This window comes from Lissotriton vulgaris, chromosome 12, assembly GCF_964263255.1.
Source record: "Lissotriton vulgaris chromosome 12, aLisVul1.2, whole genome shotgun sequence".
Taxonomy (NCBI): Eukaryota; Metazoa; Chordata; class Amphibia; order Caudata; family Salamandridae; genus Lissotriton; species Lissotriton vulgaris.
Window position 1 is genome coordinate 63,662,350 of NC_141700.1, and position 112,341 is coordinate 63,774,690.

Genomic DNA, 112,341 nt, shown 5'->3' on the forward strand with positions numbered 1-112,341 from the left:
TTGCAGATTTCAGCAATCGGCACGTTACGGAGCAGAGCCGTCGTGGCAGCTTTGCCCCTGGTGGAATGAGCCTTTGGCTTACCTCCTAAGGTCTTATTAGCCTTTTGGTAACATAACTATGCAGGACACAATCCACCTAGAGATGGACTGCTTAGAGGTAGCAAGACCCGTCCTGACTGATCCATAATTAATAAACAACTGGTCAGACCTACGAATATCTTTGGTTTTATCCAGATAAAATTTCAACACCCTCCTAACATCCAGGGAATGGAGAGACCTTTCCGCTGGAGTCGAAGGGTTCTGAAAAAACGTAGGCAAAGTTATGGTCTGGTTGACATGAAAATCAGAAATAACCTTGGGAAGAAATTTAGGGTGAGTGCGCATAACAACCTTAGCAGCATGAAACACAGTATAAGGTTCAGTACAACACAACGCCTGAATTTCACTCACCCTGCGGGCCGATGTAATGGCCACGAGGAACGCCGCCTTCCAGGACAGGTGCTGCAACAAAGCCTTATGAATAGGTTCAAAAGGCTCCTTCATCAATCTTGACAGCACCACATTCAATTCCCATGAAGGCGAAGGAAGCCTGACAGGAGGGAATAGTTTCTTCAATCCTTCCATAAAATCTTTGATCACAGGGATCTGGAAAAAAGAAGTCTGTGAAGGGCATTTCCTTTAGGCAGTCAATGCAGCAAGATGAACCTTAATGGAATGAACATTAAGGCCAGACTGCGCCAAATGTAAAAGGTAAGGAAGGATGACATCTTCCTTACAGGTCGTAGGGTCATGGTTCTTAGACTGGCACCAGATACAAAACCTCTTCCACTTGTAAGCATATGAAGTTCGAGTGGAAGGCCTCTTAGACTCCTTCAGTAGGTCCATGCAATCCTCAGGCAGATTCAGATGGCCATATTGCACTCTCTCAGGAGCCAGGCCGCCAAACTCAAAGACGAGAGGTTGGGGTGTAACATCCGTCCCCCGAACTTCGTGAGAAGGTCCTGCCTGCACGGCAACCAAATGCGAGGAAGGAGACACCGGTGAAGTAGGTCCGTGAACGACCACTGCCTGGGCCACTCCGGGGCAATGAGAATCATCCGAGCCCTGGACCGGGACAGCTTGATGAGCACCGCCGGAATCAGAGGAATGGGAGGAAAGGCGTACAGAAAGCTGTTCGTCCAGTCGATCCATAACGCATTCCCCATCGTCCCTTGCTGGTAGTAACTGGAGGCGAAGTCTCTGCACTTGCTGTTTTCGGCGGTGGCGAACAAATCTACGTCTGGAGTTCCCCACCTTGCGAAGACTTCTCCTAGTACTTCGTCGTTTATGACCCACTCGTGGTTTTCCTGAACCAGCCTGCTCAGTGCGTCTGCCTGAACATTCTGCACACCTGGCAGATGGGTAGCCGTTATCGTCAGTCCTCTGGCTAGGAGCCAGTGCCAGATCGCCTGCGCCTCCTGTGACAGAGTGCACGATCTCGAGCCCCCCTGCTTGTTGAGGTAATACATCGTGGTGGTATTGTCCGTCTGTACAAGCAGAGAGTTGGTCTGGAAGGACGGAAGAAAGGCCTTCAGTGCCAAGTGAACAGCTCTGAGTTCCAGGAAATTGATGTGATACGTGGCCTCCATCGGTGACCACGTTCCTTGAATCTGTAGAGTCCCGGAGTGCGCTCCCCATCCCAGGAGAGAAGCATCCGTCACGACAGTCTGCGTGGGAATGTCCTTGTGAAAGGGAACCCCTCTGAGGAGATTCTCCGCTGAACACCACCACTTCAGAGACTGAAGAGCATGCAGCGACAGTCGAATCTTGTCGTCCCAAGATCCTTTCCTCTGATCCCACTGGTCCTCCAAGCACTCCTGCAGCAGTCTCATGTGCAGCCGTGCGTGTGGCGTCAGGAAGATACAAGAGGCCATCGATCCCAGTAGAGAAGACACCGTCCTCACTGTTGTAGATGGAGTCGTCATAAGAGCCTGAGCCTTCCGAAGGAGTGATAATCGTCGCTCTTCCGAAGGAGACACGCTTGCTGACAGCGTATTGATGGAGGCTCCCAAGTACTGTATGCATTGGACCGGAGTCGGGACAGACTTGGCCATGTTGATGTGCAGCCCCAGCTTGTTCAAGAGAACGCACGTCTTCTGGAAGTGTGCTCGCGCATCCGAGAAGGAGGATGCCTTGATCAACCAATCGTCCAGATACGGGTAGACGAACACCTTGTTCTTCCTCAGGTGTGCTGCTACCACCGCCATGCACTTCGAGAATGTTCTCGGCGCAGACTTCAGTCCGAATGGGAGTACTGTGTATTGATAATGATTGGCGCCGACTTGGAACCGCAGGAACTTCCTGTGTTTGTGTGCAATGGGCACATGGAAGTAAGCATCCTGTAGGTCTATAGCACATAGCCAGTCTCCCTGTTGCAAATGAGGATAAATCTGATGCAACGACAGCATGCAAAACTTTTCTCTGCGAATCCACTTGTTTGCCTGCCGCAAGTCCAGAATGGGCCTGAACTCGTTCTTGTCCTTTTTGCGAACCAGAAAGAACCGGGAGTACAGACCTCTTCCTCTTTGAGACAGAGGTACGTCTTCTATCGCCCTTTTCCTTAACAGAATATCGGCCTCCGCCTGGAGCTCGCGTAGTTGATACTGCGAGCTGACCGGAGGGATCGCTGGAGGAGGGCTGATGAACTGAAGACTGTATCCATTGCAAACAATATTCAGCACCCACTTGTCCCGAGTAATTTTTCTCCACTCTGCCAGAAAAAATTGAACGCTTCCCCCCACCGGAGTGGGTAACGGATGACGGGGAAGTAACCGCTCAGGGTCGAGACCCGGCCGGGCCCTTGTTCGCGGTAGAGGGCTGTTGTCCACCTCTACCCCTCTGACGTTTTTGGAAAGGTCTTCGGAACTGCTGCTGTTGTTGCTGCTGCTGTTGTCCCGAAGACTGTCCTCTTCCTTTCCCTTGCGAGCCGAACCGCCGCTGGAACTGGCGGTAGGGTTTCTTGTCCTTGGGCTTCTCCAAGCCCACCGCCGTCAGGGTTTCTGCCTCGGCCTTCATCCGGGCCATCTCGTCATCTGCGTGTTTACCGAAGAGCGTGTCCCCGGAAAACGGCAGGTTGGCCACTCGCTGTTGCGCCTCAGGCTTGAGAGACGTAAGCCTGAGCCACACATGGCGGCGCTGGTTGATACCGTGGCAGTAGCCATGTGCAGCTAACAAGGAGATATCCGCCGCGGCACTGATGGCCTGGTTCGAGACCAGCATCCCCTCCTTGACAATTTCCATGAAGTCCTCCCTCCTGTCACGCGGCACAAGGTCCGCGAACTGCTCCATGGAGTCCCAAAGCGCGTGGTCATATCGTCCCAGTAATGCCGAGTCGCTGGAAGCCTTCATTGTGGTGGAAGAAGTCCCACATGCCTTCCTTCCCGCCGAATCACTCCAGCACGGTGGAGGAGGGGGGGGGGGAGGTAGAATGCTGTTTTCTGGCCGCCGTAACTATCACTGAGTCGGGGACTGGGTCCATCCTCAGGAAGGCAGGGTCCGAGTCCGGCGCCCTGTACTTTTTCAAAAGTCTAGACGGGGCGGCCTTCACCACCGCAGGTGTAAGAAAGTTCTTGAGCCGGTTCAACCAGTCCCGGAACCAAGGGCAACAGAGGGCGAGACAGGTGCTTCTTGTGCAAAGTCTCGAATATCACGGACGTCGTAGGTGTAGGAGCCGTCACTGTGATACCCAACTTCGCGGCCCCCCTCAGGAGAACCTCCTGGAACGTGCCGATGTCATCGATAGGAGACACCCTAGTCTCCGGTGAATCGGACAAAGTAGGGGAATAGGAGCGGGTCCTAGAGGACGTATCGGTCCTGGATCTGTGTCTCCTACGGTGCCGTCTGGAACGGGTGGAGGACCTGTGCCTACTCCTTGATCGGTCCCTCCGTCTGGAGCGAGACTTCGATCTCTTGGGCCTCGGCCGGACCACCGGCTTCTCCGGGGTGGCCGACTTGGGCTTACGTGGTTCCTTAGACTTCGGAGTCTTCTTAGGAGGGGTCGGGAGATCGGGCAACGAGACAGACCTCGGCGGAACCGGTGGCGGCTTTTCAGGAAGAGGAGGCAAAGGAGGAGGGGTAGGAGTCCTCGGACGCGGCCCTCTAGGCAGCGGAGGAGGAGGTGGAACGGACTTCTTTGGAGTATACACCTCCGAGTACACCGATCCCGGTGACCCACCATCCTTCCCGGGCTGAGGAGAGCCCCCCTCAGCCCTAGGCCGCGTAGTACGATCCTTCGACGCCACAGACCGGTGTTCAGGCGTCGACCGTCGGCCCCTCGACGTCGAGCGACCCTTCGGCGTCGACCGTCTCCTCCTCTTCGGCGTCGAACGGCTGCCGTGCCTCGACGTCGACCCGGACCACCTCGACGACGACCCTCTGCGTCTCGATTGCAATCTCTTACGCCTCGACGGCGATCGCCTCGACGTCGCCTTGGAGCGTCTCGACGTAGACCTCCTACGCCGCGACGGCGAACGCCTCCGTCTCGCCGGCGAGTGCTTCTGAGTCGACGGCGGGCTCGACGACGAGGATCCCCTCGACGACGATGACGCCTTGTGTCTTGACGGCGATCGACGGTATCGCCTCGGCGGCGAGCGTCGACGCCGATCCTGTCGACGCCGAGATCTCGACGACGAAGACAGCGACGATGACAAAGTCTCTGTGTTCGACGGCGGCCTATGCAGGTCCCTTGACGTCGACGGGCGACGTTTTCTCGACCCAGAGCCCTGGGGAGATGGGGAGCCGGCCTTGGACTTCCCCCTCGGCGTCTTGGTGGGTGCCACCGACCCAGACGGAGAATGGGGACGTGTGCTGGGCTTCCTGCCCCCGGGGAGCCCCCCAGGGGCCTCAGCATGGGCAGATGAAGCCCCTCCAGACCCACCTTGCGTCTTCTGTCTTCTTTCTTCTAGTCCCTGAAGCCTGATCTTCAGTCTGTCCTTCAGGGTCCTGCCAGAGAAGCCTTGGCAGATCTCACACTCCTCAGGGATGTGGGAAGAGGGAAGGCAGAGGATACAGACCTCATGGGGGTCTGTCTTGGCCTTCTTCCTGGAGCACTCCGGGCATTTGTCAAATAATGCAGGCATTATTGACAACAAAAGGGTGCAAAAAACCAAGAAGAACGTCACCAAAGTACTTTAAAAGTACACAAAATCGAATTTAGTGAAAAAACACCAACAAAACCCTTGAAAAGGGAGAGCTCAATGCTCCAGGGTCCTGCTTGCAGGAGCCGGAAAAAAGAACTGAAAGTAAGGGAGACCTGCAAGGCATTCTGGGATACTGTGAAGTTCTGGAAAGTTCTCTTAAAGGCACAGTATCCTATTCTGAGCCACATAATGGCAGCCTAGGGGGCTTGTCTGTCCATGCCTTCCTCTCTATATTCCAGAGGGGTTTGTACTGAAGACAAAGGAAATCTGGACAGGCTTTGCTGTTTTTGTGGATTTTTGGTGGAATTTCTAGCTGAAGTACTGGACAGTGTAGCCTTTTATAGGCTGCATTATATGTCTTTAAATTCTCTCTTAAGTGTCTGTGCAGTTCTGCATTTTTTCGACACTTTAGAGATTATTTTTGATTGCTCCGGGGTCCACGCACATGGGCGGGACTATTCAATAGATTATGACTATACACAGAGATCCCCTACTACAGAATCTTAATAGTAATAGTAATTCCACCACATATGATCCAATCCTGGTTTTGAAGGTAGCTTATGTATGGATTTGTTGGTTGCTGGAGCATGAAATGAACACAGGAAGTGACTGTATTGTATTGTAATTGCATTTGTATAGCGCTTACTACCCCTGACGAGGCGTTGAAGCGCTGTGGGTATAAGGTAATGGAAAATCACAGTAATGGTTTGTTAGTTCGAGAACAGAATGTTGAGGGAACAAGCCACATCAGTAAAGTGATTAGAGTTGGAGGAAACTTAACTGACAGATTTGGTGCTCTAAATGGTACTTGTGGCAGGCTCTTAACTTTACATGCTATTGTTTGGAGAGAGTTGGTTAATCGTGTTCCAGACACTCTAGTATACTGATGTGGACTGGAAGTTTACCAATTATGCTGGGTTTTTAATTGCAGTTCTTTAGAGCCGGTAACTCATAGTATGCTACTCGATTGATAGGAGGGAGGAGATTATTGAATGGTGATTGCGCCCAACGACTGATGGCAAATTTAGATTTATCAGCTGGAAGGTAAGAATGAGGTTAGCAGTCACTACACAGTCTACTATAGAATGTTTTGACTAATAGATGTATGTGCCTCAGGTTTGATATATTCAAGTTGTAGGTGTGAATCAAGTATCAGTGTTGGTATTTCACTTGAGTGATTTCGATCTCCTATTTATCGGCGTTCTGTAGGTATTATCTTCATTCAAATTTATGAAGGACATCAGACTTGAAGTGAGATATGGTGTTTGAGGACTTTCAAGGTATACAAATCTGGAAAAGGTAGAATATTTTTTTCGGTCATATGATATGAAGAGTCCTAACTTAGTGATGTTGAGCGACAATTAACACACAATACTCTCAAAGGAACACAAAGGGACGCTACTGCCAAACTGTTGGGTGCTGGAAGAAAGAATTGAGAGGGATGTGGGTCTGGTAGCTTGAAAGGAACCCCATGATACCCCGCCCACCAAGTATAAGTAGCATATATGCTAAATAAAATATTGCAAAAGCTTTGCATGGATTCTTAATAAAAGATTCCCGTTTCATCTGAAACGTAATGTTTTTATGACTGTGTTCCGTGATGCCAGGTTTGCCAGACTATGGAAGAATTCCAGGGGGTCATCGTCAAGAAAAGGGTACCATGATGGAAAGCTCTTCCGATGGTAAAGAAAGTTGGCTGTGAGACCCTAAACCTTTGATTATGCTTGCAAAGGAGGACAAACACTTCGAACAAAGGATCTGTCAGGAACTCTTTTGACCTTCTGAAGGGCATAAACCCATAAGAGAGGCATAGCTGTTTCCTAGCAAATCTCATGGGAGAGAAAAAAAAAAGAAAAAAAAAAAAGGATCCCATGATACAAAGTAACTTGGTCATTTGAGCGCTATCACCACACTCAAGTAGGCCTACGTAGCCACTGTATTTTGATCTATTCACCAATGATTACTTACCTGATAGAGAAGAAGGAGTAGTTTCTGTCCTGTAACTCCAGTTCTGTAGTAGGGGTATCTCGGTTATAGTCATAATCTAGTGAATAGTCCCGCCCATGTGCGTGGACCCCGGAGCAATGAAAAATGATCTCTTAAAGTGTCGAAAAATGCAGAACTGCACGGACACTTAAGAGAGAATTTAAGACAGATAATGCAGCCTATAAAACCAGGCTACACTGTCCAGTACTTCAACTAGAAATTCCACCAAAAATCCACCAACAGCAAAGTCTGTCCGGATTTCCCTTGCCTCGGCAGCAAAACCCCTCTGGAATGATAGAGAGGAAGACCTGGACAGACAAGACCCATAGGCTGCCATTATGTGGCTCAGAACAGGATACTGTGCCTTTAAGAGAACTTTCCAGAACTTCACAGTATCCCAAAATGCACTGCAGGTCCCTTTTACTTTCAGTTCTTTTTGAAGGCGTAACACCCCAGACCTGGAGCATTCCTTACATGAATATCTCTCTCCCCCGGGGAGGAGGGCGGGCGCTTACGACTATAACAGAGATACCCCTATTACAGAACTGGAGTTACAGGACAGAAACTACTCCTTCTGTAGTAGGGGATCTCTGTGTATAGTCATAATCTAGTCATATAGAATGGCAAGCCCATCCCCACACCAAAGCGGCGGTGGAGAAACGAGAAATAACACCACTATTGTGCGAACAGATTTCGCGGCAAAGCGTGTCCAACCTGAGCGTCTGCCCTGGCATCAGTGTCCGGGCAGTAATGCTTAGCAAAGGTATGGACCGACTTCCTAGTGGCCGCCTTGCAGATTTCTGCAATGGGAACATTACGGAGCAGAGCCGTTGTGGTAGCTTTGCCCCTGGTGGAATGAGCCTTAGGTTTACCCCCTAAGGTCTTATTAGCCTTTTGCTAACACAATTGTATGCAGGACACAATCCACCTAGAGATGGACTGCTTAGAGGTAGCAAGACCCGTCCTGACTGATCCATAATTGACAGACAATTGGTCTGAATCTACAAATATCTTTGGTCTTATCCAGATAAAATTTCAACACCCTCCTAACATCCAGGGAATGTAAAGACCTTTCCGCTGGAGATGAAGGATTCTGAAAAAACGTAGGCAAAGTTATGGTCTGGTTGACATGAAAATCAGAAATAACTTTGGGAAGAAATTTAGGGTGAGTACGCATAACAACCTTAGCAGCATGAAATACAGTATAAGGTTCTTGGCAACACAACGCCTGAATTTCACTCCGCCTTCCAGGACTGGTGCTGCAACTAAGCCTTATGAATAAGTTCAAAAGGCTCCTTCATCAATCTGGATAGCACCACATTCAATTTCCATGAAGGCGAAGGAAGCCTGACAGGAGGGAACACTTTCTTCAAGCCTTCCAAAAAATCTTTGATCACAGGGATCTGGAAGAAGGAAGTCTGTGAAGGGCATTTCCTGTAGGCAGTCAATGCGGCGAGATGAACCTTAATGGAATGAACATTAAGGCCAGACTGCGCCAAATGCAGAAGGTAAGGAAGGATGACGTCTTCTTTGCACGTCGCCGGGTCATAGTTCTTGGACTTGCACCAGATACCGAACCTCTTCCACTTGTAAGCATAGGAAGTCCGAGTGGAAGGTCGCTTAGCCTCCTTCAGTATGTCCATGCAATCATCTGGTAGATTCAAATGCCCATATTGCACTATCTCAGGAGCAATGCCGCAAACTCAAAGATGAGGTTCGGGTGCAACATCTGCCCCACGAACTTCGTGAGAAGGTCCGGCCTGCACGGCAGCCGTATGTGCGGAAGAATAGACCGGTGAAGCAGGTCCGTGAACCACCACTGTCTGGGCCATTCCGGGGCAATCAGGATCATCCGTGCACTGGACTGGGACAGCTTGATGAACACCGCCGGAATCAGGGGAATGGGTGGAAAAGCGTACAGAAAGCCGTTCGACCAGCTGATCCACAACGCATTCCCCAGCGTCCCCTGCTGGTAGCATTTGCTGTTTTCGGCAGTGGCGAACAGATCTACGTCTGGAGTCCCCCACCTTGCGAAGACTTCTCCTAGTACTTCGTCGTTTATGAACCATTCGTGGTTTTCCTGAATCAGTCTGCTCAGTGCGTCCACCTGAACATTCTGCACACCTGGCAGATGGGTAGCCGTTATCGTCAGTCCTCTGGCCAGAAGCCAGTGCCAGATCGCCTGCACCTCCTGCGACAGAATGCATGATCTCGAGCCCCCCTGCTGGTTGAGGTAATACATCATGGTCGTATTGTCCGTCCGCACAAGCAGAGAATTGGTCTGAAAGGACGGATGAAAGGCCTTCAGTGCCAAGTGAACAGCTCGGAGTTCCAGGAAGTTGATATGATACGTGGACTCCATCAGTGACCACGTTCCTTGAATCTGTAAATCTCCGGAGTGCGCTCCCCAGCCCTGGTGAGAAGCATCCGTCACGATAGTCTGAGTGGGAATGTCCTTGTGGAAGGGAACCCTCTGAGGAGGATCTCCGCTGAACACCACCACTTCAGAGACTGAAGAGCATGCAGAGACAGTCGTATCTTGTCGTCCCAAGACCCTTTCCTCTGATCCTCCAAGCACTCCTGCAGCGGTCTCATGTGCAGTCGTGCGTGTGGCGTTAGGAAGATACAAGAGCCCATCGATCCCAGTAGAGAAGACACCGTCCTCATTGTTGTAGAACGAGTGGTCATAAGAGCCTGAGCCTTCCGAAGGAGTGATAATCGTCGCTCCTCCGAAGGAGACACGCTTGCTGACAGCGTATTGATGGTGGCTCCCAAGTACTGAATGCACTGGACCGGAGTCGGGACAGACTTGGAAGTGCTGATGTGCAACCTCAGCTTGTTCAAGAGAACGCACGTCTTCTGGAAGTGTGCCTGAGCCTCCGAGAAGGAGGAGGCCTTGATCAACCAATCATCCAGGTACGGGTAGACAAACCCCTTGTTCTTCCTTAGGTGTGCTGCAACCACTGCCATGCACTTCGAGAATGTTCTGGGCGCAGACTTCAGCCCAAATGGCAGTACTGTGTACTGATAATGATTGGCGCCGACTTGAAATCGCAGGAACTTCCTGTGTTTGTGTGCAATGGGCACATGGAAGTACGCATCCTGTAGGTCTATTGCACATAGCCAGTCTCCCTGTTGCAACTGAGGATGAATCTGATGCAACAACAGCATGCAAAACTTTTCTCTGCGAATCCACTTGTTTGCCTGTCGCAAGTCCAGAATGGGCCTGAACTCATTCCTGTCCTTGTTGCGAACCAGGAAGAACCGGGAGTATAGACCTCTTCCTCTTTGAGCCAGAGGTACGTCTTCTATCGCCCTTTTCCTTAACAGGATATCGGCTTCCGCCTGGAGCTCGCGCAGTTGATACTCGAGCTGACCGGAGGAATCGATGGAGGCGGGCTGGTGAACCTAAGACTGTATCCATTGCAAACAATATTCAGCGCCCACTTGTCCCGAGTAATTTTTCTCCACTCTGCCAGAAAAAATGGAACGCTTCCCCCCACCGGAGCAGGTAACGGATAAAGGGGAAGTAACAGCTCAGGGTCGCGACCCGGCCAGGCCCTGGTTCACTGTAGAGGACTGCTGTCCCCCTCTACCTTTCTGACGCTTTTGGAAGGGTCTCCGGAACTACTGCTGTTGTTGCTGCTGCTGTCCCGAAGACTGCCCTCGTCCTCTTCCCTGTGCAACGAACTGTCTCTGAAACGGGCAGTAGGACTTCTTTTCTTTGGGCTTCTCCAAGCCCACAGCCGTCAGGGTCTCTGCCTCCGCCTTCATGCGGGCCATCTCATCATCGGCATGCTTTCCGAACAGGGTTTCCCAGGAAAAGGGCAGATTGGCCACCCGCTGCTGGGCCTCCGGCTTGAGTGATGTGAGCCTGAGCCAAGCATGGCTCAGCTGGTTGATCCCATGACAGTACCCATGGGCAGCCAAAAAAGATATCCGCAGTCGCGCTGATGACCTGGTTTAACACCAGCATCCCCTCTTTTGAGGATCTCTTGGAAGTCCTCCCTCTTGTCTCGTGGCAGAAAGTCCGTGAACTGTTGCAGGGAGTCCCACAGGGCACAGTTGTACCGCCCTAGCAACGCCGCATCGCTGGAGGCCTTCATGGCCGTGGACGCAGTCCCACAAGCCTTCCTTCCAGCCGAGTCGATCCATCGGCTTTCCTTATTGGGCGGCACGGTTGAGGACGGAGAGGTAGAGTGTAACTTCCTGGCCGCCATCACTATAACGGAGTCGGGCACCGGATCTATCCGCAGAAAGGCCGGGTCCGAATCTGGGGCCCTCTACTTCTTCAGAAGTCGGGAGGGAGTGGCCTTCACCACCGCTGGCGTGAGGAACAGCTCCTCCGCAGGTTCTACCAAACCTGGAACTATGGGTAGAAGAGGGCGAGACAAATGCTTCTTGTGAAGCGTTTCAAAGATCACGGATTCCCAATTTTGTAGCCCCCCTCAGGAGAACCTCCTGGAACGTGCTGATGTCGTCCACCGGAGACACCCTTGTCCCTGGGGAGTCCGACAAGGTCGGTGAATAGGATCTGGTCCTGGAGGAGTCCGTGCGGGACCTGGATCCCCACCTCCTATGGCGACGTCTTGATCTAGTGGAGGATCTACGTCGACTCCTCTATCTTCCTCTCCGTCCGGAGCGTGATCCCGACTTCCTAGGCCTCGGTCGATCCGCCGGTTCCACCCTGTTAGACCTGTCTGCATCTGGGGATACTCTAACCAACATTATTTATTTTTGTCCCCCTTAGCCTCCCAGAGTTTCTATTTTTATTTTTTATATGTCCACCAGGATTTTTCAGTGCTGTCAGGGGGCTAGGTGTTCCTTGACTATGACGCCATTTTCCCCTCATATCCTGTGAGGCCTAGTTTAGCCCTGGAAAATCTAGGGACATCCATGCACCTAAAATGGTGCCCACCAACTGCCATAACGGACACTCCTGGAGAACAGGCCCATAGGCTAGTATGAGGAAGGTTCCAGAAACATCCAGTGACTTCTGCAGGTCTCAGGCCCCTCTATAAAAGGCCAGTGACCAGCAGCCATTTTGTAGTAGTCTCAGGAGTGACCAGTGAGGAGAGAGGAGACTTGCGAAGGAGGATTGCGCACCAGTGGTGACCAGATCGACCTGTGGGCCGGCTGTCGCGTTATTGGGAAGTGCCCCCTTTCAGGCTGACCAAACCCCACTGTCACATCACCCATAAAGCGTGACCATAGACTATATGAACAGATTGTAAGGAACTGGGTCGTGTTGTGAGAAGACCCTCATCAACTACAGCCAAGCGACCCTTGTGAGCGACCTGCACAACTGCCCTGAAGGTTGTGGGCAGATCAGGTGGACGTCGGATCAGGGCTCTGCTGACTGCCTGGGAGTAAAAACCGCCCCTGTCATAGCCTACTCGACCGCCTCGCTCACTGTGGTAACAGGCGGTGAATTCGGCAGGGATTCCTACCTGTTTGAGGCGCCAGCACCAAGCCTGTCCCAGGCGCGAGGTAAGTGCCCAGCTGTTCCGTGTGTCGGCGGAGGAAGGCGGCGCTGGAGGAGAGGCGGAGTCCGGAAGCTGTGAGGAAGTCAGCGGCGTCACAGGAGGCGCGCCTGAAGGCCACCCAGCCGGTCGGAAGAGGCGGAGCCCAAGAAGCGGGAGCGCCGTTCGCCTCATCAGCGGAGCAGCGAGAGCACCAGCAGACTTGCCGGTGAGACCGCGGCGAACCGGGCGGCCCCACGCTCTTCCGTCCCCGCCTACCGAGCACTCACCCACAACACCGAAGGCTGGTATCAGTCTGAACAACCCCAGCCGGCTGGCTCACCATAACTGAAGTAAGCAGGGTAAAGCGAGGGAAGCGGGAGGCGGCAGCGCCGGTTAACAAAGAACACGAAAGCGGCCGTGTTAAAGAACTAGGTGATTAACTGGGGAGCCACCAGTACCAAGAACACGAGGAAGTGGGCTATTGTTCCGCCCAGACCGTTTGAATTGCTAACCCCAAGCTAGATAATAGGGGGAAAGCGGTGTGAAGGGAAAAACGAAGCATTAAGTACGTGTGCCTAACGTAGGAGTGCTGCAGGTTGAGCCCTAGGGTGTCAGAAGCGGACAGGGCTCACTTTTAAAAACCCTTCCAGTCAGTTATTCATTGGGGTGGCAGACCTTCCACAAATAAGGTGTAGCCAGAGAATTGATCAAGGGGAGCCTTATTAAATTATCTTGTCTTCTTCTAGCTAACTAGCTGGTGGCATATTCTGTGAAGAGCGCTACTGGGGGTAGAAGCCTGGTGAGCTGATCTGGTGGCTAAGAGCAAAGGGGTAATGTACCTGCCTAGGTTCTGTAAAGTAGCACATTGAGTCTGTGGAGTGAAATTTTCCTTTCTGTAACATCTAAGTGAAGAAGCATTCTGTAACATTGATAGTAACTTACCTCAAATGTGATGTACCTTTGATTCATTTGAACGAATTGAGAAAAGTATTGGATTTGATTTGATTTGATTTGATATCCATGAGAACTGTGCTGAACTATTTGTGTACTGCCTTTATTTAAAACAAGAACAAGAGAGAATTTTTATAAAAGGTACTGGTATTTTTCTAAACTGGTGTGGCGTCTTTTATTTTTAGTGGTCAATCATTGAGTTACTGTGAGTGGGTCCTGTAAGCACTTAACCAACGCCTTAGAGTTTAGCTGTTCCCTCTACTGTGCCAGGCTACCCTATGTAGTCTAGGATACCCTAGGTCTAACACACCCGAGCGGGCGACTTTGGTTTGGCCGGGGCCTTCAGCTTAGGAGTCCCCTTGGGAGGGGTCGGAAGTCTGGGCAGTGAGACCGACCTCGGAGGGACCGGAGGTGGCTTTTCTGGCAACTGAGATCGAGATCCGGTTTGCTGAAGTGGTGGTAAAGGAGGAGGAGTAGGGGCCCTCGGAAGGAGACCCCTCGGCATTGGAGGCGGAGGTGTAACCGGCCACTGTGACGGGGTATACACCTCGGAGTACACAGAGCCCGGTGATCCGCCTTCCTTTCCAGCCTCGGACGTTGGCGAACCTCCCATGGCGTAAGACCTCCTTCCACGTCTCTTCGGCATCGGAGAACGGCGACCGGACGGCGAGCGTCGGTCCCTCGACGTCTAGCGTCTTTTCCTCGACGGCGACCTCCTGCGCCTCGATAGCGACCTCCTGCGCCTCGACAGCGACCTCCTGCGCCTCGACAGCGATCTACTCCTCGACGACGATCTCCTTTTCGCCGACGGCGGACGGCAGTGTCGCCTCGACGGCGAGCGCCAACGCCGGGCCTTTCGACGTCGATCACTCGATGATTACTTCGACGAGGACGACGACGAAATAGTCACAGGAGACTTAGACGGCAGTCTGTTCAATTCCTTCAACGTCTATTCGCCCCAGACGACGGGGAACAGACTGTAGTCATCCCTCTCGACGCCGTAGATGGTGCAATCGACCAAGACGGAGAATGGGGACACTTGCTGGTCTTCCTGCCCCAGGGGAGCCCCCCAGAGGCCTCAGCACGGGCAGAGGAAGCCCCTCCAGACCCACCTTGCGCCTTCAGCCTGCTTTCCTCAAGGCCCTGAAGCCTGATCTTCTTTCTGTCCTTCAGGGTTCTGCCAGAGAAGCCCTGACAAATCACACACTCCTCTGGGACATGGGAAGAGGGAAGGCAGAGGATACACACCTCATGGGGATCTGATTTGACCTTCTTCCTGGAGCACTCCAGACATTTGTCAAATAATGCAGGCATATTCGCCATCAAAAGGGTGCAAAAACCAAGAAGAAAAGCACTAAAGTACTTTAGAAAGCACTCAACTTGAAACAAAAGTGAAAAATCACCAATAAACCCTTGAAAAGGGAGGGCTCAATGCTCCAGGGTCCTGCTTGCAGGAGCCGGAATAAAGAACTTAAAGTAAAAGGGACCTGCAGTGCATTCTGGGATACTGTGAAGTTCTGGAAAGTTTTCTTAAAGGCACAGTATCCTGTTCTGAGCCACATAATGGCAGCCTATGGGGCTTGTCTGCCCAGGTCTTCCTCTCTATCATTCCAGAGGACACCCCCCCCGGGGTAGCCGTGCGCTATAAAAGAGACCCAAACATAACATAACATAACAGAGGGGTTTTGCTGCTGAGGCAAGGGAAATCTGGACAGACTTTGCGGTTTGTGGATTTTTGGTGGAATTTCTAGTTGAAGTACTGGACAGTGTAGCCTGGTTTTATAGACTGCATTATCGGTCTTTAATTCTCTCTTAAGTGTCTGTGCAGTTCTGCATTTTGACACTTTAAGAGATTATTTTTGATTGCTCCGGGGTCCACGCACCTGGGTGGGACTATTCACTAGATTAGGACTATACACAGAGATCCCCTACTACAGAAGTTGGATTAAAAACTGGTGCACCAGACTGGATATCAATGACCCAGGCAGTGGGATTTGACTTAAATGACAGTTTCAAGATTGTTGTACCAGTATGTCCCACCCTTAGCAGCACTGGTTGGGTCACAACATAGCTGAAAAGAAATTTACGAAACAATTTCTTTTAACCCTCCTTAGCACTGGATCCCACTTTTAATGAGCTACTGGATTAAAAAAAAGAGCAAAGTCAAAGAATATAACAATCACGGTTTCCACTAAGAGCCGCCAGATTTCTCAAGATTGGTTACAAAAGAAAGAACTAAAAAAAAAGGAATGGGAACACTTTCCACATACTCAGCTTAAACACCAAGTTGAACCTAGGAACAGAAGAGACTTCGGATAAAAGAAAAAAAACACAATCCAAACTAGCAACAAGTTCAATAAAGTCTTGCACCATTCACTTTTTATAGAAACAAGGTCAATAAGACAACAGACACCAAGCATAAATTCACAATCGGTTTAATGCCATGGACATTTCTGTACACGAAGTTCACAATATAGTCCCACCTTCTCAGATGTATGAAACCCAGAATGTCAGGTGGTCCATATACAATTCCCTTGAATTTACTTAGAGGAAGAACGGTCACTTAAACCAAACAACTGTACAACCTGGTTATTTTTTTTTCTTTCTTTACAGCTTAGGCTCTGAAAAATATGTTGTTGTCTTTTACCGTCCTCCCTAATTTACAACCATATATTGAACACATTAAGACTACCAATCAGCAACACAGGATCCAGGACAAAAACTACAAACACGCACAGCCATGCACACAGACCCCAACACTGGATGGCAACCTAAGTAGGAAAAATGCCAAATACTGCTCTGTTTATGCCATGACGCTTTCCTGATCTCACCAAAGGTGCCAAGAACACAATGTTCAATAGCGACTTCAGTTCGACGGGTGTTATGTACCGCTTTGAATTCACACAATGCTGTTTTTCAAACCTAGTACTGGCTAGCACTTATTTCATAATGATATTATTGGGACTGATGTTAACGATTGATTTGACCTACTAATGTTGACCTGACGAGTGGAGTATTGCTCTAGGCGGAAGTTGGTTAAGGCCTTCTATGGCAATGTTACATCTCTCCTTACTTCATCATGTTTGGTTATAGGATGATGCAACACAGCTTAGTAAATGTTCCAAGCACCACATTTGTCAAAATGCACCTATGATGGCTTTGCATGTCTTCTAACCATCTTCTGTAATTTTAAAATAAACAGGAAAAAACATGACAATCTTCAATCATGTCATCTCTTCAGTGCTCCAAAAATATTGTAATATAAAAAACATCAAACACTTGCTCACTTGAGCTACCAAAGCCACTAAACAAAACAGCTCACATCTCTAGGATAAACACTTGAGAGATAGTCTAAACATTTTTGCAATCTCCAATATCAGGGTTCATAGCCATGATGTCTTTGTTTCATTTTCTATCATTCTATTCATTATAGAGGGCATTTATTTTTAGCATACTTCATCATTGCAAATTGTAGATACTAAAGGCAAGGAGAAAGTCCGTTTTTAAATGAAGGCTTTGCCACCACAAAAGTTTAAGAAATGGCGCAGTAAAAATGTAATCAAATTGACAAACTGGAAAAGGAACGACAAGACCTGGTCTCACATGCGTCAGTACAAATGAGGGGATATAAATACACTTTGTGATTTCGTTTTGAATGTGTCAAGATCTTGTATTCAAATGCAACACCATTCAACCAAAGCAATGAAGATAAACTAGTAGGGAATACGGCCAAGGCTACATAAAAAAAAATGGGTGGGCTATCATCCTTTTAGTGAAAAAACAGAATCTCAGCTAAACCAGCTCAAAGACAAATGGTACAACTTTAGGGAGAAACTAAGAAGCATAAACTGTCAAACTTTAGGTTAAGAAAACAGTTTGCAATCTAGGGAGTATGAATCGCAATCATTCCCAAACCTGTGAAACTGGCTTAATTTCTAAAAGCACACTAAAAGGTGAGGAGGGTTTGCCCGAGGATTACAGCCTATGTTTGGAAGAAAGCAGTTATTTCAAAAGAAAAAATAGTGATGTACGGCTTCTGTGAAGTCTCTGTGAACAAAATATTTATCAGCAGCCCTGCTGCCCCGGCTTGAAAACAACTGTCGCCTAAAATCGGTTTGCAAAAGCAATGGAGACTGTCTCCTAAAAACTAGAAGGCAAAACAAAAAGCAAACATTGCTAAAAACTTAAATTGTGCAGTGGGTGATTAATGGCATCACAGAGAAAGTGTGCTTTCAACATCAACCTTTACAGACAATGGAATGTTTGGCACGGTTCAATGCGTCCATGAAAAACTTGTGGGCAAATTAGTTCTATAAGGCTCCGCGTCAATTTTTCTTTGCGCTACGCCAATGTTAAGGCATGGGTGAGTCGACCGAGAGAACAGCAAGATAGAGTAAGGCTGCTCAAGAGTAATGTAGAAGCAAAAGATTCAGCAAACTGAAAAGCCATTAGCTCTTCCAATGCCAACTTGGCCAGCGTGCCCAGGATGCGCCTGTTCCGAACGGGAGGCAGGTGCTTCGCTTTCCTGGGCGTGAGATTGTGGAACAGCCTTCCGGTGGCCCTGAGGCTTAATACATACCTACTTTCCTTTAGGAAGAATTTGAAAACTTGGCTTTTTAATCATTAATCTGGGTCTTTTTCACTCTTTCCCCCCGCTGTCTAGGTGCCAGGACACGAGGTCGAGTAGCTGTGCGCCCAAACAAATACCCCATTTCATTTTCAAACATTAACTAACTCTTTAAGAGAATGGGCTCTTCTTAATTCCCTGTTTGCTAGTGTTAACAGTATCCAGCACGCAGAAGCAGGTAGCCGGTGGGCATTATCCAGCAAGAGGAAGGGTTCAGAAATGAGACATCTGAACTTGGAATGTAGCTTAATGCAGAGGAGGCACCTGTAAATCTTGTATATTTCTGAACAGGAATGGGTAAGGCCACGCTGCGAATTAGGATTTGTGTTACAATGGTTTCATTTTAAACTAGGAACACGTGTTCTCTTTTTATCTCACTCTTCCAATAACCATCAACCCTGGCGACCTCTCGATGGGTCCAAACATGCAGCACATTTTTCCGAAATCTACATCCAACATCGCAGAAGGAGCAAAGAGAACATACATGATGGGAAGGAGGCAATTAGAAAATTGTTAGTCTCAATAAACAAAGAGGGCATCTCTTTAACAGAAACGATTAATATAATAAGATCCAAGCCAGTACAGGAAATTGACTTTTTTAGATCCTTTTTTTTTCAAATCAAGGATCAGTCAGGATGTTGAGAGTGAATTTAAGACTAGTTGAGCACACTACTTTCAACGGCACACTGGTAGTGTGGCGATCAAATAGCTATTGTTCCACATGTAAGTGAATGACTGAAGCAGTCTTTTTTTAAATACAAAGAGTGGAACCAAAAGCAAGAAAGGCGGTACAGCCAAGGTGCAAAGTATATTCTTAAAAACTGACTGAACTTAAACTTGCTCAGTCGTAGAAAAGTCAGAATGCCTCACCGCCTGGCAACATTTTCCAACGGCCTCCAAATCAGCATTGAAGTTGATCTTTCAATATCTAGCATAGTTCTTGAAAGACACAAATATTAAGTGCTTCCATTTGCCTGATCCTCAAAACATGCATACATCAAACATAATAATATATTTAAAAAACTAAGTTAACAGCATCTGAGCCAGCGTTAGATGCCAGATGCCCTGTTAAGGCAGGTCCTAAAACAAGTATTAAATAGGGGCTGTTGTGTTTCTTTCACAGAAAGATGTAGAGAAAAATGCAATGTGTTGTCTCAGTGCTGACATGTAAATGATTAAATAAATACCCCCCATATGTGTAAGGATTTTGTTTTGCTTTTTTTTTTTTTTTTTTAAATCAAGTGATACACTTTCTTTGACCCCCTGATCTGCTCAGATTTAAAGTCACTTATCAGTTTTTAAAAACTTGAACAAACCATTTTCCCTGTCCAAGAAAGCAGAAATCTTTAAAAATTATCAGAATTTCAAGCGTTTTGAAAGATAACACTCAGTTGGAAAGATTTGGAGATCCCAGTCATAGAAGGCAAGAAACCATAATTCAGATCTTTGACCGGCAGGTTGGTTACAGCACAGTTAAGTGGAAAGCAAAGTTCAGGCTTCTCTTAAGACGCCAAAGGGAAAGTCATGCAGGGACGCGTGCAAGACTGATGGATACGCTCTTTACAACATTGCCCTGTAGCCAACCAGGTCTGCCAGGTACGCCTCCGGAGTTACACTCAAAAATGACTTTGCACCTAACTAAAGACAGCAAACAATAATAAAGTTTAAATTACCTACAATGATTTGCCCTCACTTTATCACTCAAGCACTAGTCCTCAATGCACTCACTTCCTGCCCCAGAAACCTAATTAGACTTCGCTCCCTAAAACCTGCTTCCTCTAGCTTTACTTCTTCCTGCCACTCTCTCGCATGCCCACTTGTACCCCTTTTCTACCACCCTACACACTGCCATTTTCCAATCTTGCAACTCCAGCACCTGCTGCTCCACTATTTGGCTGACGGCTCTGAAAGCTGCTGCCTGCTTCAAGAGATCGCAGAGAAATCAAATATATAATTCGCTCCAGCAAGAGGAGCGCATGATGCCCCGGGATGGTCAGTAAAGCCGCATTACACATAGAAAGCAAGAAAAGCAGAAAGTCATGTGGGCAAACGTACAGCTAATCTGAAGATTAGACATTACCAGAGGCGGCCCAGCCAATAAATTAACAGAGCATCAAAGTTGGAGGATTTGCAATCACTTTGAAGAAGAAAAAAGTATTAAATATTATATCGTTCTTACTCAACTATTTAAGTTAAATGATAATTGGTTACATTCACTTTTGTTTTGGTTACCTTTAGTCTACTGAACTTGGGTCCGTTAGTTTAAGCAACTTTTTTTTAAAAAACAAGTATTTGCTGGTCTCTCAATCTAGCTTACTTTTGTATACTTATCTACTCATCTTGGCTCCCAATGGAAAGTTCAAATTTGCCATAGTGGGGATGCAAGTAAATCCACAAAGCCAAGTTACAATCTACAACAAAACATCCAAACGGTACAGTTACACCCCTCCCTCATTTACGCAGTGTGAATGTCCACGTGAAAGGTCGTATGGTCTACGGTTCCACTTACTGAAGCTCTGTCTGTCGATAGCCTGAATCCAGATGCATGGCATGTTCTTAGGATTGTGCAACTGTGCTGGAGAAGCAAGGTTTTGGATGCAAAAGACAGAGTAACCCACTGTGGAGCTCCTAGTCTTCCCAAAGAGTGATCGTTCGTTTTGATGACTGTCCACACAGCCAAACCGATGTGCAAAATAAAGTCATGATACGTCGTCCCACTCCTCTGCCCTCAATCTTTATGCAAACGGAAAAAAACTTGAGGCCCTTGGCGACTTTACTGTTCTCACCAAACAATGTCCAACACGATTCACAAAGAGTTATTTATTAGGATCTCAAATGGGTCCACAAAAAGTCTGCTTTCCCTCCCTTGCCCCTGTCCATTGAACACATCCGGCTCCTCAATGCTCAGATCCATCATGCACAGAGATATAGATTTGTGGTGTTTCCCCCAATGATTCACAACTGAATTATGTCCAAGAGTCAAGAAGTTTATCGTATCCTGGTGAAGAGGTTAAGTACTGAAACAGACTCCTAGAAAAACAAACAAAAAGTGAACAACAATTAATGACAATGTTAATGTCTGAACCGGAGGCTTCAGGCTGTAGCATAACAAGGCCGCGAAAGAAGTATCAAAGGGGGTCGGTGGCGCACAAACAACTTACAGGGCAAGAGTCATGAACAGAAAGGAGGAAGCAGGGGTTACCGGACAACTAATTAACCACAAAAGTAAAATAAAGACAAATAAAGAACAAACTCAGGGAGGAAGATTGCATTTACGAGGGCTTGATATGAAATAACACTCAAGTCGGGAACACAGGAGTTTTGAACAAGTTACTTGCCTCTGATAACACTAGGGTGGATCCTCCAACCGCAAAGCCTTCAGCTTTTATATATTCCCAGATGCAAAACTGCACCCTGAAATGTTTTCAGCTATGCTTCTTGTGCACTGGTTGTGGGGGCCATAAGGCGCCACAGTGACTTCAACCCGCCCCAGCAGTGATGTAGCGGAGATGCGTATAAACTTCTTGCCTGAGCACCGGTCAGTGTCTTAATCTTTCTACAAATTGCAAGCATGCCAAAATCTTACTGTGACGCTAAGACGACGTTTTGGAGTCCTCACCACAGAAAGGGGAGGTGGGGGCAGTGAGGAATTTACAATTGTATAAAGAATCCCTGCGGAGAGCTGGCTCTCTATATAGTGTACTGAAGCACAAGTTACTACTTGTGTAACGATATATCTGTAAGAGACATTAGTTAGTGATAGATTCCTTAACTTAGAATATCCCCAGGCGTCAGACTGGATCCGGAAAGTTTTGCTTAGCAGTACCACTGCACATTAGTAGGTGGCGTCCTGCAGCTTCCCATCCGTCACTGGCGTAGACAGTTCCAAGATGTTACGGAGGGTACTTAAGCACCACCCATGCGTGCTGACGTCAGTTCTGTACATGACTTTCCGCGCCGAAACGCAGAGCCATGCAAGATACTGAGCATTAGTGCATAAAACTAGGGCAATAAAAGGGGTGACCTTAACCCTAGCAATCAGTTCGCAGAACGGGGAGGACGGGTGGGGCTGTAAGGAATCTATCACTAACTATTGTCTCTTACACATAGATCGATAACTTGTGCATCTAAAAGAGACGCGTAAGTGATAGATCCCTTACCTTAGAATAGATACCCCAGCAATACCAACCCTGAGGGTGGGTCTGCGAACAAAAGGACACCAGGAAGAAACGGAGCACAGAACGACCAAAGAAGCTGTCTCTCCAGACCTGACTGTCAAGGCAGTAATGCTTGGTAAAAGTGTGCTGAGAGGCCCACGTTGCCTGACAAATGTCCTGCAAGGGAACGCCGCGTCCCAAGGCAGTAGTGGCTGCAGTTGGACTGGTTGAGTGGGCACGCAGCCCCACAGGAGGCTCCTTCTTGGCCAAGGAGCAACATGCTTTGATGCATAAAACGACCCACCGAGAGATGGTCCGTTTGTGCTCAGCCCGACATTTATTGGAGCCCACGTGGTCAACAAAAATCTTATCCAACCGGAACTGCTGTGTACGCTGCAGATAGAATGCAAGCGCACATTTTGGGTCCAGACGGTGGACCCTCTCCTCTTCACTTGAAGGATGCGGAGGCGGAAAGAAGGTGGGCAAAGTGATGGTCTGCCTGATGTGGAAGGGAGTGACAACCTTTGACAGAAAAGAAGGACGGGCCCTAAAACCACCTTGTCCGGATGAATAGAAAGGAAAGGAGGTTTAGAAGAAAGAGCCTGGATCTCACTCACTCTTCTTGCAGAGGTGATAGCAACCAGGAAAGCAGTCTTTGAAGGTGAGAAGACGCAAAGGACAGTTATGAAGGAGCTCGAAGGGAGCGCACATCAGAAAAGTCAAGACAAGATTTAAGTCCCACTGAGGCATTATGAAGGGTAGGGTGGAAACATATGCGTAATGCCTTTAAGAAAACGGTTAACAACCGGGGACTTAAAAAGAAAAAGGCAGATCTGGAAGCCGTAGAAAGGTGGAGATGGCCGAAAGATAACCTTTGATACTGCCCAGAGCAGAGCCCTGCTGGGCCAAAGAGAGAAGGAACAGCAGAACCTCAGAAAGAGGGGCAGAAAGGGGATCAACAGCCTTCGCTGTGCACCATGCACAAATCTGTTCCACCTGAAGGCATATTCCGTTTTGGTGGAGGGTCGTCTGGCTGCCAAAATTACATCACAGACTTCAGGAGGAAGATCGAAAAGTCTCAACTGTCGCCGCTCAATCTCCATGCATGGAGGTGGAGGCTGGACAGGTTCAGGTGAAGGACCGTCCCCTGCTGCTGCAACAGAAGATCCTCCCGAAGAGGCAGACTGATCGGGGTACCTATGCTCATACCGAGTAGCTCGGGATATCATACTCTTCGAGCCCAGTCCAGAGCCACAAGAATGACTAGGGCCCGGTCACGCCTGATCTTCAGCACTCTGGGAAGAAGTGGTATAGGCGGCAAGGTGTACAATAGACTGCAGCTCCACTGGCGACGAAAAGCGTCTCTGAGCGAGTGCTGCCTTGGAAATTACAATGCACAGAACTGATGACGGTGGGGAATAGATCTAACCAAGGCTCTCCCCACTGCTGAAAGAGACCATGCGCCACGTCAGAGTGCAGACGCCATTTGTGACCCATCCGCATCTTGAAGGTCGGCCACCCAATCCTGTTTGGAATCACACTGCCGGGCAAGGGGGTCCTCGGAATCGTCCCAATCCGGCTCCAGAGTAGAGGGAGCCAGCTGCAGCGGTAGGGTCGGAGCCGGAGAAGTGGCAAGCGCCGTCTGGAACGGTGCCGAAATCGGCACCAGCAGGGGATGTATCCCAATTCGGAACCCAGGCCGAAACTAAATACTCTGGGAACCGGGGCAGGGGTGGGAGAAACGGCACCCAGTGCGGCGCCTGTGGTGGAGCCAAGGGCGGGGCCCGAGCCAAGGGCATCGCCGGGGCCGGAGCCAGCGGCGTCGCACCTTGTGGTGCCGGGGCCGGAGACGAAGGATCCTGTGGCGACGGAGCCGCCGGACAAACAGGATCTGGGCATGGGATCGCGGGGCCCGAAGGTGCGCCGGCGGGAGCCCGGGGCCTAAAAAAGGGGTGCATGGCAGCACGAAACTCTTGCATCTGTTCGGGAGTCGCCGACGGACCCGGGTATAGCAGGTAGGCCGCGGGACTCGCCGACTCCAGAGGAACTGCAGGGCCAGAGCCCCTGTCCCCCTCGTCCGCCTCCGGGGAGCGATGGGGGAACGTCGGAGAGCGAACACGCTTCTTCGACTTTTTTTTATGGCGTCACTTATCCGAATCTGAAGGCGAAAACTTGAAGCCCGAGGTGCGACTGCTCCAGTCCTGCGAGCAGTTCCTAGACCCGGAGCGGGGGTGAGAGGAGTGCCGGAGCTCCAGCAACTTCCGGCGCCGCTCCCGCAAGGCCTTCGGGACATGGCTCGGCAGATCGGGAGTCATGGTCGGTCTCCAGGCAGTAGAGGCACACATCGTGGGGTCCACCACCGACATGTTACAGCGGCACGACCCACAAGACTTAAAGCCGGGCATCCCTACACGCACCAGGAGACAAGAAAAGGAGACAAAAAGTCTCAAAAAGGTAGTAAAAAAATGACTGAGGTACGTGCTCAATCCGGATCTGCGCTTTTGGCGCGGATAAAGAAAGAACCGATGTCAGTGCGCATGGGTGGCGCCTAAGTACCCTCCAGGATGTCATCTCGGCGCTGACGACGCCAGTGACGGACGCGGAGCCGCAGGACGCCTCCTACTGACGCGCAGGGGTACTGCTAAGCAAAACTTTCCAGATCCAGTCTGACGCCTGGCGTCAGACTGGACTTAAGGGATCTATCAATAACGTGTCTCTTTCAGATTTGAGGTACACTGTGTGTGTAGAGTCTACAGGAAACCCTTATTGCTTAACAGAGGCAAAAATGAGAACCCTAAACGCTCTCTTTTGTGGTAGTGTAGGCGAGCAGTTTAGACTATCAGAGTAGTGGTTAGTTAGCATTTGTGGTACTTACAGAGGCAATAAATGAGAGACACGGAAAGAATAAATCCAAGACCAATTTAGAAAAGTAACCCACATTTTTACATGCATGTTGATGCCAAGAAGTTGCAAATTAGAAGTTTTTAAAATATCGAATTTCACAGGTAAGTAAAATGCTCGATATGATGAGTCTTTCCGTGCAATGCTTTCCGACGGGAGAAAATAAATTATACGGTATACAGGTACTTACAGTAGGTCTCCGTTGGTCCCCTTCAGGACTTAAGATGGTACAGGGGTAAGGTTCAAAGTACTTCCAGCAGTTAGTTAACCTGCCCTGGGGCGTCCGGGTGCAGGTCTGGTTGGGAGCCTTACACACTACACCAAAGGAGAGCAGGGGTGCCACCTAAAAACCAACTGCATAGTGGGAATTAGGGACAAGTCAGGAGCTCCCTGAGGGGGCGGGGGGGGGGAGGGGGCATGGAGGGTGGGAGGTAAATTCGGTTCACAAGGGTTCTGGGAGCAAGGCATCACACCACACTGTTTGAGAACCTGGGCTGGGGCGTTCAGTTGCAAGGGGTTTGGTCGGCTGGGCTGGTGCGTCGCCGGGCCTTGAGGTTGTGTTATGGAGGTGCGTAGTGGTGCATCTTCGAGTGCCTCTAGGGGAAGACGCCAAGTTGGAATGCTGGTTCAATGCGTACCCCAAATTAGCTGCACTTGGAGGGGGCTATGATCAGACAATGTGTGGACTAAGTACTCTGCACGGGGCGCTCAGGTCTGAGGTTCCGTGACGATTTGAACCTGTGTTTTCAATATTGTCGGAAATACATAATATTGGTATCAGCGAACCGCAAATGATCCATTTAGTATATCCTGGTGTTTTCACTACACTACGAGCAAGAGCACTCCTTTTATAAACACATTTCTGATCTACCCACGGCATCCATCTTAGATCATGACCGCCATTTTGTGTTTCTTGCCCTCACATACGCAATAACCTCTGATCACTTCATTTCGATTAAGGACACATAGCCTTAACCGGAGATTCACCTCTCTAGTGACACGTGCACCTTAGACCAGATCACGCTGTAGCTGCATGACTCGGCAAAGGCTGCCTCTTCTGCCCGAGGCCAGTCCTGCTAAACTGGTCTTCGTGTCCATTGTCCTGATCACGATTAGGCGGCCGAAGCCGGTAGCCTTGCCCATTTACAACCTACAAACATCTCTTATCCCGCTTTTCTATCTTCCACACCTGGCTCCGTTCCTTTCTTTCTGAATCTTTATTAGGGGGAGGTAACGAAATTTACGATGAGGCGGTCCAGCTCTTGAATGCAATATTGACAAGGGATTGTGATGAACTAGTGGGAACCCCTCTTCGTAGATGTTTTGTAACAGATATTATCAACGGTTCCTATGTACGCTAAATATTTATTGTTTATGACACAAAGGTTTTGGGAATGTACCAACATGTAAAGAATTCGCCTGAAGGCCAAAATTTAGTATATAAGGAGCAACCCTCTTTGTACAAATCGAACAGGCTCCTAGTTACTGCCCATGCGTAGTTTCTGTGACTTCTGTGTCCCTGCAGTAATAAACCTTTGGTCTTTGACGCCACCATCGAGAAGCCCGTGTTTCTGTTCATTTGTGCACCAAGGCAGGTGGAACTCCGGGGTCTTTGGGTGTTGTTCCCTGACACCTCTGGACGGAACCAAAAAGTCCAGAACTCCAATTGGCGCCCAACGTGGGGCGACGTCATTCGGTACCGGTCCAAAAGCCTGAAGAGTTCGAGAAGCTTCGTGTGAAGATTCCCGAGGGAGGCGCCCCACTTCATCGATCCCGGCATATCGCAAAAGTGGCCCGACGTTCTCTTCCACAAGGGTTCCCGTTCAGGACGGCTGCAGTGGGCCGTTGCCTTGACCGTCGCCCTGTCTTGGACCCGAGGTGCAGTCCTTAGTACAGCGAAACGTGACGGGTTTCTCCTTGGTGACGTCTTCAGTGCCTCAGTTAAGTATTTAGTGATAGCTAGCTGGTTACTTTGTGAGGGTTGTTGAAATCCTTTTTGGTTCTTGGTTTGGTTTGGTTTCGTAAGGTTATCACTGGTTGTTCTAGTTACGATAATCTATTTAGTTTAGTTTGGGTATCGATACATCAGTTTGTTTTGGTAGGCCTAAGTTCTTGGTTCGAGTGCACATATTTGTTTCGTGTTTTGTTTGTTTTGTGTTCCGGACTGAAAATGGTAAGTCGGAAAAACTGTATGTTGTCTTGTTTTGGTTGCAACAGTGACTCACGATTGGAGGACTCATGTCTGGTTCCTCCGATTGGGACTCCCCTGTATGACTTGTATTGTAGATATGGTGTGGGTCCTATATCTTATAATGAGGTGTGGGTCCGTTACACTGAGAAAGATGGTGTCCTTAGTTGGCCACTACATGGTAGTTTTGAACCCGAAATTCTCGACAATTTAGAAGCGAAATTGTTTAAGAAGAAAGCCCGGCCGGCAATGTTTGATTCTTTCCGTTTCTGGCGAAAAGAATCCAAACAGAGAGAAATGAAAAGGTTAAAGAAAGAACAAAAAGAGCAAGAAGAGTTGACTCTAGAGCAAGCAACTAAGCAGTTGCAAGCTAACGAGTGTGAGAAAGCCATAGAGGTGGCCATTAGAGAGCACAATTTAGCGATTGACAAGTGCTATCCTGCCTTGCCATCGAAAACAGCTAAGATACTGGAAGATTCTGAAAACGATCCTCTGCTATCTTATTTGTTACGGTCACCTCCACCGTATGCACAAGGTGCTACGGCTCCACCTTTACCGAATGTTCAATTGCCGGTTGCTGGACAACCTGGTGTTCCTGCTCCTGTCCCTCAGAATCAGGTTCCCGTACCTCCTGTGGTCAACGTAAATGTTCCTACGGCTCCTCCTCCTCCTGGATTGCCGACTTCTATACCTGTATCTGTCTCGCTTGCACCTACTGTTCCACAAGCTATCTTCCTCGATACTTCTACTGTTCCGTTATCTGTTCCTACCTCTACTGTGTTTTCTGCGTCTGCGAGTATGTTGACTCCACTTTCTGTTCGTCGGAGAATCACTGATTCTGTGTCTAATATGCTGTCCCCTTTCTATAAAACTTTAATCAAGACTCCTACTTCCGATTCTGTTCAGAGACGTAGTCAGCTTCCGAGTACTGAGGAACGGGGAATTTTAGATTCCACGGCTCTCAGGTGGATTTCGAAGAGTAGGAGATATAGTACGAAAGATGTGCTAGAAACGTTTATGCAGTGGAAAGAACCAACACAACAGTATGTCTTTGACGAGATGTGCTCGTTGTTACGTGAGGAGATAGAAGAAGATGATGTTGAATCGAATCTAGAAGATTTAATTAAGGTTCAGAAAGAGTTTGCTGCAGGAATGATAGTGGGTGATAATATAGAAGAAGCGATGGAACTGATTTTAAGTTATAGGAATGATCCATCACTTCGTTCACCAAGAGATTTAGAGAAAAGCAAGACGAAGCTAAATCGCCAATATCCAATGAGGGAGGTTCCTCCAATTTGGCGTGAAGCTGTGCAAGCTGACGCACCGAATAATATTGCAGCCGCTCCGGCCCAATTCCAAAGAGTGTGGATACACATTCCGTGGAAGCGAGCTGAAGTGTTAGCAGTGAAGCAGGCCTTGCCAGATCCACGTAAGAATCCTGCTGGATATTATAAGGAATTAACACAGACAGTTGAGGCTTGTATAATGAACTTAGCAGACATCGATATGTTGTTTGGCAACGTAGTTCCGCAACCAGTGTGGGCTAAAATTCGTAGAGAGGATCATCAAGTTGCCTTAGGTGGTGATTGGGCAGCTATCACTGCAGCGGATGGTCAGCAAGTAGGTGGTGCAAAACCTGAACCCCTAATTGCTAACCTTCCAGGTAGAATAATTGATCTAATGAAGACTCTGATGCCCGCATTGCGTGTTAATTGGGACAAGTTATCAGCATGCAGACAGAAGAAAGACGAAAGTGTCTCCGACTTCTTCACGAGGTTCGAAGAGACTTTTGTAGATCATAGTGGTCAGGACATGAGTACAGAAGGAGGGCAAAGACTGTTTGTCGATAAATTTGTGCATAATTTGTTACCTGAATTATGCAATAAATTAAAGGATTCAGAAAGTGCGTGGGCTGTGTCCACAACTGCGCAAATACTTGCGACTGCACAGTACTACGAAAACAGGGATAAAGAGGAAAAGGAGAAATCAGAGAAGAAAACAAAGGATTTAAAGACTAAAGTTCTTTTGCAGCAGGCGTATCCGCCTCGCACGAATCAGACTAATATGCAACAGGGTCCGTATCAAAGAACAGACTATAGTACATCGAGACCTCAATATCAGTGGAACCAATGTGCGTACTGTAAAAAAGAAGGTCACTACAAAAATGAATGTCCGATCTTAGCGCAAAATAATGCAGCAGCAGCTCAGAGAGGTCGTGGTGGTTTTGTGCAAAATTCTAGAGGTCGAGGTGCTATGCCTCCACAAACGAATGATCGTCCTTCAAATCACTTTGATCAACGAAATGGACAGTCTACTCAGCAAAATAGATCTCAACAGTATCTTGTTGAAGACTATTGTGAAGTGGATGAGGGATTTCAGCAAAATGGGTACTAGGACAGCCATGGACAGAGAGAGGGAGTAGTATCAGTTCCAGTGGATCAGAGTGGGCCTTATGTCGCAGTAGCAACATCAGGTGTAGTCGAACCGTTTCTGTTGGATACTGGTGCCGCAAAAAGTTCTATCATTCATGCGAAACTCCCTGGCGCACCTTTGTCCGGCTCAACAAATGTTTCTGTAGGTTTTTCAGGCGCCCCTGTTTACAACCCGATATCTGGTCCTTTGTCTATTTCTGTTGGACCGTGTCACTTGAAAGCACCTCTGATTTTGACGACAGGTTGTAATGAAAATCTGCTTGGTCTAGATTTGTTAAAACGACTATATGCGACATTGTACTGTTCTACGGAAGGAGTACAGCTCACGTTGGGTAAAAATATCACTTCTCCGATGTACTTGTCAATGGATGCACTCCCGCCAGAACTACGCTCACTCCCTGATTCTCTTTGGGCAACTGGTCCTAACGACGTAGGCCTTTTAGAAATACCACCATATGTAGTGACTTTAAAAGCGAATGTAAAATTTCCAAGAATTCCTCAATATAAAATATCTAGTGAAGGTGAGCGTGCACTTTTATTGATTGTGCAAGATTTGATTAAGAAAGATGTGATTGAAGAAACAAGAGGAAATGTCTGTAACAGTCCTGTACTACCGATTCTGAAACGAACTGATCCTGCAAAGCCACCAGTTTATAGGTTTGTTATCGACCTTAGAGAAGTTAATAAGATTGTAATTCCACAGTTTCCTGTAGTCCCAGACATTACTGCCTTGTTGACATTGATTCCTGCTACAGCCACTTGGTTCTCAGTCATCGACTTGAAGAATGCCTTTTTCAGCATTCCGATAGCCGAAGAAAGCAGAGATATTTTCGGCTTCTGTCTAGGAGGTCGAAGTTTCAGATTTAAACGCGCTCCACAAGGCTATTGTGAGAGCCCATCTATTTACAGTCAAGCATTAAAAAGTCAGTTAGAATCCTTTGTCCTTCCTCCAGGTTCTGCTCTAGTACAGTATGTAGACGATCTTCTAGTGGCTGCCGACGACAAGGAAACTTGCAAAGCAGCTACGATTTCGTTATTACATCATTTGTCCAATTTGAATCACAAGGTATCACCTTCCAAAATGCAATATTGCTGCCAAGAAGTGACCTACCTAGGTCATCTCTTGTCAAAGGAGGGAAGGAAGCTGACCCCAGAAAGAATAAAAGCAATTATACAGATGAGCGTTCCTCGCACGCAGAGAGAAGTACGTGCCTTTCTAGGCATTACCTCTTACTGTAGGCAGTGGATCCCAAATTTTTCTCTTTTAGCAAAACCATTGGTAGCTTTGACTGGGAAAAATGTTCCGAGTCCGGTGCCATGGTCTGCTGAATGTCAGGAGAGTTTTTCTGAGTTACGAAATGCATTGTGTTCAGCTCCTGTATTGGGTACACCTGATTACAATAAGCCATTCACGCTCTATGTTCATGAGAGGGAAGGTTGCGCGTTGAGTGTTCTGACACAGAAGTTCGGTGATAAACAACGCCCTTGTGCGTATTTTTCATCAACATTAGATCCGGTAGCTAGAGCGTTGCCTAGTTGTTTGAGAGCTACAGCGGCAGCTGCGGCTTCCATTCGTCAATCTGCTGGTTTGGTGATGAACAGCATGCTAGTGGTCATGGTTCCTCATGCAGTGGATACACTCATGAATCGAACGAAGACACAACACCTTACCAGTGCGAGACTATCTGGTTACGAGCTGACATTACTAGCGAGTCATATTCAGATCAAAAGATGTAATGTATTGAATCCAGCAACGCTGTTGCCGACTGATCAAGAGTCGAGTGATTCCGAGCCACATGATTGTTGTTTTAAAACGGAGGAAGAGACAAAAGGACGAATAGACTTAAAGGATACTCCGTTATCCGATCCAGACGGCACGCTGTATGTGGACGGATCATGTTTTAAATTGGAGAATGGTGATGTGACTGCTGCTTACGCAGTAACGACTTTGAAGACGATTGTGGAGACTGCAAGAGTGAGTCAGAATTCTGCCCAAGCTGCAGAATTAATAGCTCTAACAAGAGCGTGTGTTTTAGCTAAGGGAAAGAGAGTGAATGTCTTTACAGATAGCCAGTACGCATTTGGCGTGGCCCATAGTTTTGGCCGTTTGTGGAGAGAAAGAGGTTTCATTACGTCCCATGGGACTAAGATCCAACATGGTCAGCTAGTTAACGACTTGTTGGAATCTCTAACCTTGCCGACTGAAGTTGCGATTGTAAAGTGCAGTGCTCATAAAGCAATCACGGATGATGTTGGTCGTGGGAATGCTTTTGCTGATGAAGTTGCTAAACAGACAGCTAGAGACACGATGAGCAGAATGTATGTTGCTACGTCTGCAAGATGGATTGCTGACTCTGGAATGTGTGAGGATACTATGGAAAGTGTGAAAGAGATTCAGAAAGAAGCAACTGAGGAAGAAAAACGTGTATGGAGAGAAAGTACGGGCAAGTTGGATTCGAATGGATGTTGGACTGATTTGACAGAACAGCAGCGTTGGATGTTGCCTGACGCGTATGTGCTTGCAGTGGTGACAATGGCGCATGGAGTAGCGCACATAAGTTCTAAAGGAATTTGTAAGATGTTGGCTCCGGTCTGGAAGAATGATGGGATCAGTAAGTGTGCAGAGAGGGTGGTGAAAAATTGTATGGTATGCCTGATGCATAATCCTGGCAAGGGAACTCCAACTCCAGCTGGTCATTTCGCTCCTCCTTCCTGCCCCTTTGAAGTGATTCAGTTAGACTTCATTCACATGGAGCGCTGTAATAATTTAAAATATGTCCTAGTGCAGTGTTCTTCAAACTGTGGGGCGCGCCCCCCCAGGGGGGCGCGACACCATCTCAGGGGGGGCGCGCTCTCGACCTTAAAATCTTAACTTTGATATCTTTCACTGTCTCCCCCACCCCCCGCGTCGTAAGTCTTCAGCCATTTGGAATGAGAATTTGTTAATTGAAGAACTCCGGGAACAGAGGGTTGAGGGGGGCGGGGGAGGGGAAATCATTAGGCACGATGTGCCCATGCTTTTGTCTGCTAAGTAACAGTTCAAGTCCCAGGAGGGGGTTAATTGGAAGAGCGAACTGCTTTAGCTGCAGTGGGAGGCAGGACGTCTCCTTTGCTAAAACCGAAAGCAAAGGACGAGACAGTCCTGACAGTCCTGTACCTTTGCGTTTGATTTCAAAGCAGAGGAGACTCCTTGCCTCCCACTGCAGCTAAAATGACTGTCTGTTCCTTTCTTTCAGTTTTACCAGAGGAGACATCCTGCCTCTGACTGCAGCTGAACCATTTCAGCTCTTCCAATTTAACCCCGTCCGGGGAGGGTTAGCTCTTAGCAGAAAGGAGGCAAAGTTTCTTTAAGTACACAAGCAGGTGCACATCGGCCACAGGGTTAAAAGGGCTTCAAGTTGCAAAAAGAACAAGCATTGGCATAGCCAATATGTCTCGCACATGAAATTGAGAATCTTGAGATCTCTGTCATAGGGGCTTTAGTGCCTTATTTTACGTCCCAGGAAAGTTCTACACCTGGAGAATGAAAGCCCTGAACTGGAGAGTTGTCCTATTGTCTTGTAGTTATCTGACTACTTTCTAAACTGCATGATACACATCTTTTTTTATACATTTTGGTGAATGTAAAAGGTAACTACATCACACCATCTCACTAGGGATACAGCGATCCTCTTCTGAGTTGTTGACATATCTTTATCAAGACCTTGTTTTTGCCCGTAGCACTCAGCAAAAAACGACTATTCGTCTGGCTACAGGCATCAAAAGTAGTGTCTTACCCATTTTCAGAGATTTTCAATATTGCAGTCTAACGTGAAGTATAGGCTTGCAAGTGGTGGGTACCTCACTAATTTTGGGGGGCTTACACTTATTTTTCACCATCAGATTTTGACCCAGCGCAAGAGACAGAAAGACACCACCGAAGCTTCTCTAAAATTACTCATAAAGTGAGCATAAATACGCCTTTCGGGGGCCCATGATGGAGGCAGCTCTGTTTTTGCCCTGATGGTCTGGAAAACTTCCGAAACAGATTCATGTAAATACCGTTCCAGAAATTTCTGTCAGGTGGTGGGGGGCCCAACATCTAAAAAAATTCAGCTGGGGGGGCTCAACCTACAAAAGTTTGAAGACCTCTGTCCTAGTGGTAGTTTGTGCTTTTTCCAGGTGGATCGAAGCATATCCACTAAAGGACAATACTGCCCTATCAACTGCCAAGATTCTTCTCAAAGAATATTTCCCTAGGTATGGAATGCCACGGATTGTATGGTCAGATAACGGAAGTGAGTTTATAGGGAAAGTTATGCAGAGTGTGTGTGCCGGCCTAGGTCTGAAGCAAAAGTTCCACAGTGCGAACCATCCCCAGTCTGCTGGTTTAGTGGAGGGTTACAATGGCACCCTTAAGCTGAAATTAGCTAAAATACAAGCATCCACAGGTTTAGCCTGGCCAGACGCACTTCCTTTGGCTTTGTTATCAACGAGAGCAACTGTACATTCTAGAGTGGGGCTTAGCCCCTACGAAATAGTTTTTGGCCGCCCGGCAAATATTTGGGGTGTGCCGAGGCCTAAAAAGTTTTGTTCTCTAGAATATCCTATGTTAATAGACTACCTTTACGACTTGACTGCTAAATTGAGTCTTATTCACCAACAGGTTTTCGATGCTTTGCCAAAGCCTCCGGAGAGTCCAGGGCATCAGCTGAAACCCGGCGATCAAGTTGTGATCAGAAATTTCGCAAGGACGAAGAACCTTCAGCCGAGATTTGTCGGACCCTTCCAAGTCCTACTGGCAACGAGGACAGCGGTTCGTGTGGCTGGACGCAAGCACTGGGTGCATGCATCCCATGTAAAGCGTGTGCCTTTGCCACTTCCTTACGACGACTGGGTGAAGAAGGGAATTGGTTCCTCCGAATTTGAAAGCACGCCAAAATTCATCCCTTTCAGCGATGCCGAATTGATCACTGACACTCCAAGCTCTGACTCTCCTTCAGAAAAGACTCTTTTGAACACTGAACATTTGTCCCCTGTATCAGAAAGAACTCTGTCATCTGCGAACTTGAACACTGCAACAGCTACTAGTGAAACGCTATTTACTGATCAGACAGTACCTGCGAAGCAAAGATATAATTTACGAAACCGTAAAATGGACAAATAAAGCAGGCAACTGCCTAACGTGATATTTTTATATTTTGAACTTTTGCCTTCAGCCAGGAAGTTTGCTATTGTTTTATTATTTTTAAATTGCCTTGCCGTCTGGGTAGCCGTAGGGTCGTGGCTGTGTGCCTAGTTGAATTTGCAGGGGTCTGACACAAGGTCGATCTTTCTGTTGGTTCTGGGAACTCCCAGGGCTGATAGAGGCATTTTCATCTACGTACACATCATCAGTGGTCGCGAGCGGATTGTAGAAGATGGAGCTTCCTGCGCTGCAACGAGAAAATGTGATTCATGTTCGCAGAAACAGACTTTATAGAATTCTTCACAGTAAATGCTTTTTGATGCAATGTGCCATTACATTCTTGATTGTTTTGATAACGTTGGTGGGTGGAATCGTCTTCAGTATAAATTTGATTTTTGTGCCAGTTACTACAATACCTCCCCTTGATCCTGCTACTTCTACTGTTTCTTCTATACACTCTTTTCATTCGTTTCCTGAACATGAGCAAGCTCGACGCTCAGAGTTCATTAACAACACTTTTGTACAGCTCTTGCACCAACACCAACTGGTAGTTAACACTACAGACTGCTGGGTGTGTGGCTTGATACCCCACACTATGGATAAAGGTATTCCCTATCTGGTTTTGCCTTTTAGCTACAATGGATCATTTCAGGCACTTCAAACCATCTTTGCTTATGCCCTTGAGACCTATCCTCCACGTCCACCACGTTCCACTAAATATAACTCTGCCAACAAAGCTTTAGTCCAGGGAATTATTGACATGGTCAAGGACGTCAATAATACTCCATCATACCCTAGAGACGAATTACGAGTATATTTAAGTTGGAATACTTCAGAGTATCGCCTTAGTTTAGGAGAAAGCAAGCGTAAAAGCTCAACTCCAATCTGGGTCGTACCTCACCGAGGTCAGGTCTGTTTGCAAGGGAATGGGAGAAATCCGAGAGCTCAGCTAGGGAGAAGTGAGTGCGTAGAGACTTATGTGTTTCCGGCTAACTCTTCCCCTGCTTTTCTTACTGCTAGGGGTACTTACTTCATCTGTCGAGATAGAGCTTATACATGGTTGCCTGCCGACTTTTCAGGATCCTGCTATATTGCTCGATTATTGCCTCCGACATACACTGCTTCATCTGATTACCACAGAACCAGAGTAGTGAGGTGTCTTCAGCAAGGAAGATACTGCTGGTCAGGAAGCTGGAGACTTCTTCAAAGGCTTCCTTCCGTTCTGGGGGCCTATGGCCAATAGTAGAAACATACGTCAGCTAACACGGGTAGTTGAATCTACTATTACCGAAACTGCTGGTGCCCTTAGCAATTTGACAGCTGAGCTTCAGGCGGATAGACTCATGACGTTGCAGAACCGCATGGTTCTAGACGTTATCCTTGCAGATCGAGGTGGGGTATGCAGAATGATCCAATCGAGCTGCTGTGTCTTTATCCCTAATAATGCTCCAACAGTCTATGAGGCGATCTCTAAGCTACACAAGATTTCCGACTCTATTCACGTAGACAAGGGAAACTGGTCCTTCATGGAGTGGTTTTGGACTCTGATCTCGACGTGGGGATGGAAGGTTCTAATGGTCATTGGTGTCATCTTAGTATTCCTGTTCTCATGTTGCCTGATTATCCAGTGTGGTCCTGCTCTGTGTAGTCTTTGTGCTGCAACTTGTTTTAGGAAGCCACCTGCGTTTGGAGAAAAGGCACGAGAAAGGATGATGATACAACAGCATGTCACTGACCTGATGAGCATAGAATTAGACTCTGACATAGACTGAGTAATTGCCTATGTAAGGGCAAAAGGAGGGTCTGAGGTTCCGTGACGATTTGAACCCGTGTTTTCAATATTGTCGGAAATACATAATATTGGTATCAGCGAACCGCAAATGATCCATTTAGTATATCCTGGTGTTTTCACTACACTACGAGCAAGAGCACTCCTTTTATAAACACATTTCTGATCTACCCACGGCATCCATCTTAGATCATGACCGCCATTTTGTGTTTCTTGCCCTCACATACGCAATAACCTCTGATCACTTCATTTCGATTAAGGACACATAGCCTTAACCGGAGATTCACCTCTCTAGTGACACGTGCACCTTAGACCAGATCACGCTGTAGCTGCATGACTCGGCAAAGGCTGCCTCCTCTGCCCGAGGCCAGTCCTGCTAAACTGGTCTTCGTATCCATTGTCCTGATCACGATTAGGCGGCCGAAGCCGGTAGCCTTGCCCATTTACAACCTACAAACATCTCTTATCCCGCTTTTCTATCTTCCACACCTGGCTCCGTTCCTTTCTTTCTGAATCTTTATTAGGGGGAGGTAACGAAATTTACGATGAGGCGGTCCGCTCTTGAATGCAATATTGACAAGGGATTGTGATGAACTAGTGGGAACCCCTCTTCGTAGATGTTTTGTAACAGATATTATCAACGGTTCCTATGTACGCTAAATATTTATTGTTTATGACACAAAGGTTTTGGGAATGTACCAACATGTAAAGAATTCGCCTGAAGGCAAAAATTTAGTATATAAGGAGCAACCCTCTTTGTACAAATCGAACAGGCTCCTAGTTACTGCCCATGCGTAGTTTCTGTGACTTCTGTGTCCCTGCAGTAATAAACCTTTGGTCTTTGACGCCACCATCGAGAAGCCCGTGTTTCTGTTCATTTGTGCACCAAGGCAGGTGGAACTCCGGGGTCTTTGGGTGTTGTTCCCTGACACCTCTGGACGGAACCAAAAAGTCCAGAACTCCAGGACAAGGCTGCTGCTAAGCAGAATATTGCATCAATTCTAGTGTATATGTTGTGAATCACTGAGTAAATTGGAGTATATACATGCCATAGGGTGCTTGCTGAGTCAAGCTTTGCTTCGTTGCATATCCATGGCCCAAATCTTCATGCGGTGTGTCAGGCCTATGGATTGTGTGCCTGGGAGTGGCGGGCATGATCGGTCCAAGTTTAAATCTTGTACGCAGTTGTAGTCCCCCCCAATATGTTGGCACCAACAGATCACTTAATAAGGACGGGGTCATGAGTTGTAGAAGCATAGCTTGCCCCGAATTTGGCACATAATGAAACCAGTGTTATCGGTGAACCATCTAAGAGACCCTCCAGGATCGTATATCGACCATGTGGGTCTACCCGAGTATATAGCGACTGAAGCGGGGTCCCGGGTGCCACCCATATCAAAGTTTCCCTGGCATAACCTCAATACGTAGTCCATATCACTGTACCCCTCCAACCCTTGCACAGTGGTGAGAGGTTTTGCTGGATAAGGTGTGTCTCTTAAAGTAGTGCCTTTGCAACCTTATGACTATGCAAATATTGAAATACCTTGCGTCAATTAGCACAGCCAGGTAGTCCTCGTACGATCCAGGCGAGCAAGAGATAGTTACTAGCCAACATCTTTTTTTTGGATAGTAAACAGTAGGAGGGTATGTCCACCCTTGTAGTGTATCCGGCAGTTGCTGAACCTCCCCTGTGGCAGACATACCCAGAGTATTGAATTGGTGGCGTTGCACATATTGGGCATAGTATACAGCAGAACGGAACCAACTGAATTGAACATTTAATTTACTCAACTCCCTACCCCAGGCCAGTTTGCCAACGGACACAAGGCCATCTGCACTGATATGCAAAGAGAAAAAAATTCAAATAACAGATAATATATAGGAAAAAAAAGGATATCTGAAAGGATACTCTGAGAAAGAAAATCAAAGCGCAGCAAGATAAAAGGAATACATAGCAGTGCACTATCAGCCACTTATCGTCTACGTGGGGGCGTAGTAGAGTTGCATGGACATCTACGGAGTGGGTGCCACATCTGTGCATGCTAGTCATGAACTTGATATCAATATATATGTTCGTCACACAAAGTTGATTTTTGCTGCAGCAAACTGCAGTGGTGATAGTCTCTTTAGTTACTGTATAAGTTCCCTAAGAGCAGTGCAGAGGGCTCATCGGAGTTCTTCCGCAGTTAGTGGTGTTACTGTGGGGCCTCCTCCTAGCAACGCTGTGTGCTGTGATTCCGTTAGCTGGTATTCTTGGTCTGGCATGGCGTCTGTTTCTGACCCTGATGTGGAGGGCGAGACCAGGTTACCGTAATGTTCCATCTATTTGAAGGCTTGTTCCCTTTCCCTTGCTGCCTGTGCTTTGTGTGGGGCGCTATCCACAGACTTCGCTACGGTTACTACGCATACTTGCAATTTTCCACCGTCAGCGGGGGCCGGCAGCAATGCCGCCGTGACGCTAGCAAGCCCGTTCTGCTCCACCCAGGTCCAAGCTTCTTCAGGGGAGTAGCAGAAGTACTGTCCCTTGTGATGGATACCCAGTGTGGCGGGGTATTGTAGCGCATATTGTATTTCGTGACTCCGGAGGCATCGCTTGACGTCAACATCAGGAAGATCTACGACGTTGTACTGACACCGTGTAGTCAAGATAGATATGCACCGTGGTGTTTTCCATTTGCCATGGGCCGCGGGCCCTTGTTACTTGCAGGATATGGTCCATGTCCCGGTAGTTGAATAGGCATTCAACCACTGGTCTGGGTTGCCCGGACTGGGAGGGGGGGTGGGTGGGAGTAGGCGGGGGGAGGTCCGCCTGGTACCCATATGCCCGCTTGACTGGGAAGAATTTAGAATATTTGCCATTGAGAATGTCCATAGAAAACCAGGTTTCAAGGAATAGTTCCATGCTTTGGCCCTCGATTTGCTCCGGTAGGCCCACTATGCGCACGTTATTTCTACGGGATCTGCCTTCCTGATCATCCACCCTGCTCTTTAGGTATTACACTTCATTTTGGATATCTATTTTAGGACCCAACGTGGTTTTAATGTCTAAGACTGCCGCCATTGATTAACAAAATGATGTGAGTGGTCTCTGTAGATTTCAAGGCCATCACTTGTGTGTCCCCTACCATGACTGAGGTCTGATTTGTTATATTCACCGTTGGAGTTTGTGCCTTGTCAGCTCTGGGCTTATGATGATTCGTAAAGTTAGGGTACCGTGTGGACGACCTATGACTCCCACAGTGATAGCCCCACTGAGAAATTGTCCTCTTTTCACCCTTAACAACGTGCCTGCAGCAAGGGCTGTTGCAGATAGTGCTTTTCAAGTGTCTGTGCGTGCAATAAGGGATGCACCAGGTTTTTCGCAGTCTCGCACGGCCAAAGTACCTTTCCCTCGATTCAGCTTTCACTGATTGCTGGGGGTGGGAGAGAGCCTGGGGACTGCTGCGGCCTGTCCTTTTGGGTCGTTTGGGTTAGTGGGTTCCTCTAGAAAAGCCAACACCACCTTGCTGGCCCTGTCCATTAGAGCATGTATGCACCTGTCCAGAATGCACACAGCAATTAAAGAGTCTGAAGCCCGGATAGTGGAGGCAAATATTCTCTTTCCAAAGCCACCTATACTTTTCAACCACCTACTCGTATGGCCGGCAGGCAGTGAGAGGCTTCAAGGGAAAAGTGTTAAGATTGACTTTACTTTTGGAAGTGAGCACCATGACTTTTGGGCACTGGATTTTTTGTTAAAAATCATGGAAGCCAGGGGCTGGTCTCTGTGGTCTGCCACAGGTCAGCTGATTGGAAAGGCTAAGTGTGACTTAGGCTAAGTTACTAGGATTTGCTGCAAGATCCTCCTTAAATGTTAACAGTGGCTCAGATTAAGTAGGACCTGGTTGAAGAATTCAGTCAAGAAACTGTTTTTGTTTTCAGAGTAGGTAACTGCAAGCCTACCACTTCTGATGATCTACAAACTATTACAGCAAAAAGGATATTTTCTTCTGTTTGGTGACATGGTGGAGAGCCCAGCTCTATCCCTATTTAAGTATCTAGCCCACTGCCATATTGTAGGACTAAATACACTGCCCTTCAGTCAGCATATATTAGACTGTGCCTCCTAGTCCGTCATCATCAGTGTTGTGAGGAACATCAGGCGTGCCCTGGAATGCATTAGGAAGACCTGAAGACAGCCTTTAACCTCCACTATTGCAGACTTTGAAGGAGAGGCTTAGGAGGAGGTGTACGACTACTGGTTGTGCCTTAATTATTTCATAGCCCAACATTACCCTGGTGGTTAATCAATGTCAGTTTGGAAACAACTGGATCTGGTGGCAACGAGTAGGCATCGGCACAGAAGGACAAGGTGTACTGTGAAGAAATGCAACTTCTGGAGGCATTGATATTAAGTTACTGCACATATTTAACCCCATTTCATCCTGGTTTGATTTAAAACACCTGTAAACATATATACATTACAAATTACCATGGCATCAACTATGCAGATAGTAGCCTGCTATCTATTGTCATTGTTGGGAGGGAGGGGGGCATCACGAGCTGCTCATTGTTTCACCACTTGTGATAATGAAACACTATAAAAATTAACTTTCTTTTATTTTGGGTATATTTGAAATTTAGCTCCAAGGAGCTCTGCAGCACATTCTGGTGCTGCAATAAAGTAATCTAACATGGAGTGTGTACGCGAGAGAAAGTGCATGCGAGTCAAGGTGAACAAGATATGACAGAATAAGAATTTGGGACATGACAGTGGCTGGTTTTAAACATTACATTGTACAACTTTACAGTTTAAGGCACATGGAGATGAAGTGGATTTGCCCAGCTTTCGATTTTTTGCTCAAGCGCCGAAGTCTACATATCAAACATTCAGATTCCAAGAGCACTAACTCAACCATTAGATCTCACCTTCTACTGCAAACATTCAATATTTATGTAACTGAACAATGGAGGGTAGTAAATGAATTTAAGACACAAAGGACTCTAGAACTCACAGATACAGAGAAAGACTTTACCTTGGTAGACCGAGTTTTGCTGAAAACATTCCAGAACCTTAATGTTTCGTCCCCTGCACCCGTAACGATGGCCTCGCCATCTGGAGACATTGCCTGGGAATGGGGGGATAAAGAGTAAGTGAAGAAAGACAAGTTGAGCCTCTAACAGTTAGTTACATCAGGCTGAAAATCTATTTGGACCTCTGAGGCGCTCTCCATTACATCAAAAATATGGCAAAGAAAGGCATCATTCTGGGATTTACCAAAACTTCTTTGGCTGGCAGTAAAGAAATACATTTCATTTAGAGTACGGTGCTTTCTTCAGAGATGCAGAAATTAAACTGAGCCCATCTTACCTTTTGCGATAGCATTAGCGATGGCCATGGAGGACATTAGGTTCAGTCAGTCTGTGGCAACTACTAGCTTCTCACTGTGTCTCAACTCACAGACAGCTTGAGGTGTCAGATGCCACATACGGAAATGCCCTCTCACCTGACGAGCATGCATTTCTCTCTAACCACCTTCACCATGAGTTACAAGCACCTTCAAACAATTAGGTTTTTAGTCGCCATACTACGGTCAATCCAAAAAGAGGCATTAAAAACAACTGTCAGCTAGAAAAGCTGTTGAGCAGGTAATATTCCACTTAATGCAAATTGCAATACATTTAATTGGGTTTAGATCGCTGTACAAATCTAAAAGAATGCACTGAAATTACCTTGAGTGACATGGACAGGAAAGACATGCCACCCTCATCACGCTCCCAAAAACAAAAACGTTTGTATTAAAAGCATCACAGAGAGTGGGGCAATCAACAAGAACCACAATTCAAATGAGTAGCCGAATGAGATTTCAGACCATATTGTGGTGGGACAATCTCAGTGCTGTGTGTAACACTACAGAACACTTTTCCTTCTGGTCCAAAGGCCGAGAAACCAGCGACTACATCAGGAAGCTCTGGCCAGTCTAACTACTCTCATCCTCCAATGAGATGGACCCTGCTGGAAGCGCTTGCATATCTGTGGGTAGAAGCTCTAAAGAAATCCTCATTAATATCAACAAAAATTAGTCTTGCACGGCCATACGCTGCTTCTGATGGCGAGTTACAGACTGGAAAAAGTTCAAACAACGATCTTACTTACCAAATATAAAACTCTGTACGAATGTCCTGTTAATTTGGCCACTTGTGTCAGGGAGGGATACTTCCAGACAAGGATTTGGTTTTGAGAGTATCCATGAGTGCTCACCTGAAGTAAATTTAACAGACAAACATTAATGGCCAGGCTTAACAGAGCTCAGATTTGTATGTAGTACCTCATCCGCAACTACTCACCAGTTCATTGGCATGTTTCGACCATGCCAAGTTGCACACTTGGGAGCCTGTATCAATGCACTGCAATGGTTGGCCCGTCAAGGTGTTCCAGAAACGGATGCAGCGGTCTGCTGTGCCGCCACCCGAAGCGAGTAGGCCATGCTGGTGGGGAGACCAGGCAATCGCTTTTACGGCTGCTAAGTGCTCTGTGTACTGCTGGACTGGACTGAGGCTGGAGTGATTCCACACCAGTAGCTGGTGTGAGGAGAAAAGGGAATGTTATAGACCAATGTGTGGCTGCAACACTTTAAAAAGTATGTGAATAGAATTCAAGTAAAAGTGCTAGAATACCTTGTTGTCATTGCCACCTGAGGCAAGGAGCTGATGATCAGTAGACCATTTCAACCCGCACACCTCTTGCCGGTGACCTTGCAGCCGTCGCTCAGACTGGAGTGGAGGCGTTCTAATGTCTCGCTGCAAAATCATTCTGTCTCTGCTCCCTGAGGACAACTGGTCAGCGTTCCATGCTAAAGCACCTGTTGCAATTGCCCAGAAGAGATGGAAATCTGTGAACCTCCGCCAATCAGAGCAGGCTATTCAGCAAATATTAATCCAAACAGCGATAAAGGGCACTAGTCAGACTATGCCTTGTTTTATACATTGTGGGAGTGCTATGTACTCTAGATATGGAAGGTAAACTTCAGACCAGGAGGGATTCCTATCATTGCATGCAAACTAGACGCAGAAGTGGTTTGTACACATCTTAGTGAGGTGTGTGGGGGGGGGGGGGGGGGGACATGATGGCAGGACAACAGGAGAGCACAGATGTTGGAATTAGGTAGCCTGGCCTAGGGCAAGACTAACATTTAGAGGCACAGTGTAAAGGTTGCAGACCACCCAAAAGTAACTTCACGCAATAGCACTCAAAAAGAAAAACACTACACCAAAATTATATGAAAATACGTGCTGCTTTATATAAAAATAATATGCTCTGTGTTGTCAAGTATCAGTAACTCACATATAAATAGTTCAAATCAGTTTAGATCACTTTCAGGGTCAGCAATTACACGTTTTAAATTACTAGCAGATAATCACTTTTTTACATTACTAGCTGTCACTGTACTTCCGGATTCTGATCACGCTTTTTCATTAGAATAACTGTACCTTAGAATTAATTAGGCTAGATATACTCCGCTAGAATCTTGGGAGAAAACTACACCTCACTATAAGCAAGAGCAAATATCATTACAGTAATAACATTTAAACTGCTAAGCAATTTAGTCAGTCAGGTTCAACATTACAGTTCATTTGTCATTAAACCAGTTTCAAAGAGAATCACAAGGCAGTTTCTTACAGTTGAACTAAGAAGGTTCGATTAGGTAATGACTGTACTCAGCTTACTTAAATCAGGCCAGAGCCTCACTCTCATTTACATGAAACACCTTTAGCTCCTCTTATTACTTCTCTGAGTACCCTTGGGTTAGATTTACCGCCATCAGCATTCAATTAAGCCCCCCACAGTAGTGGAATGAAAATATCTTGTAGAACACTATACTCAAAATATCCAGTCCCTGAAGGTTTCCTTAAGTCAATTACCAGCGTCACTCTCCCCCTTTCTGAACTCCTCCTTACTTGTTTTTACCAGGCGGATGTGCAGACAGTCCGGTTTCAGGGGACAAGATCGATCTGGTGTGAGGGGCTGAGGGAAAACAAGGCCAGGAAAGCTCCCACTCCTCAGCTGACTCCTCAGCGTGAGCCTGCTCCTTCGCGCTACCTTTGCGCTAAAATAACTTCCAGGCAGACCCCAACCCTCTTTACCGCTGCCAGGCCTCCTCGCTCTCCCTCCCTGCTCAGGCCGACTCCTGTACACGGCGCCCAAGCAGGAGGAAGCGACCTGACAGGCGGCGAGCTGAGGAACCCTCCGGCGCCTTCCCTCAGCGCAGCGCGAAGGAAACACTCCTCCGGTGCGCATGCGCGGAAGCGCTCTCGCCGAGGCCGCCTCCCACGGGATCTGCTCCGAGGAGAGACGCTGCTCGCTGGGGCCTGCTCACTTCACGGCCCCTCCTTCCGGGGATATCTCCACAGACGGGGCGTGCGCAGTAACGCCTCTGGTTCCTCTCAGGACAGGCGACGCGTCTCCAGCGCGATCAATGCCCCTGGGGTCCCGCTTACAAAGGGAAGCCTCTCTAAGCTTCCCAGGCTCAGTGGATCCCGGGGGGGTGCTGGCCCAGAGCGCGATCGATGGAAACCCGGTCACAGTTCACCTCACACCTTCTTTTCAGCTGGCAGAGGGGATGGCCACACACCACAGGACCAGTCACTGGTAGGAGATGCTATCAGTTGTTTAATGAATGAATTCCCTTCCTTCACCAAAACGAAGAGGAGGGGTAAGGGGGGCTCCTTCAGAATAAAGCCAGGTTGTACTCTCCCAGCACCAACCCCCTATTCCTCCTTACTGGGCAGACTAGGGGTACGGGGAACTCTCAGCTCAGCTCCCAGGACTACTAAAGTTAACCCCTTAATCTATCTGCCCAGGATCAGCAGGATGAGCTAACTTGGCTAGGACAACAGGACCAAGGAGGGGGAAAACCTTGACAGAGGGCTACTCTTGTAGAGGGAACCACCCTTCAGAATCCTACCCCCACTAGACCTCAGCCTTCACTCTAGCTGCTCCTCACTGACAGACAAAATGGCTGTCCAGCATTCCGCCTTATATAGGCTGCCCTTCAGTGGTCCAGAATGGACCAGAAGGTTCTGGAATGCCCTATGTTAGGCTATGGCCAGGTTCTGTTGGTGACAGTTGGGGCAGTTGGTGGCCACCATTTTAGGTGGTGCCAACTTTCCTGTCAGAACAGGCCTCTGGGCCTGAGGTAAAAGATTATGAGGGGGGAAGAAAACACCTATCCCCCTGACCAACACCTACAAAAAGTCAGTAGACACAAAAATTAACAAGGGTATGAGGGGCAAAAAGGGGACAAAATAAATAAAAATTAGGAGGGACTTCGCCAAAAAGCCAGTCAGGTCTAACACGCGTCCCCCCCAGCTGAAAGTGGGGAGAACTACCCAACCCCTTGGGAGTCCTCATCACTAAGGCGGAAATACCTGGAGAGACCGTCTGCATTGGCGTGGTCCACTCCAGGCCGATGTTCCACCCGGAAGTCCATTCCCTGTAGGGAGATGGACCACCTCAACAACTTGGGATTTTCCCCCTTCATTTGCATCAGCCAACGAAGGGGTCGGTGGTCGGTCTGAACCAGGAAGTGCGAGCCAAAGAGGTATGGCCGCAGCTTCTTCAGAGCCCACACCACCGCAAAAGCTTCCCTTTCAATGGCACTCCACTTCTGTTCCCGGGGAAGCAGCCTCCTGGATAAGAAGACTACAGGTTGATCCAGGCCCTCTTCGTTGAGTTGCGATAACACTGCCCCAATGCCATGCTCTGATGCATCCGTTTGGACAATGAACTCCTTGGAGAAGTCTGGGGCCCTCAGGACCGGTGCCGCACACATTGCCTGTTTCAACTTTTCAAAGGCTTGCTGACAAGCCTTTGTCCAAACTACCCGTCGAGGTTGTTTCTTGGAGGTGAGCTCTGTGAGGGGCGCTACAATAGTGCCATACCCCTTCACAAAGCGACGGTAGTAACCTGTGAGGCCCAGGAAAGCTCGGACCTCAGTCTGTGTCTTGGGGGGTTCCCAGGCCATGATTGCCTCAATCTTCGCCTGCAGGGGCTGCACAGTTCCCCTACCCACCAAGTGTCCAAGGTACACAACCGACCCCTGCCCAATCTGGCATTTGCTGGCTTTGATGGTCAATCCAGCTTGTCTCAGGGCCTGGAGAACGGCCTGCAAATGCTGCAGATGGTCCTCCCAACTGCTACTGAAGACAGCAATGTCATCCAAGTAAGCAGCAGAGAAACTCTCCATTCCAGAGAGGACCTGGTTCACCAGCCGCTGAAATGTGGCAGGGGCGTTCTTGAGCCCAAAGGGCATCACACAGAACTGGTAGTGTCCCTCAGGCGTGGAGAAGGCTGACCTTTCCCTTGCTCCATCTGTCAAGGAGATCTGCCAGTACCCTGAAGTGAGGTCAAAGGTACTCAGATATTGGGCAGCTCCTAGCCGGTCAATCAATTCATCCGCCCTAGGGATCGGATGAGCATCAGTCCTTGTCACTGAATTCAGTCCTCGGTAATCCACACAGAACCTCAGTTCAGGTGTGGTGCCTGGTGGTGCGGCTTTTGGCACGAGCACCACCGGACTGGACCAAGGGCTGTTGGAAGGTTCAATTACTCCCAGCTCTAGCATCTTGGCAACTTCTCCATGTATGCTAGCCTTCACCTTGTCAGACAGCCGGTAGGTCTTGGACTTCACTGGTGGGCTGTCTCCTGTGTCCACATCATGGGTACACAGGTGGGTCCTTCCCGGGACAAGGGAGAACAACGAAGAGTACTGCTCCAGTATCTGGCGGCAGTCCTCCCGTTGCTCAGGAGTGAGAGTAGGAGAGAGATTCACTCCCTCCACTGACCCATCCTTCTCTTGGGACGAAAAGAGATCTGGGAGAGGTTCGCTTTCCGCTTCCTCTCCCCCGTCAGTCACCATCATCAGCATGAGTTCGGGCCTCTCATGGTGGGGCTTGAGTCTGTTGGCGTGTAGCACCCGTAGGGGCTGTCGAGGGGTCTTAAGGTCCACCAGGTATGTGGCCTTACCCTTCTTTTCCAACACCTCAAAGGGGCCTGTCCAGCGATCCTGGAGGGCGCTAAGCTCTCCAGGCTCCATCACCCACACTTTCTGTCCAGGCTCCAGTTCCACCTGGTGAGCATTGTGGTCGTACCACTCCTTCATGACTGCCTGGCTGGCCTCCAAGTTGTCAGAAGCTTGCTTCCACAACTTCGCCATTTGGCTCCTGAAGGCCAGCATGTAGCTCACCACATCCTGGGGGGGTTTCCTGGGAGATTTCTCCCAACCATCCTTCACCAGGCTGAGAGGACCGCGTACAGGGTGCCCATACAGAAGCTCAAAGGGGCTGAAGCCCACTCCCTTCTGGGGCACTTCCCTGTAGGAAAAGAGTAAACAGGGCAGGAGGACATCCCATTTCCTCCGCAGGCTCTCGGGCAGACTTCTGATCATGCCCTTCAAGGTCTTATTGAACCTCTCAACCAGTCCATTCGACTGGGGGTGATAAGGAGTGGTGAACCGGTAGGTCACTCCACACTCCTTCCACATGGCCTGCATGTAAGCTGACAGGAAGTTGGTCCCCCTGTCGGACACAACTTCCTTGGGAAATCCCACTCGGGTAAAGATTCCCATTAGGGCTCTTGCCACTACAGGTGCAGTGACTGTCCTCAGAGGTATTGCCTCTGGGTACCGTGTGGCATGATCCACCAGTACCAGGATAAACCTGTGACCAGCTGCTGTTGGTGGATCCAAAGGCCCTACAATGTCGATGCCCACCCTCTCAAAGGGGGTGCTAACGACTGGAAGTGGTTCCAGGGGAGCTTTTAGCTTCACCCCTGTTTTCCCACTGGCCTGGCAGGTTACACATGTCCTACAGTATGTGTTGGACGCCGCTTTCATCTGAGGCCAGTAAAAGTGGAGAACAAGCCGTGCAAAGGTCTTGTCCTGGCCTAAGTGTCCTGCCAGGGGTATGGCATGAGCCAGTTCCAAAAGAAAGGCTCGGTACTGTTGCGGGACTACCAAGGCCCTCGATGAACCAGGCGAGGGTACCTTGGGTTCACTGTAGAGGAGTCCATCCTCCCAGTAAATATGGTAATGTCCCGTAACATCACCTGCTGCTTGGGCTTCAGCCTGTCGCCTCAGTCCCTCAAGGGTGGGGCACTCCCTCTGCCCCTTACAGAATTCCTCTCTGGTAGGACCTCCCTCCACATGCCACTCCGCAGGGATGGGCAAATCCTCCAGAGAGTCTACTTCCCCCTCCACGGACTCCTGGTCCACCACCGCAGGTGGCCGATCTGTCTCATGGGGTGTGGAAGCCGGAGCAGGCTTTCTCTGTCTCCGTGTCTGTCCCTTCTTAGCAGCGGGTTGGGCCATTGTTCCAGGCTCCAACCCAGGCGAACTCCCTCTCCGGGCAGTCGCAGACCGTGTGCTGACACAGGCCCAGTCAGGTGTACCCAGCATCGCAGAATGCGTCCGGTATTCCACCTCTCTCCAAGTGTTGTGTTCCATGTCATTCCCCAACAGGCAATCGACTGGCACGGCAGGGCTTACGGCAACTCGAAGTGAACCTGCAACCCCCTCCCACTCAAAGGGAACCTCAGCCACTGGATAGTGGCCCATTCTGCCGTCAGCCATCGCGGCGGGGTGGAGTACATTAGGAACAACCTGCTCTGGGGACACCAGCTGACTTCTCACCATAGTCATGCTGGCTCCTGTATCCCTCAGAGCCTCCCCTCTCTGGCCATTGATGGTAACCCATTGCCCATACTTTGTAGTATTTGGGGGCACCTGGATCTTTGGCACCATCTCCCGCTCTCCCAGGGACACTAAGGTGACACCCGCCCACTCACCCCCCTTATCTAAGGGCAACTCCTCCCAGAGCGCTACACTAGCTACTCCCGGTGACTTTCCTCCGGTGGGAGGGGGTGGTCTCTTTGGGCATCTGACATCTCCCTTATAATGTCCAACGCCACCGCATTCAAAACAGTGGAGAACCCTGGGCTGCTGGCTCTGGCCAGGATGAGGGTTCCGGGGCGGGTTTGCCCTAGGGGTGAAACCTGCTCCCTTCCCTTGGAAGTTATTTTGGGGACCTTTAGAGAACTCTTTCTTTTTCTCCCCCCCCTCCTTCTTCTGGGGGGCGCCCTGTCCGGCTTTTTGAGATTCCCCTCCAGTCCCCTTGGTGGACACCCGGGTACTTGTCCAGATGTCCGCCTCCTCTGCAAGCTTCCGGGGATTGGTCAGCTTGCTGTCTACCAGGTGTTGGCGCAGCTCGGGAAAACATTTCTCGAGGAGGTGTTCTCTCAAAAACAGATCGTACAGCCCCTCATAATCTTTTACCTCACTGCCCTTGACCCAACCCTCTAAGGCTTTTCTGGCGTAATCAAGGAAGTCCACCCAGTTCTGAGTTCCCATTTTGTGGCTCCCCCTAAACTTCTGTCGGTACCTTTCTGGGGTGAGCCCGAACTTCCTCAATAACGCCAGCTTCATGGTGGGGTAGTTTGTCTGTTCCTCTGGATCCAGGGCCAGCAAGGTGTCCCGACCAGCAGGAGGCATGTACTTGTACAAACTACCCCCCCAGTGCTTCTCCTGCACTCCATGAACCTTCAAAGAAACCTCATAAGCGGCCAGCCACTTAGCAACATCATCCCCCTGACTGAAGCTCGCTATCAGGTCCTTTGGGATATAGGGTTTGGTCTCCCTGGCTGACTCTTTCGGTTCGCTGCCACCATTCCTAACAGGAGAGGACCCCCGTTGCAGACTTTGGAGCTCCAGTTCCTTCAGCCTAAACTCGTGGACCATCCTCCTCTCCTCTTTCTCCTGCTCCAACTTAGCCAACTCCCACTTTAGCTGTCTTTTCTCCCTCCTATCGGTGAGCTCAGCTTCCGTTAGGCTTTTCCCAGAAATGCTACTGCCCTTTCTGGAATAGGACACTGGTCCGGTGAGCAAGTTTTCCCCCTCATGGCGGAATAACTCCTCCACCCCCCCCCTCTGTGCCCTGGTCAACCTCTTCATCCTCCTCCTTTGTCTCTTGGTGTGCCTCCACCCAGGCCCTAAGGCTAGTCTGGAGCTCCCCCTTCCTGGCACCATGCTTGAAAAAGACCCCCATTTGTTGGCAGAACATTCTCAATTGGGGCACGGAATAGACTTCCAGGTTTTCCACCGCAAACTCCATTGTGAGTCTGGCAAACCTGGATGCACACCAGAAATTTTAAAGAGGTGAGGGTAACCTAAAACCAACTCCACCCACCACCAGAAATAAATTTAGAAAAAACAAAAAGACTAATTGGGAGGGCCGCAAGGAGAAAACTCCTGGTGTAGGTTGGGTGTATTACGCCAAATTACTAGTAAGTAGCTGCAACCAAGTCCGCAATCCCACCGCTAGGCACCAATATTAAAATTAATCCAAACAGCGATAAAGGGCACTAGTCAGACTATGCCTTGTTTTATACATTGTGGGAGTGCTATGTACTCTAGATATGGAAGGTAAACTTCAGACCAGGAGGGATTCCTATCATTGCATGCAAACTAGACGCAGAAGTGGTTTTTACACATCTTAGTGAGGTGTGTGGGGGGGGGGACATGATGGCAGGACAACAGGAGAGCACAGAAAAGCAGCTTTGTATGAGAGTCAAACAAGTTACTTACCTTCAGTAACACATTATCTGGTAGAGACTATCTAGCTGCAGATTCCTTCCCTCTGAATTTCCCAGGCATCAGGCTGGATCCGGAAACTTTTGCTTGAGCAATATCCCTTGTGCGCGCCATCTGGTTGCTCAATCCAGCTCCGTGTGAAGTCGCTAACGCCATCCAGGCACGCGGCCTTCGGTACTTTATGTTTTTTCAAGGTCAGAAGCACAGAGCCACCAAGTAGCTGAGGTAAATGTGTGCTAACCAGGGCCCTGAAAAAGGGAGTAACCCTAGCCCAAACAATCAGTCTGCAAAGTGGGGAGGCATGGGTTGGCCTGTAAGGAATCTGCAGCTAGATAAAGTCTCTACCAGATAATGCGTTACCGAATGCAAGTAACTTGTTAATCTGATAGAGACTTCTAGCTGCAGATTCCTTACCTTTGAATTAGATATCCAAGCCATACTCTCCTGGCAGTGGGTTACGGACTAATTCCTCACACTAGGAAGTCCTGCAGAACCAAACGAGCAAAATGCCCGTCCCTGCGGACCGAACTGTCCAGACAGCAGTGCTTGGCAAACGTGTGCAAAGATGCCCATGTTGCTGCCTGACCGATGTCCAGAACTGGGACACCCCGAGCCAAGGCCGCAGTTGCAGCCTTTCCCCTGTGGAATTGGCCCTTAATCCCTTAGGAGACTGCTTCTTAGCCAAGTCATAGCAGATATTAATGCAGAGAATGGCCCAGTAAGAGATGGTCCTTTTCTGCACTGCCCGGCCCTTCTTAGCTCCCACGTACTCCACAAAGCGTTGGTCGTCCACACTGAAATCTTTTGTTCGTTATGGTATAACATTTTTTTGGGGTCCAGACGCTCCTCTTCCTTAGAGGGATGTGGGGGAGCAAAAAAGGTGGGCAGCATGATAGTTGTGACCCCATTCCATCTGGGTCAGTCTATCAGCAAAAATAAAAAATAAACACAAAAGAAGAGTGATGACCAAATTAAGGTCCCACTGCGGCAGAATATAGGGCGTAGGCGGAAACAAGTCAGCTAGTCCTTTCAAAAACCTATTTAAAATTGGAGACCTAAAGAGAGAGAGTTGGTCAGACAGCAGCTAGATAATAAAGAACCATTAGGAGTACCCAAAGCAGGGCCCTGCTGGGCAAGGGTTAGACTGAATAGAAGAACAGTGGAAAGAGAAGCAACAAGAGGGTCAAAAGACCTTTCTGTACAGTATAATACAAACTTCTGCCAACAGCACGCGTATACCATCTCAGTGAAGGGCCGCCTGGCCGCAAAATTGAGGTTGCTTACTTCAGGAGGAAGGTCAGAAGCCCTGAACTGCAGCCACTCAATCTCCATGCATGGAGGCGCAGAGTTGACCGGTTTGGGTGGAGGACCCTCCCCTGCTCTGCGACAGAAGATTCTCACGAAGGGGCAGCCTGATCAGAGAATCAATGCTCTTTTTCAGAAGCTCTACATACCAGACTCTGCTCACCCAATCCTGAGCCACGAGAATGACTTAGGCTTGGTCGTTCCTGATCTTCTTCGGAACCCTAAGCAGGAGTAGTATGGATGGAAAGGCTTACAGCAAGCCCTGAGCTCCAAGCGGGACGAAAGGCGACGCAGAGCGATAGCTGCCTTGGAAACTCCAGCGCGCAGTATAGCTGACCCTGCGCTATCTCTTCTGAGGTGAACAGATCTAACCAAGGATCTCTCCAGGTCTGATAGAGACCATGTGCCACTTCCGACTGGAGACGCCATTAGTGATCCAAAAGGCATTGATGGCTGAGTTTGCCCGCCCTGGCGTTCAGAGAACTTGAGAGGTGTTGAACCACCAGAGTTATTCCGTGCAGTTCCAGACATGTCCAGAGACGCAGGGCCTTTCAACACAGAGTCCACAACGCAGTGCTTGCTGCAGTACCACATGACATTAACAGAAAGAAGGAATGCCTTCAATGCCAATCGAATCACTTGAAGCTCCAACAAATTGATGTGGAGCGCCAACTCAGCTGGAGACCAGGGTCCCCTGATCTCCACCACTCCCAGATGGCCACCGCGCCCCAGAAGTGGCGCATCTGTCACAACTGTGAGATCTGGTTGGGGAAGGGAGAGGGGTCTGCCATTGACCCAATCGCAGGTCGTCAACTACAACTGCAGATTTCTTGCAGTTCCTTCCGAGTTCTGTACCAAGTCGGTGAGATTTCCCAGATGTTGTGCCCACTGGAACTTCAGGTCCCACTGCAAAGCCTGCATACAACACCTGGCATGCTTTGCCAAAAGGATGAAGGAGGCCATGAGTCCAGTCAGCCTCCGAGTCAGTCTAAACGCAATGGAGGATAGAGGCTGAAACATTGGCATCATAACCTGAAAATCCTGGACTCACGGCTCGGGAGGATAGGCCTGAAACCGCAAAGTGTCCAGAACAGCCCCGATGAAAAAGAGCATCTGAGGAAGAGTCACGTGTGACTTCGGCACGTTTATAGAGAACCCCCAGCAAATGCAGGAGGTTTGCCATAGTCTGAAGGTGGGAGACAACAGCCTGGGGTGAGGACGCCTTCAACAGCCAGTCGACGAGGTAGGGGAAGGCTGGCACCCCTAACCTACGCTGATGAGATGCGACCACCGCCATCAACTTGGTTAACACCCGAGGAGCACAGGTAAGTGTTATATTTTACATGCAAAAATGTAAGGGCTTTTTGTGGCTCTAGGGATAATTGAGTAGCCCTACCGACGCCCTGACATTCTGGACATTGGGCATTGTGAGCCCCTGTGAAAGGCCAGTTAGCCTGGGGCCAGTGTCAGTGCGTTGCGCCCCCGATTGGGGCACCCTGGCTTTATGACCATTGTTTTCTAAAGTGTTTTATGCTTATGAGGCCTAGTGCCTCATATGGTGCGTGTGAATAATGTGTTTATGCCGAATGTGAATGCTGAGGTCCGTATTGCACTGGTAATTACTGGTTGTGCTCTACATCTATAATTTGTGCTATGGTTAATACATGTTCTACATTTGCTAATTTCTACTAAGTGATGATTCCGACGGTGGTCCATGTGGCCCTGTCATTTGTACATAATCCCCTGTGAATATTGCCCATGCCAGTTGGCGCAGTGTAAATGTGTTTCTTATAATACAAAGGCTATTTTTATATATATTAACAACAAAGGGAGACCCAAGAGCTATTAAAGATACAGAGTCCATGCTCCTAACTTCATCACTAAAACATAAAGGGACACTGCAACTTGGACGTTGGATGCAAAAAGTTGTTACTGATGCATATACAAGTATTCTTCTGTCTGTCTCTTTGTCCTAGGTACTATACAGGAGCGGGACACATTAAGAAGATGTATCCTGAGACTGGATACATAACCCCCCTGGCCGCCCTGTTAAGTTGAGAGGTTTTCTTCTATTTTTAGAATTCACGTGCACTTATAAGTTTTTGGTCCTGACGAAATGCCACCGACCTCTGGGCGATTATGGGCATGAAACATGTTGACCTTTGATTCCTTGATTCATCAGGTGAATATACCTATTAGAACAAGAACGTCTTTCATGGCTACTACTGCTTGAGGTTTATCACTACGACACATTGTTGCGTACAAACCCCCTCCCCCTTTGATTTTTCACTAGGCACTGGTTTTTCCCTCATTTTACCCCATACCTCCTTTACCCCGCACACCTACATGCACCATCCGGCTGTCCTAAAAAATCTCCAGTAAAGTGTCCCATCTTGGGGCCCGTGGGGGATTGCAGCGCCGGCCCCACGTGGAGCTATAGCCCGATGATGAAGCATGACATCCTATGGGTGTATGATGAAACATGATATCCTAAGGGTGTGTGAGGGCTACGAAGGACAATATTTGCCTTTGTTATGATGGGTGTTTTTACCTAGGCTCCTCTTTCTGTCTCCTTCCCCCCTTTCTCTTTTTTCTCTTTAAATTGTTTGTTTGGGTGACTTTTTGGCACCCCTACGTTTCAGGATGACTTTTTGCATCCAACGTCCAAGTTGCAGTGTCCCTTTATGTTTTAGTGATGAAGTTAGGAGCATGGACTCTGTATCTTTAATAGCTCTTGGGTCTCCCTTTGTTGTTAATATAGTTGCACGGCGGCTCAGCCGTAGACCCTTAATTTGTTTCTCTTTTACTTCACCTCTCCTTCGTGAGTTGACACATGAGGCACAGCCGCATATATTGGCAGTATTGGTCCACTCTTGTGGCCACACATTGGTTACACCTTGGCCTGGTTTATACTACCTAGACCAGACGCTAACACCCTGAGCAGGCGCTCCTAGATCAGTTCAGGAACTTTTTCCTATTGAAGATTTTACATTTTACGTATACACAAGAGTAGCTTTGGCGTAGCCATTTACACTGCAATAACATGTCTATAGACCAATAGTTGGTTGTAGTTTGGGCGGCAAGGTTCGCTACTGCATATAAGAATAACATTTTCAACTTTCCTTGTGCTTCAGGAACACGTATGGACGCACCTTGTAGGTTAACACCGATATACCCAGAATTTGGGTCAGTGGCCTCTAAGTTAGTATCCAATGCGTATGTGCTGTCAATCAGCCGTTCCACCTTAGGACATGCGCTCTGGTTCCTGTGCTCTTGCGCATGCGCCGAGCCTTGCGAGCACAATTCCGTCCCCCGGATAGGGTGGTCCCTGGGGGTCATGCCCTTTTTCTTCAATTTTTAACTAGCACCGTATGCCAGGTCCTCTAGGCAGGCACCCAACATGACTAGGTTTACAGCTGGCAGCCCCATGAGAGCGACGCAAGTACGGAGCGGGTCCCTCTTATGGGATCCGGCCGCTAGACTCTGGGATGCTTTTGCACGAGTCGTAGGCTAGCTCATGGTTTTTCGCTTCAGCTACTCTTTTGTTTGTTTTTCTACTGACTAGTGATTACAAATCTGCTATCGAGTTAGTACAGGATGCCCATGCCTATCCTGACACTCGCCAATGAGCAAGGTAAGCCTGCTTATTATTGTTAATATTGCAATTACCACTCGTTACCAATGTGTGGTTCCCCTTTTTAGGTTTTGCCTCGCCGAAGATGCGCTCTGCGCATCTTTTCGGCGCAGGCGAAAACCTGATGATAACTGTAGTGTGGCTTGGTTCGGCCCTCGTCGTTGATTGGCTGGCTCCGTAAACGGAGCCTTGCCATTGGACGAGGGGCCTGTCCGTCAATGCCGGACCAGACACGGGGGCGTTCCCGACATTCTTTGGCTTTTGCCGACGTCACGGGACGCCGGGAACGCCCCCGTGTCTGGTCCGGCATTGCCGGCACTTCTGCGTCTCTCCTAACCCCGTGACTGGCCGGCCGGCCAATCCTAGCGCGGCAGCCCGGGGGAAGAAGGAAGCAGCAGGACGAAAGAGGAAGACCTGCAAGGAGCGCTAAAATGTTTCTGCGCGTCCAAGGTAAAGGCTGCAGGCTCGCCTTTCATGTATTTTCGACGAGTCTTGAAATACGCCTTGTTAGCTATGTGATTCATTACTGAGTGCCTCTCTTATTCTTTATGCCTGGTTTTCTGTCCAAGTCCGACCCGTTTTGAGGCACGTCCCTCCCTTCCCTCTATCTCCGTGGCCCTGAAGCTGTAGGGCTGCTGAGGGAAGTTCAGTCAGGCAGCAACAGTGAGCCCCGGTGACGAGCTGCCATTGGCGCAGACAGGAGCCGTTCTACCAATCACAGGGCCCGGTCTCCACTCCCTGCTGCAGGCCCTCCAGCCCTCCAATCTCGCTCCCAGCTCGGGGCATTGCTCTTGCTTCTCTCTGCATCGACGAATATTCGCACTCTCTAGTCCCATTCACCTCCCTCCTCACCCTGACCCCACGACCCGGCTCTCCGGTCCTCTATTCTCACCCTGAGTCCTTCACAACCCTAATGTTCCTCCACAGTCCTTCCTCAGACCCGGCCTTCTCTCCTCATCCTCCTTTCTCAAGCCCAGGCCCGGCCTTCGCTCAGATAGCGCCCTGGGCGGCACCAGAACTTCGCCCTTGCTCCCGATTGTGCGTAAAATAAGGCAACAAGGGGTCCCTTTTGTGTTCAACGGCTAGTCATTGGCTGATTACATCAGAGCCATGAGTGGCCTCTGAACACACACATCTCCGCCATCACCCTCACCCCCCTAAATTGTACACAGATCAACTGCTCCATGGTAGAGCCAAGCTGTTGGTGAGGGGCCGGTTGGGGGATGTGGGCAGGGGGTGCCAGGTAGTTGAGGGAGGAGGAAGGTTAGTTGAGGGAGGAGGGTTAGTTGACGGTAAAAATGTTGTGCCTATGGAATATAGAAAAAAACTGATGAAAAACAAAAGAATACGATGAAGCCCTAGAGCCATATTTAGTCTGCTGACTGCATGCCATTAATAAAGCACCTCGGTGCTCCCCTGGCGCCCTGGGTCTAGCTCGCCCGTGCTCAAGGCCGGTTCTGCCTGGCCAGTCCCTGACTGGCTACATCAAGCACTGACTTGTGTCAGAACACACATCTCCCCCCCCCTCACTCGAGTTACCCACAAGGTAGCTCCCACCCCCTGTGAAGCTAATTCCAAGTTGTTTGGAGGGGCGGGGCTGTTGATGTGTGGCAGCAGGGGGCTAGATAGCGCTTTGAATAGATCACTGGACAAAGGAACAGAGGAGTTGTGTTGGTGTTTGCAAGGGTAGTTGTGCTGACAGTTCTTTTCGCCCCTCTGGAGCTTGGCGCCCTGGGCTTGGGCCCAGTTCGCCCATATCAGAAGTCGGCCCTAAATGTACCATCATTACTCTGCACCTGACAAACTTTGCCTCTACACTCTCCCCCCCACCCCCTTTAAAGTCTCCATCCGGTCTTCGCGCCTAGTCCCAATCTCCTGCCTTCATCATTTATTTGTTCCGCCCAGTTTATCTCCATTTCACAACACCTGCTGCTCTCAACACTGTCGGCGCCCCTCCCTCTCGGCCCAGTGCACCCGCCCCCTCTCTGGCACGCGACCATACTCTACTCCCCCCAGCACTGGTTCTCCTGCCTTACTCCCCCTCCCTCCTGCAGCACGTGCTCCTCATCCACCCTTATCCTCCTCCTGCACTTGCTACTCCTCCTTCCTCTTCCTCAGGGATTGGCGGTCCTCACTTTATCTCCCCATATCACTGACTCTATACTGCCCCACTTTTATCGTCATTCACCCACTGACTCTCCGTGGCTACCTGGGACTCAATCGTCAAATGTAAAGCGCTCTATCATATTTGGGTGAAGGCTGGCGCTATATCAAACAGCACACATACATAGTCCTTCACTCCCTCTACAACGCCCCCGACACACAATAACACTGCTCTCCCTCCCACGGCCTCTCCCCAGGGCTCAAACCACTCTTTCTGCACTGCCACCCTTCCCGCTCCATCTTCGTGCCAGCCCCTCCCGCCTCTTTCTCTCTCCTCCACCTCTGCTGTCCCTCCAGCCGCCCACCGCACTGGCTAGCCTCCTCCCCCGGCCACACTTCACCTGCCCTCCCCCGTGGTTTGATTTCCATGCCTCGCCCTTCTCCAGTCCCAGCACGGGCTCTCCCTTAGGGCCTTTTATCGCGAGCCTTTCCCCATCACTTCAGCACTACCTCTCCGAACCCTTTATCGCTCACCGCTGGCTCTCCCCTCCTCTCGCTCCTCGGGCCTCGCTACCTCTACCCTCCCCGGACGCACTTTCCGTTCTCTGCCCACAAACCAGCTGTAACTCTGAACCCGGCTCCGCTCCCGCCTATCTCTCACCCTCCCGGGCACCTATTAAACCCCTCCCGCCCCCGAGCAACGTCTATGTAGCCTCTCTTTTCTCCGGTAATTGTCTTTTCTCCTTTAATTTTTTTTCTCTTATTTAGATTTTTTTTCTCTCGCCCTGTTCTTCGATTACCGCCCCGCCCCCCCCCCGCCACATCCTCCAGCACTGCCCCCCACCCACGCCCGTCATCGAGGAGTACCCACCCTCACCCTCACTCACACTCACCCACCCTCACTCACCTTCACCCTCACTCACCCTCAACCCCTCACCCTCACTCACCCCCACTCACCCTCAACCTCACTCACCCTCACCCTCACCTTCACTCACCCTCAACCCCTCACCCTCACTCACCCTCAACGCCTCACCCTCAATCACCCTCAACCCCTCACCCTCACCCACCTTCACTCACCCTCACTCACACTCACCCTCACTCACCCTCACCCACCCTCACTCACCCTCACCCACCCTCACCCACCCTCAACCCCTCATCCTCACTCACCCTCAACCCCTCACCCTCACTCACCCTCAACCCCTCACCCTCACTCACCCTCAACCCCTCACCCTCACTCACCCTCACTCACCCCCACTCACCCTCAACCCCTCACCCTCACTCACCCTCACCCTCACTCACTCTCAACCCCTCACCCACCCTCAACCCCTCACCCACCCTCAACCCCTCACCCACCCTCAACCCCTCACCCACCCTCAACCCCTCACCCTCAACCCCTCACCCTCAACCCCTCACCCTCAACCCCTCACCCTCACTCACCCTCAACCCCTCACCCTCACTCACCCTCACTCACCCCCACTCACCCTCACTCACCCCCACTCACCCTCACTCACTCTCAACCCCTCACTCACTCTCAACCCCTCACCCACCCTCAACCCCTCACCCACCCTCAACCCCTCACCCACCCTCAACCCCTCACCCACCCTCAACCCCTCACCCCCTCACCCTCAACCCCTCACCCTCAACCCCTCACCCTCAACCCCTCACCCTCAACCCCTCACCCTCAATCCCTCACCCTCAATCCCTCACCCACACTCACACTCACCCACCCTCACCCTCACTCACTCACCCACCCTCACTCACCTTCACCCTCACTCACCCTCAACCCCTCACCCTCACTCACTCACCCACCCTCACTCACCTTCACCCTCACTCACCCTCAACCCCTCACCCTCACCCACCTTCACTCACCCTCACTCACCCTCACTCACCCTCACCCTCACTCACCCTCAACCCCTCATCCTCACTCACCCTCACCCTCACTCACCCTCACCCACCCTCAACCCCTCATCCTCACTCACCCTCAACCCCTCACCCTCACTCACCCTCAACCCCTCACCCTCACTCACCCTCACTCACCCCCACTCACCCTCAACCCCTCACCCTCACCCTCACTCACTCTCAACCCCTCACCCACCCTCAACCCCTCACCCACCCTCAACCCCTCACCCACCCTCAACCCCTCACCCACCCTCAACCCCTCACCCCCTCACCCTCAATCCCTCACCCTCAATCCCTCACCCACACTCACACTCACCCACCCTCACCCTCACTCACTCACCCACCCTCACTCACCCTCACTCACCTTCACCCTCACTCACCCTCAACCCCTCACCCTCACTCACCCCCACTCACCCTCAACCCCTCAACCTCACTCACCCTCACCCTCACCTTCACTCACCCTCAACCCCTCACCCTCAACGCCTCACCCTCAATCACCCTCAACCCCTCACCCACCTTCACTCACCCTCACTCACCCTCACTCACACTCACCCTCACTCACCCTCACCCACCCTCAACCCCTCATCCTCACTCACCCTCAACCCCTCACCCTCACTCACCCTCAACCCCTCACCCTCACTCACCCTCACCCACCCCCACTCACCCTCAACCCCTCACCCTCACTCACCCTCACCCTCACTCACTCTCAACCCCTCACCCACCCTCAACCCCTCACCCACCCTCAACCCCTCACCCACCCTCAACCCCTCACCCTCAACCCCTCACCCTCAACCCCTCACCCTCAACCCCTCACCCTCAACACCTCACCCTCAACACCTCACCCTCAACCCCTCACCCTCAACCCCTCACCCTCAACCCCTCACCCTCAACGCCTCACCCTCAATCCCTCACCCACACTCACACTCACTCACACTCACCCACCCTCACCCTCACTCACACTCACCCACCCTCACTCACCCTCACTCACCTTCACCCTCACTCACCCTCAACCTCACTCACCCCCACTCACCCTCAACCCCTCAACCTCAACCCCTCCCTCACCCTCAACCCCTCACCCTCACTCACCCTCAACCCCTCACCCTCAATCCCTCACCCTCACCCCCACTCACCCACACTCACCCCCACTCACCCTCACCCACCCTCACTCACCCTCACCCACCCTCACTCACCCTCACCCACCCTCACTCACCCTCACCCACCCTCACTCACCCTCACCCTCAACCCCTCACCCTCAACCCCTCACCCACCCTCAACCCCTCACCCTCACTCACCCTCAACCCCTCACCCTCAACCCCTCACTCACCCTCACCCTCAACCCCTCAGCCTCACCCTCACTCACCCTCAACCCCTCACCCTCACTCACCCTCAACCTCATGCTAAAGATTTACAAAAAAACCCATAAACAATTCTAAAAGCACTAACTCTAATGCTGCGAGACCTATTGCATTTCTAATGCTTGTTTTTAATGCAGGGGACGGGATTTGATCATGCCCATTACGCCGTATTGCTTTTCAAAGGCAACTGTTGCAGAGCCAAGTGGGCTGTTGAAAATTGTGTTTTCTCCACCTGCCCCTGTTGCCTGCTTGTGCCTCCGTTTTCGTGCCCCTGTTGCCTGCTTGTGCCCCTGTTGCCCGCTTGTGCCTCCTTGTGCCCCTGTTGCCCGCTTGTGCCTCTGTGTGCCCCTGTTGCCTGCTTGTGCCTCTGTGGGCCCCTGTTGCCTGCTTGTGCCTCTGTGGGCCCCTGTTGCCTGCTTGTGCCTCTGTGGGCCCCTGTTGCCTGCTTGTGCCTCTGTGTGCCCCTGTTGCCTGCTTGTGCCTCCGTCTGCCCCTGTTGCCTGCTTGTGCCTCCGTCTGCCCCTGTTGCCTGCTTGTGCTGTGTTGGTGTGTGTGGAGGGCTCTGTGTGGCGGTGTGTGTGGAGGGCTCTGTGTGGCTGTGTGTGTAGGAAGCTTTGTGTGGCTGTGTGTGTGGAGGGCTCTGTGTGGCTGTGTGTGTGGGGGGCTCTGTGTGGCTGTGTGTGTGGGGGGCTGTGTGTGCGGGGCTCTGTGTGGGGGTGTGTGTGGGGCGGCTCTGTGTGTGTTTGTGTGTGTCATTTGCGATAGATAAAGCTAGTGGCATTGTAAATGACAATGCCATTTATTTATGTTAAAAAAACATAAATAAAAATAATGTCAAGAGCAATGGCAATAGCTCTAACTTTAACAAAGGCAAAACCATTGCATTGTAAATGCTTGTTGGTTTAGTTAGCACTTTCCCTAACCAGTGAGACGGGTTTGTGTAATCAATTGAACTTTCTATTTTCCTTAAAAAAAAATTTGCGCCTGTAAGGTAGTCTTTTTCAGATCTAGATCTTGTTTTTTTTTTAAAAACCACGAGGCATTGAGTTCATTATCACACATGTGATTGTTGAGCCCATTTTGGGGCGATTCTTCCTGTTTACCCATGCACTCGTATATGTACTTGTTTGCGGTGTGTCTCTTGTGTACAACTCACGTTTGTCTTTTGTGTAAGATGTGCACCATTGCGGGCACACGTTATGACATCAAGTTGTTACTGATGCATATACAAGTATTCTTCTGTCTGTCTCTTTGTCCTAGGTACTATACAGGAGCGGGACACATTAAGAAGATGTATCCTGAGACTGGATACATAACCCCCCTGGCCGCCCTGTTAAGTTAAGTTGAGAGGTTTTCTTCTATTTTTAGAATTCACGTGCACTTATAAGTTTTTGGTCCGGACGAAATGCCACCGACCTCTGGGCGATTATGGGCATGAAACATGTTGACCTTTGATTCCTTGATTCATCAGGTGAATATACCTATTAGAACAAGAACGTCTTTCATGGCTACTACTGCTTGAGGTTGATCACTACGACACATTGTTGCGTACAAACCCCCTCCCCCTTTGATTTTTCACTAGGCACTGGTTTTTCCCTCATTTTACCCCATACCTCCTTTACCCCGCACACCTACATGCACCATCCGGCTGTCCTAAAAAATCTCCAGTAAAGTGTCCCATCTTGGGGCCCGTGGGGGATTGCAGCGCCGGCCCCACGTGGAGCTATAGCCCGATGATGAAGCATGACATCCTATGGGTGTATGATGAAACATGATATCCTAAGGGTGTGTGAGGGCTACGAAGGACAATATTTGCCTTTGTTATGATGGGTGTTTATACCTAGGCTCCTCTTTCTGTCTCCTTCTCCCCTTTCTCTTTTTTCTCTTTAAATTGTTTGGGTGTATTTTTATATATAACCTTGTGTGGAGTACCTTTTGTGGTGTGCCTAGTGTGTTGCCACAGTGTGTGTGTGTTGCGCAAGTGATTTACACATTGCCTCCGGGAAAAGCCTGACTGCTCGTGCCAAGCTACCAAGGGGGTGAGCAGGGGTTATCTTGGAGTGTAACTCCCTTGCCCAGACTAGAGTGGTGGTCTCTGCCTGGCTTTGGCGCAAGCCTTAGCCAACCAGAGATCCCATTTCTAACACCTACCTTGAACCGCAGGTAACTGCTTTGGCCAGGCAGGACGGGGATGTGAAAATATGAATTTTGCAGGTCCAACGCTACCACCCAGTCTTCTCGGTCTAGGGCAGACAACAGCTGAACTAAAGTAAGCATCTTTAACTTCTTCTTGGAGAGGAGATTGACAGTCCAAAGATCTAAAATGGGCCTCAACTCTTTATTCTTTTTTGGAATCAGAAAGTAGGGGAATAACAGCCACTGCCTACTTTTGAATCTGGGATCCTCTCTATCGCTTTCATAGCCAGGAGAGCTCCATCTTCCTCCTGGAGCAATTTTAAATGATACTCTGTCAGCCGTTCTTGATTTGGCATAATGGGAGGAGGAAAAGAAAGGAAAGGCAGAGAAAAGCCCTCCTGAATGATCTGCAAGACTCACTTGTCTGATTTTATAAACCTCCCGTGGAGAAGATGATGGATTTTCCCACCAACTGTAGTGATGTGGTCTTGCGGAGTCAAGACTAGGAGTGCTTGGAGGCTGCAGAGGGCAGGGTGGTCAACAGCTTCTGCCTTCTATTCCTAGGACGGAATTAACTGTGTCCACATCTCCGCACTGCTTAGGAAGCGTGGGTGGGTGGTGCTAGGGCTGATGTGGCTGAAAACCCCTTCAGCTGCCCAAAAGGAGAGAAAGCTAGACTGGCCATGAGGAGTAGAAGAGAGGCCCAAAGAACGAGCCGTAGCCCAAGAGTCCTTGAAGCGCACTAGGGCCGAGTCTGCCTTTTCCCCAAAAAAGGCGGGAACCATCAAACGGCATGTCCATCAAGTTTGCCTGGATATCGCCTGAGAAGCCAGACGTTCTAAACCAGGCGTGGCGCTGTAAGGCCACCATCGTTGAAATCACTTTGCCCAGCGAATCAGTCATGTCAAGGCCACACCGTACGGCATTTTTTCATCATCTCTCTTGTCCTTAACCGCCTAAGAGAGCACAGCCTGGGACTCCTCTTGGACTTGTGGCAGGACTTGTGCAATCGTCTCCCAAAGGGAGTGGAAGAAACGTCCCAATAAGAATGTGGTATTTACAGACCACAATGCCAGGCTGGAGGAAGAAAACATCTTCCCAAGTGATTCCAGACTCTTGAATTACCTATCCGGAGAGGCAGAAGGGAACACGCCCTGGGAGGTAGAAGCCTGCACCACCACGTTTTTCTGTGGTAGGGTGTTGGCTGAGGAACTTTCGGTCACCCGGAGCTGGGCAATGGCAGCATGCAATTGTCCTATTCACAGGAACCCTTCTACTAGGCTTGGACCACGTGCCTAGAAGGACATCAGTAAGTGCTTCACTGAAGGGCACAAGGGGTTCAGAGGTGGAAGCCCCAGGCTGGAACACATCGGTCAGGAGATTAGTCCTGACCTGCACAGAGGGCAACTACTCCAGTCCAAGGACCTCGGCTGCTCTTTTGACTACCACTTTGGCCGCCATAAGTGTGGCAGGGTATGCTCAGACGTGAGTCCCTTGCTCACTTTGCCACTGGATTCAAGCAAGCCGGGCTGAAGACGGTTGGAATGCCAGAAACCGGTCCTCGGAAGCTTGTTTCCGGTCCAGGGAAGGCATGGTTTGGCAGTTCGGGCTGGACTGTTCCCATGAGGCACAGGGTCAAACTGATTTGTATATAGCCATGTCTGAACTGGGGTGGTAGAGTGGGCTAAAGAACGGTGATGGATCAAACCCAGATCTTTTGACTGGGTGTTTGATTGGTTCAGATGCTCTGTCCATCACCACCCCCTTTTGTACCACTTTTGACTACCATGGCATAAGATGCCCCCCCTCCTCCGTAACCACAGTTGGCGAAGAGAGCATGCCAGTATCTAGGGAAGTGTCTAGTCCACAGGCCTCCCCAAGTTCCCCCATACCAGTTCATCTGCTCTGCGGAGACACCCAGGTGTTCTAAAAGGTCCTCCCAATCCTCTCCACAGCCTAAAACATCATCAAAATGTTCAGGGAACACCATAGAACCCCTGGGTCCAATCGGCGTAGGAATCGGTGTTGAGTAGCGCTGTTTCAACGCGGTCATCGGTGATAAGGATGGGCCTGGAACAGATGGTGGGCAGCAGCATTACCAAAGGTACCGACTACGGGTACGCCGCCGGGGAAGGTCGCGATGGCAGGACCGGCACCATCCCGGATACGATCCCCGAGGCCCCACCAGCAACGTGGTCGGAGCTGACAGCATCAAATCTAATGGGGGCCCTTCCGACCCGTGGGGCCGGAGGGCTCACCAGTGGGGCCAGACCGCTCAAACACGGCGGGGTCATTTCGGCTCCCAGAAAGAGAGGTAGGTGAGAAGTCGACCCTGGCTCCTGCTCCGCAGAACCGTACCTAGACAGTCGGAGCTCTTTACCTCACTAGTCAACAGACAGTCAAGGTCACGATGAAGTCTGCTTGGACTTCTTCTTGTGCCTCTTCCAAGTGTCCCGATGATCGAGTGGGACAAAGAAGACTAAGAGCTCCAGGAGCAGTCTTGCAACCTCCTCTTCTTCGAACGAGACCTCCGCAGAGTATCACTGGATGGTGTCAACTACTGGGCCCACAAGGACCTTCAAAGCCTGCTCCCGCAAGGCATTCGAAGCCATTGCCCAACGGTCCGAGCATGACTGAGTTGTAGTCGCGCTCAAGACATCAGAGACAGATGAGGTGGCGTTCGGTTACAGACATCGTGGAGTAACAGTCACATCATGGTTTATACCCAGTCTTCCTCAAAGACATCCTCGCACACGAAAAAATGACGTAGTCTTCAAAAGTCAACAAGCATTTACAATGCAATTGTCTCTGCATTATTTAAGGTAGAGCTAGATGGATGGATGACGTTACTACGCATACTTTTACAACGCCTACCTTTACAACGCAATTTTTACACCGCAACATCCATTACAACGCATACCATTACAACGCATGCCATTACAACAAATTATTTGAAACTACCTTTACAACGCATTCCACTACAACGCATACTACATTTACAACGCATACCATTACAACGCATAACATTACATTGCATGTAAGGTAAGTATTGGATAGTGTAGGGGTTAAAATTACTATTCTAACTCCAGGGGGTGCAACAGTAGGGTAAGTGTTGGATAGTGTAGGGGTTAAAATTACTATTCTAACTCCAGGGGGTGCAACAGTAGGGTAAGTGTTGGATAGTGTAAGGGTACTATGTGTTGTAATGCTAGGCGTTGTAATGACTGCGTTGTAATGGTGTGCGTTGTAGTGGTGTGCGTTGTAGTGGTGTGCGTTGTAGTGGTGTGCGTTGTAGTGGTGTGCGTTGTAAATGCATGCGTTGTAAATGCATGCGTTGTAAATGCATGCGTTGTAAATGCATGCGTTGTAAATGCATGCGTTGTAATGGATGTTGCGTTGTAAAAGTTTTGTTGTAATGGTAGTGTGGTGTAAAAGTTGTGTTGTAAAGGTTGTTTCCCCCATTGGCATTGCTTATGACATTTTTTTCCATTTAAAAAAAAAACCCATAAATGAACGGTATTGTCATTTACAATGGCAATAGGAGAGCATTAGAGAGTAGACTTTGTATGCATTGTAGTGAGACACACTGTCGCACACACACACACCGTCTAGGTTGGGGTTCGCCCACTTAGTGCGGTTTATGGAGCACAGTGTTTGTGGGGACCCCCCCCCTCCATGATGCACAGACCAGGCAGGAGACCCATTAATTAAAAAAAACAATCCACTCTGCTGAACCATCAGAGTTCACCCTTAAAAAGCTGGAGGTGACCACCCAGCAAGTAGCCAGAGGGGGACCCCGAAGCTTCCCTTGGTCACAGTGCAGGTGGCTTAGAGTCCGGGTCCCTTGAGTGGAGGGGCCGGGGTGTGCCCCTCCTGCAGAGTCACTGCGCTCAAAAGAATGATACAGATCCAATAAAGGGGTGCAAGGAATCCTGGGGTCTCCAGCAGCCGGGCCTCTCAGAGAGCCCCTGTGAAACCTGCCCCTAGAGACTTTTGGGAGGCCTCGCAAGACCTCAATTATACAGCTGATGAATAGTCACCTTTGCGTCCCCCCAGCACCCTCCCAACCTCCAACTCCTCACCTCCTTCTTGAGTCCAGATAGATATGTTCATACATCTTGCATAGCTGGTACATACTGGTCTCCACGGAGGTTGCACAAAGTAGCTACTGGCGATGCATCAACCTGTTTGTGATCTCTCCGGGGCTGTACTGCCATTGGACAGGAGTGGTCAGGTCTGGTGGACATTGACTGACATAGACGGCATTACCTTGCTGCCTCTGGGCTGCTGTTTGGCTATACATATTACACGGCTTGACTGACAGCACGGTTTCTTCAAAACCCTCCCCTCCTGTGAATCCCAACTGTGACGAATGGTTGACCAAATTGGCGCGTGCGGCTGCATGCAAACGTCTTGTTGATTAGACAACCGATCATATAGCGATATGGCCACCTTTGAGTCAGCTTCACCAGGCATACATAACCTTTGCTAGCCATGTAATATGCTGTTCGCGTTCACCTCAACTTCAAGCTCCTAGTAAGCGCTATATAAAAGCAATTTTAATTCAGTTCAATAGAGCACCTAACATTTGCACGCCACCCCCGGAGCAGCTTTCAGACCACCCTTCCCAGTACTTCTCTCTTCTTCACACCGTCCCTTGTGACGCATTCCCGTTCTTGTGAGGTATGCTTCTGTGCCCATTTCGCTCACCTCAACCACCTGTAAACTGGTTTGGAAGATGGATAAACTGCCTCTCTGCTCTGCATAGGGGAAATGCGTCGTTTTGATTAGCCAATTGTGAATCGTTTTGTGTCCCACTTTATTCTCTAACGATTTTTTAACCCTTTGCGTCCTTTAGTTGTACTGCATTATTTTGCTAACCTTGGTAGATAGCAACACGAGTCCCTTGTAACGAGAACTGCTGGTCTATAAATGATCGTCAGTGAGCTTGTCTCCATCTAGGTGTTTTTTTTTAAATTTGTAAATAAAGAACAATTGCAACAAAAAAAAACATTTGCACGAAGGATACCGCATACATGCCTAATGAGGTACTTTTAAGTAGGAGCGGCACAATCGACAGCGAGTCTACTACTATAAAACAGACAATATTTTTACCATGATGCCCAAAGTGTGTCAAAAATAATCTGCACTTCCGTATATATCTGAAAAATTATGGTAAAACTGAAGAAATGTTGCAAATTGTTAGGTATTAGTAATCGATTTTAAAGCTCCATCTAGTGGTAGAGCGTGCTAGTGCATTATGTAACACCACGACGCTAGAAACATGGAAATGTATCATTTCCGACTTGGAATTATTGAGCATTAGGCAAAGAAGAAGGACTCGGCGCCTGATAGTTGTGAAACAGTTAGAGATTTTCTTTAGTTTGGATGAGAGGTATGCCGATAGAGATGCAGAGTGACCCTAAAGGAGCAAACAAGCACTCGCCCCCCCGAAAATGACGGACGTTTCTCTGAGCCATTTCTGAATGACCTCGGAGAAACATGGTGGTGTGGAGCGCTCCTCTCTTGCCTTCCGGAGATTGGAAAGCAAGAGAGGAGCGCTCCACACCACCATGTTTCTCAGAGGTCATTCAGAAATGGCTTGGAGAAAGCCTCGTCTTTTTCAGATTCTGGGGCGTGGTTTTTGTTCTCTCCTCTTCATTGGCTGGAAGGTAAAATTCCAGCCAATGGGAAGAGGAGAGAACGAAAACAAGAAAGAAGAGAAAAAACACGCCCCCGAAACTGGAAAAGACGAGGCTTGAACCGAGTAACGGCCCGCTCCTCCAATGGATGGCCTCCGTTTAGGAAGCCAGCCAATGGAGAAGAGGGGCGGGTTCAAGCCCCCTACTTAGAAACATTAAATCTCGGGCTACGCAAGCACTGCTGCGCAGTGCAACGCTAGTCCGAGACCTGAAAAAGGGCCTGTCAAAAAGCAACAAAGGGGTAGCTCTCCTCTGGATCGGCGCTTAACTGGTGCAGAAATAAAAGAACTGATGTCTGTGTGCCTGGATGGGGCCTACGTAGGTGACCGCGGCGTCATAACAGATGCTGGCGACGTCATGAGGGGCCAAATGGATTACCCAACGGCACGCGCAAGGGGTATAGCTCGAGCAAAAGTTTGCAGATCCAGCCTGATGCCTGGCAAATTCAAAAGGTAAGTAATCTGTAGCTAGAAGTCTATTAGATCAAGCCATTTCCCCATGAAGAATCAGGAACAGACACAACATGAAGAAAAGTGGAGGACATTCCTCTAAAGCAAGTCAAACATATGATCTATGAGAAATTACATGTAAAGGACTGTTTCAACCAGAAGGAAGAAAGAGTGGGGATGTTAAGGGGCATTACTTTTTTCACATTCTGTATGCTGCCCTAGTTGAGATACATATACTCTAGGTTATCCTCTGTCTACATTGAATAGTCTTGTTTTCACAGAAAGTGTACCAAGAGGAGAAATGGGGTTTATTAAAAGAACACATTACTGGGAGATAAGGGGCAATTAGATACTTAAATCCTGCGAGTTAACAAAACAAACGTGACCACATTATCGCTTGTGATTTTGATCCACTTTTATTAAATGCAAATATAAATACCACCGGCTTTACCAACCCGTCTTCAACTTGTGTATGCCCAGAGAAGAGAGTACCTCAATGGTAAGCGCAAACTTTTCTACAAACCCCAACTGGTCTGCTTAGCAGGTCTCCCGCATCAAAATGAACCCTATATTTTGCTATTTACGTCCACATGGACAGTGGTCCATTTCCACATGTCTGTCATAAAGTGGATAAAATGCAGCCATAGGCAAGAGAAATGTTTATTGTTCGGTGATCGATTGGTGAGACCAAACAAGGTCAAATAGACTGGTCGCTACATGCATCACCATTTCTGATGGCTGCTTGAGAGGAAGCATATAAAAGGAGACAACAACTTTTTGGTGGATGTCTTTTATCCTAGAAAGCCGGCAGCAACATGGGAATATAATTTATAAATAATGCAACCCAACTGCTTTGGTGTTGGCATGTGGACAAGCAACTAAGAAATATACGTTGACAACCGAGTCAGGCTTTTATAGATCCATGGAGAGGGTTATACCAATTAGTTCTTCAATTTCTAAAGTATAAGTCACAGGTTTTAGTCACTTGAGTTAATGTGACCGTCACTAGGAACAGCAAATTCTATCTGATATTTTCGATTCATGTGATGTTGTTTGTTTGCTTAAGGTTACGACGGCATTGGTCCATTCCCATTACTGGCCCAGCCGCAATGGCTATCGATTTCCAGAAAGTTAAGGTAGAAAATATTAAGCAGGATTGCATTAGCATTGCTCACCCTTTGAAGAGAGACCTTGCATTAAGGTAGTACCCTTTTCCCCATAAATAGTGGGGGGCGGGGGGGGGTTGAAACTATACATTAGCCTAAATACCGATAGGCCTCATTTCGGAGTACGGTATTTAACCTGTAGGCTTGGATAACTAGCACAATTTCTTCCACTGAAGGTTGGTTTGTGACCAGCAAAACATACACCATTAATGGTATCTGCTAGGAGTCATTTGTAAATGTCACAGGAAAAGGAGTGCATTTAAAAATTCTATTAACACACAATAACCCAGCAGGGATGCTGTTGAACTGATGGAATCGGACAGTGTTGTTTCTAATATTATATTTAAACTCAAAAGCAGAGCACACATGGTAAGATACGCATTGTAAATGAACATGCGTGGATGACAAGTTACAAATTACTAAATCACAAGCAGTGCACTTGTTAAGTGCCATCGGGGGCAACTTGAACCTAGAGATAAGCAAGTTGTTCAAAACGTGCTGCTATAAACAAGCTACATTGGCTTTTTCTAGAACTAACTTACCAGAACCCAAAATGGAACTTTTGAATGAGGTTTGTGCCATGGAATGGCATCTACACTTGGCTAATAGTCCACCAACCATAAGGTTTTCGAATGTGCTGTCCCAGTCATAAGCGAAGGTCCATGAACATGGCTAATACTCCAGCGACCAGGATTTTTTTGAGTGTGCGGCCTCTGTGATGAGCGGGAGGCATCACCACACTACAAATAGTCCCACAACCGTAAGGTTTTAAATCTGGTGCCCACTGATGACCAGGAGGCTGCCTAGTTATTTAATGCTCAGAGCAACAAACCGGACTCGAGCGCCTGGATACCTTCATGGGTGACAAGCAGGTCTCGACAAATTCACCTCACAAGAGTTAAATTCAAGTAATGGAAATTTAAACTATAGCACGAGTGGAAACTCAACTATAGACCAGATCTAGCAGACCCCCTCACACACACAAAAGAAAACAGGAGTTGGCAGATTCCATTAAGGTCAAAGACCTGTAACTACCTATCTCGCACAATAGACAGAGGTGTAAAACTGTACCCAAAGAGCACATGAAAGCTCTTTATTTGCTTACCAACTCTGGCTGTGTGGCCTTCGAGGATGGATAACTTTTTGCCGGCTGCTGCGTCCCATATTTGTACGAAGCCTTTGTGTGTTCCTACTGCAACGAGATTACCCTAACAAAAGAGAGAAAGTTTCAATACAGTGGAAATATGGACACCTAGACAAATCAGTTGCTCTTTATTGCAGGTCAGCCTGACAAACAGCACAACAGCTTCCTTTCCATCTCCCTGTATTCTATGCAACAACCCCTAAGCAGACATCCCGAATGTTCCCACTAAGTGATCATGTACTGAAAATGTACAACTGTATAGGAGGCACGGTCATATCTTAATTATTACTGTTCAAGCGATTGAGATTAAAAAAAACAAGCATATCAGAAAAAGTACATATCAGTGTGGAGTCGCAGACTTCACGCTAACATACAGCAACCCCTGTGGTACCGTTATCACTGCATTTTGTACATTATACTAAACAAGGTCAAGGAATAATGGTCAGATGTTTATTTTATGCACTGCCGTTCTCATAGGACAGTTGAAAAATAAAGGCTGCCCTAGCATTTCTCAATCTTCTCTGCTTTATTGTATGGCATGATGACCAGTTTGAAGCTTTGAAAAAGCAATATTTAAATAAACATTTGACAGAGACACTACTACACTATAAAGAGGGCACAAAAACTTGCAATATGGCATTAAGCATCAATTAGAAAAGAATACTTGTTCACATGAATCCTGGGCGAGTGTATAGATATAAACCTTTATGCATTATACTGACCCTTTCTGACCAGCCCACAGATGTTACAGAGTCTCCTTCCACCGAGAGGTCACATAACCTCGTCACCTAAAATGGTTAAAGACAGGAAACAAAAATTTAATTTTCACCAAAAAGACTAGCGACTTTACCCTCTCCATGCAGACATTTGGGGTTCAAAAGTAGCCGTTTCATCAGTTTATAGTCACTTTTTATAGGGTACACTGAGCCAAAGAAGACAAGTTCAGGACAATAGGCCTGTTCTCCCACTGGACACACTACCTGCAGATAGTTTCAACAGGGACACCAGAGTAGCGCTAGATTCATGGGCCAATTCTCCAATTCCCTGGCTTGAAGGACAGACCAGTGGTACTGGAGGATAAATTACCTCCTCAATCTTGGCTGCCAGGTCCGTGCAAAGTGCACGCATAAACTGCACATGCAGCATCAATGGCTCACACAGTCCTAGAACCCAAGGGGCGATTTCCGGATTATTCAGACGGTTAGGGATGCTCGAGACTTCCACTAAGAAGCAACGCTTGCTGTTCCTCACCTGGCTCGTGCATGCGCTCCACAGGTACACGCACGTCCCAAGGCCTACGCTAAGAACATTCAAAGAGGACCAGTCCACCAAATTTAAGTAGAAATCATCTTGCAGTTCAGGTGCATCAAGAACTTTAAAGGGGATCTTGGAGATCTTACGGGTTGGTTTTCGTGGGGACCGCAACAGCTTCTGACTGTAGAAAAGAAAAAGAAAGCACGTCAGGCGGCAACTCTCACTGACCACTGAAATTAGTGCTTGTCGAAGTGATCATCAACATTTAAGACTAAGGAGACATAGAAAACGTAACTTATGTTTAAAACTAGATTACAAATAAAAAGAATGACAAGAGGGAGGAAACACTTTAGGTGTTACAGCAGTTCTCCACTTTGGGTTTCTTCTCAGGGTAGCCGACAACCAATGTATTAATTCCACTCTCCTCGGGGATCGAAGTCTCCTGGAATGCTCTGCTACAAACGACCAGCTGCACATGTTTGTTTGCTAGATTAGGATTGCCAATTCGCAAAAGATACAGTCTGTCAAACTGCACGTTTATTTATGGACACCCAAAGCTGGAGAATCACTAGAATACAACAATACTCAGACTCTTCTACCTGGAATGATACTCCGATTAACGAGCAGACAACCGAATATCACAAAATCATCAAACGGGTATTAGAGTTGATTGATCAACTTAAAAAGTTATTTGATGAGGTCTGTCCAAAACAAAAGATCAACATAAAAAAATAAAGCAAGAATGTTTACAGATATTTGGATGGACATTCTTACGACTGCCCCACAACTATCCTCGGACAAATGCATCACAGGAGCACTGCTTTTGATGCATAAAAGGCTCTGTAAGGCAAACAGTTAGCTTTTGGAACTGTAAACCGCAGTAGTTTTCTTCGGCACGTTAGAAAATGTAGAATTCGGTTTCGCATGCACAGCGCTTGCACTGGGTTTGAGAAATATATATTGTTTTTAATGTAAACTTAAAAGGGACTTACTTCCTCCCTTTACTGACTTCTCATTGGTGCCTGTGCGTGCCACTTAACTTTCCTCCATTTCTATTGGCTGAGGCATATTTTCATGCATTCACCAATGCTTGCCCCCCATCTGCTCCTCCTATCAGTTTCCCACCACCACAATACTGTTAACATCCTCTTTGGTAGAACTATACTTTAATAAAGTTTTGCCTTAACACTTGCAGCATATTTATGTAACAAGTTATCACCCGGAGAGATTATGTAATTCGCATAGAATCACAAGATAGTGCGCTGCACCACTGAGACTTGAACTGGGACCCCCAGCTCTCGAGTCAGCAGCTCTAGCCGCTGCGCCACATTCTCCCCACTCCAGTGTTATCTGTCAGGGAGCTCTTACCTTCTCCCAGACAATGATTGATGAAATCTTTATTCGTTACAGAGGCGAAATTATGCATTATCAATGCTCGTATTGTATTTGCTGGCATCAGTCTACTTGGGCCTCTTTGTCAGGTTGGTGGGTCCGAGAAAGTAGTTTGCATCCCTTAACTTCTACACCAATTTGCTGATCCAAAAAGAGAGGTGCTATGTAAACCATTTAACTAGCCTTAAAATAACTATACAGAGCAAGATTGTAGTTATCAGGTTTATCTTGAAGTTGCCCATTCAAGTTGCATTTCCATGGATACCCAAGTCAGCTAAAAGTAGCACTAAGCAAGAAGTGAGACTCATCAAGTCAATGGGCAGGAACAAAGCTTGTTTAATCTTTTCAGACCTGTGAGGTGACCCCTTCAGTCTTTTCAACGAGTCAAACAGCCAGTAATAGTTTTCTTGGGAACATGGCACTTATGGTGGGCGTAAGATGCGATAAAGAGTATTAGAGGGTTTCCACTGATGCATCGCTGTCTGCTTCTAGTATTACACCAGTGTTAAAATATGTAATCTTTTTTTTGTTTAATTAATTTGTCACCAGATAAGGAAAGGCCTCTATTTTAACTTTGATGGACGCCACAAAGTGGCCATGGAAGGGCACCAGGTGGTACATTGGGGGCAGCATCAGGCAGGGCATAAATGCACCCCCTACAGGTCTGAAGAAACATTTAAATAATCAAGGCCTATACTACAGCATGGTTCTTACAGCTGGTGGAGATGGAGCAGAGCTTCGTTCGCTGCACATTTGCGCTTCATATAATGCACTCTTTATGCCACCCCGCCCGTGCCAGGACTGACCTTTTGTTGCTGATGGGCGACAAGGAGTATGGAGACACTTCGTTTCCGTCATCTGGGCTGGAGCGCTTTGAACTGAGGGAATACTGCAAGGAAGGAACACGCAAGGTGAGAGCGGCTCATGGGGCTGTGATCAGCAAGGAGCAACTCACATTTTATGGAATGGCTAAAAGAAAACCGCAACGGGCTACAAAAAGACCTTGTGTTTACAAATGAGAAATGACAGTACAAGCAAGGAACCAGCAAGCTTATATGGGGTAAGAATCCAGCTTATACATATACACGTTGTGGGTACTGAAATAGCATATGCGATTGGAGTGGGGATACTGACTATTGTTTGTAAATGTATTAAAACTAGGCATACTCTCGGAAGGAGTCAAGCTATCCATGAGTCTAAACACTGAGCTGGTTGCACACAAACACCTGCAGCAGGCAGCAACCCACTGGGATACAAACAAATATGGTAGAACACACTAAGTGCTGCACAGAGAGAATGTGTGGGCTCCTGTTGCATCTCCACATGTAGCTGGGATTCACGCCGCTGAGACCAGGCCCGCCCACAGCACACCGCCCAGGCCCGGCTGTGCCCTTCACAGAGGTCATCACCCCGTCCCAGCGGGCGTGAGGGGGGACAGCAGGGGGCGCTGTGGCTTACCGTGAAGAGGCTCCTCTTCTCGGGCGTGGAGGGCTGCAGCCGCCGGTCCTCGGTCTGCGGGTCCTGCACCTTCTCGATGCCCGCCCCCAGCAGCTCGTTCTTCAGCAGGGCAGAGTATGCCAGTCCATCTGCTCGGAAACAACAGGAGAGAGTCTGAGCATCTGCCTGGCCGAGGGCAGGAGAGGGAGGGGGCAGGCTTCTTGCCCCCACTTGTCTACAGGTCACATCCATCACGCCCCACAAAGCCCCGCACAGATGGTGGGAACAAAACACATGCGAGGGGTGGGGGAGGGCATTCATTACCTTTGCCGTTGTCCGAGGTGGCATCCTTCGCTTTCCTGTTCTGACTTGGCGACTTCTCATTCTCCTACAGAGCACAACAGAGCAGAGGTTTCAACAATACGCGGCTCACACCAGCGCCCATCTGCACCGTACTCAGATGTACACACATTATAGAGACCGAGACCTTTTTATTTTTTTAAGGGTCGGCTTATTATTTGAGAAGTGAAACTGCCGAATTAAAAAAAAAATCATCAAATATGTTCATTAGAAGAGTACAAATGCAATCGAGAACATCACTAAAGGCCTGAAACATAAAGGGGTCTGCTCTGCTTGCAGGTTCGCTGGAAACATGCCTAGGATACTTCAAAAGCACACGGTTTAAGGAGACAAAGTAAATGTACATTCTGTGAGCAGTGGCAGCAGCGTTACAACCAACAGTATACAATGGCACGGCCGTAGCAGAATGCATGTAGTGTCTCGCAACAGTTTTGAACCCCACCCTCACAGGGTTATTAGCACATTTTCAATTCCAATATTTAGTGTAAGATTCAGCCCAGTTTTTTTTCCACGATTTGTGCTTCTTGCACGTGTAATAGTATTAACAGTACTAAATGGAAGACCATGTAAAGAGAAAAATCCAAATTAGAACTGCTGACCGCGCGTGGATTAGGGAATGGCCACCAACTGGAGCGCCAGTCCCGCGTCTGCCCAGCCACGCAAGATGCACCACTTAAAGCAACGAATTACCAGAGATTGCATATATGAGCAGGAAATAAGGTGAGTATACAAGCAAAGTGGCCCACAAGAGATATCGCAGGGTGAAGTTTAGCAGGATGAGTGCAAGAGGCAAAATCCAAAAATTCCTACAAGCAACATGGGTGCTGTATTTAAAAAATAAAAATGGATTTAAAAAGATAACTTTTAGATCCAAAATAAACATGATAACACTAGGGCATTACAATTTGAAGATCTCTACGATCAATGCCCTGCAAATTGAAGAATGCCTTTGTCCAACTCTGCTCATACACCCCCTGAATCCGCCTCACACTATTTAAAGACATTCTCCCCCGGTGAAGCACAGTCATGATCTCCACATGCGATCACTAAATGAACCGCCATCACGGACTGCGCATGCGGTCGGGGCGACCATCCCCTGTCCCAAAGTCTAAGGGACTCGTGGTATGAGGTGGCATGGAGAAGTACTGCGAGTAGGTCTCCACTGCTTACTAAGCACCCTCAGCTCCACGCCGCTTCATCAAGCAAGGTTTGCACACACCACAGGCCACCCCAAAAACAGAAATCGCTCTTCATCACCTAATGACGCTGGCAATCGCCAAGCACAAATATCGGTTCTCCCTCTGGTGGTTTGGTGCTGAAGCCAAGTTAATATTTTTCCAAGGTTGACATGTCTGTAGAAATGAGCTTATCTGAACAATTCCCAAATACAAGCATATCTTAACCAGGTCACTTTCAAAGCTTTACCGAAAGCTATTGGATACACAAGTGGGAATCTTACCACAATGATTCAGCCTGTGCGCCTCACCCATGAATACCCCCGCCCTCTGACAGGGCGAGAGGAGCTCATCTCCGATTGGCTGGATACAAACTCCATCCCATTTATCCTGGAGAAATTAATTTATCTATAAAACAATCCCCTCTGCAAGCGGAGAGGGGCACAGCCTTGTTAAGCTGGAAACTAGTTCACTCCCATTTATGCCGTGGAAGGTCATGTAACTATAAACCAATCCCCTCTCCGGGCTGAAAGGAGCTCAGCTCTCATTGGCTGGATACAAGCTCACTCCCATTTATCTTGTGGAGATTCATTCAGCTATAAAGCAAACCCTCTCCAGGTTGAAATGAGCTCAGCTCCCATTGGCTGGATACAACCTCACTCACCTTTACCCTGTGGAAGTTCATTAATCGACCCCTCTCCAGACTAAGAGGAGTTTAATCCTGTTAAACTGGAAGCAAGCTCACTCACATTTATCCTGTGGAAGTTGATGCTCCAGTTTGCCCCAGCACGGGAGGGAATAAAGCGATCCCCGTGCTTACTGGGAGAGGACATGGGAGAATTGGAAGGAGTCAAAGTGCGCCTCATCTCTGGAGCCTGAAAGAAGAAAAGAGGGGCCTGTTATACCTTTATTCTCAATAGTGACATCAACAGTACTAGCAACGCAGAGTACAAGAAAACACACAGTCAAGGTGGACATGAAGCGTGCTTGACAAGCGCTAATCCATCTGGATTGAACGATGAAGACCAGAGCTTCCAAGAAGAGGCTGGCCACTGAGCGAGAGTATGTGTGGTTATACCCAGAAGCAGGAAATTCAGTAGGTCTCTAGAGTGACTCCACATTGGGGTCTTTACAATCATATTAGACGCCTCGTCAGGGGTAGTAAGCGCTATATAATTACAATTTAATACAATATTCTGTTAAATGACCGTGGCAAGCACAATAGACTCCATCAAACGGATCCCATTTACATGCGTAATCTAATGTCGGGAGACCTGCTTAAAAAACAGGCTTATAAAACTGCAACAAAAGCTTGAAGAAAACTGTACCCTACAACAAAAGCTAAGGCAGCCCCCATGTGTACCTCAAATCAAACAGCAGTTGTGCATACCGCTTTGCAATAAAATACACCTTTAGTTGCCCGAGCATTCCTAAGCAGCATAGAGGCAGCATGGGCACGATGCAAAAATCTCAGCTCTAAACTAGAACATACGCTGAAATCGCTGAACTAAGAAGTTTAGTTTCGTTTTTTTCCCTTGCCTGGCAAACGTTGGTCGAGGGTTCCTGCTGCATTGACTAAATGAGATATGTACAACCCCAGTAAGCTTTGTCGGCAGCCTTCAATCCAAATCACTTTACAACCTGCCTAGGTTGTCATAAGGGGACAGTGGAAAGTCAATATTTCTGGCTTTAATGTACTCATACAGGCATTCACTACAGGTGTTTACTTTGCAAGCACAAATGCTGTTTATCACATTAAAGCCAGCCATGCCTGCTTTGCAAAGCTGGGGAAAGAAGTAGCAAAAAAGGTACGCTTTCTGTAGTGAAAGCCTTTAGGAGATAAATAACTGAATGTGACTAACAGTGTGATGTCTCATTGCACTTTTCAGATTTAAAATGGTCCTTCATGTACGCCAATGGAAGGAGTTCCTGGAAGGCCGAATGACATGTCAAACAGTCAATAACACGATGTGGAGAGTAATACTGCATTGGGTGGAGCCAAAGTCTACTCTGTATATTCTAAAGAACTAGTAACACGAGCTAACAAACACCTAAGAAACATAAAAGTGTAGAATCACAGTTGGGGTCCGAGGCAGAAGGAAAATCGCATGTTTTTGGGGTGAAATATGCAGGCCGACTTATGGATGGGCTTTACGCACATTGCAGTCGGAGAGCTCTCAGGACAGTGGCAAACAAAGCTTCAATGGTCCAAGTAAAGAAGAGAGTAGGCTCTTACACCTGAAGCAGACAACCAATTTTATCTAGAAAAGCGGGGCTTAAATTGGTGCCACAACCATAGGCAAACTATGTTTTAAAAATACCACTACGCTGCAATGTGTCATTCTGGCACTTGTCGTTGCAGTCTCCCACCATTAATTTTTCACCTCCTCTAAGTGTCTTGAATGATAAATGAGTTTAAAGAGCCCTCTTGTGTTCTTCCAAACCTTTTGGAGGTCTCATTTACCTATTGTGTATCCTAACAAGTGGAGTAAATTTAGGTCTATTTCACTTCTGTCTGCTGTAGCCAAAATTTTAGAGAAGGTGGTTAACCGTCAACTCTACCAGTATTTGAAATTTAACCACCACCTTCACGATACACTATCAGGCTTTCGTGACGGTTATAGCACAGAAACCACTCTCTGGAAGTGTCCGAATTTATTAGACAACCTCGATCAGAATGCCAGGGCTATGGTCGTGTTTCTGCATTTGTCTTTGGCATTCAACACTGTCTCGCATTCAATCCACCATAACAGGTTGTGGTCTGTTCGAATCCAGAGCCAGGCATGGCTTAAAATCTACTTGGAAGGCAGGTCTCAGGTGGTTTTCCTTACTCCATTTACATCCACTTTCAAACCTCTTGACTGTGGGGTGCCCCAGGGCTCAGCCCTGGGTCCTACCCTTTTCAATGGGCGACAGCCCTCGCCAGCATGGTAAAAGCCTGGGGCAAACATGTAATCTCTTATGCCGACGATACCCAGCTGATGCAGGCCTTCCAGAAGAATGAGATGGAGGCTCTTCATGCTTTCAAGCAGTGGTCTGGGGCTGGATGCCTGATAAGTGCCTTAAGCTAGATTCGGGGGGAAATAAAATTGGGCACCAGCCTCCACCCAGACTCTCACAAATGGTGCCCACCAGAACTGGTCCCACCTCCTCTACCCTTCTCGTGTTTAAGATACCTTGGATTCAAATTCAATTCTAATCTGTCATTTGAGGCACAGATTGAAGAGGTCTAGACCAGTTACTTTTTTACTCTAAAATCTCAGCACAAATCTTCATCTAGTCCCAGAAACCAATCGGAAGACGGTGGTTCATGCCTTGGTGGGGGAGACCAGCAAGCACTTACCTGCAAGACGCCCCCACCGCCAGGAGTCAATCTAAGGCAGACAGGAAGCCTTCAAGCACGCCGCCACCGCCAAGAGTCAAAGAACACCAGACTCCACGCGCCGCCGCTCCGGGACTACAATTCCCGGCAGCCTACGCGGCGGCGCGCGTTCTGACGACGCGAGGGCGCCAGGAGGCGCACTTAAGCGGCGCAGTCACCCGCTTCGCGGGACGCCCGGAGCGAAGCCCGGGCAAAGGGCGGGCCCTCTACGGCCCTCATCGGCAGGAAGAGGCAGGAGCAGGGCCAAGAACGCTGCCCAACTTCACTCAAGTAAGTGCTGTCACCCTTTTATCCTGTAGTCGTCTGGATCATCATATTGACTTTCATCCCAAGGACTACCATCGTTGACACTAACATGTCTAAAGCTAAAGCATCTTCTGCTCCACTCAACACAATAGACAATTACATGGTACAGAAAGTTGCCAAAATTAATCAGGACAGGAGATCATCTTTGGGTCTTAGCTATTCGCCGGACTTGCTCATTGATAATACGCCCCTACCACTTTCAGTTCTTGACATTAGTAATGAGGTTTTCCAAACCCCTGATAATAACCCACTGACCCAATTATTAGTTGTAATTAATGAACCAGCTCCAGAATGTACAACTGATGTTGAAAGTAACACCTTAGAAGAGGAAATCCCTACACCGGTTCCAGCCCCTAGAGTAACAAAGGGTAGGGGTAAAAACATACCAAAAAGGGGTGGACTTCGATCAGGTAAAAAATGCCTCGAGGCCTCGTCTGAGGAGAAAAATGGTGATGACATTGGGAACAATGGGGGAGGTGGAACCCATCTAGATGAAGATCAATTCAAAAAGCTACTGAATGCCATAGATAATAAAATTAAAACTATTACTAAACCACTCTTAAGTAAAATTGATCTCCTCACTGCAGAGGTCACCAGATTGGGATCACTCTTGCAAAAAGCTATAGTAGAAACACCAAAGTCTGTCCCAATAAACTTGGCTATGGCAGATCCGAAAAATACTAAAGCCGTAGTTTGCCCAGATATTGCCGCAAATACTTCCCAAAATACTACGTCCAGGCTTGGACAAGGGAGAGAGAGGATGGGAATTCTAAACCCAGCTCCCATGGTTGAGGATTCTGCAAGGCCCGCCACTAGAAGTACAAATGAGATAGAGAATATAGATAAAGGGCCTGTAGAACTAATAGTGGAAGCTTCCCCATTAATATTGGTTTTAGCAAATGTTCCTCAATTAGAACCAGGACAAGAGGAGAATATCCCTTCTTTGATAAACAAATCACTTCATTGGTTATCAAAGAATATGGCTTTCAAACCAGGAGGCAGGGACCAGCTGGCACAGGAAGTAGTAAAAGCTAGAAGGGTTGAATGGATCGGGGGTGGCATTAAAACATTTAGGGGGGGATTGCGTGGTGTTGCACCTCTCAGATCCTGAAGTCCTACCAAACATACTAGCTAATATATACCCCCCCCAGCGTAGATCTACAGAAATAGTGCCATTAACGCTGGATTTCTTTTATACAAAAAAGGGAAATAACATAAATCCAACATTGTTAAAAACTAAATGGAACCCTGTAATAAGAAAAGCCAAATACCCGGCAAACAAAAATAATTGGGGAATTGCGATAGAAAATAGGTTTTCTGCCATATCAGGATTAAGCCAATGTGACTGACTGGAAAATCCGATGGATGTAGGGCAACCAAAGACTACAGAGATCAAGCACGGGAATCTTAGTATTCCCATAACAAAAGAAACAGATTGTGGTGAGACTAGGATACTTGAACTTAGAGACTATACTTTTAAACCAGTAGAGAACAGCTCATTAGCTGCTCAATCTGGTATTAAACTAGTTGAAGTAAGGTCTCCACTTGGTGCGCCTTCCCCTAACCTGACTATTCCCTTAAACAAGAGGAATATGGAAAGGGAAAGTCCCATCAAAATCATCTCTTGGAATATCGCGGGTATCCAACATAAAATAGAGACCCCGGAATGGTGTGACTTTATAGATTCTTATGACATTGTGCTGCTACAAGAGACATGGTCAGTGTCACCAGTCTTTCGCTTGGGCTTTTTAAACTTTTATGTGTCCGCGAAGAAGAACATAAAGGGACGCCCTTCAGGGGGTCTAACTATCTGGATACGGCAAGCTCTGCAATGCACCATCAAGCAGAACCATATCTCTAATAGCGACCTACTTTCTATACTGCTCACTTGTAACGATGGTTGCAAGCTGGCAATATACAACATCTACGCTAGGGGAACCCAAGGGGGTATATCCTCAGACATAGTAGGAGCTTTAGATGTTGATTTAGAGATAATATCTACCCAGTACATTATCTTGGTGGGAGGAGACCTAAACACAACATTTGAACCCTTAGGTTGTGAGGATAATGATCTGACATATGAAGAAGACACCAAATGGGGAATTCCTCAGTTAGACATTCTAGTGGTTAAAAAATGGACAGAAGTAGCTATTCAGGTTAAAAGCTTATGCCTATCCAGAGGATTGAGGGCAGCCAACGGCCGCACTCCTTCTGATATACAGGGTAGGCATACCTTTGATAACCTAAGATCAAGCAGTAGGATTGATTATATTCTGATAGATGTTAGAGCCTGGAGTAAAGTGATCGACATGCAGGTCATACCTAGGTTGGAGAGCGATCACAACCCCTTGTCTTTATTATTCAACCTAGAACAAAAAATATTGACAGAAAATTCAGCTAGGAATGACTTCAGATGTTGTTCCATCAAATAATCTTCGTCATGTTAGATGGGCAACTTTAGTAGCTAATGCAGAGGATAGGCAGGTCCTTGAGGTGCTAGTTATTGATGAAGTTGCCAGACTACTGGTTTTAATGAATGATGAAAATTTTAAAGAGATGATTGAAGAGTCACAGCCAAAGTTCTTTGCTAGTATTCAGAAGCTATTCTTGAAATCAAGCAAGAAGAAGAAGGGTCATGGACCACCCATTAAGAAGGGTTGGTACGATCAATCATGTAGAATAGCAAGACATAATCTTAGTATCGCTTTAAGGTCTAAAACGGGAGTTTTAAAAGCCAGGGATGAATATAGAAAAACCCAGATAAAGGCAAAAAAGCAATGGGATGAGAATCTTTGGCTAGATCTAAAGAAGGCATGTGTCGATAAACACCAGAAAGAGTTTTGGGCCATATTAAAGTGGGGCTCAGGGGGTATAGCTGAATGCCCAAAAAATCATGTTCCTAAGGAATCCTGGGTCGACTTTTTTAAACCCCAATATGCTGACAACTCAGACCTTCAGGTAGTTCCCCTTCCAGAAAGGGTATTTTTTGTTAATTAATTATTCACATTAAAAGATGTACACGAGGCAATGGATGGAGTGACCAGAGGCAGGGCACCAGGCATTGATGGCATACCAGCAGATGTTTTTCTATTAGACAGAGATAGCTGGTGTAAATACTTTGTATGGTTTGGAAATGCTATCGCTCAGGGGGCAAAGATACCAGCAACATGGAAAGGAGCAGAAATAATCCCAGTTTACAAAAAAGGGGATAAGGCTCTAGCAAGCAACTACAGGCCAATCAGCCTTATTGATTGTGCCCAAAAATTGATGGGCAGGCTGGTTCAAAACAAGCTACAAGCCTGGATAGTTGACAATGACATCCTTTCGCCTTATTAAGCGGGATTTCGCCCTTTAACCAGCTCTGTTGACCAGGTGTTCCATTTCTTAACTATATACTGGAAAAATGTTACCCTGCTAAATGGTCCTCTGTTCGCTGTCTTCGTTGACCTTAAGTCCGCGTTTGATTTAGTTCCCCGACAAAAACTTTGGGAAGTTTTAAGGGATTTAGGAATAAGTCCGGAATTACTAACTTTGCTTGTAAGACTCCACGAGAACAATTATGCCCGGATTAGGTGGGGAGCCCAGGGAGAGGTCACGGAAACCTTCCCTGTTGAGAGAGGTGTAAGACAGGGTTGTGTCTTGGCCCCCACGTTATTCTCCCTCTACATAAATGGCATTGTGGATTTTCTGAAGCAAGTTCCGACGGATGCTCCATTACTAGACGGGAAGCGAGTTCCAGTACTAATGTTCGCAGATGACACCTTAATGGTCTCGCGGACCCCTAGTGGTCTACAAAAGACAATAAACGCTTTTGGCGAATTCTGCCGGATCCGGGGCTTAGAAATAAATACATCAAAGACAAAATTCATGAATCTGAATCCCTCCAAGAAATTCAAGGGGAAAATGGTTTACAACGGGGCTTTCTTGGAAGAAGTGGATGCCTTCACCTATCTAGGCATCTCCTTGAATGCTAGTATGAATTGGAGATCCCACATGGACTTTGTATTGTTAAAATTTAACCAGCTGGCAGGGGCAATAGCCAAAAAGTATAAATCTTCATTCACAAAACCAATACAGCCAACAATGGAGATCTATGGCATTAAAGTGCTGGGTGCATGCCTTTATGGTTCAGAACTTTGGGGTTTCACCAATTTGAACGCTTTAACAGTGGCAGAAAATAAATTCCTGCGGGGCCTAACCGGTGTTCCACAGAGCACCCCCTCCACTCCTCTCCTTTACGACCTGGGGAGGAAAAGGATTGAGGACATGATCAGACTGCGTCCCCTCCTATATTGGAGACGTATAAAAACTACCCCGGAGTTGAGACATTAAGCTGCTGCCTTACTGGACGTTGACAACTCTGATATCTTCCATAAAGTAGTTTGGCTAAAAGAAGTGAGGAAATTACTCCAAAAGTTGCACCTTGAACACTTGTGGTCCGTAACAGACCCAGATGACTTTCCCTCAAAGACTACATTAAAAAAGTTATACTGGGACATGATAAATAATGCTGCACTGACCTCTAGCCAATCTCCTGCCTTGACATCCCAGTTCCTAGAGATAAAAACCTTCCCAATGTTTGAACAGTATTGGGATTTGATCTCCAAGCCTTTAGATAGGAAATTGTTTTTCCAGTTCAGAGTTGGCACCTTGCCCCTAAATGCTTTTACTGTTAAATGGTCCCCAGATAATGTAAACACATGCTCCCATTGTAAATCCCATGTAGAAGATATTTTGCATTTTTTATTTGTATGTCCATTATATGTTGCCCCAAGGAATAGATGGTTGAAACCGGCATGCCGAAACTTGGGCACAAGGAGATGTATGGAGGCTTTTAGGGTCCTGAAATCAAACTGTGCCCCCCAACTTGCAATTGCTTTGGCTAAATTCCTGGGATGGGCCTGGATAATACGCACACGCACTTTAAAACTCCTATGAACTACATGAGCTTCCTTTGGTCTGTGATGATACTCTTTTTAATAAAACGTGTACATTTTAAAATTTTTATTCGCCAACAAAGTACAAATGTATGGTATTTAATACGTTTTTATCATTAGATTAGTATTTATTCTGTTTAGTTTAGGGATGCAAGCTTTTATGACAATGTTGTCGAATAAAGTATTTAAACTTGACTTGCCTTGGTGACATCCAAGCTGGATTATGCGAACAGTCGGTACCTGGGCTTGCCTTCTTACCTGCTGCATTGCCTGCAGATCATACAAAAAGCTGCAGCACGTCTAATTCTGAAGGTGCCAGCTCGCCTATCAGTTTCCGCCTCCCTTACCCAATTTCACTGGCTGCCTATCAGTATCATTTCATCTTAGAGGTCCTATGTATTTGAGAAGACAAAGTGTTTTCTCAAGAGTAGAGCCCTGCATTCCAATGCTATGATGCCATTACAAGTTCCAAGAGTGTGCAGGGAGAGAAGGGTTGGCAGATCTTTCATTTACCTGACTTCTTAACTCTGGGATGCCCTTCCATCTGCACGCCGCGCCATTTCCTCTGAATCAATCTTTCGTACACAACTTCCTCTTTGCAGCTGGGCAATGAGGTTTTGATTCTCCAATGGTTGGGTTACTCTTGTTTTCTGCTGCAAGCACCAGGAGTCTTTCTACGGATCAGCTGCACGTTTTAAATTTTGGTTCTTGTTCGAGGTGCGACCAAAGAACCACATATCAAAAATGTATTGGAGGACCATACTTCCTAGATCTAAGATTAGTGTGGTTTATGTGTAAACTGGCATGGCAAACCGTCAGATGGCTCAAGGTTACATGGGTGACTTATATTTCAGCCAATCCTGTTTTTGTGATCCAATCCTACCTATCAAGTTGAGTTGATGCTAAAAAGCTAAAGCATACTCTGACATAAGCTGCAAGGAGGCACTTTCTGTGAACCATATGAAAGATAAAAACTTAATTGGGAAAGAAGCAGTAATCAGGGCCTTCTCGAAAAGGGTCTGTCTATCGTACTACATAACAATGGCTCGTCACTGCAACACACAAGGACTACATACAAACTTGCAAAGTCTGGCAAAAGAAGACGTCCAAGCTGACCCGCCTGATAAGCAAGGAAATCCTTTAAAGAGCAGAAGGGGTCTGGCTTATCAAGTGGTGTCTTCTTTGACACCAAGATGGTGGTGGATATATCTTATGCATTTTTCACTTCCCTTGTTAGGACCGTGAAAAAGGAGGCACATGTTGAGAGCCCCAAGACGGTTTCATACATATGAAGGAGAACATTTCTCATCTTTAGACTAACCATATCCTGAAGTAATAGAGCACCTACTTGAAGCTCTTACGAAGAAAGTGAGAAAGCAATTTCACGACTTTGAGGAGGAATTTTAACTTCATACTGACAAAACTGCATTTTGAATTCCAAACCAGTAATAGTTTCATATCTACCTCGAAGAAAGCAAATGGGTCGTCTTCGTCACACCATGACTGGAGAATGAAACTAGGGTGAAATATGTAACAAACCGCAAACATTAATGGCAAACATAAGGAAGGTAGAGTGAGGTTCATGTTTCAAAGTGGGGTGTCACATACAAACTAAAACACTTGAAATTAAGTTACACAAAGAATGACTAAGGCGCCCCATTTCTGAATTTCAAAGAGCAAATATAATTTGCACAAGGAGAACCCGACCTGGAAAGATATGATCGACAAAATCATACCAGATAAAAAGCGAAAGAACCTAGGACCCAGAGGTATCTGAAGACCGCAAACAACTTATAATTCTTTCACTATAATATGCCAATATAGTCAATATACTTTTTATAAGAGTAGCTTGGAATCAACATAAACCTTACGAGATGCCATGTACTATCCATTTATGATTTCTTTAGGAAACTAATATTTTTCAAGTATTCTAATTCCCAACATATTAGAAACTTCCTTTAATTTGTAGCCTACATTGGGGTTACATGTATAATTCAAAATAAAAGTTTGAACCGGTTGCATCAAGTGCTCTGATCAAATTGCAGTAGAGATGGCATTATTGGTGCCAGGGTGGGGATACCATTAGCACAGATTTAGGGAACTAAACAAAGAACTTCATTGCATCAGAAGCACGCAAGTCAATACATGAAATGCTGTATAGGATAGCAACTACAACAAAGGGAGCCACTCCGCTACATCAAAGGAGATAGGATTTCAAGTAATATTCACTAAAAATAGTACACCTACAGCCCTCAGGGCCCTTATAAATTCAAAAGAATTTATCCGCTAAAAAAATCATGCTGGGGATTACAAACGTCTTTCTATCATTTTGTATAAAAACATAAAAATAAAAAAAAGAATAGTTTCAGTACCCCAACTACTGATTCACTTATTTAAAAAAAAAATCTTTTTGATCACATTATACTGTTACCTCTATTGAAAGAACATTCCCCCATGGGTGGTGAAATCTCACCATCGTTTCCCCTGCTTCTATGTATGCATTACATCAACCCAAACAGTCTGGTTGGATCTGACCTCGCGGACAATAGACATTGTCCTATTCGTAGGTATGCTATCCCGTCCACTATACTCTTCAAGAAAGAGGTGAAGGCCATCCTTATGGCTAAATACACCTGAACACTATTGATACTGGAACAATGACAGAATTTGGCTCCCTCATTATCAGCTGTCTGAATACTTACCTTTGTACACTAGGACTTGAGTGCCTCAATAACCTGCAATGCACCCACTACTGACTACTGCTCTGCCTTCAACATTGTGTTTATTCACCCTCTGGGGTGCTATAATCTTATCCGTTTAGACATTGTACTGTTTCCATATTATTGTTTCTTGATTGTTATTACTCTGTATACTCTTGTATGATTGATACCCTATTTTTGCAACTCACTGTCTACGGAATCTCATATTGATTTAAGAGTCTTGTTTATCCTACCTACAGTTTCTGTAAAGCGCTCTGATATCTGCAAAGATCTTGTTCGCGCTATATAAAACTTAAAATAAATAAATAAATAAATCAAAGACCAGAAGAAATTTCCAACGGATGACATGACAAGAACTTTAAGTGTTGTATTAAATAAGGAAACGAAAAACAGAGGGAGCCCTTCAGTGAGGTAAGGACCAACAGACCATTTGGGTGGATGTATGACACAAAGCAGGGAAACCAAAGAGGTGTCGCCACAGGGGGTTCTCTCAATATAGGTGTTTTTTTGTGGTTTTGCCCATAATAGAGCGGCTCGAGCACTAGATAAGAACCTGAATGGATGCATTAAGTTAAACTAGGCCCAGGAGTATGTATACAAGTGCATGAAAATGAGCACACTAAACCCATGAGACAGATGGTAACTGTATAGTACAGTCCGTTACATTAAGAATGACCATCGTGATGGCAGTATAAGCTAACAAAGGAATAGCTCATCAGAGATTGAGGTTCGTGAATAAGTATAGGAATATGGTCATATCAAGATTTATTAAAAGAGATTACTTATGCTGTTCTGTCTTTCAGTGCAGGAGATTCATGACATTGAAAATAGTGAGGTTGTAATGTTTCTTCTTTATAATCGGAGTCAATGTAATGCGACATAAGTGACTTGGGATTTTGTTGCATTCAAATGAATATTTGAAAACAAAATTATAGAAAGACGCATTTGTAAGTGCGAACGAGGCAAAAGAGAGAAAGAACTTTGAATTTCAAGGGTCCTGAAGGGCATAAAGGGAACGCTTTTTGGTAAATGCTATATTGGATGTCAGCATGTAGATGCCCAACACTCGGGTAAAGCTTAAAGTAATTTTAAATCTTCGAGATGAAGCCTTGAAATACTGGTCACACAAAAAAATGTTTCAAGTTAAAAGACAACAGGATAAAGACGACATCACTGATTTTCAATAAAGTTACCTTTTAAAGGCTACCTGGATATAACTTGGGGCAAAAAATAAAATAAATCTGCTTTGATGAAATGAAGGCTACCAAGGCCAACCACACAGTGAGAGCATTTGTACATATTACTACAGAGAGTTTAACAACTTTCAGTGGGGACTTGAACAACAGAAGACGGAGCTAAGCAAACCTGGAAGAAATTGCTTTTGGTAGGTTTGCGTAAAATGAAGCAGGTACCAGACCAAATAAATTCCACAATTGAAGCAAACTTGTATTATACTTGGAAACCTGATAAACGTCTTAAGAACACTCCTACAATAAACCAATACTATTTAATCTCAATGCAGAGAAAAAAATAGGCTGGTGAGGTAACATTAGGATTGTCAAATACATAGCTATCAAGTTGGCTCAGCAAGGAAACAGCCACCTCCAAATACAATGATCTGTAAATAATACATCAATGAATCCAAGCAAGGTCTTCACAGCCTAGAATTCTCCTAAGCTTGGTAAACTGAAAACTACTAAATTAGGCGACAGCAAGAATGGACAGTACTTATATTGCAATATAAAAAAGGTACTACTGCTAAACCCATCAATGATGGAATCAAACTAGTTAGGTTAGGATGACCAATAAACAACAATGTTAAGATGAGCCCAGCAAATGATTTGGGTGTCTAAGCGGATTTTAAATGCTACTGTGGGTGGGTATCACCTGACTGTCTACTGGCTTTCAACTGCTCACATTTTCATTGACAAACAGTGAAAAAATAAACAGATCGGTATTATAGAAAATGTATTTCAAATATTTAATACAAGTAAAAAAGGCACTACTAGGTTGAAAATATCTATCATAATGGTAGAGCTGGAGTTTTTCACAGCATTGTGATTCTCACTTGATGACAAAATCATGCCACATACCTCCACCACAATGATTAGTCATCACTACTGCATATACCTCAAAGGTTTGAGGGGACGTTAGACTAATGTAAAACTACTGCGCTATTAATAACACTACTCTGGGTGGCAGCGCCCAGTAGCGTACCTCTCAAAAAGAAAGAGCCACCCAGCTTCACAGAATATAAGGAAGAATTACACAAAATAAACAGTTAAAATGATTTCCTTGAAACTAGTTCTAAAATGGCTTGTATGCAGAGCCTACACGTTGCTGCAAGCCAAGCTGATAGGGCTTTTACCACAGCAGAGTCAGTACATGTTATTAAATTTGAATTAACTTCTGAGGCACAATAACTCCGATGATACTCAGCACAAAATGTGCTGAGAAATGTAAAACTTTCCTCGAGTAACAAATCTGATTAGAATACAGGAACTAGAAATCCCAGAATTAACACAGCAGCATGAAAGTTCCAAAGGTATAGTCAAGGAAATTTTTAAAACTTTCTGAAATAGGCTGCAGGAATAGGTACTTTAGTTGGCATCTACATTCTAAGTCAAATCTTACACAATATCATAATAGATTATTAAAAAACGCCCGTTTGGGATAAGTTGGTCTTAGGGCAATATTTCATAAAAAACAAAACTTAAAAAGGAGAATTTTAGTTATGGTGGTAATGTACTCTAAAGTTCTACGCATATAAAAACACATTTGAAAAATGTATTAGTCACTAATGAGAACACTACTTTTGACACGTGGCTGGAAACAGACTTTTAAGACGGGAGCAAAATTAATAATAGTATATGATATTTCACTACATAGAGCATCCACATCCTCGCCTTGGACAACAGTCCAGAAAGGGACAATTGGCTTTCAACCCCTGCTTTCCCCAGGCCTTGATCAAGGGGCAAGAAGGATATTCTTGCCAGCTATCTAATTACTCACACATTCCCCCTTAGGAGCCCGTCAATGGCCCCAGGCAATATAGAACACGAATGGCTCTAAGCAGTAATAAGAACCAGAGGTATTTGCGCAGTAATGAGTCCTTAGCCCCAATCGGTGAAGGGGTCACTTACAGGTACACACAAATGGCTTTAACTTTTCTTTGTTATGTCAACGCTAGTTTGAGGGCAGTGGGGCTTATTTGGGAATTTCAACACCACCTCGTGTGGCAAAAGCAATGTGTACCAACTTTTTAAAAATCATTTTCAATAGGAAACACTTCTTCACCCTCATTACTCCAAGAGAATGGGAGATTTTCTCCATGAGAAGCAAATTAGGGAATTTCTGAGGAGGCAGTCGTGATGCTGTGTGATTAAGTTAGGACTAGAAAAACTTTTCCCGTTAAAACTCAGCATCACCATTTGTTTGTGGTGGTCCAAAAGGTAAACACTAAAAATTAAGGAATTATACTTTCAAAGTCAGAAAAGCAAATCTGTGATAAAAAAAATCTGCTCACCTTGATCGTCAGGTGTAGGCCCTGTAGGTTTTAGCCTAGGCATTTGTAATAGGTCTTTATAATACACCTGCTTCATTCAAGCAAGCACAATCGGTCAGACCTGCATATTTGATTTGTTTGGGTGTTATCCCTTTGATGATTGTACTGCAACTTACCTTCCTCTCCCTCAAATTGTAAAGCTCTCCAATATCCTTTGGGATCATGTTCGCGCTGTATAAAACTTTATAAATAAAATAAATAAATAAAATGTCTTATAGTTGTGCCTCATCTGATCTATTACTACTTGCTAGGCTGTTTCAGTCTGATGGCGAGCGCTTCTGATTTTGTACTCACTCCCGTTTGGAACAGATGGACTACTCAATGTATCGCCTCCACTTGACTGATGTCCTCCTTTTTGAAGGAGCCTTTTATGTGGTTGATATCCCTAGACATTCTGAAATGAAAAATCAACGTTGAATGCTCAACTCTCAGCTTACTGCAATACCTACAAGATCACCTTCCTTTGTCTTTTTCAGTAAAACTACGTAGATGAGTTATGTACAATTTATTCAGTTTGATCTATTGCATTCAGCAGAAATGTTTGTATAGTTATTCTAACTACATGATCTGAGCTCCAGGACAATTGCACAGTGGCTCCTTCCGACTGCTGCCTAGTAGAGTTCTAAGATCAAATTTTGACATGGATGCCACAGCAAGATGACCATCTACTGATTACCAGGTTTATGGGAAACCAGGTCCAGATAAATACCTTGAGATGCCAGCAGATATCAAAGCACTTTGAGAACCACAAGACCCATACTTCCCATTAAATGTTTGTGTGGGTGCTTCAGGACCACTAATAGCCAACCACAGGGGATAGATATAGAGATGTGTTTATATGTATCTACAAGCCCAGCCAAAACAGAGGTCATTCTTGTTGCCGTCAGCTCTAAATAAGCCTTTTGTCTTAAATGGCTCCCCAACATGAACACCACCACTCATGAACTCACTTGCACGTCACACCTCCACAAAAAGCAGGACTCAAAGTTGTATGTGCGCATCATTTGATAGTACCTCTTGTTCGGAGTCCACCAAGTAAAATCAAGCTATAAACAACACAGAATCAACTATCTCCACATAGCAAAATTAAGCCTTGCCTTCCCAATAAAAAAACGATGGAACCACTATTCAGTCCCGACACATAGGGTGGTGAAGAGCACCCAAATGGAAACAAAGCAACTTTAAATGATGGACAACCACATCACTTTTACGAGGATGAACTACACAGACCACCTCTAGTGAGCTGGTCACCTTTGATCAAGAATCATCTCTAACTATGTGCCACTCTTTCGCTTTTCTGCAAGGTATGAACTATAAAAGTACCAATATACACTGTCATTAGAAATCCAAGGCAATTTATGCTGTTCTTTTTGTATCACAGTTGGATGATAGATACGTTGTTTTCTTCTAGATTAATTCACGGGCAGACCACCTCCACTCAAATCCCTTTCAGGCCTAATCAGTAAACACTGAAAATATAGCTCAGCCTTAATGTGCAAAATCAGTTTGTGTTAGGGAAGATACAGGTTGCAAAGATGAACCAGATAACAGAGGGTGTTCTCCTACAAGGAAAGTCCTAATTGCAGCTCAAGAGAACATCCAATGAGCTCCAAATAGCTGGGAACAGTCACACAGATCGCAACTTATGCTCAACATGATGCCTACAATGTTGAAGAGCATACTTTACTGAGGTTCACTGCCTTCCAACCTATGCTAATGGCGGACCTGAATACAATCCAAGAATCTGTTTTGACATCTTTAGAACAACCAGGGCACTCTAGCCGCTCTGACCGCAGCCACTACTTGGCCTTCAGTGAAAAAACACTGGGCTTAGTGTTGACAGAGTGACAGACTGCAACCAGGCCCCAGAGCCCTTGCCATAGGCTTCCAAAAGCACAGGGGTGAAGAAAAAAAAATGGCGTTGTCAAATATATTTACAGGGATGTAAAGAAAAATGATGGTCAAGGATGGAATGTGATGAGTCTAAGTAATAAAAGGCAGGGTGGTTACATATTCAAAATTCTGATGCTGGCAATGAAGTTTTTAGTGACTTTTGTTCACCGTACTACATCGTTCCGTGGTTGGATTGAAGTCACTCATTTATAAAGAGAAATACACTACAGCAAAGGCAGGTGGCAGATGTGGGATCACAGAGCACGCGACTGGGCGAAACCTGCAGCCTCCTCAGCCATCTACTCTTTTGAACATCCAGTTTTCAATATGCTTGCAGAGTAGACTAGCAGAGGTTTAGCAAGCACATGGAAGCATCAACACCCACCCCAAAGTGGCAAACCCTGGCCTGCTCCAATACTGGAGCGAGGCTTCGCACTGCGCGGCCATGCACAGTAGAGTTCCGCAACCTACACAAGGCATTGTGTTCTCATTCTGGATGTTGATCTGGCGTAGGAGGCGCCTCTCGTAATCCTGGTCCATGGCGAGACTGTGCGGCCGGGGGAGCGGGGAGAAGGATGTCAGCACACCTCAGGTTCTTCTAGGCATGAACACTGAGCCCCAATGTCAGTCAGCTATAACAGAAGAAATACATCAGATAAGAAGTACTGACTGAGCAGAACAATTCCTATAGAGAAAGTGTACAGCATGGAACACTTTTGGTGATTGGAACCAAAGTACTTCTTACCATATGCGTACAAGTGTGGACAATCCTTTGATGTTCCATGACCTGCTTTATTGGAAGGTACAGAGAGACTTCCAAACTAGTGCGGCAGATTTTTCTCTTAATACAACAGAACCAAGGTTAGCGTCACTGCTCACACAAAATCGAGAGCTGCCATACCAACACACATAAGTTTCTTCATTTAGCGGATCGTAAGTCTAGCACTTAAAATAAAACCTGTGTGAGAAAGTGCTGTTAGTCGAGTGTTAAACAAGTACCATTCTGTTTCTCCATGCTAAGAATGCAGAATCCGTGGTCAACAAAGTTGACAGAAGGGATCACTGCTGCAGCAGTAGACCAGTGACAGAGAACTCCAACAGGCACAGGTGCTGGCAACATTTAAAGACCCCACTCATACCTAAAAACAACACATGTTCAGCTGTACAAGGGTTGAGTGGGCTGCACTGTAAAATTTAGAGGCACCGGGAAAGATCCTTTAACCAGTACAAGGAAGACAAGCTCACTTACACAACAACACAAACTAACACGAAAAGACTTAACGAAGGCAATATGGATTTGGAAATGTACACTCCGATTAAACTCCAGGGCAGTGACTATTCAACCTTATTTTCTATTGCTGTGCGATCCACTTCCGTTTATTGACTATATTAAATTTACTAACAATCCTTGTACATTTCTAAATTCTTAAATATATTTGAATTAGGCAATGTGAGGTGGTGAAAGTGCACATAAATGCGATTAGAAAAAAAAATGTGGTGGGGGGGTTCCAATCTTCCGATCTGGGATGACATGAGAGAGGTCCCACTGACATATCAGGGGCCAATCCTAATGCATCCGGTTATTGCTAGGAAAGCCTGTACAGAGTATACCTTGAGGCGCCCAAGCGACAAGCACTGCGAGTGATTCATTTCTAATTAATGAACGCTGTCCCAGTGCTCTGTTACAGGGGAAAGCTAGGATAATGGTAACAGAGGTTGCATCCCAAACTGCTACAGGATGTCAGAACAATACTTGAAGTGTGTTAGACAGAGAAAAGGCAGTGTTCATGCCATTGGGGAGGAACACAAGACAGTCGTGCTACCTAAGCTGTGAGCTAGAAGTGGGTTGACATCGACACTGTCACAAATGCCACCTCTGCATAAGTCACAGTTACAATCTAGAGGACACCTATGCTCCAAGGCCTGGTTCCACTTCTTTAAACATATAAGACCCCACCTGAACCTTCAGTGTGACGCTTTCTTGCAAGTTTGTTTGCACAGGCCCTTGCACAAAGCAGGACACGCTCGACGTACCTCCGCTCTTCCCCAGGCAACGGAGAAGGGCCAGTGTCAGAAGTAAAACACAGGGCCATCCTGCTCCACAACAAAGCAGCCTGGTTCCCATGCCGATTGGATGTCAAAGATTAACGCAGCATGCGACCCCTGCCAACCAATCACAACACGGTTACCAAACCAAACACCTGCAGTGGCTACGGTGTAATCTTTCAATCCAAAAATGCTCTCGGGGAATGCTGGTCTTGCACCTGTGAACTGCGCCCTCAGGGCAGCAGGGGGCGTGGCGGACACTGAAAGGCCAAGTTTACTATTCTAACTCCAGTCCTACAATATCTGGGGAGAGAGCAACTTTCCCTCAAATTCCAGGGGGCTTATTTACATTTCTAACTCCAGTCATGGAATATTTTGGGGAAAATTATGCATTCCCCAAGTATTTTTAGGACGGGTTGAAAAGTAGCAATTTTAGTGGCAAAAAGTGATGACAGGGAGCAGCTCATGGCAAAAACTAAGAATACTCACCAGGTCGATGGCGAGCTAGAAGTATCTCAGACTTCAGTTCCAATTAGCTCGTGTATAACTACTTTTAGGCCCGTTTGAGAATAAGCAGCTGTACTACTCTGAAGACAGCACTTTAAACACTCTTCATTCATGTGATGCTTTTGATGCAGACAATGCCTGCTCACCAACTTCTTAAAACGTATTTTCTAGTTTGTTCTTTCTCTACGTCTGCCTTCGTCTCTTCTCTTTCCATCACTACTTTTTCTTTTTTTCTGTACTTCCTTTCTTTCCTTAATTTGCCATTTGTTTTTCTCCCCCTTTAGCTCATGGCTACTGCTCGCCTACTAAACAGCACAAGCTGTCTGTAGGTGAAAAGACCTATTGTCAGCTCAAGTGACCCTAGAGCATACTACTACAAAAGTGCATGTGTTTTCCAGCTGTCTACCTTGTGGATTGTTCGACCTCGCCCGCGCTGAATTGGACCTCTATCCCACTCATTTGCTTATCCTCCTTCATGCGTTCGCCCTCATGTCCCGCTTTAATTCAGTAGTTTGCCTTTGCCTGTGATCTGTTCTGCGACGAAATACCCTTCCCAGGGTGATTTGTGCGCAATATAAATTAAATGAGCATACTATGTGCGTGTCCTATTTCCCCTCGCTGCCACCCCACCCCGCACAACTACTGCTTTGCTTTCTTGCTTGTGTGCCTCTCCCCCAGAGCTACATGCTGCTCTCTCCCTCGTTTGCTTTCCCCCATGCACACTCCGTGTTGCTTTCCCCCACCTCCATCCTCCGATTCTGCACCAACGCTGTGTGTGTGTTGATCCCACTTACAGTGATTAGTTCACCATCTTGGATTTGCTTGATTGTGAACAACAAACCAAGTTATGGGAATAAGCAACAAGGGAACCCTACCCACGGGGAGCCTGGGTATGAAATCTATTGAGGAAACAATGGCTCCTGTGGAATAGTAAGGAATATTTCTCATAGAATTATGCACAATGGCTATGCAAAGGGTTGGGGAGATGTCAGAAAGAAAGCTACCTGCACACATGTAAAGTTCAGTCAATTAGTGAAACTATTTATATAAAAATCAAGTAAATAACACAATACATACATGAGTGTTTAAGTAGACATATGCTGTACAATGGCTAAACATTAGACAATAGGGTATTGTGTCCCAGTGAAAGTACAATTACACCTAAGCTAAAAAGTTACATTTAAAGTGACATGTGCAAGGGTTCAATTTTAGAACATTTCGGTGACCATGGAAATTGTTATCATGTGATCCACAACACTTTATACAATCATAAATGCTGTGTTTTGGTTCGCCTTTTTAAACTGTTGACGGCCGTTCGACCCAGTTAGGATATTGGGTATCTTCAGGACCTGGCAGTGTTCGGAAACCTGAAGGAGGGCCTATAACCTGCCTGGAGCGAGACGCAGTGGCACCGTGAAAGTAGTGTAAATAAAGAAACTCACAGGGGACCCAGTCGGGTGACCTTGTGAGGGTAGTGGAAGACAGGCAAGCGAATCTGTAGAGCCGGCCCAGAAGCCTGGTACTGTGTAAATCACTGTATTGTCAGGAATACGAGGCACGTTGAGCGTGTGATGACGCTCCGTGTACGGGGGAGCGCAGGGTCATTCATGGGTGGTAATGATGACAAGAAAGCCGGTGGCTCTGTGTAGTCAATTAAGGCGGTATGCGCTGATTGGGCGCTGATCTATCCGCGAATGCTCCCCCGGTGCCGTTTACACAGAGAAGCGACCATCTCTCTGTTGGGTACGATGACTGTCATCGTACCCAACAGAGAGAAGGTCACTCCTATGTTTAAGCTGTCTTGTCATCATTACCACCCATAAATTACTCTGTGCTCCCCCGTACATGGAGCGCCATCACGCACTCAACGTGCCCCGTATTCCTGATAATACAGTGATTTACACAGTATTGAACTTCTGGGCTGGCTCTACCAATTCGCTTTCCTGTCTTCCACTACCCTCACAAGAGCACCCGCCTGGGTCCCCTGTGAGTGTCTTTATTTACACTACTTTGACAGTGCCACTGTGTCTCACACCAGGCAGGATAGGCCCTCCTTCAGGTGTCCTAACACAGCCAGGTCCTGAAGAGACCCAATATCCTAACTGGGTCAAAACGCCATCGAGAGTTTAAAAAGGCAAACCAAAACGCAGCATTTATAATTGTATAAAGTGTTGTGGATCACATGATTACAATTCCCAGGGTCGCCGAAATGTTCTAAAATTGAAACCTTGCACATATTGTCACTTTATATGTCACTTTTTAGCTTAGGTTCAATTGTACTTTCACTGGGACAACAGACAATATTATCTAATGTTTAGCCATTGTATAGCATATTTGTCTTAAACACGCATGTATGTATTGTTATTTACTTGATATCTATATAAATAATTTCACCAATTGACTGAACTTTACATGTGTGCAGGTAGCTTTCTTTCTGACATCTCCCCAACCCTTTGCATAGCCATTGTGCATAATTGTATCAGAAATATTCCTTACCATTCCACAGGAGCCATTGTTTCCTCAATAACAAACCACGTTAGGAAGAAAGTTGAAGTGTTTCCGGTCTCAACTCTCAAATTTAGAATAACGCCATCCTGTGTATTCCATGTCAATGAGACATTTATCTCTTAGCAGCAATTCATAAACAACAGCAAAAGGGCCGTAAATTATGTTGGGAACCCCATAGGTAAGCCTTTCGAGAATAATACCATGTACCTATAATGCTATACTGGAGCAGGACTTTACTCCACGGACGGTGTTTAGATTACCTGCCTTTATATATTATCTAAAACCTGTATTAGGCAGTGGCTCCCAGTGGTTTTTAATAATCAGAACTTACTCCAACTACAGGAAAGTTTGGAAACACCTGTAGTACACTATGTTAAGGAGGTTATACCTGGAGCTTTTGTTTGCATATTGTGATCCAAATAAATACTGGACCAGATTTATGCGACTCAGTCTGTACACTGGAAAAAATATAATTTGCTCTGTGTTTTATTTGTAATCCATTAATGCGAAGCCACAGATGGCAAAAGCGGTTTAAAAAAGAAAAATCAATACATAGCTTAAAGTGCTGTCCAATAAAAAGTCATATGTGGGAACAGAGGGGCATATTATCAAGGGGGTTTATCTCCGCTTTTTTGGCTTTAAAAGCCAAGAAAGCGGAGATAAAATTATCTCCCTATTACCTAGCTGTCGCTAACACCAGTTAGCGACAGCTAGTAGGAGATAGCGACCACCTTGGGCCCCACTTTGCATGTCAGTGATATTTATCACTAATGACATGCAAAGTGGGCGTGCCAAGATGTTAGCGACTGGAAACAGTCGCTAACATCGCTATCTCCTATTACCAATTTTTGGAGGTATTCGCTCTAAACGCGAATATCTCCAAAAGCTAACACCTGCCCCTGAGCAGTTCTTAGCCATGTTATCCAATGGGAGGTGGATAACATGGCTAAGAGCATTAGCTCTGTAATGCATGAATATCGCTGACTTTTCAGCGATATCCATGCATTGCAGCCGATTTTTATCGCATTTGCGATAAACCTTGGTAATACCAAGGTTTATGTGCGATAAAAATCGCCGCAGCTTAGCGGTAAATTTTTGTCTCTAACCAAGCAATAGCGATAATTATCGCTATTGCTTGGTAATATGCCCCAGAGTTTGTAGACCTAACACACGTCAGACCATGAACACATGTAGGCCCACAATTTTCTGAAGCAGATATCTTTGATATGCAGATTTATAGCAGTTTCTGATTTTCCTTTTCAGCCAGATTGGAAAAGGGCCATGGACATATCCACCCAACCCCCTAGTCACCAATGTCCACAATTCTTCACTCAGCAGCAAGGGGCCTACGCTGAAACGTCGCCCCACTTAAAACGCCCCCAAAGCCCTAGAGATGAAAAATAAAATGGTAGTTCATAACCATTTATTTTCCATCTCCCTCCCTGAGCTGAGCGTCAGGATGGGGGTGGGGCCACTGCAGACTGACAGCAGCAGGAAGGAGGTTGGGCTATCTAAAGCAATGTTTAAAGTGTGGTGGCAGTCTTGTGACGGCCAGCCACACATGCACACTTTAAGCCTCTCAACCCAGCTGTCTTTGGGCAGCTGAGTTAAGAGTCAGTCCAGTGCGCTGTGGAGCGCAGAGTAAGGCTGCACCCTCCAAATCAGGGAACTGCTCACATTCTGCATGTGAGCAGCACCAGGATTGGGCAAGGGAGTTCCAGCATTCGGTTCCAGTTCCAGCAAAGAAGAGGTCCGGAGTGAGGACGTCAAGTTAGATAAGTTTTATTTTTATAATATTTTGTGCGCCCCCTCCCTTCCAGCAGATGGCAGCCGCCACCGCATTAGCTGTACTTTAAACCAGTTTATCCTAGTTGACAAACATACTTTTCCGTCTCCAACTTCTTTCTATTAGCCAAAAAGAGCCCTGAATCTACCTCAGTTAGGCTTGGCTCCCTGTAAAAGGGCAATATTCAACAGTACTCTCTATGACTTATACATTTGAAAGGTTCTATATGTTGTAGCTTGCTGAAACTCACACTTTCCCAACTACATGCATGCAGTGTTCTTGAAGCATTCTGAAAAAACAACTAGATCCCTTGGTCACCAGCAATAGGTAAATGATGGCCTAGAAACCGTGAATTGGGTACGTTTCACCTTAGCCTAGAATGAGGCAACTGCAGTCACTCTGCCTGAATACTCCTCAACAAGAAGTTGGGACTGTCCATAGACCTCGTTAATCCCAGAGGGGGATTGAGAATTTCAATTCAACGAGATCTACATCCCCACTTCGTGACCCATGAATCATAAACTGGATGTTAAAAGAGCTCCGAGATTTTATTTGCGGATCATTAAGGAGTCATGAAGTCTCCTTTGGTCTGACATTGTATTGTTTGAAAAGGTAATAATGCAAACATAGTTGCTAGATTCATTCTACCCCAAGCTGCAGCTACACTCCTGTTCATTGTAATAGCAGAGCATACATTATCACCTTCCAAGGTAATTTTGATTCAGTGTTTGAATACAAACATAAGTTTCCATACTCTTGGCTCTGGAACCCTGTTTGAAGGGGCGAGGGGGGCTTTTGGATAGCTGACGGCTGAAATATGCAAGGGATCCACAGGCTTACGACCATAGACTAGGTCACTCGGACTTGCACTGAAAAAGGAGGGGCAAGCTAAGAGCAGCAGGCTGACACATTTTGGAATCACTTGAACAAGCATCTGAGGGTTTCAGAAAGCAAAGCCGGGATGAATCGTAATAATCTAGATCGCAGAAAATTACTTGCGACTTAATGACCATTATTCAGTCAATGGCAAGTAGTGGTCCTTATCTGTGCAAGAATCATTGCCTGTATCTAGATTGTAATGGCACTGTTTAACCCAGCTATATGTGGAAGGTTCACCAACTACAGTAAGATCTATTGGCTATGGTGACAAATCAAGAAAACCTGAGCCCTTCTTCAGTCTGCAAAATTCCAAGCTTGGAGCCACTGCAATTTCAATACGGAGAATCAGCTGGAATCCCATCTTAGGAGCGTTAAACTGTGGTGGTCTAAAGGAAACCAAAGTTAAATGCCCAAAAATCCGAGCCTTGGGATGGTAACTGTATTTAAAGCATTCACATTACTCTTTGCTGTCATGCTCTGAGAGTCTGTTTTGAGGGGGTACAGAGTCAGCCACGTTTAGTTGGGTCAGCAGCTCAGAGAAAGGAGGTTCTTCTGCCCCTTTACAGGATTATATATCTAATCAAGGTCTGAATGGACATGCAGTGGCTGAACAGAATCCTGATATACTGACTTAATTTGATGGGCAAGTGTATATAAGCAGTTTCATGCTTGGGTAGCCATTTACTGTGAAGTTTAAATTTACAGGGCGCCCATATGTCTTGTGTAATAGGGTAGTCTTACTGAGCCTCTCTTCACACCTTGACGACCATCATCTGAAATTCAGGCAACTTACTAAAGTGTGGCAACAGTTTTGTTTAACAAAGCTCACAAAACTCAATGACATCCCAGCTTGGCAGATGCACTGAAATACAATGCAAATAATTCGAAGAAATTGCACAACATTGAGAGAAAATAATTCCCCAAATGTCAGGGCAGTGATATGGTTTTAGACAAGAACAAAATATATATCCTCTTTATCTTTATTTGCTCTCATTCGGGAATGCAAGCATGTAAAGCCTACATTTTGCCTTCCTCCCTCTTAAAACACGACCTAATTTTATCGGTTTGTACTCCATCTGTGTTTTCTCTATGTCGTCCTTTTACACGCTCTTGCATCTTATGTGCTCAACCACTTACTCTCCAGGGCATCATCAACCATTAACTTCTTCACCTGATCCACCACACTTCTTGGAAGTCTCCTGCTCTCTGTCACTTTTCTTCATGACTACAAGCCCTACTTTTATGGTCCTCCTAGTTTTCCTTTTAAGGCATTGGTCATCTGATTATTATGATTGGAGGAGGGGCTGTCATGGGTAATCTACTTAATGGCCACTGTCCATCTGCATTCTGGGTTCACAGTTGGTAGGCAGTTTTAGGTCACTCCTACCCTGGACATTGATCTCGTTTGGGAGAAAAAAAAGATAAGTATTTCTTGCCCACAATGTACTGTCCTCTCCTGTAAAACAAAGCCACATTCTAGGATCTATAAAGCTGGTGCACCACACTTTGATTGACAATTGGACTACAAAATGTCCAGTTTCACACACTAAAACAGGAACATAAAAGGTAATTATCCCCAGCAAGTTTGAGGATGTGCCAATTGAAGCAGGAGCCCAGGTTGTCCTTCGAAAGCAATACCCAGATGTCAGGCATGCAAGCTCACTGCTAGCACCCAATGTGTGCATGTGCTGGTCAGTGGCATAGACACCGGGTGGAGGGCGGTGATTTTCAAAAAGTCTGCAACCTCGGGTAAGGATGAAAATTTACGGAGGCTCTCAAGATGGAACCCAATATTTATTCTGACAATTGTAAATACGTTCAAATGGTCAACAACATAATTCTTTCTAAATTTACAGAGCACAAATACTTCAAATAGAATCTTGCACACCTGTGAATTGATTATAGGAGGCAAAGCAAAAGCAGACTAAAACGAGGCACAGCCAATACGGTTCGATAACAGAAACATATGCCTCAACAATAGACGAGGGCATTCCAGAGCCATAGTGATTAGATTGAAGCATGTCATTCAGGAATCTGCTCACGACAATAAACATTTTTAAAGCTTGTGTGTCATCCAAGGGCAGACTACTTTGCTAAGAAATAAGCACACATTATTAATTAAGAAACTATGGAGCTGGAAGTATCAGGGGGATGACAAGAAAAATCAGCAGGCCCTACAAGACAAACACACTAAACAAATGAATAAAGTAGAAGTTGTAAAGCCATGATGAAACTCAATAAGCTATATACGACTAGAGAGCTTGATAGTAAGAGGATGTGGACTGTACTGTTGAAACCATTAGCCACGCCGCCCAAAAAAAACAGCTGTGGATTCGGCATATTTATGTAATACAGCCAGGTAGCTCTTGCTGTACCTACCGACTTGTACAACCTGCTGTTATTCGGAAATCTAACTTCTCAATCTACCAACACAATTCTATCTGAAATCAAAGGGGCGGCGGGCGCCACTACCAAATATAGCACACCTTCTACATTGAGAACATGACCACTTCTGCCAAAGGCAAGTATGTATAGCTATGGTTTCTTTGGTATTTAAGAAGAAGGCGGTAACACCCAACTCTACCAATGTTAGACATCTGGACTTTATTATTCAGCAGCGATTCTATAGAGAGAAGGTTTACAATCTTCAGGCACTTGTCCGTCCCTTATTGTACCTCTGTGGCAACAGGTTAAAAGCAAAGGCAATGGTAACAAATGCAATCAAGGTTTCTTGTACAGTGCTCCTTAGCAGCCAGGCAGGCTTAAGCAGGAATAAGCCTTCCACATATACCAAAGAATATTGCTATCCACTAATACATCTTTAAAGTTCAAACCTGCACCACCCTTTTTGAAAGCTCCACCAGCTACATCTATTTCCATTAAAAGCTTGAATGCATAGCAAAACTCCCAATCTTCCTGTTTTGCGGGTACTCAAAGAATTAAATTGGACATTATGGCTAGCCTTCAAAGTTTAAACTACTCAACTAGGATTTCACAAACATTTAACAAGTTACTGAATCAGATCTAACCCAGAAGGGTGGATAACAGAATTCCAGTACCATAATATCAATTTGGTCTGTAGTCTTACATGAAGTAGTCCGGTGATCTCTGTCCAGTCAGCACCACAACATGCTTCCCTTGACGACAGCATCAGCACAGGTCAAGGAGTGACTGGAAATCTACTCATCTGCCACCTCAGGTTGAAGCACAATGATGGGCATGTTAAAGCTCAAGCCTGACGCGGAACAATTTGCCACATTTTCAACCCAAAAGAACAATCCAAACAGTGAATGTCTAAGACCAGAGTTGTGAGCAAGCTTGGCAGTTTAACAATGAAGTCACTTTTGCCAGAATGCACTTACCAAGCAAAGCAAAACCGACAGCCACTACATGCAGGATCCAACTAGGTTCATCATTAACAACAACTTTTTAGCCATTAAGTCTGTCCACTGTCATCAACATTGGCCTAAATTAGGATCTTAAAATAGCCAAACTTAGTAGATACCCAAATGACCAATGAAATGAAGCGAAGCAGCTTCTTGGAAGTACTCAATAGCTGTAGACTGCATGTAAAAAAAACTCAAAATGTAAGGCTAGAGAAAGAGTTGTCTAGTACTGGGAGACCATAAAGATAACTTGACTACAGATGGTTTCTATACAAATGCCAGTCTAGCAAGTGGTAACCTATTGCTCTTTGTGGACAGCAAACCAGTGTGGTAGGCCAAGGTAAAACAGACTTAAAAATCCCCGCTTATACACAAAGTAGAACCACTCTTCCCAACGTCAGTGCATACAATTTGCCATGGAGATATTAGCCAGGAGTACGTTAAGCATTTTTAAGCACACCGAAATACTTCATTGATCACGTTCAATGCATTAAAAATGCGGCAGTAAGGCGCGATAGATGATCAGAGGGGAAAAATAATAGCTCAACCATGAAATAAGTTACATTACATACATTAGCACCCTACTGAAGTTAGGGTTCAATTTACATCTCTTGCACGGCTCAAATAGTCAGCGGGGAATTTCCAGTGACTACTATCACCTTTTAGAACTGTGTGCCAACATTCATTAATCTCACAGGCATTTCGAAAAATGTAGAAACGTGGCATTGTCCAAACACACTTAGTGACAAAAGAAATCCGTCAAAAAAGTTACACAACCAATAGGCTTCTTCATAGGAGCAGCATTTACGATGCCAATGAGTTTCGAAACCACGTATCGATAAGGATAAACTATGTCAATAACGTAAACGTATGTCAGAACAATCCATCTAAATTTAGAAGTGTGCAGACAAAACGATAGCAAACTGGTATGGGTCTCACAATGAATGAATACGTAGTTGTAAATATGTGCTACGGTAGCTGTACGTGTGGAAAGAGGGGGCACTGGCTCCATCACAAAAATAAAATAGGTACAATGAAGCATTCAGCACAAAGGGATAACGAAAACCTGATTGGGGGCGTGGGAGGGTAGATTACTGGGATTTGACAGATTGTCACGTACGTGCGGGTATCTATCTTCAACAAACCTGCCTGGAGACATTCTGTACAACAATTGAGATGTCAAGTTATTTAACTGTATACATACAGTGGGGTATTTATACATGAGTATTACCTGCCACTGTAAGAAACACTTACATTACGGAACACATTTTGTCAATCGATTGAAGAGTCGGTGATTTCAATAGACGTATATTTTGTAATAAAGTGCTTAAACCATGAATAAACTCCAGATTCAAGGCACCAAATCCCCCACTACTGTGTCCGTGACGTAAGTGACAGGGCATTAGGGTTAAGGGGCGCGCACCACAATGCTAAACAAAAGGGGTAACGGGACAAAAGAAGGGGACATTAGTGGGAGACGTTGCTACAAATTAGGTGATAACAAGGTGGATCAGCATTACAAGAATGGTGGGTGTCATTGTGTGGGGGGGGTGCCTGAATCGGAAAGGTTTGTGATGGTGCCTGGGGGGGGGGGGGGGGGGGGGCAGCAAAAGAGGAGTGTAAACAGACTATGGGGGCGACGAGGCAGCTGCATAGGCAAACAGGGCATCAGAAGGGCTTTGAGGAGCTACTACAGGCTAAAAGGTAAACCTTATAAAAGGTGTCTTGAAGCTGTATCTCAGCACAAGCGCAGTCGGCAGGCTCCTCTTCCTGGCCCTGCAAGCTTTTGCACCCCTTTCCGGCAGGCCCCTCTACAACCCTCCCAAAACAGGCCTCTCTGTCCAGCACTAGTCTCGTAACCCCCTGCATATTACCATGCCCCTCCGCTGCACACCGGCCGGGGCCGTGAAGGGTTCCTTGGGGTCTCACCTGCGTCCCTCTGGGGGGCCCCGCTTCCTCCCACAGCCCGTTCTTCTCCTCTCTCCGCACCCCCCCGCCACCTCCGGCCGGCCTCTCACAATATGGCGGCCACAAGTCGCCCGTCCCCTCCCTCCTGCCTCCGCGGCGCGGAGCATCACGGGCCGGCGTGACGTCAGGCTGTTCGAATGAATACAAACCTGGGCTGGAGGCCGCGCTCTGTTGCTAGGCAACAGGCATTAGAGCAACATCGGGGCCAGTGGTCCAGAGCATCCCAAGAGCCGGGCACCTGTCGCAGCACAGGGGGCTAGCGGGGGCACAAGCAGTGACGCACCTGAGAACGGGGACGCTGGGCACCGCCTACAGGACACTGGGAACGGTGCAGTCGAGAGCAAAAATACAAATAGAGTAGCGCACACCGCAAAGGGGAATCAACAATATGACACTAAATACCGATGGGCTTACTTACAAGCCTCTTGCGCCACTTTTGTGTCATTTTTAACATGGGAAAAGTGACATACGGATGGCGCACGAGGTTTGTAAATAAGCCCCTGAGCTTTTTATTTTTTATATAACACTCTCATTTCCCAAATGTGATGGAATGGGCGATTTACATTAGACATGGCATTATGGGAAATGATAGAGCATCCAAAAATACAAAATATTACAAAAAAATAGCAAAGTAAGGTTGAGAATTTCAAAATGGTAAAGCAATTCAGAAAAACAAATTGTATGAGAAATATGTATGTGAGTTAAAAGGTTGTAAGAAACTGATGAATGGAGGAAGTGTAGTTGTCTGTGCCAAGATTAGTTGCAGTTTCTTAGCTAAAATATAATTGGAGGAGGAGGGCTTTCCGATCCATTTTGAAAGTCACCAGCGAGATGGTAGTGCATAGGTTTGGAGGTAACAAGTTCCAAATACTGGATGAGCTACCCTAGAAGGATTGTGCCAGGACTTGATCCCTTTTGAAGTTCGGGGGTTCTAGCAGCAATGTATTGCCATTTTTTAATGGTTTAGAACCTCTTCATAGACTGAGTTTGCCCACCAGGTAACAGGGAATGGATGTGTGTCTAGCCTTATGGGTGATGTAAGCTGTCTTGTATATAGCCCTAGTTTCAGTTGGCAACCAGCCAAGAGTGACCAGTGTAGGTGTGATGTGGTCATTCCTTTGGCCTCGAAGATGAAGCGTGCTGCAGAGTGTAAGTATGTAGGGAATGATGTACAGTATAGAGAAAGAGACATGAAGGACAGGACACTACTTCATTTAAGAATATGGTGGACGTTTCCAGGTATGGGCTTTGTATCTAAAATGACAACACACCAAGATCAGCTGGGAGACACTCAATTTTTTAAGCCAAAACTAGTATTTGGCTACCTAGACCCTACCCAGAGCCTCCACACCACTGGAGTCAAGCTAGCCGGGCTGATGAGAGGTGTTACCTCGAAACCGGTCCGGTCCTCGGATGCTTGATTCCGGTCTGGGAAAGATATGGCTGTTGTAGTTCGGACTGGACTGTTCCCATGGGGCACAGGGCCAGAGCTGATTTGGATAAAGCCATTATCTGACCTAGGGTGGTGTGGAGTGCAAAAAACGATGGATTTAGGCCCAGATCCTTGTACTGGGGTGAATGTAAGACATTGATCTACATTCTGTCCATCAAATTGTTTTTTGTAATTTTTTCCCTGGAAATAGATCATGGGCATATATTTTTTCTCATTGACCTGCCTTGATGAAGGGTGCGAAAGCTAAAATAAAGCCGTTATTTACTTTAAAAACTGCGAGTCTTCTGATATGTAAGGATTGCCACCTTTCACAAAGAAAACTACCATCCAATTGCTTGTGTTTTAAGTTTCTGCAAAGGTCTGGACGTTTTACTTAAATAGAACTTTAAATACAATTTTCAGTTTTCAATTTTAACATGACTAATCTGTTTTTCTTTATTTTAATTTGCAGTCTGGTAAATTTGAGGCAGCTCTCCAGCCCACACTTCAAATTTCTGTGGCATAATTCACTCTCAGCATTCCTAACACCAGCTCAGACATACAGGGAATACTACACCTCTATTTTGTTATGAACAACAAAACAATAAACTGCTGTTACCTTACATATAAAGTACAAGGGCAATCATTCACAATCAATCTCCAACATATCTCGCTTACCTATTTATCCAACAGTCTATTGAACTGTCTAATAGCCGTGCAGATGCACAAAGACAAACAAATATTAGTCACAGAAACCCTACGTCTGGTCGTGACATCAGGCTCCTCACACCTCATATCAAAGAAACAAGACAACAACTGGGTTGTGACTTCCATTGCACAATGGTCCAAGACATGCAGCTCTTATGACCTCTTTGGACATAATCCACTATCACCACATATGTGCGCACCCACACTAATGCCTAACACAATTTATGTAAGTAGGGAAGGGCATGAAACCCACTTGCTTCCTTTGGCAAAGAGTTTCCTTGTCATTCCTAAGTGTACAAATTCATGATACAAAACACAAATAGAAATTCTTATCATAAATTACTTAAGCTCAAAATTCCCTTGACCAGACTCCAACACAAATCCTTTCATCAGAACTACACTCATACCGATGTCCCCAGGCAGCCATCTCACTTTAGTAAAATACACAACACAACAATCTATCACACCGTTTCTATTTTACACAAGCAACACACACATTTCCACAAGGATCACGCATTGGATAACACTTCACACATAGAATTGCAGCTCAGCGCTCAAACACACCTCCCACCCAGTGACACCAGCTGGCCAAACCTAAACAAGTGCCAGTCTGGAGAAAGCACTTAACATCCACCCAGTACCGTGCCCTCTGGAAACTGCACCCAACATGGTTGGGATGTCTCTAAAACACAGTGGCAATAGTTTCCAGTAGATACATACTGAAAAATGATTGAAACAATACAACAACTGAACCCTAGACCTGTTCAGCAAAATAACTATTCACATCAGTAAGTATAAAAGTATTCACAACATACTAGAGCTACATCAAACACTAGCATTCAAACGCAACACTGACTGATGTCAGTATATGGAAACTGAATAAAACGCATCACTAAACATTCACAAACGTACTCGTCCTCCCGTACCACACATCTGCCAAATCTTCCCATTGGTACTGAATGACGGCTCAGGTGAAACTTGTAGCTATCATCCACAACACCACGGGTTGCACGCTCCCCCACATTTCCACTCCACAAGCTACTATCCATGCAACGTTTTGTGCCTTGGTACTTCTCTTCACATACATCACACTCACGGGGTTCTACATAATGCAACTTATCACCTCAGGCTACTATTTCTCTTCCAACTCAGCACATAGCGATGTCCTACCCCATGTAACTCTTCACAACAGGGTACTAAACTCCCTCAACTTTGCATACCATCAGATACTCCTCAATAAAACCACCTGCTTTTTTTTCCCATAGATATCATTTTTCCATCATAATGGGAGCTGGTGGGGATTGCATTGAATTTTCCTAATATTTTGGTCTACCTTCATAAAAATTCATCATGTTGGTAAAATGTCACTAGTCTGAGAATGTTGAGAAAAAATGGAGTGGTGCACTACCCCAGTGGTTTGCATCTGTAACAATAAATGATCGATTTTCTCTTGTTTGTGTGAAAAGCGTTCTTTATTTGATAATCCAACAAATATGTGTAACAAGCCTCAGCCAACGCGTTTTGTTCAAAGGGATTGATCATCGTCAGGGCGTATATATCATGTCAGAGTGTTGAATGAAACTCCGAATTGTAATGGTTTCCATGCGGGTGTGGACCATATCAAACGTGTGCTGGCGATTCCATGGCCTCCTTAATAAGAGCCCAAGAGATGCATCTGGAGCCGCGAGCGACCAGTGCTCCTTTTCTGGAACCGCCTTCGGATAATGTGGAATTTTCCTAATATTTTGGTCTACCTTCATAAAAATCCATCATGTTGGTAAAATGACACTAGTCTGAGAATGTTTTCACCATTAGAGCTAAAAAGTGGATGTACTTCTGGAAGAATTTGCATACCACATTTGGCATTGTAAGAGCCAGTTACAACCAGCTTCTACTAGTTTCATTATAGCACATGGTTATTGGACACAGGAAAAGGGAAATTTTGTGGGCTGGAAAAAAAAATCTTATATCAAGAGACTTCATTGGATACCAATGACCAAGTCCAATACGGTAGCTGTTCTTAACTTTGGCTAAAAGAAAATTCAGTATTTAGAAGTTGTGTAACGTAAGCTTACATCCAATGTATGATTTCTTTTTTTCCGTCCGGCTGTTTGCACATAGTACCAGACATTGTTTCAGTGTAGAAGCACAAATCTGTTTTTAGGAGAACACTTTTTTTTATTTTTGTATCACTGATTAATGATTAATTTTCATATACCTTATACATTTTATTTGATTGCTTCTGCAAAATTGATACTTGTCCAGAAGATTTAGTCACTATCTAGAATTCCCCTTGGTTGCAGGCTGTGACACTTTAAGTATGCAAAGGGGCCCCAGTGCAAT

The 112,341-nt window shown here is 46.8% G+C and overlaps 1 protein-coding gene across 3 annotated transcripts; it reads right to left on the bottom strand.

The window, feature by feature from the left end:
* Positions 1 to 15,998: 15,998 nt before the first annotated feature.
* On the bottom strand, positions 15,999 to 107,966 carry FZR1 (fizzy and cell division cycle 20 related 1). Of its 3 annotated transcripts, XM_086947129.1 has the most exons (15): positions 107,820 to 107,911; positions 95,250 to 95,410; positions 87,114 to 87,274; positions 78,725 to 78,850; positions 76,765 to 76,828; positions 76,462 to 76,589; positions 75,810 to 75,892; positions 73,609 to 73,792; positions 73,080 to 73,145; positions 72,319 to 72,421; positions 43,498 to 43,682; positions 43,168 to 43,401; positions 42,977 to 43,081; positions 41,856 to 41,948; positions 15,999 to 21,236 (listed from the first exon to the last, which is right to left on the bottom strand). In XM_086947129.1, the coding sequence occupies exons 4-15, from the start codon at positions 78,839 to 78,841 to the stop codon at positions 21,195 to 21,197; spliced, it is 1,404 nt and encodes a 467-aa protein (XP_086803255.1). In that variant the 5' UTR covers positions 78,842 to 78,850; positions 87,114 to 87,274; positions 95,250 to 95,410; positions 107,820 to 107,911; the 3' UTR covers positions 15,999 to 21,194. The 3 variants fall into 3 exon arrangements, with proteins under 3 accessions (XP_086803255.1, XP_086803254.1, XP_086803256.1); XM_086947128.1 differs by lacking the exon at positions 87,114 to 87,274 and having other exon boundaries at positions 107,820 to 107,966; XM_086947130.1 differs by lacking the exon at positions 87,114 to 87,274 and having other exon boundaries at positions 95,164 to 95,410; positions 107,820 to 107,931.
* Between the last annotated feature and the right edge of the window lie 4,375 nt (positions 107,967 to 112,341).

Excerpts from the sequence above, each read along its gene's own strand:
- FZR1 (XM_086947128.1), bottom strand. The coding sequence starts at position 95,318 with ATGGACCAGGATTACGAGAGGCGCCTCCTACGCCAGATCAACATCCAG. Across the intron at positions 76,829-78,724 it reads TCAACTTCCACAGGATAAAT|GAGAATGAGAAGTCGCCAAG; the intron begins GTGAGTGAGCTT and ends TGTGCTCTGTAG. Across the intron at positions 43,402-43,497 it reads CAGGTGGCAATGACAACAAG|CTACTGGTGTGGAATCACTC; the intron begins GTATTCTAGCAC and ends TCCTCACACCAG.